This window comes from Phocoena phocoena, chromosome 6 (assembly GCF_963924675.1).
Source record: "Phocoena phocoena chromosome 6, mPhoPho1.1, whole genome shotgun sequence".
Taxonomy (NCBI): domain Eukaryota; kingdom Metazoa; phylum Chordata; class Mammalia; order Artiodactyla; family Phocoenidae; genus Phocoena; species Phocoena phocoena.
In genome coordinates this window covers 94,116,261-94,260,439 of record NC_089224.1, presented here as the reverse complement: position 1 = coordinate 94,260,439, position 144,179 = coordinate 94,116,261, and the positions used below count along the sequence as shown (strand labels likewise).

At 36.9% G+C, this 144,179-nt stretch overlaps 1 protein-coding gene across 4 annotated transcripts; it reads left to right on the top strand.

The window, feature by feature from the left end:
- The first annotated feature begins 63,188 nt into the window (after nucleotides 1–63,188).
- Nucleotides 63,189–127,258, top strand: PTBP3 (polypyrimidine tract binding protein 3). 4 transcript variants are annotated; one of them, XM_065879790.1, is made up of 13 exons: nucleotides 63,189–63,276; nucleotides 78,913–79,082; nucleotides 81,474–81,620; nucleotides 89,404–89,568; nucleotides 100,795–100,905; nucleotides 102,405–102,573; nucleotides 116,752–116,829; nucleotides 119,254–119,399; nucleotides 119,623–119,656; nucleotides 122,529–122,621; nucleotides 123,626–123,842; nucleotides 126,897–126,974; nucleotides 127,126–127,258. In XM_065879790.1, the coding sequence occupies exons 1-13, from the start codon at nucleotides 63,252–63,254 to the stop codon at nucleotides 127,256–127,258; spliced, it is 1,566 nt and encodes a 521-aa protein (XP_065735862.1). In that variant the 5' UTR covers nucleotides 63,189–63,251. The 4 variants fall into 4 exon arrangements, with proteins under 4 accessions (XP_065735862.1, XP_065735865.1, XP_065735864.1 ...); XM_065879793.1 differs by lacking the exons at nucleotides 63,189–63,276; nucleotides 116,752–116,829 and adding an exon at nucleotides 118,488–118,502 and having other exon boundaries at nucleotides 78,918–79,082; nucleotides 81,474–81,617; XM_065879792.1 differs by lacking the exon at nucleotides 63,189–63,276 and having other exon boundaries at nucleotides 78,921–79,082; nucleotides 116,761–116,829.
- Nucleotides 127,259–144,179: the final 16,921 nt, after the last annotated feature.

The window sequence follows — 144,179 nt, the reverse complement described above, 5'->3', positions numbered from 1 at the left end:
CCAGCATCTCTGGACTCCACCTATTAGACACCAGTAGCAACCCCCCTCAATTGTGACAATCAAAAATGTTCCCAGATATTGCCAAATGTCCTATGGGGGTCAAAATTGCTCCTTGATGAGAACTGCTGCTTTAAACATATAAAAAGATCCTCATCCTCACTCTTTGATACAAATTTTAACTATAATGAGGTGCCATTTTTTTCTCTAGTTAGATTTTTATTATCAAAACAAATATTTTTATTATCAAACATTTTGCTGTTTGCCAACATGTTGGACTAGGAAATCTCATTCATCCTTTTGGATGTGCAATCTCTTTGGAAGGCTATTGGTATTAGCTATCAAAATTTTAATTGCCTATACTCTTTGATCCAACAGCTTCATTTCCAAGAATTTATCATATGGATACACTCAAATATGTGCAAACAGGTGAATACAAGGATAATCATTGCAGCAAAGAAGGAGTAACAAAAAACTAGAAATAATCTGGTATCCAATGACAGGGGGTTGGTTAAACAAACAGAACACCATGTAACTATTAAAAGGGAGAAAGATCAACATGTACTGAAAATACGTTCCAAGACATATTAGCTAAAAATACCAAGGCCCAGAAGGGACTTTGCTACTATTTTTTAAAGTGGGGTGTGTGTGCGTGTTTAGGACTCTGTACCCAAATATATTTATAAATGCACAGAATATTTTTGGAAACCTACCAGAGAGTAAGTAGGAGGCTGAGTTAAGGATAAGGAAACTCAACCTTCTGAGCTGTTTAAGTGTTTTGGCAACGTACCTATATGTTTCAAGCAAATTACAGAACGGACTTGGCACTCAGCTCAAAACACCCATACAGTATAGAAACAAAACAGAATGAGACGGGGGTGGAGGAGCAGTTTAACTGGTATAGAGTTTGTTTCTCAAGTCGAAAAAGTTCTGCAAATTAGTTGCACAACAATGCAAACATACTTAACACTACTTAACCAACCGTACACTTAAAAATGGTTAAGGTGGCAAATTATTCCTTATGTGTATTTTACAACTACATATCTTTTAAAAGTGAAAAAAGTCCCCCCCCAAAGATACCCATATTTTAAGATTAGTTTAGTTTGTTACTAAATTGAAATCCCTTTTTAAACACCCCATTATTTTCTTCTTCCAGAATCGAGCGTTCCGAATAAGTGGAGACTCATTAGGCGCACCCGTGTTCCAGTGACCTTTCACCTAGAACTCGCGGCCTTCAGCAAGGCACGCAGCTACTGCTAAACCCAAAGTGGGACCCGCCTTGGGGTCGGCGGGACACCTCACTCTGGATCCTTTACCTGTGGAAGAGACTGTAACATGACTACCACCCTGAAGTACACAACTCTGCGTTACTTTTCACAAGTTACCGCAGATTCGAGGAACACTGTGTCCAGCGCGGACCAGCGTTCCAGACCTCGCCGGGCAGCTTCATTAACCCTCCCACCGCGGGGGCCGGGCCACCCATGCCATCCACTTCGCCCGGCGGGGTTTCTTCCCCGCGGCTCCCGATTCCCCTTACCCCGTGTTGGGCAACATGACTGTTGCAGATTGGAGGCGGTGGCGACAACGGCCTCAGGTAGCGGATACTGAGAGGGTGACTTCTCCCCGCACTTGGCCCCGCCCCGAGGTCTGCGGGGGAACTGGGCGCTCCAAGAAACGGAAGGTGGCTGAGTGCGCCTGCGCACGCAGTGGGCCTCCGTGGCGCTCGGCGCTGGTTTCCGCCTCCCGCCTGCCTGGCCCCTGGAAACCGACCCTAAGCGCAAGCGCTGCGAGACAACTCCGCCCCGCCCCTCTTGCGGGGGCTCTACGGTGACAATTGGTCTCCAGCCCGCCGCTAGAATGCTGGACGCGTCAGCCGCTGAGTACACCTTTCCCTGGCCTGTGAAGGGTTCCTCGCCGCAGCGCTGAGTTCCTTTGCCGGGTTGGGGGCGTGGGGGGCGTTTGAGTCGTGCACCAGGGACCTTGAGGGCTGAGGTGCGGCTTCTCAGCGGACTTTGGCTCTCGGTCCCCTCGCCGTCCACGCCGGCACCTGGACGCCTGCCCAGCTGCACGCGCGCCCTCGGAGGCCCCTCTTAGGAACGCTTTTCCTGGGCAGATAAGCACTCTTCCGGCCAGCGGCGCATTTCGACTCTCCCGCGGAATCTGGACTAAAGCCGGCCAGATTATAGATAAACAGCTCTGGGGTGAGGGGCAGCTTCTGGATCAGAGATCTGCAATAGTCGCACCGAAGAACTAAGTTAACTCTGATTTTTCGACTCTTAGCCAATATCTCGGCGAGGAAATTCCCAGACTCAGTGGTGGAATAAGGTGAATTCTGGGAGCCGGTATTGCTTTTGGTAGTATAACTTGGACATAACTCAGCTACACTAATGAACTAGAGGCCGGCATAATATTTTTAGGTAGACGTGAAGAAATTCTATTTTGAAGAGGTAGAGCAGGATGATGAGGTTATGTGAGTAGATAAAGTAACCTGAAAAAAAAAAAAAGTAACCTGGAAATAGGATATGTACTCTCTCTTTTATTACAAGCCCTAAATGTCTCTATTTATTCATTTATATCACTTGCCAGTCTCATAGGCATTTGAATTTGAGATCTGTGATACGGTCCTTAGAGACTCCGGAGGAATTTACTTATTCAAGAAATATTAGCACCGAGTGGGTGCTGGTCACTGGAGATACAGTGGGTCAAAAAAAGGCACGTTCTCTGCTTATGTAGAAGGAACAAGGAGTAACCAATGTGTTTTTTTTTCCTTAAAGGTTATCTTCTTATTTATTTATTATTTGGCCGCACTGGCCGGCATAGGGGCTTTTAGTTCCCCGACCAGGGATCAGACGTGTGCCCCCTGCAGTGGAAGCCCAGATTCTTAACCACTGGACCGCCAGGGAAGTCCCCACTAATGAGTTCTTTAGACTATTGTAAATGTTAGGTGTTTTAGAGAGTGTGTTGATAGGGACTGTTAGATGAAAAATCTTACTCTCCACTCATTCAATAAAGTGAAGGCTACCTACAGAATGAAAGAAAATATTTGCAAATCATATATCTAACAATGTCTAGTATCCAGAATCTATAAAGAACTTTTACAACTCAGCAACAAAAAGATGAACCTCCAATTTAAACGTGAGCAAAGGACCTCAATAGACATTTCTCCAAAGAAGATAAACGAACAAGCAAGCACATGAAAAGATGCCCAATAGCAATAGTTATTAGGGAAATACAAATCAAAACCAGTGAGATTCCACTTTACATCCACTAGGATAGCTATAATAGAAAAGATGGAAAATACTAAGTGTTGGCCAAGATGTAGAGAAATTGGAACCCTCATACATTGCTGGTGGGAATGTAAAATGGCACAGTCACTTTGGAAAACAGTTTTGCAGTTCCCCCAAAGGTTAAAGTATGGTTACCAGCTACTGGGTATCTACCTACAAAAGAGAATTCCACTCTTGAGTGTATAACCAAGAGAGAGGAAACTTCTTGAGAGTAACCACTAGATGGCACTGGTATTTTAAAATTCACAGTTATACAATACTGCAAAATGTTAATTTATTAACAATATTGTGACGTTATAATCTGACTTCGATTAAGCCAAAAATAGCATGAGGTTCCTTATAGGACCCTCATAAAGGGGAAATAAGAGGAGGCATAAATTTTAAATTCCTTAAAGAAATACTTTTTATCATTAGAACAAATTGTCATAAAATAGTCAAACTTACCTTCACTTTTTGTGACTTCTAAAGTCTATCAAGGGACTCCCCTGGTGGTCCAGTGGTTAAGAATCCGCCTTCCAGTTTTGATCCCTGGTCAGGGAACTGAGATCCCACATGCTGTGGGGCAACTAAGCCCTTGTGCCACAACTACTGAGCCCAAGCACCGCAACAAAAGATCCCGCATGCCACAACAAAGATCCGGCGTGCCACAACTAAGACCTGGCGCAGCCAAATAAATAAATAATAAATAAATAAATACAGTCTATCAAGTTTGGGACTTCCCTGGCGGTCCAGTGGTTAGGACTCTGCGCTCTCACTGCTGAGGGTGGGGATTTGATCCCTGATCGGGGAACTAAGATCCCAAAAGCCGCGTGGCACAGCCAAAAAAAAGCCTATCAAGTTTAATTCTCCAATTTTAAAAAGTGCTTTTCAAATACATAGGAGACTGAAAATGCCAACTTGAATTGAAATATCAAAGGATATGACACTGAAAACAAGTTTAATCTTACTGTCAAATTAGGACTTCTAACCCTGACCTTGCATAAGGGTATATTTTCTTAAAGTGTAGAATGCAGTGTAGAATTCAAATTTGTTGACCACAGCCCACATACATAAATTTCTCATCCAGACCCTGTACACGGTTTTCTATTTTATTTGAATCTATTATGTAGTACCCCGTTTTTTGGTTTTTTTTTTTAAGTTGATCATAACCTACAAAGTTATTTCAATGCCTCATTCTTGGATCATAACCTACCATTTGGAAAACACTGCTTTAGTGTGTTGTAATTTGCCGTTGTGATTTTTCAACTTGCTTTTTAAGATATTCTAGGCTTCTTCAGTCAAATATAAAATTACTAACTGCTGGTCAAAGGCCAGCAATCCAATGTGACTAACAGCAGATGCTTTCAAGCACATTGGAAGAGTCAGAGATCTGTTGAAACTTTCCATTCCTTTCACCCCAAGGGAAATCCTTGGGGTTTTGAGGGTATAGCAGTTGCTTCTGACAGGGTACCAAATCTTCCCAATAGGACCCCTAACTGCACCTTTTATTGCTCAGTGAATTGTTGCCAGTCATTTAATTAGTAAATGTTGGATATTAACTTCATTACTGTATTTTAATGTCTATATTTTTCTGATAATACATTTTCCAACATCTAAAGAAAGTGAAAGTTTCTAATATCACCCTTCAGAGATAATCACTGTTAACAGTTCGGCATGTATCCTTTAAGACTTTGAAATTTTTATATAGATTTTGATTGATTTTTAAAAAGCATAGGGGAAATTATATTCTATTGTTTTGGAAACTTTTTTTGTTTTACTTAATGTATCATAAACATCTTTCCAAGTTTATACCCAAAAGTTCACCTTAACTTTTTTTTTTGATAGGTGTGTTACCAACCTGGGTCCTTGGACTCTTTAATCAATAGAAATTGATGAGGCCAGAGGAGAAATTCAGGCAAGGCTTTATTGGGAGTGAAAACAAGAAACAGGTGCCCTTGCTCACTCTCCAAGGAGGGTGGGCTGGTTCCTTAAATAGAGCGAGGGTAGGGGCAGATGGTGAATCAGGCAGCAGGGGCGGCTTAGATGGTCTGCCCACCCCCGTGGTGGTGCTGTGTGCAGGGATCATGCGCAGTACCCTGCTTCTGCTCCAGGCACTTCACAAGTGGCAGTCGGTTTGTGGCCTTTTTGTAACATTGTTCTTAATCACTCCACTGCCATGCATGCAGTTATTTTTAATCCCTTATAGTTTCTCTGTATTCTGTTGCTGGAGGAGACATTTGTCCAGTAAAGGGTCCCACATCCCAGTTCCCAGCCTATCTTAGGTGCATAGTTTTCTTTTACATGAATATACTCCATATTAATTTTACCATTTGTGATGGACATTTTAAGGTGTTTCAATATTGTCTATATTATAAGCAATATTGCAATAAAAGCCTTTGTGTGTACATCATTGTTCACCAGTCAATGCCTTGTTTAGCAGCTGGTGTTTTCTAGTTCTGGCAAATGTGAGGTTTGCTGGGAAAGGTTTTCTTAAAGTTTTTTCTTTCTTAAAGAGACCACAGAATAGATTGCCTCTTTTCTTCTATTGTTATTTCTGGATGTGATGCTTGGAACAGCTGCATCTATCTTGCAACCACGAGTGGAACTAGCCTTCCCCTTTCCATAGCTCCTTCAAGGGTGAACTTTCTCCTATAACATATGAAAGAAAGTTTGGGGTTGGGGAGCAGTTGTCTCAGAACCCTCCTGAGTCTCCCACCTAGCTTTCTAATTCTCCCCCTGCTCAAAGGCACACTGTGGGTTTTCCTCACTTTGCAGCTTGGCCATCTTGTAGAATTCCAGGAAACAGTTCCCTCAGCAGACAACTGCTCCCTCTCATGAGTGCAAGTAGTGGAGTGGGTGTGTGGACCACGCCATATTCCACTTTTTTGCTCTGTTGGCTTGTTTTTTGGGTTTTTTTCCTTTTAAAAAATATTTATTTTTGGCTGTGTTGGGTCTTTGTTGCTGCGTGTGGGCTTTCTCTAGTTGCGGTGAGCAGGGGCTACTCTTCGTTGTGGTGCATGGGCTTCTCATTGTGGTGGCTTCTGTTGTGGAGCACAGGCTCTAGGCGCATGGGCTTCCGTAGTTGTGGCACATGGTCTCAGTAGTTGTGGCTTGCGGGCTGTAGAGCGCAGGCTCAGTAGTTGTGGCGCATGGGCTTAGTTGCTCCACAGCATGTGGGATCTTCCCAGACCAGGGCTCAAACCCGTGTCCCCTGCATTGGCAGGTGGATTCTTAACCACTGTGCCACCAGGGAAGCCCACTGGTTTGTCTACTACACCATCCCCACACAACTCTTTGTCAAAGAGTTGAGGTTTATATGAGGGAATTACTATCTATCTATATATCTATATATATATAAATAATAACTTTATATAACAACTGCTATGTCAACTACCTACCCATTACACATTCTCCACTTCTTATTAACAGTATATCTCTGTTATTAGAGGTGGCAGTATGCCCAGCGAAAGCAGTGAATCTCTCAAGCCTCCCCTGCAACTAGGGGTGTCCATGTGACCAAATTATGGCTAATGAAGTAAGCGGAAGATGTTGGGGAGGACTTTGGGAAAACTTCTTTAAAGGGCTTCCAGACATTTTGTGACCTTAAGACTGAAAGCCATATACTCACATAATAGAACAAAAAGGAGACTTTGATGAACATGGAGTGCCATAACAGCCCTGAAACCATTACTTCTAGGCTTCTTTTGCGTGATAAATAAATTTTTATCTAGTTTAAGGCACTGTTATTTTTCGTTTTCTGTTACATGCATCTGGACCTAACTCTTAAATGCAAAAGTATCAAAAGACTATAAACCACTGCAAGGGGTTCCCTCTTGAACACAGCCAAATCGCTAGCATTGCTCCTCGTCTTCATATCTGCTTTTCTCCCTGAGAGTATCAGTTTTGTTCAAATTTCCTTCTTTAAAATTGTCTTTAATATCTCTACCCCCTTTCAGGAAATCCCATGCCCTGCTCACAGGAGTTGGTCTCATATATTAAGATCCATCCTCTTTTCCTAAGCCAAACATTTTCCCAAGCATTACCCATTCTATTTAGAATATGACTTTAGCAAGAGAGTCCACGGTGGGTGTAGGTGTTCCAAGTCCAATTCCCTTGGAGATATTTCCCCCTAATTCTTCCTGGGGTCCAGTAAGTGACTGTTATGTCAAACACACCCACACCTCCCAAACTCAGGCATTAATTTGGAGACACAGTACTCTACTGTGAATACACGTACTCTTTCCAAGCTGAGAAAGAGAAATATTTGATTCTTCTGTTATCAACATAGCTTCAACCCTGCTCACTATAAAGATAGCATTTGATGATTTTATATTGCAGAACAATACCAGTTATTTTTTAATCTTCTAGCTTTCAAACTGTGCCTACCAGGCATTTAAAAAAAAAAAGACATTTGAAGTTAGCTTAAGAATCAGTCCCATAATTGAGCCATCTATCTCTTAATGGCCACTACTTTGCTACACAAATACCAAACTTTGGAATTACCGCATGTCTTTCCTCTATGCCAAATTAAATTCTTGTAGGTGTCATCCTCCTACTACCCTCTACTAAATTAAATTCTTGGTTAAGGTCTCATACTCCTACTGCTCCAGTAGAAGACAGGCTATATGAAGACATTATCCTCTGATACAAGTAATCCTCCACCATGTTCATCAAAGATCCAGTCTCCTTTTTGTTCTATTATGTGAGTATATGGCTTTCAGGAGATTTGCTTTTCCAGTTACATGAGCAACATATTCTCATAGAGAAGTCCTCCAGATTGTTCTTTTGTTTTGGTTTTCTGCTACTGACCTTTTGCTTGTTTGCCTGTTCAAGGTTGAATATTTGCCTGGTGCCCTGCAGGATCATATGAAGTAAACATCTTTTAGAACCATACTGGGGAGGGAGGGCAGTAGTTCTATCCAGTCGTCTGGCATCGCAGGAACCTTTCCACTGACCTTGTAAACTATGATCAGATTTTTGCACAAGACTATTTCCACAAAGGGCAAATAAGTAAAAATAAAATAGATATACTCTAACCAATCCATCTGACTCCTTGTTAAATAGTTATATCAAAAATTTTAGGGGAAAAAGAAAAAAAAATTTAGGGGAAGGTTTCAGTTAATGGCCAAAGCAAAGGCCTTGTTCTAGTCACAAATAAAACTTATATATCCTATTAAAGATATGGTCTCAGATTCCTAAGAAGGGACTATTTGGTCCCATAGAAGAACATTTACAATATTATAGGCATCTATAATATGTATCAACTTCATATATCTGTAGACAAATGGAATACCAAGGAAAGGCACATCAACTCTTATTATAGGAAGCTAACTTCAGGGCACAAGAGTTATAGGTAACAGGTTCTTGGAAAGGGAGAAAAAAAGGACTTGTCCTTTTTCTTCTGCTATCCTACTCACAGCTATTCCTCCACCTCCGCTCCTTTGAAAACATTGGGGTGAATCACACATTAGTTAACTGGTTAGGAATAGGTAAGTTAAGGGAGAGTCATGATAAGGGCTGGTGAAAGACAGTATTCAAGGCTGCTTGAGAAGAATGGAAATATTTAATCAAAGTCATTAATTGTTACAAAACTTCCAGGGAAGTGAACAAAAATGAACCTAAATCAGAGAAGAAATTTCAAGTATAATGAAACTAGGAAACTGACACAACCCTACCAAAAACTCTGAAGAATACTTCCAATTTGTATCCAAATTAAGGAAAGCAGTGAGATTTGACAAGCATTTCTTCTAAGTAATAACTCAGTGCCATTTTTTAGAAAGTAAATGAGATTGTCCTAAAAGTCCAGCAGTAATCTGAAATTTGAAGAAATAAGGACTAGTGACTTGGGTGGACCAGGGAAAAATTAAGAACGCCACCCTTGGGAGGTCTATTCCAAGATGGTAAAGAAGGTAGAACTGGGGCTTCCCTCGTGGCGCAGTGGTTGAGAGTCCGCCTGCTGATGCAGGGGACACGGGTTCGTGCCCCGGTCCGGGAAGATCCCACATGCCACAGAGCGGCTGTGCCCGCGAGCCATGGCCGCTGAGCCTGCGCGTCCAGAGCCTGTGCTCTGCAACGGGAGAGGCCACAACAGTGAGAGGCCCGCGTACAGCTAAAAAAAAAAAAACAAAAAAAAAAGGTAGAACTGAAGAAGAGACAATATGACACACATTTTGGTTTTCCAGGACTCAGTTTCCTGACCCATAACTGAAACTTGGAAGTTAGGGGCTGCTGAAGAGTTAATAATGACCTGCAAGACAGGTGTGCAATTGTTGACCAAAGTAAACTGAGCAGAGTAAATAAACACTGATTATAAGATAAAAATCCTACAACAGGATGGGTCTCTCCAAAACACTCAAACTAAAAAAAGATTTTTTTTCTTTTAAATCTTATTTCCAGTAGAAATGAGCACGTCTCATACTCAGATCTTGGTTTCTAACCCTATACTCCAATAAAAGGAACCAGGGTTCCTTGGAGTAATGACTCATTTTAGGACTGGGGCAGAAAATATACAAGATGATCCTGGAGCATCTCGTAGTGCCAGAAAGTAAGGGAGTACTCAAAACAGACCAACAAACAAACCCAAAACAAAACACCCCACATTGATGGAGGTATGTCAAAGGAGTACAGAAGTCAACTGAAAGATCTCTCAATGGCTAAAACTGAAACACTTTGAGCAACAAAATAAAGTGGTACTGGATTATAATCAAAGTATAAAATAAATATCCATGAGTTGATAGTGATATAATCATATGATTGAATTAAAAATGAGGAGAAATGACAGAATTCCTGTACAGAAGAATGCGAAATAATTTCTGTAAATACAGCCTCCTCAAGGAGGTACAGAATAACTCTCCATTCCTTGAGTGTGGTCTGTACATAGTGACTTCTTTCCAAAGAGTACAGTATGAAAAGGGGAAAAAAATAACTTTACAGTGAAGAAAGCTGATAAACAGCAGCTCAGTCAGGTGATCAAAGTCAACATCAACTGTGATAAGCCAGGTTGATAATATGTATCCTTGATATGATGTGATGAAATGGTACTTTTTCTCTGTAAACCTCCCCCAAACCTATAACTCTAGTCTAATTGTGAGAAAAATATAAGACAAATTGCAACTGAAGGACATTCTACAAAACACCTAACCAGTACTCCTCAAAACTGTCAAAGTAAAAAAAAAAAAAAAAAAAAAAAAAAAACTGTCAAAGTCATCAAAAAGAAGGAAAATCTGAGAAACTGTCACAGCTAAGAGGATCCTAAGGGGATATGATGACTAAATGTAATATGGTATCTTGGATGGGATCCTGGAACAGAAAAACAACATTAGGTAAAAACTAATGATATCTTAATAAAGTATGGATGATAGTTAATAACAATGTATTAATATTGGTTCATTAATTGTAACAAATGTATCCTACTAATGTAAGATGTTAACCATAGAAACTGGGTGTAGGGCATATAAAAAGTCTCTGTACTATCTTCACAATTTTTCTGTAAATCTAAAACTGCTCTAAACAATAAAGCTTAAATAAGAACCTGCTGTAAAAAATAAATAAATAAAATAAAATTAAAAAAATAAAGCCTATTTAAAAATTATTAAACCTTATAATAATGCTACATAAATTTTTAAAAACCCACCATTTTAAATGATTGGATTAATTGGAAGAAAATACGGATATCCCTAAGGCAATAGTTCTTAATGGAACTTGCATCCCAGGGAATATTTGTGAATATCTGGAAACATTCTTAGTTGTCACATTTGTGTGGGGGATGTTATTGGCATCTAGTGAATAGAGTCCAGGGATGCCACTAAACATGCTATAATACACAGAACAGTACATCCCATCCTCCCGAGAATATCCCATCCAAAATGTGCTGAGGCTGAAAAATGCTGCCCTAATTGATGAGGTTTGGGGACCTATATCAATGCTGACAGAAACAGGCTAGATTGTGTGTGTGTGTGTGTGTGTGTGTGTGTGTGTGTGTGTGTGTGTGTGTGTATAAGATACATTCAAAATATGTATGATATATATGTAAATTATGAGATAACAATAAACATCTGTGAAACCATCACCCAGCTAAAGGACTGAAAATGATGAGTCATGTGCTTCTCTGGATTCCATCTCCCTGCCTCCTCCCGAGTAGTAACCATTGAGTTTTGTGTTTATCTTTCCCTTGTCATCCTTATAAAATTGTGTGTGTGTGTGTGTGTGTGTGTGTACACAATATATTGGTTAGCTTTGCTTGGTTGTGCTTCCTTTTTAACTTTATAGAAATGGTATCTTAGTATGTATAGTTTTCTCAGATTTACTTTTTTTTGTTGTTTTTTGGGTTTTTTTGGCCACGCTGCACAACATGTGGGATCTTAGTTCCCCAACCAGGTATTGAACCTGTGCCCCCAGAATGCAGAGTCTTAATCACTGGACTGCCAGGGAAGTCCCTGATTTGCTTTTTCATTCAGTATTTTGATTTATCCATAGCATTGCCTATTGTAGTTTATTCATTTTCCACTGCTGTATACTATTCCATTGTGCGACTATGCCACAATTTATTTGCCCATCTCTCTTGTTGATGGACATTTGGGTTATTTGCATATCATGTTTATTATATAGAACAGTGGTGCTATGAATATGCTTTCATAGTGCACATTTCAAGTTTCTCTAGGTTATGTACATATAGGAGTGGAATTACTCAAGTGTGGATGTCTTTAAATTGGAATTATGTTTAAGAACTCATTTTCTATCCTGAAGTCATAAAGATAGTCTCCTAAATGTTATTCTAAAAGCTTAAAAATTTTGCCTTTCCTTTTTGAGTCACCTGGAGCTGCTCATTGTATGTGGGTATGAGGTTGATATCTATTAATATATTTGTAATGAGGTAGAGATAAACTTCCACTCTTTTCCCCATTGATATAAATGCCTTCTGTGTCCTACATCAAGTTTTCATATATACCCATATCTGTTCCGTTAAATAATTAGCCTATCCCTATGGCAATACTACATTTTTCTTGATTATTTGACTTTATAAATTTTAAGATTTGGTGAGGCAAATCCTCTCACATTGTTATTCTTCAAGATTGTCTTATTCTAGAAATCATTTCATCAGATTCCTGGGAATATTGCTTGGGATTGCTTTGAATCCATAGATCACTTTGGGAAACTATATCTTTAGAATTTAGTGTCTTCTACTCCATACGTGGTACGTCACTTCTTTAGGCTGGGACTTTACTAATACAGTTTCATTTTTCTTTCCATAAGGTATTACAGATATTGGTTAGATCTATTCCTCAGTATCTTTTATTTTTGTTTTTATACAAAATTTAATGGCATCCTTTGTGTGTGTGAATGATAAAATGTACAGAACACAAATTTTATCATTTTAACTATTTTTAAGTATAGTTCTGTGGCAATGGGATTACCATTTCTAAGTGATATTTTCTTTTTTTCTTTTTTTTTGGCCATGCCACTCGGCTTGCAGGATCTTAGTTCCCCAACCAGGGATAGAACCCGTGCCCCCTGCAGTGGAAGCGAGGAATCCTAACCACTGGATCTCCAGGGAATTCCCTCTAAGTGATATTTTCTAATTGTTGTTGCTGGTATGTAAAATGCAACTGATTTTCATATACTCATACCTAGACTTCTTACTAAACTCATTAATTTTAACAATTTTGACATACTTTTGGATTTTTCTATATAATTATATTAATTGCAAATAATGGGAATTTGCTTTCTCCTTTCCAATATTCACATCTTTTACTTCTGTTTCTTGTCTTACTGTACAGGAACTATGGTATAATACTGAATAGAAACTTAAGCAAAGGCCCAAAACATAAATAAAAAAAGACTGATACATTTTATTTTGCTAAAATTAAGAGATTTTGTTCAGCAGAAGACACTACAAAGAAAATGAAAAGAGAAGCCACATTCTGGAAGAAGATATCTACTATAGTTATTGCCAGGGACACCTAAAAACCAATAAGTAAACAACAATAGTCAAATAGAAAAAAAATAGGTAAAATACATTACAGATATTATACTGAAGAAGATTCATGATTGGCCAGTAAAATATGACATGATATTCAATTGTATTAATAATTAGAAAATGAAAATTTAGGGCACACAAGGCATTTTTAAACTCACTGGCAAAATTTTAAAATTGTACAATACCAATTGAGAGTATGAGCAATTGGATCTCTCAAACACTTGATAATAGTGGTAGTGAAAATTAATAAAATCACATTGGAAACAAAGTAAAGATGAAGATTAGCAAATTCCATGACTCTGCAATTCCACTCCTGAACATATAACCTAGCCTGTAGGACCTAGAGAAATCTCTGTAAGTGCCTCAGGAGATAGGTACAAGAATATTCAGAGAAAAAAATATTTATAATAACACAATGACAACAAGGAGAAACTAGAAACCACTCAAATATCAATCAAGAGAATGGATAAATTGTGGCATATTCTCATAGAGAAATACTGCACAGCATTGAAAATTAATGAACTACATGGAATTGATCACAGAATCATAATATTGAGTGAAAAAACAAATGGCAGAAGAATATTAAAATATTCAACCATTTATATAAAGTTCTTATGGTTTAGGAATTTGCACAAATGTCTTAAAACTATAACGAAAGCAAGGGTATAGGATTACCACTCTTTACACTGGGGTGGGAGAGATCAGAAATGGGATTAGAAAAGGACATAAAAAGACCTTCAATTTTGCCTTTGAAATCAAGTTCTCCTTGGTGGTCATTTTATTATTATGCTTAATAATTTATGTATTAAATTATTTTGAAAAAAATTTAGACATTCAGAAAAATTGTAAAATTTCTACAGAGCATTCCTGAATACCCTCTGTCTAGCTTCTCCTAATGTTAATCTCTTGTATAACCAGAATACAATTATCAGAACTAAGAAATTAAATCACTCAATACTATTAAATAAACTACAGACTTTATTTGTGTGGTAGGCAGAATTCTAGAGGTTTTTTCCTCCAACAATATTCCCATTCCCTGGTTTTGTAAACACTAATTGTGGGTATGCTTGGAAGGGATTTTGCAGATGTAATTAAAGTTCCACATTAGCTGACTTTAGAAAATGGAGATTACCTGACTCAGATAACAGCCCTTAAAAGCTAAGCTTTCTCTGGCTGATGGCAGAAAAGGAAGGCAGAAGAAGTCAGAGAAATTCAAAATACGAGAAGGACTAGCCTCACCAGTGCTGCTTTGAAAATGGAGGGGGCCACCTAAGAAGGAACACAGGTAGCCTCAAGAATCCCTGGCTGACAGCCAGCAAGGAAACAGGGATCTTGGGTCTACATTCATGAGGAACTGGATTCTTACAACAACATGAAAGAGCTTGGAAGCTGACTCTTCCCAGACAGTCCAGATAAAAGCCTCAGCTGGCCAATTCCTTAACTTGGGCATTGTGAGACTAAGGAGAGACCCAGTCAAGCCCACGTGGGCTTCTGATCTACAGAACTTTGAGATAACAAATGTGTATTCCTTTAAGCTTCTAAATTTGCACACGGTAATTTGTTACACAACAACAGAAAACAAATATCATTTGTATTTTATCCATTTATCCACTAATGTCCCTTTTCTGTTGCAGTTCACATTGCATTTAGTTGTGTCTCATTAGTAACCTCCAACCTGTAACACTTCATCAGTCTTTGTCTTTCATGATACTGACAGTCTTGAAGAGTGCAACAAACAAAAAATATTTTGATTTCAAGTTTGTCTAGTGTTTTCTTGGGATTAGATTGAGTTATGTATTTTTGGCCAAAATACCATAGGAGCAATGTAACCTTGTCAGTGCAGTCTATCAGGAGTTCATGTCAACATGTCATATTACTGTTAATTTTAACCTTGATTGCTTAGCTAAGATGGTATCTGCTGAGTTTCTTTACTGCAAAATTACTATTTTTCTCTTTATAATTAATAAATATCTCAGGGGAGATACTTTGAGACTATGCCATCCTATTCTTAAAATTTTGCTGATTTTAGCATCCATTGGTGGATCTCGTCTGCAGCAATTATTCTAACAATGGTTTTCTATTTCCCATATTCTGTCTATGCGTGTTAATTAGAATTCATCTGTAAGGAAGAGCTATCCCTTTTCCTTCCTTATTTGTTTCTTCAACTATTTATTTGTATCAGTATTGGCTCATGGTTATTTTACTTTATGGGTTATACAATACTATTGTTACTTATTTTTTGCTCAAACTATTTTCCTTTTGGTCACCAGGAGATCTTTCAGTAGACTCCTGTGCCCTTTTGGCATGTCCCTATCATTTTATAAGTACTTCTTTACTTTTTAGTGCCTCAAGATACTCTAGGCTCATTTAGTATTTTTGCTTCTGCAGCCCTGGAAACAATGACTTCTCTGAGGAGTCCTGGTTCTTTTTACTGGGGAACAGTATTTAGAAACTAAAATGTGGGCGTAAGTTAATGACGTGTCATTGTTCGGCCTTCTCAGCAGGTAAAGCTTGGAAATATAAGTATACATACCTACCCATGCCTACACACATGTATATTTAATTGTGCTATATTGTATGTTATAGAATAGAACCAGTCCTCTGTGAGGAGGACCTTCTTAACTTAATAAGAGTGAAGGAAAAAAAAAAAAAGAGTGGAGGGAAAGGTGCCCAACCAAATGTGAGTACTTAGCAGAATATTCAAAGTATTTTGTGAAAAGGTGTTGAGAGAAGGCATACCTTACTTGCCGGTAGTCTACTGATCTGAACCCTGACATAGTCACTCCCCCTCCACTATACCCACCAAGTAGTTGAAAGGTGAAATGAGAAGATAAACCACTGATATCTAGCCCTCTGAATCAAAAGCAAAAAAAAATTCAATAATTCACAGGTAAGTGGAGAGATTTATGATCTCTCAATGACTCACACTATTCTTTAGTAAATTTAAGATCAGAATAGAACTACCATCACTCAAAAATAAGGCACCCTTCCCTGCCCTACACAGACAAGGAAAAACAATTCTAGCAGAAACCCATGCCAAAAACAACAATCACAAATGAAGTAGAAGAATATAATATGTGAAAACATATGAATTGTACTTTTAAAGAAGAACAAACATGGATAAGAGGAAACCTTTGGGCAAAATACTTCTTTGCCCTATTTAGGTAATTAAACAAGGACTCCATGAAACATGAGATTTTAAAATATAGGTAAGATGTAGGCAAAACATTCTCTGACATAAATTGTAGCAATGTTTTTTGGGGGCTGTCTCTCAAGACAAAAGAAATAAAAGCAAAAATAAACAAATCAAACTTATAAGCTTTTGCACAGCAAAGGAAACCATAAACAAAACAAAAAGACAACACCCAGAATGGAATAAAGTATTTGAAAACCATGCAACTGGCAAGGGATTAATTTCCAAAATATACAAACAGCTCATACAGCTCAATATCAAAAAAACAACAACCCAATTAAAAAATGACCAGAAGACCTAAAGTGACATTTCTCTAAAGAAGACATACAGATGGGGCTTCCCTGGTGGCGCAGTGGTTAAGAATCCGCCTGCCAATGCAGGGGTACGCGGGTTCGGGCCCTGGTCTGGGAGGATCCCAGATGCCGTGGAGCAGCTGGGCCCGTGTGCCACAACTGCTGAGCCTGTGCTCTGGAGCCCGTGAGCCACAATTGCTGAGGCCTGCGTGCCTGGGGCCTGTGCTCCGCAGCAGGGGAGGCCACTGCAATGAGAGGCCCGCTCACCGCGGCAAGGAGTGGCCCCTGCTCACCGCAATTAGAGAAAGCCTGTGCGCAGCAACCAAGACCCAATGCAGCCTAAAATAAATAATTTTTTTTAAAAAGTGAATTGTTTAAAAAAAAAAGAAGACATACAGATGGTCAACAGGCACATGAAAAGATGCTCAACTTCGCTATTTACTAGAGAAATGCAAATCAAAACTACAGTGTGGTATCACCTCACACCAGTCAGAATGGCCATCATTAAAAAGTCTACAAATAATAAATGCTGGAGAGGGTGTGGAGAAAAGCGAACCCTCCTACACTGTTGATGGGAATGTAAACTGGTGCAGTCAGTATGGAAAACAGTATGGAGTTTCCTCAAAAAATTAAGAATAGAACTACCATATGATCCAGCAATCCCACTCCCGGGCATATATCCAGAGAAAACTCTAATTTAAAAAGATACACACACCCCAATGCCAAGACATGGAAGCAACCTAAATGTCCATCAACAGATAAATGGATAAAGAAGATGCAGTATATATACACAATGGAATATTACTCAGCCATAAAAAAATGAAATAATGCCATTTGCAGCAACATGCATGGACCTAGAGATTATCATACTAAGTGAAGTAAACCAGAAAGAGAAAGACAAATATCATATGATAACCCTTATATGTGGAATCTAAAAAAAATGATACAAATGAACTTTTTTATGAATCAGAAACAAACTCACAGACATAGAAAACAAACCTATGGTTACCAAAGAGGAAAGGAGAAGGGATAAATTAGGAGTTTGGGATTAACAGATACATACTACTATATATAAAACAGATGAACACAAAGGCCTACTGTATAGCACAGGGAACTATATTCATTACCTTGTAATAACCTATAATGGAAAAGAATCTGAAAAAGAATATATATATATTTTATATATATATGTATAGAATACATATGTGTGCAGATATGAATCACTTTGCTGTACACTAGAAACTAACACAACATTGTAAATCAACTATACTTCAATTAAACAAATGTAAATATGGGACTTCCCTGGCAGTCCATTGGTTAACTCCATGCTTCCACTGTAGGGGGGTGGATTCAATCCTGTTCGAGGAACTAAAGATCCCCACATGCCACATGGCATGACCAAAAAAAAAAAAATGTATGTATGTAAGACAATAATGAGATGAAAAAAGAAAAAAGCTGGCAGAGCTAGTGAAAGAATAAAGGGAAAAATTAAATTATATAATTTTAAAACACATTAAAATAGTAAGGAATCAAATTAATACTATAGAAATCTGAGTTATAGTTGGAAAGAATAGGCTTGAGAAAATCATACAAAATATTAAGGGATAAAAACATATGACATTAAATAAAAATAAGGAAACGATCAATCAGAGACCAATAAATAACTAGTTAGTAATGCTAAGGAAGAAAATAGAACAAGTTTAACACAAATTGAGTACAGTAAATAATTTCCAAATCAAAAGAAAGATTGTCTCTGCCAGGTACAACCTGTATCATGTATTCATTTAATAAGATACTGGCTACTATGTGCTAGGCATTGTTCTAGTTGCTAAGAATACATCTGCAAACAAACACACACAAATATCACTGCTTTAACTGATTTTACATTTTAGCAAAGGGAGATGAACAATAAATAAAATGAGTAAGTTATATATGTTAGAGTAAGGAGAAAAATAAAGCAGGGAGGAGGAGAGATAGTAGGGTGAGTATGCATGATTTCCCATTCCAAATAGAGTGGTCAGGAAAGGTCTTAGTGGGAAAGTGACATGTGAGGAAGGATAGGAAGGAGCAAACCATGTGGGGAAAAGCATTCCAGGAAGAGGGAACATAAGGTACAAAGGGCTCTGAGATGGGAACCTGACTGGTCTCAACTAGGAACTACCAATCTGATGTTCAAGGAAGAGTTCGAGGCTAGAGAAAAAAAATTGGTAATCATCAGGCTACAGATGATATTTAAAACCTTGAAACTGTATCAAGAGAGTAAGTATAGTAAGAGAAGGTCAAAGACTGAGTCTTGAAAGTATCTGAATGCCATGAGTTCAGAACCAGGAAGGAAAATGGGAGTGGCCATAGAAGTACAAAAACATAACAAAAATGCAGTGTCCTGAGAACCAAGTGAAGAAAGTGTATCAAGGAGGAAGGAACTGTCAACTTCTGCAGATGGTTTGATTTAGATGAGGTCTGAGAATTGCCCACAAGATTGTTTCTAGAAAAATTAATAATGATTCAAAATAAGACATATCCTAAATAATTATCTAAATTTCAAAGATGAAGAAAAACTTTTCCAAGTATCTGCCCAAAGAAATAGTTTATACAGAAGGAAAAAGACTGGCTTCAGTCTTTTCCACCATAGTTTAATGATGCTGAAGGAGAGAAGGGCTATAGCTAGAGAGTTTTCTGGGGAGTGACTCAATAGTTCTTCATCCACTTAAGTTTTACCTTAGATAAGTAATAAAATTTGTAAGGACTCAGGAAACAGATAACCCAAGATCCCGTCTAAAAAAAATCTTGAAAATTTATTCTACTAACTGGAAGATGAATTTAAAAAGCACAACACTGTCAGTTATGTCTAAATAAGTGTGATTATTTATAAAATGTAATGTGATGATTATGACTCCATAGAAAATTTACATAATGTGAAAATAATAATCCCGTGGCAAAACTGACTATAAAGAAGGGAGAGAGTTAGGGGAGGGCTATTTTCTTTCATTTCTCAGAGTGGAGTACATTGAATTGAATACATTTTTGCTTCTGAAGTTGATGATTTAAGTATATTATTTAAAATTTAATGATAATCATTACTAGAACGAAAACTAGGTCTTCTAATTTACCTGAGGAAGTTGTCAGAATTCTGATACCAAAACTGTACAGAGAGACCACAAAAAACTCTAAAGTGATCCCATTTATTAATAGAGATATTAAAACCGTAACAAAAAATATTAGCAAAACAAATGTACCAATATATTTTTTAAAATGTACCTTGACAGAGTAGGGTTTATTCTGTGAATGCAAAATGGCCTGACATGAAGAAATTTATGACAATAATTTGCTGCATTAAATGAAACAAGGAGAAAAGCTACACCATTATCTCACAATCATATACCCCATTACCAAGATAATTTCAAATGCCCAAATTCAACATCTACTTGATCTGTTAAATTGAATATCTACCTGATGAAATTCTTAGAAAGCTGGAAATGTCACTGAGCCAAACTTGGGTCTCCTGGCCCACATGCAATAAAGCCAATCTACCAACACTAGGTTGTGTGAAGGAAAGTGAAGCGTTTATTGCAGGGCGCCCAGCAAGGAATTTAGGACAGCTAGTGCTCAAAACACCGGAGCTCCCCGATGGGTTTCAGCAAGGCTTTTTTTTTTTTTTGCGGTACGCGGGTCTCTCACCGTTGTGGCCTCTCCCGCCACGGAGCACAGGCTCCGGACGCGCAGGCTCAGCGGCCATGGTTCACGGACCCAGCCACTCCGCGGCATGTGGGATCCTCCCGGACCGGGGCACGAATCCGCGTCCGCTGCACTGGCAGGCGGACCCTCAACCACTGTGCCACCAGGGAAGCCCTCAGCAAGGCATTTTAAAAGGCAAGGTGAGGGTTGGGGGTGGTCGCAGGGTCTCTGATCAGCTCGTGCACGTTCTCTGAATGGTTGATGGTGAGGTAACAGGGCAGTGTCACAGGGGCCAACATTATTAATCCTTACGTGCCAGCAGGTCTGGGGGCTATGCTCATGATCATCAAGTAGTTTTCTTCCATTTGATGGTGGTTTTAGCATCTGTAAAACAACTCAGGAAATGTGCATCAGATACTATTTTTTTTTTTGGCCGCTCGGCTTGCGGGATCTCAGTTCCCCAACAAGGGATTGAACTCCAGCCACTGCAGTGAAAGCCCCGAATCCTAACCATTTAGGTCACCAGGGAACTCCCCAAACACTATTATCTGGGTACTTCAGAGAGGAGCTAAAGCAGAGGATATGCGGGTGGGGTCTGTCCTGGAAGGCCCCATAGTGTCCTGCTCGGTTACAGAGACAGAAGAAAAGTTTCCTCTTGGTGCTAGTATACTTTTTTTTTTAATCAATTTTTATCAGAGTATAGTTGCTTTGGTGCCAGTATACTTCTTACATCAATACTTTGTTGGTAATCTCCCTTTTTATTTTTTAATGTTGAATTTTTTTTTGGCCATGCCTTGCTGCATGCAGGATCTTAGTTCCCCAGCCAGGGATCCACACCCCCTGCAGTGGAAGTGCAGTCTTAACCACTGGAGTACCAGGGAAGTCCCTCTCCCTTTTTATTAAAAGGAGAGATAGGCCTCTGGTCCAGAACCTTCAGTAGATAATAGTATCTAGGTAGAATTTAATAACATTTTCTGTTTTCACTGTATTTATTTTTATTTATGACAGCTCTTATGGCAAGTGATCGTGGTTTTTCCATTTATAATAGTGATATAAAAGAAAATAATTTTAAAATGAAAATATTGAGGTAAAAAAGTGAGGTGATTTAAAGAAAAATGTTAAGTAAACAAAAGTGAAGACGGTACATGGATAGAGTAAGAATTATGGAACTGGTATTGGAATGACTCAAGTTTGAGAACTGTTTCAGGCAAATGTTTCTTAAATAGGCCTGTGACTATATTCATGGAGGTCTGAGGGTTTTCTGCAACAATGTTTCAATTTGTCACATTTGTGTTTATAACATCTAAAATATCTTATAATGATACTCCAGATCAGGTGGATAACTTTCACAACAAAGTACTACCATGTGAAAAAAAAAAAAAGTACTACCATGTGAATTTAGAGACAATGTATTTCTATTTGCTTTCCTACCCATTAGTGCCACTTTAATTGTCTTGGGCTAATGAGAAAAGAGCAGAGAGGCTTGATATGTAGATGATGCATTTGATTCAGAAAGAGGGCAAATACCATGGCATGCTAAGAAATGAAGGTACATAGAAAGTTATTGATACAACTGAGTCTTTGCCACATTGCCCACTGTGGTGAAGTTATATCCATGCTGGTATCCAGCTAATATACAAAGGTTTGGCCCTACTAGTAGTTTAAGGACATTAATTGCGAATGGTTGATACCCAATTAGTGCCAGTTACTAAATATTTTGAGCATCTCCCATATCATTGGCCAAAGAACCTTTGCTGCAGGAGTCAGCACTATATTCACATTGTGAACAAGGATTTTTTTTTAATAGTCAAACAATTTTGTCTTCTGAAATTAATAACTGTTAACTTGGATTTCTATAGCCTTTGGAATTTTTACATTTAATTTTTAAATCTATTTTGTTTACTGTTGGGTAAGAATCTAGTCTAATGTTTCTAAATATTTAACTGCCATTATAATGAAACTAAGTCAATGCTATTTTAGTCAATGCAACTATTTCAATCAATAGTTAGAAAATTATTTTAGGTCAACTACTTAAGTATCTTTTCTTTAAAAGCAGTCCAGAGGTGTAAATTACAAGGTTACATGGATGCATCCTTTTTTTAAAAAAAAACTGTAGATTTCAACGTATGTAAATTTTACCTACAAGAAAATAATTGAGTGGAATGGTGAAGAGTGGATGATGTTGTAGATGAGAAAAGAATGTCAGAATATTGATGTAGAAAGTCCTAGAGTAAGACTCTTAGAAAACAAGTGAGAAGAAAGAAAACTTCATAGACACTTAAGTTGCTCATGAGAAAAGTGGTCGATGAAGCAACAGTGTGAAGAGGGGACAAGGCAAAAATTCTGTTATCAGTTCTCAGAAGTAGATGCCTGAGAGTAACTGTGGAAAAGTACATTCTGTGGGTTCAGGTTAGGAGAAAAAAAAAGTTATTGGGAATATAGTCTGCCTTGGGTTTAGCAAGAAACACATGCTTGAAGCTGAGGACTAGTAGGGTTAGGGGGTTGCAAAATAAACAGCTTTTGGTCAAGTAGTGGCTACAGAAGAATCTTAGCCCTTTACATCAAGGACACTTAAAGTCTGGTTCCCATACTATCAGTGGCAACAGCACCAGCTAGAAATGCAAATTACTGGGCCCCACTCCTGAAGCAGAAACAATCAATTTGTTTAACAAGCCCTCCAGCAGATCCTGATGCATGTTAAAGTTTGAGAACTACTGCTTGCTCTACACTGATAATTTTAAAATTATCAGTGATTGGTAGTTGGGGATCATTAAACAATTCCATTTATTTTTATGTTTAAAATTTTCCACAAAAAAAGATTAAAAATTCAAAAAGAGAATATATTCATATATTACTTATAAAATAAAAAAGTTAAAAATTGAACATAAAAGCCACCTCCCTGGCGGTCCAGTGGTTAAGACTGTGTGCTTCCAATGCAGGGGATGCGGGCTCAATTGCTGGTCGGGGAACTAAGGTCCCACATGCCACATGGCCAAGAGATAAAAATTAAACAAACAAAAAACTAGACTAAAAAAAAAAATTGAACATAAGGGAATTCCCTGGGGGTCCAATGGTTAGGACTCAGCGTTTTCACTGCCATGGGACTGGGTTTGATCCCTGGTTGGGGAACTAACATCCCGCAAGCCACGTGGCACGGCCAAAAAAAAAAAAAAAAAAAAAACTGAACTTAAAATCTAAAATTGTGGTAAAGAACCATTGGAAAAAATTTTCCAATCCTCTGTGGGTTAATCCTTTTGTAAAAATACAATAAAAATAACTAAAAATTGAAATAAAAAACAAATATACAATATTAATCCACTTTTATTATTAGATTCAAGAAAAATATTTCTCTGTCAAATTGCTATGAAAGTTTCTAGACTCTTATTCTCATATTCCATTCCTACCTTGTTAGGGACTAGTTAACAATTTATAAACCAGCACCTTTTCACAGTCCTCACCAAACAAATGATTCTTGAATTATGTTCTCAAGGAATTCTGATGCTTTGTAAGCTCATAATAGTAATATGAAATAATAATTATTAATAAGTATAAACTTACTGAGCACTTACCATGTGCTAAACACTGTTTTAAGTGTTTTTCATGAATTGATCTGTTTAAACCTTCCCTAAAAGATATTAGAAAAGAAAAAAAAAGATATTAGAAAAGTACTATTATTATCCCCTCTTCAGGAAGCTGAAGCACAGAGAAGTTGGGTAATTTGTCCCAGTTCACACTTTTAGTAAGTGCTGGTTTATAAACTTTCTTTGTTTTTAAAGTTTTGTTTAAAAAAATTCTGACAAATCAGGAAATGGGGGTTTAGGAGTGGTGGTGATGCAAAAGAGGGAAGCCTTGGGGTGGGGACAGGGGATTCTCAGGGGTAGGTGGCAGCAGTGTCTACTTCACCCCCAACCTGTGTGTCCTCTAAAGGGTCTATCCAATGTAGGAGGAGATGTCTATCTCATCAGAGTTCATTAATATTGACCTCAAAGTGATCCTGCCCATCTTTGAGGATCTTGGCATCCTTCTCACCTGACACAAGTGTGATGCCAAGCCCTTGGTGCCAAAATGGCCTGATCTGGCCACATAATGTAGGTAGGTATCAGAATCCTCAAGAATGTTGTCACTAAAGGCAATGTTCACCTGCTCAGTGTCCATGCGTCAGCCGAATAGGTTGGTAGCCACAAGAATTCATCATTGAGAATCTTTAAACTGTTGATCCCGGGAAAGCCTCTCCTCCCAGGGGTGGCAATGGCTGGGATGGGACGTTCTGCTCCACTATGAGCTTGGCCAGGGCAATGCAATGCTGCACAGACTTCACAAAGATTTAAGATTCTAAACTAGCTAGTCTGGCTCTAGACCACTCTTTACCATACAGTACTATTCATTTCAGAGGTGTTCCTTAACCTAACTCAAACAGTGCCCCTTTCTAGTTCTTTGTTGTAGTGAATAGAATTTCCTCTCTTTTTGTGAGCATGGGCGGGAGGGTCCTCAGTTTGAAATCAGGCAGGATCAAATATACTTAAGCATCTCTGAAGAGATATGTTGTCCTCTATTTCTAAGAGATCTACTTCCAAGCGGGGCCAAGGAAACTCCTAAGTGAGAACACACCCTCAGGGTAGAGAGTAGAGTGTACCAGTCTTAAGTACAAAAGGTCAGTGCTTAAGGGGAATGATGATTCTTAAAAGAGGGTAGTGATTATCACTCGGATTGTTCTCCGGCCTTGTCCCAGACTCATGCCTAAATCTTAAAGGATTTTCTTTAAGAAAATGGAATGGGCTGTTTTATAAAAACTTTGAGAGGACTTCCCTGGTGGCGCAGTGGTTGAGAGTCCGCCTGCTGATGCAGGGGATGTGGGTTCGTGCCCTGGTCCAGGAAGATCCCACATGCCGCGGAGCGGCTGGGCCCGTGAGCCATGGCCGCTGAGCCTGCACGTCCGGAGCCTGTGCTCCGCAACGGGAAAACTTTGAGAGACGTTGGGACCTCGGTGATACAGTATGGTAAAAAGAAAAATTACTCTTGAAAATCCACTGCTCAATGTCCATGCCTCAGCTGAGCAACTGGGCTGGCAACTGCTACTATAGGACAGTGACGAGAGACAGCATCTTCAGTGCAAACGTTGGAGTGCTCTGAACCAAGCACTGGTCATGCTAGCAGCTTTACATGGAAATGATTACATCAGGGCCAGGAACAGGCTGAGGAAAACGGACATAACTCATGGTGGCAGAGAGGTCAGTGAGTATGCAGGAAACACTTTCAACTCTACTCCTCAAACAGTTGGGAAGGACTCTGAAGGAAGGCTCATCATACAACAGACTGGGAAGACTCAGTGTGTGTCAGCTATTATAACCTAGTCTGCCTACTAAGTTGATAGAGCCTGAAAAATATGAATTATACACCTACACATTTTTCTTAAGCCTTTGAAGCTATTGCTTGACTACTGAACAAATAACATGTATTAAGGGAACACTTTACAATATTTCTTTTTTTTATTGTTTTATTTTGAAATAATTATAGATTCACAATAAGTTTTAAAAGAAGTACAAAGAGGTCCCATGTACTCTTCACCCAGTTTCCCCCAATGGTAACGTCTTAATAACTGTAACAAAACCAGGAAATTGACACTGGTACAATCAACAAATCTTACTCAGATTTTGCTAGTTTTATATGCACTTGTGTCTAAAGGTCTGTGCAATTTTATCATGTGTAGATTTGTATAACCCACCCCACAAGCAAGCTATAGACCTGCTCCATCACCACAAACATCCCCCTTGCTACTCCCTTATAGTCACACTCATCTCCTTCTCGCTCCATATCCAACCCCCCCGCCCCCCATTTCCTAACACCTGGCAACCACTAATCTGTTTTCCATCTCTGTCATTTTGTCATTTTCAGACTGTCATATAAATGCAATCATATAGTTTGTAGCCTTTTGAATTTAGCTTTTTTCACTCAGTATAATTTCATATGTTTGTGTCTTAGCATATATATGTTAACAATTATGATTTTATATTTATCAGGGAATAAAATGATATTAAAATGTCCACCTCCCAGATTCATCAAATGGCTGGTCTTATTTCTGACTTATATTGGCATCTCTGTATTATTTTTCTGTCTTAAGAAGTCTTACCTACAAACATGAATAGGGTAATAATGCTGGTTAAATGTTAACTACCACTGCATATTGCAATGCCTTAAGGGAAATGTTCAAAGGTTACATTTTGTCCAAACATAATAATGGAGGGGGCAGGGGTGTCTCTTATCAGATGGTGTTTCAGGGGAATTTCTTAGAATTAAAAAAAAAAAAGAAAAAATATTAGAATAAAAACACAGGAAGGTTAAATGCTAGAAAATTTATAAACTAAATTACTGTGACTGTCTTACTTTTCAAAAGTATAGAGCAATTAGCAAATAAAGAATGTGTTATCCTCTTTGCCATCAAGAAGCCAGTATACAGAACATAAAGCTCTCATGCAAAGCCAGGTCATGTGGGTGATATCTGATCATTCCAGAAACTCAGAAACTTCTGCTGACATTATAGAAGGCCACGGTTTTCCAATGTCATATGGATTATGGGGATAGCTAGGGTTCTAAAAGTGTTGTAGCATAACTAAATTCCATACTATCTACTGTTTTTGAATCAGAGAAACTCACAAACCTGTGGAGCTGAATCCATGAGAAGTCTTTTAAACTTATGACCAAGAGGCAGGGGAAAGGACAAGGTTTCACCTTGTTCTGTCCTGAGTAGTTTTTTGATTATCTAGGCTTCTGTTGTAAAACTGGATGTTAAGTATTTAGGAAATGCCATACAGTTCTATTCATTTTAGTCAGGTATACTTTACACTGGAGACTTTTCAGAGTTATTGTTAGTAACATGGACAGTGAGTTTGAGATAGACTTCATGTTTATTTTTTAATATTGAAATTTATTAGTTACCTTAAGGCATTGGCTAAGAGAAATAGAACTTTTTTTAAAAAATAAAGAGTAAATTGGTTCAGCTTTTAGGGAATTATTTTGGCAATATTTATTAAATCTGAAAATGCTTATGCCCTTTGTTCTGCAATTCTGCTTCTAGCAATCTATTCCTCAGATATAATTGTATGTGTGCAAAGATGTTCAAACATACATGATGTTCTCTGCAATACTGTTAATTATTTTGACTAATTAGAAACTGTAAATTTCCACTATTTTGGAAAAGGTTAAATAAAATTATGGCACATGAAATTATGAAATACTATGCAGTATTAAAAATAATTAAGTAAATGAAAAGTACTGACATGAAAAAAAATCTCCAGGATTTTTACGTGAGAAAAGCAAAAACCAGTGAGGGTCTTGGAAGGATGCACACACAATTGTTACACTGGTTATCGTGGGCTGTAGGTGGCTTGTGAAGAAAAATAATTATAACTTTTTAATATTTAATATTGTTTGAATTTTCCAAATGAGCATGTATGCATATTATTACTTGTGTAGCTAAAAAAAAAAAAATTAAGGAAATTTCATCAACAGAATATATCCCTAAAACAACAATAGCAAGACCACATCAGCTATTTATCTTGCTGATATTTTTAATATCCATCTAGCAATGTAAGTTGGCAATGTTTACAACTGCAATTAGATTTAACGTACAAAACAGAATATATTTGACCTTTTGCAAAGTGGGATTTAGGTTACATACAGTATTTTAAAAATGATCTCTCTGAATAAGATACCTGAGCTGTTTGAAAACTGTTTTGCCAATAAATAAATAAACTAAGGGAGGAATCCATGCAACCGCAAAGGCTGGGACCTGATTTTCTTGGATAGCCCTGCAGTGCTTGGCACAAAGTAATAAATATTAAGTGAATGATGGATGAATCGACAGCTTAAATCTTTTAGGTAGCACCCACTTTTAAAAAGCGGGATAGTAGCAAGGACAGATGATTGAGCTTCTTGTTACTGGCTTTTCATATGAGGATGAGAGGGAGCGGCCCCCTCTTTCTACTCAGGAGGTTAAGAATTTGGTGGAGGACAGCGTTTAGTGGCTCACGTTTTGGCAATCTCCGAATTGAAAAATCATTCAATTTCGGAACCAAACAGAATATAAAAGGGAAAAAAAGCGAGTTGCCGCTAGTTATATGCTTCTAATTTTGCTCAGACTAAGAGGAAAGGGCTTTAGCGGGTGTGAAACTGTAGGCAAATCATTCTATTCATGTCTAAATTTTCATCTGAAAAACGAGAATAAGCACTCCCTCATAGGTTTTTGTTGTTGTTTTACAGGGAGAATGTGGAAACTTTTATAAAATGCTAGCAATACAGTGGCCATTCCATATTGTGCGATAAATGTTTCCCATAAATTCGATCCCATACAGTCGAGGTCGAAAAGCACTGAGAGACTAAAACTGTGTAAAGACGCAAATATTCTCAAGTTCGGGGCAGTCTCTTTCCCCTCTTTCATCTTCATCCCAACCACATCTATCGAGCCGGTGAGGGTCACCGGGCGGGTGACTGGCGCTTCCTGGGTCTGCAAGGCCTGGGGCTCCGAAGACCACAGCCCGCGCCGGGCCTCCCTGCTCCGGGCCGAGCCACCAACAGCCTTGCCCACCTGGGGCAATTCCGCCGCGGTTCTGGGGCCCTCGCGGGACACTCCTACCTACTCTCCGGAGTCGGGTCCCCAACGCTTTTCCCGCCGGTAGAGGGAGGTGTCCAAGCTAGGCCGCCCCGGGCGCAGAAGCCGGAAGGCCGGCGGAGCCCGCGGGAGCGCGGGTGGGGCGGCGAAGCGGGAAGCACAAGGCGCGCGCTCCCGTGAGCGCAGGAGGGAGGCGGGGGCGGGGCGCGCGCGCCGGGGCGGGGCACCCGGAGGAGGAGTCTCAGGGCAGCCGCAGGAAGAGGGCGCTCTGGAGCCGAGCCGGAGGGCGGCTGTGGGCGGGGCCCAGGGAGGGCGTCGACGCTGAGGGGCGGGGTGAGGCGAGGCGGGGACGCGCTCGGGGGGGTGGGGAAGGCGGGGGCACGGCGGTGGCGGGAGCGTCCCTGGTCTCCGCCCCTGCTTTCCACTCTCTTTCCACCTTCGACCGGCCGGAGCTCGAGAGAAGCGCAGCTTGCCGGTACCCGGAGCCGCCCTGCTGCCGCTGCCTCCTCCCTCCGTTCGCGGTGGGCCCGTCAGTCTCCGCACTGTGCGCTCCTCCGTGTGGGCCATGGATGGGTAAGTGCTCGGCGGCCACCAGGCTGCGCTTGCCCGCTTCTTCTCGGTTCTCGGCCGGACGCGCCGGAGCGGGGGAGCCGGGTGCGGCGCCGGCGGCCCAAGGAGCGGCCCGGGCCGAGCCCGACGGCGGGGCTTCCGGGCGCCTCCTCAGGGAGTCCCGAGACCCGGAGGGGCGGTCCGCCGCAGTCTCTCCTTCCCCCTCGCGGCGCCCCCGTAATGTCCGCCTTTTCACATCCTCGCCCAAGGAAGCGGAGGAAAGCCCGGTGCAGCCCGCGGGTGCCGAGGTTCGCCGAGCCCGGCCCGGCCTCCAGACACTTCCTCTCAGAAAATGGTGCGCGGCGCTGGGGGAGGCGGAGGCGGCGCTCGGGGCGGGCGTCCTCCCGCTCGGAGAGTTGCTGTTTACCGGGGAGGTGGGGCGGGCGCTGGAGCTTCCTCTGGCGGGGAGGCGAGTGGCCGCGGAGTGGCGGACGGCTAGGGCACGCGCAGGTACACGTCTGGACGGCGACCCGGTCCCGGAGCCGGGGTCCCACGCGGTCTCCGGGCTTGTGCTGGGAGCTCTGTTAACGATTACCGTACACCGGGCGTCTGGACTCGGTGACCAGGGACGCGTGCCCCTACCAACCCCCCGCCCCTCAAGAAACTTGTGAATTCCCTGCGATGTATGCAAAATATTGCATAAGTGCGATTTTCGGGGAGCTTTGAAACGCTTTAAAAGTGAATGAGGTCTGTGGCCAAAATAAAGATTTAGGATCACCGATATAAATATTTCTCTGGGGACCCAGGATTATGGGGTGGGACCAGACAGATATTTGAATGATTAAGAAAACAACTAGATTAGGATCTTGGTGAATTAGTTGAAGGTCGTAGCCTATGTGCATCAAGATCCAAAAAAAAAACCTCTATTAGAGCCTGCAAATCCACTTATTTATTTTCATTATGCACTTGAGATTTTGTATGGCCTTTTACTTCATTTTGATGACAAGATTTCTGGAGACCTCTTGGTTGTGGAGTATACAGAACTTGCTTGAACAGTATAGCCGCGTACATGTTGCCATATAGTTGATTGTAATTGTACTGTGTAAAGACGATGGAATCTTCGAACAATTTTTGCCTTCATTAGATTTCGTTTATCCTAGTTTTATAATAAGTCTATATGATAATATATGGGATTAACTCATTTGAATGTACATTGCACACTGTTACAGACGTTAGACAAAGTGCAGTTTTAGATTTCATTTGTGGTGGTGATGTTCTCCAAAGTATTTTTAAAATTTAATTGAACCTATTTTTATTGTTTAATTGAAGCTTCTCTGAGAGCATTGTTGAAAACTCATTTCACACCACCTTCTTCAATTACACTTTATACGTGCGCAGAATTTTACTATCTTAATTGTTTGTATAATTACGCCAATATTTCAGTTGAGAAAGGCTGTGGAGGTAGTATTTCACTATGTGTAGTGAATTGTCTTGACTAGTGGTTTGACTTGAGATACGGAAGCAGACTAGCTTTTTGTATTGGAAAATTTATAGTGATAAGAAAGAGGACTCTTGGCTTATGCATCTTGGCTGTTAAACTCTTGGGCAACTGTGAAGTGCAGACTTACTCTTTCAGATAGTGTTTAAGAAGTTAACTTTCTCTTCACCCTAAATGTGGTTTGAAAGCTAAGAATGAGTTTATTGGTTTAAATATGTGGGGCAGTAAGACATACTGGAAGGTAAGTTCATTTGGGAGTTCAAGTAGCAGCATGATTTACTCTTTGCATCGGGACCAGTACCTAGTACATATTAGACAATCTAATTTTTTATGCACAAATGTCAGTTATCACATTTAGATTTCAAACAAAATTTAAGTTTCAAAAGAAAAAATTTTAACTCTACATGGTTATTGTTTAAAACAATTAAGTTTGCATCATTAAACAACATAAACTTGTTTACTTTTATTAAGTAATGATGACATAGGTTATTAACAATATATAGAATTTTATTATAGCTTTCTTTTAGGAGATATGGAGACAAACTTAATTGAAGACAGTTTTTTGGGGGGTTGGAAGAGATGGATTTTTGCTTGGCAGAAGTATGTGGGTTTTTTACATCTTGGTGTTACGGGATATGGTTTTGAACACAGTTTATGCTTTTAGGAGGCTACTTAAATTTCTCCATTCTTCCATAGCCTGAAAAGGGTCCTTTTTCATTATTTTAGATAGTTAAAAAAACAAACCACCAGTCAACATATCTTTCTAGTTCCACCTCAAATCCCAACTGTCTTGTGTGTGTGTGTGTGTGTGTGTGTGTGTGTTCATTTCCTACTGATACTTAAACACAGTTTTGATGTGGTAGAATTTTTTTTAAAGCAAATCTTTGAAAACTTTGATGTCTGAAGTCTGATGTTTGTGTTTTTAATTCTGAGAGACTGTCTTAGCTATATTTTGGTGAGCCCTTTGGGTGGTAGATGCAAATTTGCAAGTTACTGTCTATTTCTGTAAAATCCACTCACTGGTTTTGTTTAATTTAAAACTTTAAATACGATAATTCATACCAGTGATTTAAAGGAGTGAACTTTGGTGATTTAAAGTTTTGGTTTGGGTTTGTTAAATGGAGGTAAATGGATAAACACGTACTCATTTTATTGAAGCACAACTACATTTTTCTAAATACCAAAAGAGAATTTGATTTATTATGTTTCTTACATTGCTATTAAAGCTTTGCTTTTACACTCTGCTGTTGCTAGACTGTCCCATCACTTTTCTTTGTATTAACATTTCACAACTCATCACATTCTTATTTTTATTATTTGTTATTATAATGCTTTTTCTTTTTTTCTTTATCTTATTATCTCTGTCTTTTTAAAACTTGTTCTCTAACTTTGTTTTCCATTTTCTCTTTTTACTTTTTCCATACAGTGTTGTTACAGATCTTATAGCAGTCGGTTTAAAGGTAGGAATCTTTTAATATCCTTTCATAAGCATTTTTAAATCTTAGTTTTGGCATTTTTTTCCAATGGTGAAATCATCTCACCTGTTCATAAAATTATCTGTTTTATTGTATGATGATAATCTTTCATTTTTATTTAGCTCCAACATAAGTAGACCTGTAGCTAATTTTGGATTTTATGTGTTTATAAAGAGTGGTTACAATATTATCTTGTTTATATAAAATGTGAACAAAAAGTTTAGCCCAGAATTTCGCTTGAACTATCAGGGTATTTATTTGCTTTTGTTGTTTTAGCAGTTACATGTAACCTAGGCTCTGGTTTGTTTTCCTGCCATGTCCTTTCTTTTATCTTGTCTTGGATGCATTTATGAGTAATAAAATAATAATAGCAGCTAAAGTTTCTTCAATTCCTATTATATACAAGATGCTTTACATATATTTCACTAATAATTGAAACAGTTCTTCAAGGTAGGTGTTAATATTCCCATTTTAGAGATGAAAAAATAGGTTCAAAAAGTGTGTGTTCAAGGTGTGGTGCACCAGAGTTCAAACCCATGTCTTTCTGATTACAAACCTGACCATTTTTTTCATTGTACCTCGCTGCCAGCAGTGAGGGTACTGTCTAAAAGGTGAACAATGGGAGAGCTGGATAATTAATATTTTACAGTAATGTTTCTTCTAAGTTATAAGTCATTTCAGTTTTATCATAATCTTCTCATTTATTGGATTCTAAAATACAAATCGAGTTCATCAATATGAGGCTTTTAAAATATAAATGGAAGTTTTAAGATTTCTTTTAGCAATTTGGTATTTGATGCAGCTGAGTTGAGAATCTAGCTCTAGAGACCACTTACAGTTCATATTACTGTAGAAAATGGAAAAAATTCATGTGTATATTATATGTATTTTATGTAAAGTTGTTTTGCTGCTTTCTGTCCATCATCTCTAGCTAACAATTTCAACACATGCATTTGGTTTTATTGGATCTGATGGTGGTACTCATATTCCTAAAACATCTTAAAATATAAGCGTAAAGATAGCAGAGTTTTAGACTAACGATAGGATGTTCAAGATTAGCATAATTGGGGACTACTGCTTATACTGTCTTTTGAAGTTGGATGGAGTTAGCTTGCTTTGGCAAACTTCGAACATATTTTATGAGTTGAAAATAAATGGAGAAACCTCTTGGTGGGATATACTTTTTTTTTTTTTGGTAGATACTTATGTCAGTTTCTCATTTGGGAATGATACTCATAGATAGAAACCGCAGGCTTAGGCTTATGTCTTGGATCCCTTTTGGTGTCTCCGTAGGGGCCTGTGAGGGAAGGGATATTTAAAGTGAGAGTTGTTTTGGTCTTACCAGAAACATAATTTGTGATTCTAGAGTTTATCTGGGAAAAATGAATAGATGGAACATTTAAAAAACTTACACTTGGGAGTTGAGGAGTTATGCTTGAAGGACTGTCATGCCTGTTTTATTTTGGGGAAAAATATATCTTGATGATAGATAAGAGAAAAATTTAAATGTAAGGCTCAGGAACTAGATTTGAATATGCAGTTAGGATCTCTGACTACCTGTGTTCCAGCAAGCAGTTTGGAAACAGAGATCAGATCTTACTCTGAAGAAAGGATAAGCTGATTAGTTGATTCACTTGGCAATACTGGAAATGTCTGTAAAATTATTCATTATATGAAGAAAATTCTCATAAGATTGTTCTGCTTCTTTCTTGGATCCCATCCAAGGAAGTTTAGTTACCAAGTAATAGGCCAATAAGGCTCATATTTTCTCTAGATTGTATAAACCAAAATTAGCGAATTTAAATAAGTTCTTCAAGAATGTCACTTATTTTCTTTTATTTGCTGTCTGAATATAATGACACAAGAAATAGTTTTAGCCAGTGAAAGAGTGGATTTCAGGTTATGCTCCATCAGTTGCTTTCCCGGATGCAGAAAGTAATATGGATTTTAATTTAGAGAATTGAAAATACCCTTAAATATGAAGTCCATTACCTTAGTGAAAGAAAACTGAATTGTTTTTAGAGATTAAGTGACTCACTAGAATGTGTCATGAGGGGAGGAATTTTTGATATTTCCTTCACTACTGTGTTTCCAGTGTCTGGCACATAGTAAGCTCTCAGAAATGCTTGATTAATTAATGGATGCCAAATTCTCACACAGTCAATTAGGTGGCAAACTTATACTGGAGCCCAAGCCTTCTGATTTTGCTAGTGTTTCTTCTAATAGGTATATACCATGGTGAGAGAGAATTAAATTCTTTTTTTAGATTAGAATTTTCTTGAAGATGGATAAACATTTTCAGGCAGCTTAGGGCTGTGCTGTACTTGAGATTTATTTATACCTAGTTGTATACCCTGGGTGTTCTTTGCAGAGTTTGAACCTGCAGGTTCTTTGCAGGGTTTTTGAGCCTTGCCTAAATTAGGCAAAAAATTAGCTTTTGGTACTTCTCATAAAATATTTCTTTTATTTCCATATGTTATTTTGTATTCTAAAACGCTTTTAAAAACGGCGAGAAGTAATTGCTGTTCTTAATTTTCAATTCTTTTAAATAAAGAACAAACCAGGTGATGATGATTGATGCTGGGCATGTTTCAAGAACTTTATTATACCAGATAAATCAAGGCATCAGCATTGTGGGTACCATAGCTTTTTGTGTGTGTAACTAAGTGTGTTTTAAATTTCTAGTTCATACTTTAATTATTACTAGCTAGTGTATCTTAAACTCAAATATTTCTCACATTCCTGGATAATTTTTCAGAATACTATAGTGGCCATTAAATGATTTTTCAAAATGATGATCTTCCATATTAAATATATTTTAGGGATTTTCTAGTTTATCTTTCTATTTTAAATGATTAGATGAGTATAGAAAAACCTAAAAATTTAGGAAAGACTATAATTGGCTTCTAATAATTATCATGCCTGTCACTATATAGGAAAAAACACTACATTGTATTTAAATTAATTTTGAAGATTGATTTTCTGTTGCTCCACCAGGAGTTAGCAGACTACAGCCTGTGGACCAAATCCAGCTTGCCACCTGTTTTTGTAAATAGTTTTAGTGAAACACAGCCATGCTCATTTGTTTCCATATTGTCTGGATACTTTAACGATACAATGACAGAAGGGTTATAACAGGGACCATATGACCGCAAATTCTAAAATATTTACTTTCTGACCCTTTGCAGAAAAAATGCACCTACTGCTTGCTGTGTTTGAACTACAGAAAAGGCCTTTGCCAGAAATCTTTTTTTTTTTTTAAACTGAGCAGTAACTTACATAGAGTGAAATGCACAGGTCTTAAGGGTACAGTGCAATAAATTTTGACAAACGTATCCCCTTGTTTCCTGTTGCCCTTTTCTAGACCCAGTCTAGGCAACTCTTGATTTCTGTCGCCACAGATTTTGTGTGTGTTTGATTTTCATATAAATGAAATAAATATTAATACTCCATATATACAGCATAAGCTCTTTGATGCCTGGCTTTTACTCAGCAAAATGGATTTCTAGATTTATCTATGTTCTATGTATCAGTAGTTCTTTCTTATTTATTAACGAGAGTATTCTATTGTGTGAATATATCACAATATTTAAAAATCCATTCTCATGTTGGTGGGCATTTGGGTTCTTTTCAGATTTGAGCTATTATGAATAAAGCGACTGTAAACATTTGTGTATGTCTCTGGGTAAATGTGTGTTTCATTGTACACTATGCTTAGTAGTAAAATTGGATATGTGTATGTTTAACTTGGTTATTTTTTTAAATGTACCACTTTACACTTGGAGCCGCTTTGTATTACAGTTCAGGTTGCCCCACATCCTTGCCAACACTTTACTGTTAGGAATTCTAGTGAGTATAACTATAATGCCTAGTAGCATCTTATTATAGTTTTAATTTCCATTGACCTGATGACTGGTGGTGGTGTGTACCGTTTCATGTGCTTATTAGCCATTCACTTACCTTCTTTTATGAATGTTAACTTTTTTGCCTGTTCTTTTAAAGTGGGTTTCTTGTACACAACATATCGTTAGGTTTTTTGTTTTTTTTTTTTAAATCCACTCTGAGCAATCAGTCTTTTAATTGGTATATGTAGGCCATTACCATTCACGTTTCAAGGGATGATTAATTTAGTTAAATTAATAAGTACCTTGTTCATAACTGTTTGTATTCATTAGCTTGTTCTTTTTTTCTCCTCTTTTTTTTTTTTTTTGCCTTCTCTGGTTTTAATTGAGCATTTTATATGATTCCATTTATTTCCTCTGTTAGCATCTTATACCTCTTTAAAAAAATTTTAGTGGTTGCAGTATACATTTACAGCTCATTTTAAGTCCACCTTCAAATAATGCTATGCTGCTTCATGTATACTGCAGGTACCTTCAACAGAGCATTTCTAATTTCTCCTTCCTGTCCCTTAGGACACTGTTATCCTTCATTTTACTTAACCATATGCAGTAATCACCCAATACATTGTTACTATTATTACTTTAAATAAACAGGCTTTTTAGATCAATTAAGAAGTATAAAATACCTTCATTTATTCCTTTTCCAACTGTCTTCCATTCCGTATGTAGATCTGAGTTCTGATCTACATAATTTTTCTTCTCCCCAAAGACCTTCTTTTAACATTTTTCGTAGGGCATGTCTACTGATAATACATTTCCTTGGTTTTTGTCTGAAGAAGTCTTTATTTGTCCTTTACTTTTTTGGGGGGGGGGGTGCTTAGTTTTTTGTTTTTTTGGCGGTACGTGGGCCTCTCACTGCTGTGGCCTCTCCCGTTGCGGAGCACAGGCTCCAGACGCACAGGCCCAGCGGCCATGGCTCACAGGCCTAGCCGCTCCGCGGCATGTGGGATCTTCCCGGACCAGGGCACGAACCCGTGTCCCCTGCATCAGCAGGCAGACTCTCAACCACTGCGCAACCAGGGAAGCCCCTCTCCTTTGCTTTTGAAGGATGCTTTTCATATAGAATTCTAGGTTGGTGGGGTTTTTTTTTCTCTGTTAACTCTTTAGATATTCCACTCTACTTTTCTTCCTGCTTCCATGGTTTCTGATGAGAAAGAAACCTCTGTAATTCTTATCCTTAGTCCTCTGTAGGTAAGGAGGTTTTTTTCCTCAAGATTTTCTCTTTGTTTTTGGTTTTCTGCAGTTTGAATGATCTGCTGAAGTGCATATTTTTTGGTATTATCCTACTTGGTGTTCTCTGAGATCCTGGGTTTGTGGTTTTGGTCTCTATCATTGATTATGGAAAGCTCTTGGTCATTCATTACTTTGAAATGTTTTTTTCTGCCTCACTCTCTTTTTCTCTTTCTTTCTTTCTTTTTTTTTTCCCAGTTCTTTTTTCTCTTTGCTTTTCTGTTTGGGAAGTTCCTGTTGAAATGTCTTCAAGCTCGTAATTCTTTCTTCAGCCATGTCCAATCTGTTGACGAGAGTTTGTATAAGATTGGTAGTATTTTTTCCTTAAATGTTTGATAGAATTCATCAGTGTAGCCATTTGTGGGTGCATTTTCTTTGCAGGAAGGTTTTTAATTATGAATTCAGTTTTAAAAAATAGATATTGTGCTGTTCAGATTTTTTTCTTTCATTGCATCACACAAAATTTGGTGTGCTGGGTTTTAATTTTCACTCAGTTCAAAGTATTTTCTACTCTTAGTGTGATTTCTTTTTTTACCTATGATTATTTTTTTTAAGATTTTATTTTATTTATTTATTTTTTTGGTTGGTTCATTGGTTTGTTTATTTATTTATTTTTGGCTGTGTTGGGTCTTCGTTTCTGTGCGGGGGCTTTCTCCAGTTGTGGCAAGCGGGGGCCACTCTTCATCGTAGTGCACGGGCCTCTCACTGTCGTGGCCTCTCTTGTTGCGGAGCACAGCCTCCAGATGTACAGGCTCAGTAGTTGTGGCTCACAGGCCTGGTTGCTCCACGGCATGTGGGATCTTCCCAGACCAGGGCTCGAACCTGTGTCCCCTCCATCGGCAGGCAGATTCTCAACCGCTGCACCACCAGGGAAGCCCTACCTATGATTATTTATAAGCGTGATTTAATTTCTAAATATTTAGGGGTTTTCAAAGCCAAATCTTGGGATTTCTGTTTTTAATTATTTTTATTTATCTTTTTGAAATTTAATTAATTAATTAATTAATGGCTGCGTTGGGTCTTCATTGCCATGCTAGTTGCGGTTAGTGGAGGCTACTCTTCGTCCTGGTGCACAGGCTTCTCATTGCAGTGGCTTCTCGTCGCGGAGCACGGGCTGTAGGTGTGCGGGCTTCAGTTGTGGCACGCAGGCTCAGTAGTTGTGGCACACAGGCATAGTTGCTCCACAGCATGTGGGATCTTCCCGGATCGGGGCTTGAACCCACATTCCCTGCATTGGCAGGCAGATTCTTAACCACTGTGCCACCAGGGAAGTCCCTTTCTATTTTTTTAAATGCTACTTTGATTAGAGAACATGCTGTATACCATTTCACACCTTTACATTTTCTGAGGTTTGTTTTAACGTCAAGCTATAGTCTGTCTTTATGAATGTTCTATGTACACTTAAAAAAAATGTATAGTTTACTTTTGTTGGGTGTAGTACCTTATAAATGTCAATAGAATAAACTGGTTGAAGTTTCAAGTCTTCTCTAACTTTCCTGATTTTCTTTCTATTCTGTTAATTACTGAAAGGGGAGAAGAATATTGGAATTTCCATCTGTAGTTGTGGTTCTTTTATTTCTTTTTGTAGTTCTGTCAGTTTTTGCTTTATATATTTTAAAGCACAGTTATTAGATGCATTCACATTTAGGAATGTTATATTTTCTTGATGAATTAACCTTTTAAAAAATCATTTGTAATATTATCTTTATCTAGTAGTAGTTCCTGTCCAGAAATCTACTTTGTGTGATAGTAATGTAGTCATTCTAGTCATTCCAATTTTCTTATGATTAGTATTTGTGGGGTATATCATTTTCCTGTTCCTTTTCCTTTTCTTTTAATCTGTCTATGTTTAAGATAGGTTAAAGGATGGATGAGCCAAAGAGATAACAAATAGCAAGATGGTAGGCTTAAATCTACTTGAAGGATTAGGTTTCTAAGGACTGGCTTCTCTTGCTTTCTTTTTGTTTACTCTGATAAAAGTGAGCTACGTTATGGAGAGGTCCATTTACAGAATGAATCCTGCCAGCAACCACTTGAGTGAGCTTGGAAGTGGGACCTCCATTTCCTCTATTGAGCCTTGAGATGATTGCAGCCTGTGAGAGACTCTGAGCCAGAGGACCTAACTAAGCCATGCCCAGGTTCCTGACTCTCAGAAATTGAGTTTAAAAATTCTTGTTTTTATAAGTTGCTAGATTTTGGGGTAATTTGTTATGCATCCATTCATAACTAATACAACTGCCTAACTCAAAGTAGTGAATAAATACTGAAAAATGAATAGTAAAATAGCTTATTAATGTCCCAGTAAGATCATGTAAGTGCAAATACTTTTTTGGTTGTAAATCACTGCTGTGCATATGACTTTTTTATATTACCACATTCTCTCTCTCTAATAGCTTACCATAATTTATACATACTTTGATTTTTCCCTTTTAAAGGTTTTCTTTTTTCATAGTATACTAATGTGGTGAATTTCATTGATATCTTAGTTTTTTTAAACTTTAATACAAACTTACAGAAAGGTTGTAGAATAGTATAAAAACTTATATAACCATTACCCAGGTAATTCACATTTGCCCCATTTGTTTTATTATTCATTTATAGTGTTTCTCTCTTTTTCTTTATACATATGTGTATGTTACTTTCTGTAGATACACATATATCTCTCTATATTCTTTTTTTCACTTTCTGAATCATTATTTGGTTAGCATGATTGTCAGCCCAGCTTCTCCACTATATTGTTACTAATTTTCCCTTTGTAATTAATAGTTCGTCAAGGAGATTCCTTGAAACTTCATTGATATATTATTTTACTTTATTCTTTCACCCCTAAATACTTTAGAGTGTAATTGCCTAAAAATAAAGACATTTTACATTACTGTAGCATAATTATCAAAAATCTGGAAGTTAATCTAAAATGTTTCCTCAGTCTTTTTGATTCATGATATTGATATTTTAAAAGAAGATAGGCATGTTATTGTGTAGGATATCCCTTACTTTGAGTTTATCTGTTTCTTATAAATAGATTTAGGTTATGTATTTTTGCAGGAATACCACAGAAGTCATGTTCTATTCTCAGTGTATTTTATCAGAAAGCAGAGGATGTTGATTTGTCCTATAACTTGTAATGTTAGCTTTGATCACTTGGTTAAAGTTGTATTTGCCAGGTTTTCTGCTGTAAATTTACTGTTTTTCTCTTTGCAGCTAGTAAGTATTTTGTGAAGTGGTACTTTAAGGCCATGCTAATATTATTTTAATTCTCAAATTTTAATCTACTAGTTTTAGCATCTATGTGATGGTTCTTGCCTTAATTCGTTATTATAATGATAGTTGCAAAGAGGTGATTTTCTAATTTTATTTTTGGAATCAAGATTTCATTCACTAGCTGCTTAAAATGAACTGATTAACTTTAATTCTTCTGCTGTTTTGTGGAACAACTTTTTTCTTCAAAGTTTAGTTGCTCTCACCTGCAAAGTCATCTGGACCTGGGTTGGTAGTGGGGGATAGGGATGTCTTTGTCTATTATTTCACTATCTTTAATTCTTATGGTGAATTCAGGTTTTTTATTCCTCTCACAGTAATTTTAGGATTTGGATTTGCTCTTTTGCTCTCAATTTTTTCTTTTTTGAGTTAATTTTTTTTTTGAGTTAATAATTAACTCAGTATTTTAAAATCTTCTGTTTTCTCATAAATGTATTTACAACTATAAATTTATCTTAAAGTACTAAAGCTGGATCCCACAAGTTTTGGATTTGTGTTTTCATTTTTATTATATCTAAGTATTTTTATATTTTACTTATGATTCTTAAAAAATTTCCTTTATTTATTTATTTATTTTTGAAGTATCATTGAGTTACAATGTTGCGTTAGTTTCTGGTATACAGCAAAGTGCTTCAGTTACATATATATGTTTATTTATATATATGTATATATATTCTCTTTTTCAGATTCTTTTCCATTATAGTTTATTACAGATACTGAATATAGTTCCCTGTGCTCTACAGTAGGGCCTTTTGTTTATGTTTTATATATAGTAATTTGTATCTGCCAATCCCAAACTCCTAATTTATCCCTCCCTCCTCTTTCCCCTTTGGTAACCATAAGTTTGTTTTCTATGTCTGTGAGTCTGTTTCTGTTTCTTAAATAAGTTCATTTATATCATTTTTTAGATTCCACATGTAAGTGATATCATATGATATGTCTTTTTCTGACTTCATTTTAGTATGATAATCCCTAGGTCCATCCATGTTACTGCAAATGGCATTATTTCATTCTTTTTTATGGTTGAGTAATATTCCTATGTATATATATCACAACTTTTTTATCCATTCATCTGTTGATGGACATTTAGGTTGCTTCCATGTCTTGGCTCTTGTAAATAGTGCTGCTAGGAACATTGGGGGGCATGTATCTTTTCGAAAAAGTTTCCTTTTTAACTCCAGGATTATTTAGTGGCTTTAAAAGTTTAGTTCCCAAACATTAGCCACTCTTTTTAATTTTGTTTCTAATTTTATTGCAGAGAACATAGTATGTTCAGTATATTCCTTTGGAACATATTGAGACTTCTTTTATGAACTAATATGGGAGTTGGCAAACTATGGCCCAAGGGCTAAATAGGGCTCACTGCCATCTGTTTTTATGCATCCTGCAATCTAAAATGGTCTTTATACTTCTAAATGCTTGAAAGAAATCCAACGATTAATACTTTGTAACAGGTGAAAAATAGATGAGATTCAAATCTCAGTGTCTATAATTAAAGTTTTATTGGAACACAGCCACGCTCATTCATTTTCATATTTTGTGAGTTATGACAGAGACTGTATGGCCCACAAAGTTTAAAATCCCTTACTATTTGGCGCTTTACATATAAAGTTTGCTAGCCTGATACAATGTCTGTTTTTATAAATGTTTATTCTTTTTTTTTTAATTTATTTATTTATTTATTTTGGGGTGTGTTGGGTCTTCGTTTCTGTGTGTGGGCTTTCTCTAGTTGCGGCGAGCGAGGGCTACTCTTCATCGCGGTGCGCGGGCCTCTTACTGTCGCGGCCTCTCTTGTTGCGGAGCACAGGCTCCAGACGCGCAGGCTCAGTAGTTGTGGCTCACGGGCCTAGTTGCTCCGTGGCATGTGGGATCTTCCCAGACCAGGGCTCGAACCCGTGGCCCCTGCATTGGCAGGCAGATTCTCAACCACTGCGCCACCAGGAAAGCCCTAAATGTTTATTCTTAACTGGATGTCTGGTTCTGCATTCAGTGTATCTATTAGTTCAAGTTATTGATTGTATTTTTTTTCTGGTCATATTTTTTATGTTTGGTCTATTACTTTCTAAGAGAAATGTATTAAAATTTCAATTCAACTGTTGATCTTTTTTCCCTACATTTCATCAAGGTTTTTCTCACATTATTTTGGTTCCTGAAATCCACATATCCCTTCAGCTTCTACAGCTTCTCCAGCTTCTCCGTGGTTGATTTTGGAGATGGGAGTTAACAATTCATGTTAGCTTCAGGCTTCAGACCAACCTATTTATTACTTAGTATGAAGTACAAAGGACAGTGGTAGCTTCAGGCTTCAGACCAACTCATTCTAGTTTCAGGCTTCAGACCCACCTATTTATTACCTAGTACAGTGAGTACAAAGGACTATCACCTAGACATGTTATTGTGAAATTTTAGAGTTCCACCGATGAAGAGATGATTCAGAAAGCTTCTGGGGAGGTGGGGGCAGAAAACAAGTCAACTTCAAAGAAATGAATGTCAGACTGGCATCTTACCAGCCCTACTATATGCTAGATGAAAATGGTGAATCTTTTCCTAATTTTCTTAGGAAAAAATAATTTTTAACCCAGAATTCTTGGCTGTCAAATGATTAGTTATGAGGATAGAATTTTCAGACATGCATGGACCCAGAAAGTTTACCTTGGTGTTTACCATCATTTAGGTAGTTGTTAAGGTTGTACTCCAGCAAAATAATAATGTGAACTAAGGACAAGGAAGACAGAAGTTCAGGAAAAAGTTGAGCCAACCCAGATGAAAAGTGAAAAGAAGACCTTAGTTAATAGCTGTTCAGAAGTCCTAGAAAGCAGTCATTCTAGATTGAAGCAGGAGAAAAGGGGGTTTTAGGAGGGAGATCTTCGGAAGAAAAATGAGGACTGCATAGAATGAGTGGTGCCATGAAGAGTTTGGGGAAAATATGATGATAATAGTGTGAGGAAAATACAGTTTTAAAATGTCACGGAAAGCAAAAATTAATGAATGAATAAATAAATAAAAATGTCTAATTATGAACCAAATTAGAATGTAGCATAATGTTAAGAAATTGGTAGAGTATAATAAAAAATCCATTTGATCTTGATTCTAAGAATAGTCTTTTTCAAGTGGTTCTAAGGTTGTGACATTAGACGCATAGAGTAAAAAGTGAAGTGTTCCAGGATTATGTTTCCTTGAACAATATTTATATAGTAATAAAAGTGTAAATGCTGTTTATTGATTTTCAACTTTGAGTCAACCTTTGGACAGGACAGGAATGGACAAAGCCCAGAATGCTATTGTTGGAGGGCAGAATGTAACAAGCATACCAATAAAAGTAAAAATGAAGTTGGCAGAGGGCGGGAGGGAGGGAGGGAACAGATTGCTAGCCCCCAAAGCTTTCTTTCAAAATGGAGAATCAAGAGGTAATGTCAGATTGACAAAACAAGCAGTAAAGATACAAATGTAGTATTTAAAGTTCAAAGATACTTACACAAGAATTAAAATTAAGAGCATATATTTCAAACATTGAGAGAACAGAAAAAGGAATTATAAGAGATAAACGAAGTTTTCGTATTAGAGGTCAGCCAGTTTATTTTTAAAGTTGATAACTATAAGCATATTATCTAATGTTGTGGTGACAACCATTAGAATAAGAACTGTTTAACGATTCTGTTTGGGTGGAGAGATTTGCTTTTATCATATAGACTATTTTGTAAAATTTGTTACAGTACACGTATTTGATAAAAGTAAAAATTAAATTCATGAATAAAAGTTACAAGGACAGAAGTAATTCACCAAAAAATAAATTCAACTGTGTGTATAGGGAGATCTCTCATTCACATTGTTGTCCCCCTTCTTGTCTTTTCCCCAAAGATAACAATTTTATTAGTTTTTTCTTTACCCTTCTAGTACCTTTTTAATGCAAATATAGGCAACTGTACATATGTTTTCTTCCTCTTCTAATATAAAAGACAGCATATTTCTGTGCACTGTTCTGCACTCTTTTTCTCCAAAACAGGAAATCTTCATTCAAGAGAGGACTCCTGTGAGTCCTGAGGAGTTGTATAGCAGTTTTAGGTGAAAGAAGAAATAGCCACATCCATAACTAGTCATGGATTTCGAGATCTCTCTTAATTATTGATAGGATAAGTAGGCAGAATATCAACATTCTGTTCACCAGTACTGCTTTTGCCTCCCTCTCCCAGATTAAAAAAATGCATTTTATCCCTATCCTGCTGGGTATCAGTATATAAGAAGTCATTTTAAAAGGAAACTTTGCATATCTATTATAATATTAGACTAATTTTACAGAAGAAAAAAACCTGTGGTGTTACTGTAACATGATACCCTAGGTCAAACTTAATACCCTAGTGACAGGGGCTGGATTCAAACAAAGGTTTGTTTCCAAAACCCATGCTCTGTTTTTTACCCCTTTGTGTCTATTGGTTTTAGGAAAACTAATATTCCAGATAGTATTTGGTTAATAAGCTCCATTATTTTTGGACGTTGGTTTGTTCTGGGATAAAAATAGTATACTACCATTGTGTTAGAGATGGAAGCATAGCTTACAGTCTGCTGAAGCAGTGAAATATACTTGTAGTTTCACTAAGGTGAAGGGGAGATTGGAGTACAACCCTGTTTTGTTTTGTTTTTTAATTAATTAATTTTAGGCTGGGTTGGATCTTTGTTGCGCACGGGCTTTCTCTAGTTGCGGTGAGCGGTGACTACTCTTCATTGCAGTGCACAGGCTTCTCATTGCAGTGGCTTCTCATTGTGGAGCACGGGCTCTAGGCGTGAGGGCTTCAGTAGATGTGGCACGCAGGCTCGGTAGGTGTGGCTCGTGGACTCTAGAGCTCAGGCTCAGTAGTTGTGGCGCACAGGCTTAGTTGCACCGCGGCATGTGGGATCTTCCCGGACCAGGGCTCGAACCCGGGTCCCCTGCATTGGCAGGTGGATTCTTAACCACTGCGCCACCAGGGAAGTCCCACAACCCTGTTTTTGTGATGCGTTGGAATTCCATCCGTTGAGACTCATAGCCATTCACTCTGCTCTTTCTCAACTAAAGTAACATGAAAACTAGCCTATGTTCATACAGTGTGGCTATTATAAAATTCAGAGGTGCCTTCAGATCATTAAATGATGCAAGAAGGAATTTTAAATTAAAAAAAATTTTAAACATTTTTGCAATGATAAATATGTTCCGTAGAATTGACCAAAAATTCCCATGAAATATATTTGATTGAAAGACCCAGGTATGGAGCTTAAAACAAATGTTGGCAAAATTTTTAAAGTTCATTTTTTTTTTCAAAATGAAAACCCATTTCCCTTTGATTAAGTAATGTTTAAACACAAGTGTAAAGGAGAAGGTAGAAGCTAGAAATAATAATTCCTGCTAAAATTTAGGTGAGTTTTCTTTTAGACCTTTTCATATGTTCACAGTATATGTGCATATTTATTATTAATTTGCTTTACAAAAATGGAAACATAATACATGTTATAACTAATTTATATGGTTTAAAAAATGAACAATATCTTGTGAGTTTATATCAGGTTGATAAGTCTGGTCCTTTATCATTTTAGTAACCATCTAGTATTTCATTGCATGGATCTGTTGTAACTCATGTAACTAATCTCTTATTTATGAACATAGTGGTGGTTTAATATTTTAGTAGTTTAGTATAGCAGTTAAAAGCATAGACTCTGAAATTGGCCTGCCTGGGTTTGAATCCTGACCCCAACTCTTTATTTGTAGTGTAATTTATATAAGCTACTTAACTCATTTATGCCTTATTTTTCTCATTCACAAAATGTTAATAGGCTTTCCAACTCTTTGTTATGAGAATCTAAAAAATTGTTAGGATTTGTTTATGAATGTGTGAGAAGAGGGAAGTTTCAATGATAGGCTTAATTTTAAAATTTGTAAGTTTATATGTATTTCAGAAAATAGGTGTCAATATAATATTACTCTAGGGCAGTAAGTTATTAAGTATGACAACTAACCAAAACCCAGACCTTGTAATTTTTATGGGACATAGCTATACTTTCCAGAATTCAGGTGATCACAGGACACCTTTGTTAGAAATAACATTTATTTATAAGCAGTTTTATGACCAGAATTGTGTCTTTTTCTGCAGCTGTATTGGAAGAGGAAGTTTTATTCTTGCCTTACAGAGATTTTTTTCACAAGCAGTTTAATAGTGCCTGTGGTTTCAAAGTTAAGCACTAATATTCCATTAGTTACAACCTTGAGGGAAAAAAGAGAGTTGAAAGAGGTTTAGAACTTAAAATGTGGAAAGGAAAAGGATAGAACTAGTATTTTTAATGAATGAGCAATGAGATGTAATATTTTGAACCAACACTGATCACCGTAATATTGCTTAATGCTTAGAATTTTATGACGATTTGATAGTTCATTGATGCTAAGGCCCCCCCTTTTTTCCCATATTAACATTTCTGACATCAGGGTGCATCTTTTTTTTTTTTTTGTGGTATGCGGGCCTCTCACCGCCGCGGCCTCTCCCACCGCGGAGCACAGGCTCCGGACGCGCAGGCCCAGCGGCCATGACCCACAGGCCCAGCCGCTCCGCGGCATGTGGGATCCTCCCGGACCGGGGCACGAACCCGTGTCCCCTGCCTCGGCAGGCAGACTCTCAACCACTGCGCCACCAGGGAAGCCCCAGGGTGCATCTTAGTGTTGATAATGTACTACAATTTGGTTGACAGCACTTTTTCTTTCTGGATATTAGATAAAATTATGGGGTCTTACACTTGAAGCCTTCTTAGATTACATGAAATATGTTTGATAAAGCACATAGAGCAGTACTGGCACATATTAAGCAGTCAGTATTAGCTATCTTTGTATTTGTTTATTTTGTTCTTGTAAAGGATGATTACATGTACATATCTTCACGTACAGTTCTAACATAAAATAATGTCTAGATGTGGAATAAATGAACCAAAGGATTAGCATAAGATATTGAGAGGAAATTTGTTTATTAGACTGGAGAGCAACAGGTATGTCAGGTGAAAAATAAACCAGGCCTAGATTTTAATTGTACCACCTACCCTCTCTGACCTATGTCGAATAATAGAACCTCTGATTCTTTGAGGGATAATAATACCTACTTTGCAGAGTTGTGAGAATTGGAGAATACGTATAGTAAAATCTTTAAAATATCTGTTCACTGATTATAGGACAGAATATTTTACATTTAGGCCTATTTGGGATATCCAGGACATCTTTGACTTCTTCTTTTTCTCTCACTCCATGTCTAATTATTAGCGAATCTTTCTAAGTGTATTCATAATTCAACCACTCTCCCCAGTAACACTCCCTTTGCCCCTCATCTGGATTATCACCATAGCTTCCTACTGGAGTCTCTGCATCTTCCTCTGCTTCATTACAAACTATTCTCAACACTGCAGCCAGAGTGATTGTTTAAAAAGTAAATCAGGGCTTCCCTGGTGGCGCAGTGGTTAAGAATCTGCCTGCCAATGCAGGGGGCCTGGGTTCGAGCCCTGGTCCGGGAAGATCCCGTATGCCGCGGAGCAACTAAGCCCGTGCGCCACAACTACTGAGCTTGTGCTCTAGAGCCCTTGAGCCACAACTACTGAGCCTGTGTGCTGCAACTACTGAAGCCTGCGCGCCTAAGGCCTGTGCTCCGCAACAAGAGAAGCCACAGCAATGAGAAGCCTGCGCACTGCAATGAAGAGTAGCCCCTGCTCTCCACAACGCAGCAATGAAGACCCAACCCAGCCAAAAATAAATAAATAAAATAAATTTTAAAAAAGTAAATCAGATCATGTCACTTCCCTGTTCACAGCTCTGTCCCTCGTTTCACTCAGTAACATATTTTAGAATGGCTTTCAAGGCACCACATGCTATGACATACTCTCCTTGTCTCTTTAGTTTTCTTCTCTCCTTGTTCACACTCTTTCAGTCACAGTTGGCCTCCTCACTGTTTTCTAGAATATGCAAGGCATTCTATCTCAGTTTCCTCGACCTACAGCATTCTTCCCTCAGATGCCTATATAGCTTACTCCTTACCTCCTTAAGACTACACTTAAATGTTACTTGCTCTTAAATCTTTCCTTGACCACTCTATTTAAAAATCACAGTTCTCCTCTTTACCCCTCGTTGCTCCTTATCCTGCTTTTTAAAAAGCATTATGACTTTAAAACATACTACACAATTTTCTTAATTTGATTGTTACGTGTTTCCTTCTGCAAGATTGTAAACTCCACTTGATAAGGGCAGGAATTTTTGTCTGTTCACTGGGATTTTCCCCAGTGCTTAAAGACCCTGGCATATAGTTTGGTGCTCAGCAAATATTTGTTGGATCTGTTGAGTGAGTGAATATTATTGCTAAAACACTTTTACATATTGAAGTCAATATGTATGATCTATGCCTATATAGTAGGAACTAAATAAATATTCAAATGAATGGCATTTGATTGGACGTCATGAATTAGAAGGCTTTTGGAGGAATAATTTTGCTAGTCATTAAAAAAAGTGTGACTATTTATTGCTAAGATGTCCGTATAAAATGAAGACAATAAAAACCATTTTATTGAAACTGTCATAAATGGGATTGTAAACATTGTCACAGCTGTATATTTGAAGAATTTACCCCATCTTTACCACCTTGTTTATTCTCATTGTCTTAAAATCTCAACAGTGGCAGCTTTGGAAAGGAAAATGTCACAAACAAACAATTTGGTAACTATTCTTTTTTTAGGGTAACTGTTCTTTAAGAAATATGTTTAGAGATAATCACATTATTTAGTAGATGAGAGTGTTGATGGGGCCACAGAGTTTGTGGGGATATGACCTCCAAGTCACATGTGAGACTTTGGGGTTTGGGTGTGTTTAGAGCAATAGGAGCTGTGAATAGGTGAATGTTAACAAAAACCTAAATGTTAAAAAAAAAAAACTTGGAGTTATCACGTACTGCCTCACAATTACTCTGAAACCTTTACTGAATATTCAGTTTATTTCCTTGTCTTTATAATTATTACTCCTTTTTAAGCAAAAATATTTTGAACACAGATTCCATTTCATTATTAGTTCCTGTAGAGGGGGATATAAAGGTGAGTTATCAGCAAGTGTATATAGTATGGTGAGACTCTACATAATAATATTTCTGTTTATGGAAAAACATAGTAACAGAGCAGGATCAACATGAGTTTTCTGTTCTGTGAAGTGTTTACAAAGGGTCACTAGACCTTTTGCTAGAAATTTTACAGAGGGGGCTACCTTAGCTTTAAGGTAGGACTTGAATATTAATTTCAGTATTTAAGATTCTTTTATTTAAAAAAGATCTGGAAAATTGTGAAGTTTTTTTTGATAGCTCCTTTTTTATGGTCATAGTATCTTGGTAGACTAAAACAAATGATGTCTTATTCTTGAATTTCATGTGCATTTTAGGTGTGGTCTGAAGTTTAACCATGAGTTAATGGTTTATTTTCAGAATCTTCCTTACATGTTATTTTACTGGCTGTTTCTCAGTTGTGTGGATTGCCTTTTATTATATTAATAATCTCACTTTAATGCTAAATAAAACCACTTCCCATCAAATTTGATAATAAAACACTTTATTTGTGCTGCTTAATGACAGTATTCTTTTGCTTTGTTGGCCCAGTGTATTTAATTATTCTTTAGCAGGAGAGAGCTTCAGTAATTGATACTTGAGGCAGTGAAGCTGACTGGTGTATTGACTTAGCCAGAGAGCTAACAAGTCCACAGAACAACTGTTGCACTTATGTAAATTTACTGTGTGTTTCTAAGGAGACTGTTGATCCAGTATTGTTCATGCCCCACCCCCACCCCAGGATGTCTTCATGATTTGGTTTGTTAAAGCCTTTTTGTTTAATGTTAATTTGTTTACCTGTGGTACAGAGTCTTTTCTTTCACTTTTTAACAATTTCCTTATGTTGATCATCTGTAGTCACTCATCCAAATAAGCTTTCCATCATTTTTTTTTTAGAGTCTTCATTCTGCTTATCTTCCACCTATCTCTTAAACTATAATCTCTTATCATAGCCATCAGACCTTTTGAGAGTGAGGTGGAATAAAATGTGCCCCTTTGGCATGTTGATTATTTTGAATTAAAGATACTTGATAAACAGCCAGGGACTTCCTTGGTGGTCCAGTGGCTAAGACTCAGCGCTCCCAGTGCAGGGGGCCCGACTTCAATCCCTGGTCAGGGAACTAGATCCCACATGCCGCAACTAAACATCCCCCATGCCGCAACTAAAAGATCCTGCATGCCTGCAAGTAAAAGATCCTGCATGCTGCAACTAAAGATCCCAACGTGCTGCAACTAAGACCCGGCGCAGCCAAATAAATATATAAATAAATAAATATTTTTTTTAAAAAAGAGGAAAGAAACAGCTGGTGCAAGAAGGACACTGATCCTCCTTGGTCCCCCTGAAAACAGGAAATCTCTCATGTGAAAGTATCCTCCTTATACTAGGAGAGTAGAAGGCATCCTTATCACCAGAGATAGGAAATTCAAGGCAGAGAAGGGTGACTAAACAAACTTTGTTACTTCTTTATTAATTTGCTACCCCAAGCCCCGCAGACCCTTTGTTTTGTCAAATCTTCACAAATAATTGTTTCTTTGTCTAAAAGGTATAAAAACTGCATGCTTTTGTCACTTCTTAGAGTCTCATATCTTTATGAGCTCCTGTATGTATGAAATTAAATTTTGTTTTTCTCCTGTTATTCTGTCTCATGTCAGCTTAATTATTAGACCAGCCAAAGAACCTAAAAGGGAAGAAGGCAAAAGTTTTCCTCCCCTACTAGACAGATACTCAGTTTTACCTAGGTCTGCATTGCTTTTCCTTGACTATAATAGAAAATTACTTTTCAGACACTTAGGATATAACTATTAAGCAAGTAGTCTGTAATTATAGGCAGTGATGTGTTTTCAGGAGAAAGAATTTATGTCTAGGAAAGAAAAGTTTTGTTTTTTTTAAAGAAGGGAATCTTTAAAGTAACAGAACTGATTGTGTTTTTCTCACTTTTTACAAAGCTTACAAAGTAATATGACTCCTGGGATTTGAGCTTTATGATATTTAAAAACCTTTATTTTCTGTAATCTGAAAATGAATCCTTGGGGGAAAAAAGCTTAGCCAGTAAATTTTGATTATCAGAATATTTTTTTTATGACTGCATTTTCAAATGTAAGCTCTTTTTTCTTTCTTTTGTTTATCATATCCTGAAATTATTAGGGTCCAAAAGTTACCAGTTTTTTTAAAGTATCATAATTATTTGAGATATGTGTTGTTTATTCTGTATGTTAAATGGTAAACCCCATCTCTGATATGAAACAATTTCCAGATATGAAACTTTTGGATCAAATATTTTAATTTTTCTTATTGTGTAATAAGACAATAAAAATAGGCATTCCATCACTTCACTGGATACTATAGGGTTTGCTTTATTCATGCATTATTCTACACATATTCTTTTTGAAAGCTCTTCCTGTAACTATTGAAAGATCTAGTAGAATTATCAAACTTAAATGATTTTATTTTGAAGGCTCTGTAGTGTTAACCATTTCCTTATTATAATAGTTTATATTTTGTGTAGAAACATTGAATGTGACAGTTAAGATGTTGCATTAATTTACTTAGTATGCCATATAAATTTAAGTTAGTTTTTCCAGTTTTTCTGTGTTTGACTATTTGATCACATTTTTAGACTAAATTTTTCTTTTACAGTTAGAAATCCAAATGGTGATTTAGAGGTGAAGAATAAAGGTTTAGAAAAATCTATTAAATGAATAGTTTTATTATATGTACTCTACTGATTCATCATTTTTCCATGAGAGGAATTAGGCCAACTGTGAAGTTAGGGAACACAGTCCACAAAAGACTCCCCTCACTTCTGACAGAAATTGTAAGTCCTGGGGGTTTCCAAAACTACCCTCTGGTCCCATAATTTGCTAGAAGAACTTACAGAACTCACTGAAAGCTTTTGTACTCTTCATTACTGGTTATTACAGGGAGAGGAAATAGATTTGAATCAGCCAAGGGAAGGAACACATAGGGCAGAAGTCTGGGGAAGTATCAAACACAGAGCTTCCTTTGTCTTCTCCCTATGGTGTCAGGACACATTACTTTCCCAGCATCAGTGTGTGACAGTACTCATGGAGTCAAACCGGGATGCTTACCGTGCTTTGGTGATTACATTTTTATTGAGGGGCTCCTTTATGTAAGCATACTTGATTGCTCTTGAGGCTGATCTTAGTTAAGTCTCCTCTAGCCCCTCCAGGCGTGTCCTGACTCTAAGACTGTCTGGTGACCCAAAGCCCCTCGAGTTAAAAAAAAAAAAAAAAAGACACTTTCTCAGGCATGACCTTACAGGGGGTTTAGAGATTACCTCCCAGAAGGAGGGGGCAAAAGCCAGACCTCTCTTTGAACAGGGTTAAATTCTTTACAGACTGTGAGCCAAACTCTGAGTAGTATTAAAATGTCCAGAATTAGAGTCATGTGCCAACTCTAACAATATTTGAAAGACCTCTCTAGAAGTAAAAATGCTTCTTAGTAGTCACTTGTAGTGTAGTAGGAACTTGAAGTTACTATATACTGTTAAGCAGAAATTTGAGATTTCTTGCAGTTTTACCATCTTTTACCTTCACTCAAAAAGAAAAAAATTGTTTCTTTTACTTCTTAATATTTATTCTATGGATAGAACATAAAATATGGAAAATGCTATATTCTAAATACAGCATAACTTATGGTAGCAATAAATTACAAGTGATGCTAATATTTAGTAATAGGGGAATAGTTAGTATGCAATTATAGAATTTTAAGAATCCATTAAAAGTAATTATGGAGACTGTAACAAGGTGACAAAAGCTTATCAGTTAAAAGGATTACAGAGAGGAACATAGATTCATATTATAACTTTGTACAGTGCATGTTACGATAAAACAGGGGGCTTCCCTGGTGGCGCAGTGGTTGAGAGTCCGCCTGCCGATGCAGGGGACACGGGTTCGTGCCTTGGTCCAGGAGGATCCCATATGCCTGCCGCGGCGTGGCTAGGCCTGTGAGCCATGGCCACTGAGCCTGCGCATCTGGAGCCTGTGCTCTGCAACGGGAGAGGCCACAACAGTGAGAGGCCCGCATACCGCAAAAAAAAAAAGATAGAACTATCAAAATGAAAAATGATCTAGCTAATTAATATCTACAGATCTTTTCCTGAGATAATTGGATAAGTATGCAAAGATGCTTAAATGAGGATTGTTATAGAGAAAAATTTGACCTCCTTTTTCTCTATAAACAAATATCATCAGTGTTCTGCAGGAAAAGTTCTAATGCCCACATGCTTTATTCTTTCTCATTCTCAAAGGTTAATCATAAATGGGACTTTATTAAATCTCTTTTGCAATCCTGTACATTTTGATTTTATTAAAATCCAGTCTTTTATCAATTCATCTGACAGAAGGAAATTTCCTTTTTGTTAGTATCAAAAAGTTGGTTTCTTTCTAAAACTTTAGAAAGTTTCCTTTATTGAAAGAATATCTTTCACATTTAGGACATTGCTGTTCAATACTAATTACATTGCATACATATAACTATTGGCATATATAGCTTTTGAAGAGGATTGAGTAATGAATCATTAGTATTTATTTGCCACTGTTTAATGAGAGGTGTGTATATTAGAAATATTAATCCTCGGAGCAACCTATGAGTATGGGTACCATTATGACCCTCATTTTGCAGGTGAACAAACTGAGCCTTAGGTTAAATAATATGTAGTATCATATAAAGGTAAGTTTGTGTAGCATTTTCAAACCTAGATCTGGTCTGCTCCAGAAGACTACATTTTAAACTGCTGTACTATTATGCTTCTGTGTTCATTACAGCTACTGTTTTTAGTAGTTCTAAAAACTACTAAAAAGTAGTTAGTAGTTCTGTGTTCATTACAGAACTACTGTTTATAGTAGTTCTCAGTTGGCTACACGTTAAGAGCTTTGGAAATACAGGTGCTCAAACCTCAGCCTAGAGCTACTGATTAAGAATCTCTGGGGTAGGACCTGGTATATAGTATTTATTTTAAACTTGGATATGTGATTTTAGTCTATAGCCAAGGCAGAGAGCCATTATATTGTACCTGACACTATGTTATAGGGCATGGGGGAATATAATGAAGTTATAAGGCACAATAATAGACCTCAAAGTAGCTGGGAAAAAACTGTGTACATATATGACAAAGTGTGTGATATTGATGGTTATATACATAGGAAGAATATATTACGTGAAATGTACTAAAACCTAGAATCTTGCACATTTAATGTTGAAAGACAATCAAAATTCAGGTCAGTCTCTTCACCTTGGGGTTGAAAAATTTTCCAGATGTGGTATTAATTATCTCTGACCAGTAGGTAGGACTGGATATGTTGTGAAGAGACAGTGTTTGAGGCAGGAGAATAGCATAAAAAGTAGCAGAAATAAAGGTGGTGTATTTGGGGAAAATTACAAGACAGGAGTGTTATTGTGAGTAGGAGGTCCAGATTAGAAGGAGCTTTTAATCACCATCACAATACATTTAGACTTGATCCAATAAGCAACAAGGAATAATTTCACTTTAATAGTTGATTGGAGATTTGTTAGGAAATTAGGTAACAGTTTATTGAATGAGATAGAAACAGAAAGAACGATGAGTAACTCATTTCTCTCCTCATATTGAGACTGAAATGGCATGTGTGCATTAAGTAGACCCCAACTTTTTTGGATTCTTAGCTGGCAAGCCTTGTTTGGGGCAAACCTGTGTTAACAGTTTAACACCTCTAGATGCCTTTTTTTTTTGCGGTAAGCGGGCCTCTCACTGTTGTGGCCTCTCCCGTTGCGGAGCACAGGCTCCAGACGCGCAGGCTCAGCGGCCATGGCTCACGGGCCCAGCCGCTGCGCGGCATGTGGGATCTTCCCGGACCGGGGCACGAACCCGTGTCCCCTGCATCGGCAGGCAGACTCTTAACCACTGCGCCACCAGGGAAGCCCCTCTAGATGCCTTTTAAGTAATCTCGTGTAACTCCAAGAAAGTGCTTTCCTGAAAATTTGTTCTTTCTAGCTTTTTGATAATGAAATTACAGAGTAAGAATTGATTCCTCTCAGCAGGTAACTTCTTTGGAGGGTGGAAAGATGTTTTGCACTTTTGGTTCTCTTATCCTCTCTTTGAAACATCTGACTTTTGTGACACTGCTTTATTCTTGTTTTTCACAGATCTATCTTTTAACTCCTTTGGTAGAATTCTGATTTGTCTCTCCCTTGAGCTGTTGTATCCCTTTGTATTTTGTTTAGGAGAGGCTATAATATTTTCCTAAAAACTTTTCATTTTACAAAGAACCATTTGCTCATAACATAAAGTTGTGTCATTTTTCTGTTGTATGTTATCTTTTGATTCCTTCCTTTTCCTTATGTATAGATTCCCATAAGGGACTCCTGTGGTTGTTCTTTGAATGTTGCTTGTTTTTGAAGGGACACCTTCTGGACCACCATTGTATAGAAGGAGAGTGTGAGGGATGAGCTCTGAGAATGAGCTGTGGTAATTGACAGCTTCACCAGTCTTTTCTTATCCACTCTTGAGGGTTGAACACAGTGATGATGATGATGGCTATTCTAGGCTGGCAACAAGTCTTTCAAGTCAGTAGGAAGCCTCTGGCTCAGAATGATGTTATCTCTCCATAGTTGTGTTTTGTTTTGTTCTTAACTTTTTATTTTGAAAAAATTAGAGATTCACAGCAAGCTGTAAAGGTACTACAGAGAGGTCTTGTGTACCTTTCAGTTTCCCCCAATCGTTACCTCTTACATACTTACACTATCAAAATAAGGGCATTGGGTTCCCGTGCAGTTCTTGTTTGTTTTGTTACTAAAACACTGTGCCGAGCCCTGAGAGGGTTGCACCCCCCAGTGTGTAACACATCTTGTGTCTCTGTAGCCTCTAGCAACTCGTATCTTTTGAACAAATCCACTTTGGCATGGGGACAACTCAGAATGCAGTTGACAAAACTGACTCCGAAGCAGGCACTATTTGAGCACGCCCCTGTGGAATACTTGTTTGCAACTTGCTGACTTCCGTTGAAGCACGTGTGTGTGTGTGTGGGGGGGGCTGTGCACGTGTGTATGTGGGCTGAGCCCTGGTGGGTCTATAAACTCTACTCGCCTCCCAAGAGCCATTCGATCCTAGGAGAAGCCCCCACTGGCCAAACTACACAGATCTGGAGGGCCTTGGGTGGACCCCAGAGGCAGGCTCGCAGTTGGAAACCAGGAGTGCTGTCGTGCTGTTGCTGGGGTCCTGAGCGCTGCCGTTCACCCCAGAGCCGGCGCGGCCTGGATTCCAGGCAGGCACGGCCTGGCATTTGCCTCCCTGCTGAAGCCGGCTCCTGGGTTCCGCAGGATGGGCTCCGCGGCCACACGGCCACCTGCCTTCCCTGGCTCACTTTCCTATGCACAGAGGGGAGGCGTGTGCGGGCGTGAGGTGCGCCTCGGTTTATAACGTGGCTGCAGCACCCTCACTTCCCAGCCTCAGGTGAGATGTTGATTGATTATTGCTGAGTAACTTCTCGTGGTAGAAACCAAATTTCTTTCAATATATTACATATGGATGTACACACTCATGCAAAATATATGTACTTCGAGGGGATCTATTTATGTTCCATTGGGAGTCATTCTTTCCTATGAGGAGTCTCACCTGCTGCTTTGTGTGTTTGGTCAGATTCCTGGCACGTTTTGTTTCCTGTTGTTTAGTGAAGATGCTCTTTCTGGGGAAAAAAAAACAAAACAACAGCAATAGGGTGGGATAGGGAGGGTGGGAGGGAGACACAAGAGGGAAGAGATATGGGGATATATGTATATGTATAGCTGGTTCACTTTGTTGTACAGCAGAAACTAACACACCATTGTAAAGCAATTATCCTCCAATAAAGATGTTAAAAAATAATAATAAAATAAATTATTTAAAGAAAACAACAACAAAAACAAGGGCATTGACATTGATACAATGCCTGTGTATAGTTTTGTTTCATTTTATTGCATGTGTAGGTTCATGTAATTCTCACCACAGAACTAATCCATCACCACAAAGATCTCCCTCATGGTACCCTTTTATAATCATACTGACTATCTCTCCCAAGCTTCTCTGCCCCCTGGCAACTACTAGTCGGTTTTCCATCTTTATAATTTTGTCATTTTGAGAGAGTTATATAAATGAAATCATAGAACATGTGAGTTTTTGTGTTGAGCATGTGATCTTTTGAGATTGCTCTTTATGTTTAGTTTTTTAAGAAACCACCAAACTTTTCAGAGTGGCTGTACCATTTTACATTCCTTTCAACAGTGTATGAGACATCCAGTTTCTTCCACATCCCTCACCTGCATTTGGCATTGTCACTATTTTTTATTTTAACTGTTCTGATAAGTATGTGGTGATGTCATGGTCTTAATTTTTATTTGAAGTGATCTCTGTGGTTTTGATTTGCATTTCCTTAGTGACTCATGATGTTGTGCATCTTTTCATGTGCTTATTGTCTGTATATTTTCTTGGAGAAATGTCCGTTCAGATCCTTTGCCTATTTTTAAATTGCATTATTTTCTCTTTTTATTATTGAGTTATAAGAGATTACGTTCTGGGTACCAGTCCCTCGTCAGATAATAGATTTGCAAATATTTCCTCCCATTTTCTGGTTTGTCTTTTCATTTTCTTGATGGTGTCCTTTGAAGTACAAAAGTTTTTACTTTTTATGAAGTCTAATTTATTTTTATGAATCTATTATTTTTTTTCTTTTGTCACTTGTGCTTTTGTTACCAAGGAACCATTTCCTAACCCAAAGCCACAAAGATTTACTTTTATGTTTCCTTTTAAGAGTTTTATAGTTATAGTTTTACATTTACGTATACACCCTTCTTGAGTTAATTTTTGCATATGGTGTGAGAAAGGGGTCCAATTTTCATCTTTTGCAAGTAGATACATAGTTTAGATATATAATTTAGTTGTGACTACTTTTTGAACTCTATGTAAATGCAACAATGTAGTATGTATTATTTTGTTATGGGTTTCTTAACATGAGATTTTTGTATGTTATTGTGTAGAGCAGTAGTTCATTCTCCTTACTGTAAATCATTGAATGAATTTACAAAGATTTGTTCATTCTGTAGTTGATGACATTTAATTGTTTCCAGTTTGGTTACTAGAAATAATGCTGCTGAGAACATTCTAATATGTATAGGTGCATATAGCAGGCAATCTCTTGAGTGTATGCATAGGAATAGAATAAAAGAGATCCTAGGATACTTATATATTCAACTTTAGTATATTGAATCAGTTGTACCAATTTACACTCCCACTAGCAACATATAACAGTTCTCTCACTTCACATTCTTATCAAAACTTGATATTGTCAGCCCTTTTAATATGTTTGTATTTCATTGAGGTTTTAACTTGCATTCCCCGATGACCGTTGAGGTTTAGCATCTTTTCATACGTTTATTGGGTGTGGTATTAGTCATTTAGATATGGTTTAGAAAAACATTTCTTGTGTACTTACAAAGTTGGTGGCTATTATGGAACTATACAGTTATGTTTTTATTCTGGGAATCAGGCTGAAAGAGCAGCTTCTATTTGGGATATGCTCCTCTTGTTTCAGAGGGGAAAAGGAAGAAAAACGGCAGAAACTAATTCTTTCAAAAGTTCTGCTTGGATTTAGGTCATGTAGGTCATGTCCGTACATACTCCATAGGCCAATGCATAGCACAAAACTGTGCTCAAAGTCAATGGGTCAGGGAGGTATCCTCCACTCAGAGGCATTGAAAGTCACATGGCCATAGGTGGGGATGAATGATTCTTTCACAGGAAAAGAAGGACACAAATACTCTGGAACAGTAATAAAGTATACCACTTTACCTTGATTTTTTTCATATCAATTCCTAGTGGGGTACCCCCCTGTCAGCCTTTCTTCTTTTTCTTAGTAAGTTCTGGGTATACAATCTTTGTTGGTTATATGTACTGCAGTATTTTCTCCCACTCTATGACTTGCCTTTTTAATCTCCTAATGATGTCTTTTGTTAATAAAATTCTTTTTTAAAAAATTGAGATATAATTGATAAATAGCATTATGTTTCAGATCTACAACATAATGATTCAATATTTGTATATATTGTAAATAAAAATTATAACTTCATTTTTGTATAGTTTATCAGTTATTTTAAATAATTGTGTTTCTTGTTTAAGGAATCTTTCCCTACCACAAGATTATGAAGATACTTTTTTCTGTTATCTCCTAGAGTCTTTATTGTTTTGTCTTTTACGTTTCAATCTGCAGTCCACCTAGAATTAATATTTAGTTGACATTTTAACATACTCCTGCAAGTCTAGAAAAGAGCTCAAGTGATCTCTAAGTTCGTCCTTCCTTCCTTCCTCCCTTCCTCCCTTCCTTCCTTCCTTCCTTCCTTCCTTCCTTCCTTCCTTCCTTCCTTCCTTCCTCCCTTCCTTCCTCCCTCCCTCCCTTCCTTCCTCCCTTCCTTCCTCCCTCCCTCCCTTCCTTCCTCCCTCCCTCCCTTCCTCCCTCCCTCCCTTCCTTCCTTCCTTCCTCCCTTCCTTCCTCCCTTCCTTCCTCCTTCCTTCCTTCCTCCCTCCCTTCCTCCCTCCCTCCCTCCCTTCCTCCCTCCCTCCCTTCCTCCCTTCCTTCCTCCCTCCCTTCCTCCCTTCCTTCCTCCCTTCCTTCCTTCCTTCCTCCCTCCCTTCCTCCCTTCCTCCCTTCCTCCCTTCCTCCCTTCCTCCCTTCCTCCCTTCCTCCCTCCCTCCCTCCCTCCCTCCCTCCCTCCCTTCCTCCCTTCCTCCCTTCCTTCCTCCCTCCCTCCCTCCCTCCCTTCCTTCCTTCCTTCCCTCCCTCCCCTCCCTCCCTCCCTCCCGCGTTGGGTCTTTGTTGCTGCGTGCAGGCTTTCTCTAGTTATGGTGGGTGGGGGCTACTCTTCGTTGTGGTGCAGTGGCTTTTCTTGTTTCGGAGCACGGGCTCTAGGCACACGGGCTTCAGTAGTTGTGGCGCACAGGCTTAGTTGCACCGCGGCATGTGGGATCTTCCCGGACCAGGGATCGAACACATGTCCCCTGCATTGGCAGGCAAATTCTTAACCACTGTGCTACCAGGGAAGTCCCTCTAAGTGGTTTCTAAGACCAAATTAATTCAATTTACATGTAGAAAATTGATATTTGATATTGACACTACACTCATATGTGTCGAAAATATATCTATTAGTAACACATAGTTTATCAAATTCCTCATATATAAAAACATGTTGGGCATGTTTAACTTTTTACTACATTTAAAACTGCAAAAATTCACCTTTCCGTATCCACTGGCTATACGAAGTCTGTCTTTGTCTGCCAATATCTGTATTTCACATATTCTCAGGAAGACCTTTGCTTTTAGTGAGGTCATAATCCAAGTCTTTCTGGAATTTCAGATTTTCAATTTTATTTCATCTCACGTGCTCACTTAGTTCCTTTCTCTTATTCCAAACTGTCTCTATAAACTTACGGGTGAAAGACCAAAGGGAATAATTTCTAGATGTTTAATACAGGAATTGTTTAAATAATTGTATTTAAATTATGCAAACGCATTGGTGGTTTGCTTTTCTTCAGCAAAGGCTGAGGTTGTTCCCTGCAGAAGTGGTCCTTACCCCTAAACATTATATCTGTTGGAGCACTGTTGATGTTATAACTTTTGTAGGATAGTTTGGGGATTAGGTTTTATCATCTAGTAGACTGAAATATTTGTTCTTAAAAGTTGACCGAGCTTGGGAATTCTCTGGTGGTCCAGTGGTTAGGACTCCATGCTTCCACTGCTGGGGCCCGGGGTTTGATCCCTGTTTGGGGAACTAAGATGTTACAAGCCGTGTGGCACCGCCAAAAAAAAATTGACCGAGAGCTGAACAAACTACCAGTTGAAATAGGTTGTTTTTAAATTTATACATGGTGTTTATTGTACTTCCTAGATATAAACATTTTAATCTTGGTAAAAGACCTTATGGTTTTACAATGAAAAGGCTAGACTGACTTGTCTTTCAGCTTTGACAGTTCAACTCTGGAATTGGTCAAAACTCTTACCTGAAAAAAAGTCTAAATTACTTAAACAGTAGTTGTTTAAGAAACAGTACACAGGGCTTCCCTGGTGGCGCAGTGGTTGAGAGTCCGCCTGCCGATGCAGGGGACACGGGTTCGTGCCCTGGTCCGGGAAGATCCCACATGCTGCAGAGTGGCTGGGCCCGTGAGCCATGGCCGCTGAGCCTGCGCGTCCGGAGCCTGTGCTCCACAACTGGAGAGGCCACAGCAGTGAGAGGCCCGTGTACCACAAAAAAAAAAAAAAGAAAGAAAGAAATAGTACACATTAAAGATCATTTTAAGGATTAATGAATGAAAAAAATCACTTATTTAAAGGATTTGACCAATATAGAAATAAATTGCATCTTTGTGTTCAACTTTTAAAAATACACATCTGTGAAAAAGTCAAGGGAGTGCTACACAATTATTTGCACGCAAATACTTAAAAATGTACTACAGGACTTCCCTGGTGATTCAGTGGCTAAGAATCCACCTGCCAATGCAGGGGACATGGGTTCGAGCCCTAGTCTGGGAAGATCCCACATGCCGCGGAGCATCTAAGCCTGTGCATCACAACCACTGAGCCTGTGCTCTAGAGCCCATGAGCCACAACTACTGAAGCCCACGCCTAGAGCCCGTGCACTGCAACAAGAGAAGCCACCACAGTGAGAAGCCTTCGCGCTGCAGTGAAGAGTAGCCCCCACACCGCAACTAGAGGAAGCCTACGCGCAGCAGCGAAGGCCCAACGCAGCCAAAAAAAAAAAGTCATCAGTCCTTTATAAAAATATATATATACTACAAAACTTAACATACTTAATATACCAAAATGTATTTTAAATATACTTAAAAATATACTACAAAGACAATGTCAGGATTCAACCCCTAAATATGGTTTTTGACACTTCAGATGTAGTATCTCAGAGAATTGAGTTTCATTCAAAAGGGTTGTGGGATTATGCCCCCAGTTATGTGATGGCAATTCTCTTTTTTATAACTAACAATCATGTGGATGTTCAATAATTTTTGTTTACTATTAAGTTCACTTCCAACCTTTAGATTTTATGATTCTTGAAGACTTCCCCTTAAGTGCCTTGATATTCAGATTAATATTAGCTTTTAATATTTTTAGTAGTAAATATGGACCATCATCCAAGACTTGTTTTATTAACAGAATATTGCTCTTACTTTTCAGCGGGGATCTGATGAGCTTCTTTCTTCCGACATCATTAACGGACCTTTTACCATGAACAGTTCCACTCGTTCTGCAGGTGTGTATGGTGAGTTTTCATTTTTTCAAAATCTGAGATGTTTTCTTTCTCTGGGTTTCAAAAATTTTCTTTTCACAATGTTCTTATTTTGCTCATCTTATAAACATGCAGTGCTATTATTTACAACAAAATCTAAAATTTGTGGCAGTGAAGTTCATATAGATGAAATTATTAGTTACAGCACTTAAATTTTAAGCATTAATTTGGATTTAATTAGATAATTACTTTTTTGACTGACATTCTTTGTAACATAGTTGTGATAAAATTATCACAGTAAGTAAAATTATCACATAGTTGTGATAAAATTATCAGTAAGTTGGTGATCTAGAACTATTGAGTAAAAGAGCTAGATTTAAAAACTTGTGTTGAATGATGATGGATTTAGAGTAGAAGTATTAAAACTATAAGTTCACATGATTTTAAAAATAAATGTTCTTGAAATTTAGGGACTGTAAAATGAATTGGAGGAGTGCAATACTTGAGAGAGAGTGAGCAGTTAGGAAGCTATTGCTGTACAAGAAATCCTAGTAAGGGTGGAGAATTTGTACTATAGCAGTAGTAGTTGTGATGGTGAGAATTAGAGAACTTAACAGAAGGTGAAATAATTGATGGTAATTGGTGATTAATCGAATGTTTGAATAAGGAATTCCATGGATGATTTATAGGTTTAGACTTAGATAATTGGATAGCTGAATTGTGGTGCCTTCATTTATATTAGAAAGTATGGGAAGAGCAGGGTTGGACAATATGACAGGTTCAGTTTTTTTTTTGTTTTCTGTTTTTTTTTTTTGGCCGCATGGCATGTGGGATCTTAGTTCCCTGACCAGGGATCGAACCCGCACCCCCTGCATTGGAAGCACAGAGTCTTAACCACTGGACCGCCAGGGAAGTCCCCAGATTTTTTTTTTTTTTTTTTTTTTTTCAGTACGCGGGCCATTGCGGAGCACAGGCTCCGGACGCATGAGCTCAGCGGCCATGGCTCACGGGCCCAGCTACTCTGCGGCACGCGGGATCCTCCTGGACCAGGGCACGAACCCGTGTCTCCTGCATCAGCAGGCGGACTCTCAACCACTGCGCCACCAGGGAAGCCCAGTCCCCAGATTTTTATATATTGATTTGAGGTTCCTCTGGGGACATCCAGACGGAAGTGTGAGATAGGTAGTGGGTTCTGGTCTCGACATCATAAGAGAAATTTGGAAGTCAATATCATAATACACTTAACAACTGAAGCCATGAGAGTGGAGAATCTCAGAAAAGGTGAGATCTTTATCCAGATGTTTTGGTGTTATAGGGAGTTAGGGAATGAGTAGACCTCACTTTCCAGACCGTGAGTTACATGATGTTTGGGAGAGTGAACAGCCTTTATGTGAAGACCCTATAAGAGAAGTGAACCAGGTTCAGTTAAGACAAAAGATGTAAAAATCCAGTGAAGAGATTAAGAATGTTTGGGAATTGGTCAGCCATGGTACATTGCTCTAGAAGACTAAATGGAAGGATTTTGTAGGCAGGACAGCAGCAGGGGGTTTGTTCATGTGGAAGTGTGAACAGGGTACTTAGAGCAGGAGATTAAAGCAGCTTTCTCAAAAATGACCTGGCATCAGAATCACCTGGAGGGCTTGCTAAAGCCCTGAGTCCATCCTCAGAATTTCTAAGTCAGTAGATCTGGAGTGGGTCCTGAGAATTTGCATTTCCACAAGTTCACAGGTAATGATGATGCTGCCATATGAGGGACCACACTTTAAGAGGTAGTGCCAGGGAACCACACTTTAAGAGAACTGCTGAATGAAGGAAATGCTAGAAATCTGAAGTTCCTAAACCTGATTATCCTCTTGATCTGGTAGGCTTTTAAGAAAATTTCGGCCCTGACTCCTAGAGTTAACAGTACATCTAGGGTGGGACCCATGTATTCTTTTTTTTATAAATTTATATATTTTTTAATTTATTTTTGGGTGCGTTGGGTCTTCATTGCTGCGCGTGGGTTTCTCTTGTTGCAGCGAGCGGGGGCTGCTCTTAGTTGCAGTGCATGGGCTTCTCATTGCGGTGGCCTCTCCTGCTGCAGAGTACGGGCTCTAGGCACGTGGGCTTCAGCAGTTGTGGCACTCAGGCTCAGTAGTTGTGGTTCACGGGCTCCAGAGCACAGGCACAGTAGTTGTGGCGCACAGGCTTAGTTGCTCCGCAGCGTGTGGGATCTTCCTAGATCAGGGCTCAAACCCGTGTCCCCTGCATTGGCAGGAGGACTCTTAACCACTGTGCCACCTGGGAAGCCCTTGTTCTTATTTTTAAAACTGAGGTCAGTTTGTTCGGTCATGTTTACAAACTACTGGGATGGATGACCAGAAGGACTGACATCCTGGTTGATTGATTACTTAGGAAAAGAAGTATGAGCTGTGAGTTTAGCTGGCATCAGTAGTCTGCTGTGTTTTGCTTTTATGTTTTCAATTTCTTCTTGTATCCCATTCCATTCTAGGTTCAGTGTTTTTCTTCTTAAAGCACATCGTCTTTAGTAGCTATTTCAGCAAAACTCTATAAATGGTAACCTCTTAGACTGACTAAAAATGTCTATTTTGATATTACTATTGAATGGTAGTTAGCTATTTAGAATTCCAGGTTGACAGTTATTTTCTCTCAGTACTTTGAAGGTATTGTTTTATTATTCTTTTGGCATCTGTTGTTGAGAAGTCTTTTGTCAATCTATTATTATTTTGTAGATAGTATTAGTTCTCTGTAGTTGTTTTAACATTTTTCACTTTAATTTTGTTCTGTGGTTTCTCTAGCTGTGTCTAGGTGTACATCACTAGTTCTCAACCCTGGATGTTCACTAAAATAGCTTGGGAAGCTTTGAAGAAAATACAGATACCTTGACCTACTCCACACCAATTCCAAAATTACAGGAGGGGGAAGGGGGACCTAGGCACTGTTTTTAATTTGTTTCTAAAGTTTCTTAGGTGATACATGTAAGGTGCAGCCAGTGTTGAAGACCATTGCTGCAGACTTACTTTCATTTATTCTGTCTAGGAGTGGCCCTACTTTCCAAAGAATTGTTTCTTTTTGGAACTCCAGTTAGACATGTATAGGACCACCTCGTTTAGTCCTGCAGTTGTTTTAACCTCTTACATTTATTGTCACCTTTTTCTCATTAAGGTCCTGTATTTTGGATAATTTCCTTGAAATGGTTTTCTGATTCATTCATTATTTGTTCAGCTTTGTCTAATATGCTGTTTAATCCTTCTATTGAGTAATTGATTTCAAGGCATATATTTTTCATTTTTCTCTGTTTTATTTGATTCATTTTTAAAGATGATCTAGTTTTGTTGTTATTTAGAAAAACAGTATCATGTTCTTTTTTTATGGTTTCCATTGCTTTTTCCCCCTCATTTTTTAATTATTTAAAACAAAATTTTTATAGTCGCAGATTTTACAATTATGGAGTTCTTTAGGGTGCTAATATTACTTGGTTTTGTATCTGCTAGTATTTGCTTATGGTATAGTATTTTTCCTTGATTCATAATTTTTGGTTGTGAGGTAATCTTTGGCTGAATTATTTTCTTCTTCTGTGAGAATCTTCAGGGAAGTTTTGTGTTTGCTCTGCTAGACTTGCTAGGGTATCACCAGCCCCTAACATGACCTAATGTATATGTTAATTTATTGCTTTGGGGATTCCTACTAGAAGGGAAGAGAAAATTAAAAATCCAGACATTTACATTCAAATCCATGAACAGAGATAGACTTCCTTGTTAAATATCTGTGATACATGGTAAATTTCTAATTTTAGTTTGCCTTTTATGAGGGGTTGTTGGCCTGCTGAAGGGTTTGCCTGTTGATACGTAAAAACTTCTTTTTTTAGGTCACCTATACATTAAAAATACTTCTGTAATATTTGATTCAGTATTTGCAATTCTCTAAAAGCTTCCAAAACTAAAGATTTTGGTACTCCATTCCTTGACTTCTTTGAATAAATATTTCTAATTGATTTTGAACAAATTGTGTCAGAAAGTTTTTAGGGCTCATTTATAAACAAGTTAAATCCCTTTGTAAGTTACTTAAGTAGTTCTTCAAAGACACAAATAATTTAAAAAATCACATTGATAATGCATAGCTAAAAGAAAGCCATGTATTGTGTTGAAAGATCTTTTTTGCATTCAGTACAGTCTTCATCACAAAATTTTTGTAGTTCAGTTAATCTAAATGGGGATTTTAAAATATTTGTAAAATTTGACGACTATAATTTTTCTTTCTATCTGTAGAATATTGCTTGTTTGGTAACAAGCTATGTGTGCACCAAATAGATTGCAGATACATGTCTACTTTATGGGACTGTCAGGACACTGTTTTTGCCATGACATCTTGCTGGACCAAAATTTATATTTGTATTATTACCCCAAAGAAGTTTTATTTTTAGCTGAGCTTTTTAAACTGAATTTTCATTAGTGTCACACATTTCACTTTTGATAGAATGACTTCCCAGAAACTTTCCTTTGATTCAATTGAAAGTATTTAATATTATCCATTATTGGGTAATAACTGATTTTCTAATGTTTGCAGATGATGATAAAACTGATACAATTTAACTGTTTGCAAAGTTTTGTTAGTGGTGTCAGTATATTAACACCTGACACTTTATTGTTTACACATGGAGAAGAAACTTTGCAAGTTAAATTAATTCAGAATTACAGGTTTATGGACTTACTATAAGATATAAAATGGAATGATTATAAACGTAATTGTATTTCATGTGTAACTGGCCTGTAATTCCCACATTTTCCACAGACTGGCAGCCTGGCAGCCAAATGAATAGCATAGGTAGAAGGTTGAATACTGATGGAAGGAGTTAGGAGCTATCCTTAGCTACTTGTGTCCCACTGCATTTCTTCTCTTTTTTTAAAAATTTTTTTAAAATTTAAAAAATTTTTTAAAATTTTCTTTTCAAATTTTTTTTTTTCTTTAGTTGTGTTGGGTCTTCGTTGCTGCATGCGGGTTTTCTCTAGCTGTGGCAAGCAGAGGCTACTCTTCATTGTGGTGCGTGGGCTTCTCATTGCAGTGGCTTCTCTTGTTGCAGAGCTTGGGCTCTAGGCACACAGGCTTCAGTAATTGCAGCATGTGGGCTCAGTAGTTGCTGCGCACAGGGTTTAGGGCATGTGGGCTTCAGTAGTTGTGGCACGCGGTCTCAGTAGTTGTAGCCCACAGGCTCTAGAGTGCAGGCTCAGTAGTTGTGGCTCATGGGCTTAGCTGCTCTGTGGCATATGGGATCTTCGCAGACCAGGGCTCAAACCCATGTCCCCTGCATTGGCAGCTGGATTCTTAACCACTGTGCCACCAGGGAAGTCCCCACTGCCACTGCATTTCTTTTCTTTTTTCTTCCTTCCTCCCTTCCTCCCTTCCTCCTTTCCTCCCTTTCTCCTTTCCTCCCTCCCTCCCTTCTTTCCTCTTTAAATCAAAGACTCTGTGTGTTGTCTGTGAAAAAGTCATGAAGAGATTCCGTCTCACTGGTTAACATTGGTTAACATTCAGATTTAATCACTGTACATGTGGTTTATAAACTACTAGATGAGACCATGGCAAAAACTGGAAGTTAAAAAAATCAATTGGATCTACTAAGCCTATTCTAGCTTATTTCAATGCAACTGTTAATTTTTTTTCAAAAGAGAAGATGTTAAACTGTACGGGTTGCTAGAACAATGATGCCAAATTGTGACTGTCCCAGGCAAACTGGTCGTTCTGCTTAGATATTAATATTCCTTAAGAATATCTCTTAGCCTATAATGGACATATGAACTTTAAATTATTTTGTGTAGTTCTAGAACAGCCCCTCATTCCCCATTCCTTCCCCACAAAATCTTAGGGATTCTGAAATGTTGATCTTTTTGTGTAATTATTTTTCCATCTGGGAATATGGCATGTGAGTCCATGGTTTTAGGTCTTAGTCTATGTCCTTTGGTAATTATGAAAATGTTTTATACTTTCCTACATAAATCATATGCTTTTCCTCCTAAATTTAATCTTAGGAATTATGGCAGAGACTGTTTGTTGGGTACCCCAATACTTTCTATTTTCTTTAGCAACAGAGCTCTAATTTTTATCTGGGCACATTGCCACTCAGATTAAATGACTGCTTTTCCAGTCTTCTTTATAGCTAGGTGAGGTCATGTGATTAAGTGCTATCTAATGAGATATAAGTGGAAGTGTTACTTCTGGGGCATCTCTGCATGGTTTTTTCCTCTTTCGTCTTGCTGCCTGTAGGAGTTCTAGCTTCCATCTGTGAGAAAAGTGCTCCAGAAACCTGCCCTTGAATCTGTTGGTGAATGTTAAGCCACACGTGCCTTACCAGTATGGGTGGTATATCAGCTGTAGCATAAAAGCTATTCTAAACCCACCCTAACAAGACTTAAAAGCAAGCTCCAAAACAATTACCTGATCTTAAAGTAACTTAACTTTTTTCCAGAAAGGAGTCTGGCACTTCATTTTTTCCAGAAAGGAGTCTGGCACTTTAAAGGAATAAAACAATTCCAGTGCTCACAATGTTGAGCATTCAATCAAAAATTGCAACCCATAGCTAGGAGAAAAACCAGTCCATAGAAACACACCTAGAAAATAACAGATGATGAAGTTAGCAGATTTGTACTTTGGAACAGTTATTAAAGTATGTGAAAGGATTTAAAGGAAAATATCAACATAACAGGGAGAAAATGAAAGCTAAAAATCAAATAGAACTTCTAGAGATAAAATTATAATATATAAAAAAAAAACATGGCGTGGCTGTAACAGCACTAATATTCTGTAAAAGAAATGATCAGTGAATTTAAAGACAGCAATAGAAACTAAAGCACACAGGCCAAAAGACTGAAAAAGAAATGAACAGAGTCTTAATAATCTGTAGAACAAAATTAACTGGTCTAAACATATGTATAATTGAAGTTCCAGAAAAAAAGTTGGGGTTGGGGAAACAAATATATCTGAAGAAATAATGACTGAAAATACTCCAGATATGGTGGAAACTGTAAAGCCACATATCCAAGAAGTTCGGTGAACCACAGGCAGGATGAACACAGTGAAAACCACACCAAATCTCCTCGTAATCAAATTGCTGAAAACCAGGAATGCAGAACAAATCTTAAAAGTAGCCAGAGGAAAAAAGTCACATTTATTCAGAGAAACAAAGATAAGAGTAATGAGAGTGCTTGCCTGAAACTGCAAACCAGAAGACAGTTGAGCAACATCTTTAAAGTACTGTAGATAAATACAATGAAACAAATTCTATATCCAGTTAAAATATTTTTCAAAAATAAAGTTAAAATAAAACCTTATTTGAGGCACACAAGAGCTGAGAGCATTTGCTAGTAACAGACTTACATTTTATGAAATGGAAAAGGAAATTCCTCAGACTTGAAAATGATACCAGGTGGAAACTTGGATCTACACAAAGTGGTAAATATGTGGATATGTGACTTTTCTTTCTCATTTTTTTGGATAATTTAAAAGATGATTGAGGGTTTCTGGGAAGATGGTAGAATAAGAAGCACCAGGAGTCTGTCTTTCTACCTAGACAACAATTGCACTGGCAGAATCTGTCTATAACTAATTTGGAACTCTGGAGTTTTTTGAAGGCTTGCAAGTTCCAGGGGAAGACTTGGAAGGTAAATTGTGGTTAATTTCGGTCAATTTTAGCTCTTAGTGCAGCAGCAGCTACCCATCCCTCACCCTCGGTCACATGGCAGGCAACTGTGTGGTTCCAGAGCAGCTTACAAATAGGAGCCAGGGTAGGCAAAAAAGACCTTGTCCTTCAACTTCAAGGGTTCTGTGCTCTGATTGCTGGTTGCTTCTTCTGATCATGCAGGTACAGACAAAGAGGTAGGCAGCCATTGTTCTTGCATCTCCTGCTATAGTTGCAAGCCAGCACGCTCCACTCCCAATATATGTGACTTCCAGAGCATATAAAAGGCTGGTGCTTTCCACACCCTCCTCCCCTTCATTTTCTCTTTTTTTCCCCTTTTGGGAGCCAAAGATTGAAGACTAGGACATTAAAAAACAGCTGCATCTACAGGGAAAATTAGAAAGTGATAGTGCATGCCCAGGAAAAGACTCAGAAGACACCTGAGTAGAACTTAAATTTACACCTCAAGCTGATCCTTGGCGTAAACACAGTCTAAAACAATCAAAAACAATAACACAAATGAGAAAATCCCTAGAAAGGGGAAGAGTCTGATTTCCAGAGTTACCGTATTCCCAAATTTGATGAAAATCATGAATATAAACATCCAAGAAGCTTAATGAACTCCAAGTAAGATGAATTCAATGCGACCCACACTGAGACACCTTTATAATGAAACTTTCAAAAGTCAGAGACAAAGAGAGAATCCTGAAAGTATCGAGAGAATCAACTTATCACATACAAGGGATCCTCAATAAGAATATGACCAGATTTCTCTTCAGGAACTTTGGACAGATGTCAGTGGGCCAATATATTCAAAGTGCTAAAAGAATAAAACTGTCAACCAAGTATCCTATGTTTGGTAAATTTTTCTTTCAAAAGTGAAAGAGAAATTCCCACATGAGCAAAAACTGAAGGATTTTATTACCACTAGATCTGCCCTGCAAGAAATATTCAAAGGAGTCCTTTAGGGTGAAATGAAAGGACACCAGACAGTAGCTCAAAGCCATATGAAGAAATAAAGATCTCAGTGAAGGCCCTTATAAAAGCCAATATTATTCTAACAGTGGTTTGTTATCTACTTTTTGTTTTCTGTAGATTTAAGGGGCTAATACATTTTTTAAAAATTATTAATCTAAAAGCTACCAAGTGACTTGGTTTGTAACTCCACATTTTGTTTTCTAAATAATTTAGGAGACTAATGCATTAAAAGAATTGTTAGTTTGTGTTTCTGGGCACACACTGTATAAAGATGTAATTTTGTGATAATAATGGAAAGGGGTGGGGACAGAGCTGTAAAGGAGCAGAGTTTTTGTATGTTATTGAAGTTAAGCTGGTCTAAATTCAAATTAAAGTGTTATAACTTTAGGATGTTAAATGTAATCCCCATGGTAACCACAAAGAAAATAGCTATATGATATGCACAAAAGGAAATAAGAAAGAATACTTAGAGTAGTCAGAATCTTAGAGAATCGAATGGTGGTTGCTAGGGGCTGGAAGAAGGGAGGACTAGGGAAGTACTTTTTAATGGGTATAGAGTTTCTGTTTTACAAGGTGAAAAGTGCTGTGGAGATAGATGGTGGTGATAGTTACACATTATGAATATGTTTAACACCACTGAATTCTACGTTTAAAAATAGTTAAGATAGCGAATTTTATGTTATGTGTATTATACCACAGTAAAAAATTATTTGAAAAAAAAGTATAGAATGCTCTCTGTGGAAAGCTCCATAAGACACAATAAGTGAATAAAATAAGATGCAAAAAGAAAAATAGGTAATTGACTATTTAAAGCAAGATAATATTAATATATTTGGGGAGTTATAGCATATGTTAAAAGTATAATATATGATAGTAACACAAAGGATATGATAAGGGAAATAGACATATACTTTGAAAAGTTCTTACATAATACCTAGGTGTTATAATATTATTTTAAGGTAGACTGGGGTAAGTTAAAGATATGAATTGTCAATTTAACCCCAGAGCAGTCGCTTAAAAAAAAGTAAACAAAAAAGTAAAGATTATAATTAAAAAAGAGAGATTATCTGTCATTTATGTGCATGTTTTATGTGTGACATATTATGTTTCCTTGATAAATTGATCCCTTTATCATTATGCAATGTCTCACTTTATCTCTGGTGATACTCCTTTTCCTGAAGTCTACTTTGTCTGGTATTAGTACAGCCACTCCAGCTTTCTTGTGATTAGTGTTTACATATTTATGTGTTTTCATCCTTTTACTTGTAACCTGGATTTTATATTTTAAATGGGTTTCTTATTCACACCTTATAATTGTTTTGCTTTTATCCAGACCATAATCTCTGCCTTTCAATTAGAATCTTTTTTTTTTTTTTTTTTTTTTTTTTGTTGTACACAGGCCTCTCGCTGTTGTGGCCTCTCCCGTTGCGGAGCACAGGCTCAGCGGCCATGGCTCACGGGCCCAGCCGCTCCGCAGCATGTGGGATCTTCCCGGACCGGGGCATTAACCCGTGTACCCTGCATTGGCAGGTGGACTCTGAACCACTGCGCCACCAGGGAAGCCCCTCAATTGGAATCTTTATGCCAGTTTCACTTAATATAATTATTGATGTAGTTGGGTTTAAGTCTTTTTTTTTTTTTTGGCCATGCGATATGCAGGGTCTTAGTTCCCCAGCCAGGGATTGAATCTGCACCCCCCTAAGTCTTTCATCTTCCTATTTATTTCCTATTTGTCCCATATATTTTGTTCTGTTTTTCCTTTGTTTCCTGGCTTTCTTTAGATTATTTTTTATATTCCATTTTATTTGTCATTTATTACTTTGTATTCCATTTATTTATATTTCTTGATAAATATATGTATCCTAAATATATATATTCACCTAATTACAGAGCTTCAGAATACATAAAGTAAAACTAATAGAACTAAACAGAGAAATAGACAAATCCACAATTACAGCTGCAGATTTCAACACTCCTCTCTCAGTAATTGATAGTGTAGTAGATAAAAATCAATAAGGATCCAGAGCAGGCATTAGCAAACTCTGCCCTGTGGGCCACATCCACTCCATTGCCCATTTTTGTATTGCCCATGAGCTAAGATTGATTTTTACATTTAAAAAAAATTTTATGTATGTATGTATGTATTTCGCTCTGCCTGGTCTTTGTCGCGGCATGCAGGATCTTCGTTGCAGCACGTGGGATCTTCAGTTGCAGTGTGCGAACTCTTAGTTGCAGCATGTGGGATCCAGTTCCCTGACCAGGGATCAAACCCAGGCCCCTTACATTGGGAGCACGGAGTCTTAGCCTCTGGACCACCAGGGAATTCCTGATTTTTACATTTTAAATGGTGAAAAACACAAAGAATATTTTCTGATACATGAAACTTATATGAAATTAAATTTTGCTGTCTATATATAAAACTTTATTTGAACACAGTCACACTTATTTATTGGCTTGGCCGAAAAGTTCGTTTGGGTTTTTCTGCAAGATGTCAGCTATGGCTGTTTTCATGTTACAACTGCAGAGATGAATAGTTGGTTCAGAGCCTGTATGGCCCACAAAAGTCTAAAATATTTATGTGACCCTTTAGAGGAAGTTTGTAGATCACCTAATATAGAAGTTTTCAACACTATCAACCAGCTTGACCTCATTGACATATGGAACAGTCTCCCGCACACCATCAGCATACATATTCTTTTCAAGTTCACATGAAATGGTCAGCAAGGTAAACTATATACTGGGTCCTTAAGTCTCAGTAAATATGAATGCATTAAAATTATGCATTAGAGTTGTATTAGCAGTTTTAAGAAATGATCCTCAAATATGTGAGAAAAAAATCTCCAGTTGCTTGGAAAAAGAAAGTAACACTTAATCCATGGATCACATAAGAAGTCACAAGGGAAATTAGAAGATATTTTGAAGTGAATTAATATGAAAACACAACTTACTAAAGTTTGTAGGGTTCAGCTAGAGCTGTTCTTAGAAGGAAATTTACAGCTTTAAATATTTTATTAGAAAAAAGTCTAAAATGAATGATCTAAGCTTCTAAGTGTAGCATAAGAAGAGCAAATTAAACCCCAAGTAAATATTAAATATAAAAACAAAAGTTAATGACATAGAAAATGAGGATTAATGAAACCAATAGCTGTTTTTTTAATAGATCAATAAAATTAATAAACCTCTAGGTAGGTTTATTAAAAAAAGACAGAAATTACCAATATCAAGAACTATCCTGTAGACATTAAAAAGATATTGTTATGGACTGAATGTTTGTGTACCCCCAAAATTCATATGTTTAAACCCTAACCCCCAATGTGATGCTATTTGGAGATGGGGTCTTTGGAGTGGGGCCCTCACTGGGATTAATGTCTTTATAAGAAGAGATGCCAAAGAGCTTGCTTTTTCCCTCCACCCCTGCCATGTGAGGACCATGTGAAAAGGTGGCTGTCTATAAGCCAGGAAGAATCCTCACCAGAAGGTGACCATGCTGACCCTTGATTTTGGACTTCTAGTCTCCAGAACTGTGAAAAAGTAAATTTGTATTGTTTAAGCCACTCTGTCGTATTTTGTTATGGTGTCCTGAGCAGGCTAAGATAGATATCAAGTGAATATTGTGGACAATTTTAAGCCAATAAGTTTGACAGTTTAGATGAAGTGGACCAATTCCTTGAAAAACACAGGTGCAAAAGAAATAGAAAACCTAAATAGCCCTGTACTTGTTTTAAAAATCAAATTGATAATTTAAAAGTCCTTCAAAAAAAAAAAGAAAAAAAGTCCAGGTTCAATGGTTTCTTGTGGCCATATGGGTTATTTGTCAAAGGTTGTCATACTCTGCATTTAAAATGCAGGTGGATTTTACTATACCTAAAGAATACCCTAATAAAGTTGAATTTTTAAAAAGATCCATATTTCTAGGATAGTTTTCTTGGTAAGATCCCTTCAGTTTTGAGATGGGAATATATGAATTTTTAAAAAGTCTCTTCCACTTATCTCTTTGGAACATAATTAATATATAGTAGACATTCAGGACTTTTCATTATATTCAAAAAATACAAGATTTATGCAAGCTAAGTATTTTGAATGCTTATTTTCATAATACAATTTTGGAAAAGTCTGTGGTGTATCCTTTTGTACAGGGAATAATTTGTCAAAGTTATGTATTCAGTGCATTGCAATTTTCTTGTTTCCTCTTTTATTAAATTATAATGCCGTATAATTGCTTATATGCATTTTTCATTTTTAGATTGTTATATTTATCAAGTCTTTAGATATAACCTTTTTGGGTCATCTAGATGAGTAGTTCTTAGGCTTTTAGATTACACAGAATAATAAAATTTTCAATTGATTTTAAGCAATGTCAATTTTGCAAAGTAAGAACATCAAGAGAAAAAAATCCACTGTTGTCCACAATCATTATTTTAGCACCAAAAAAGTAGAAAGAACATACTTTCCAGGTAAAATAAGCCCTCCTAAGAAAATCAAGACATAGATTATTGATCACTTTGTACTAGGCATTACACCTAACATTTAAATGTTATCATATTTAATTTTCCAAATACTCATACTACATTTTCCAAATACTGTTATTATACTCATTTTATCAGAGAAGAATCTCAGGCTCAGTTATGTCAGAACAAGATGTGTGATTTCATAGCCCATGCTCTGAACATAGCGCATGCACTTTTATAATGCAGAACAATTAACAACCTAAAATGGTGATATATTTGCATAATTCTTGATAAAAATTTGTCACCATAGGTCTTTATTTGATAGTTCAGTGCAAGCTCAGATAGCTTGTGTAGGTATTCATTTTTTCTCACACATAGTTTTACGGAGATTCTGAACATCTCAGTTAAAGAAACAACCTTCTTAATGTTCATTCATTCATTTTGGAATATTCTGGGTAAACTTACAAAAGCCTTTGGCCTTTAGTATGTTTTTCTAGTCTTTAACACTTTGTGCTGGTTAGAACGCACAAGGTGGTGGTATTGTTGTCTAGCCATCTAGGCTTACAGGGAGGGAGGGTACAGAAAGGCACTTCATGCTTGGCTTTCACTCCTGTCCACGAGGTGATATTTGGCATTTAATCTAGTGACAGTATTATCATTATAATCCTCATAAACCTGCACATACTCTGAAAATTTTTTGTCACTGTCAAGTTGCTTACTTTTTTCTACAAATGGTAAGACACTTTGAGATTTTTGTGGTTAAGAAAATTACCTTTAAACTTGTTTGAATAATGCTTTTATCACTTGCTAGCTGTGTACAAAAATTATTTAATCTCTGAACCTCTGTCTCTTCATCTGTTAAAATTAATAATATTTAACTTAGTATATTTTTGTCAACTCCAGTGAAACAGTGTAAATGAAAACAGCGTGAAAACTAGAAACTAATGGACATTTTAGGTAGCTGGAATCCTGTCAGGGTTTTTAGAGCAGGATAATGACATGATACATCTGTTTAGGTTGATATGATGTTGGATCTGAGTGGAAGTGGGGGAGGGGTGAAACTAGAGGAAGGGAGAGTAGAAGGGGCCAAGATCATAGGTGAGGTGACGTTGAGCATGGAGATGAAAATGGAATCAGTCATTTTGGAGGGAAAAAATAAATATTTCATGATGAGAAAGGAGAAGGAACCTCTTGCCTCCCAGATTAATTTCCAACAAATATTTGCCGATTATTTTCCACACTCTGTCCTAGGCATTTGTTATATACAGGCACAGACCTGTAAGGACCTCTAGGAATTGATGGTATTTGGGTCCAGGTAGGATGTTGCCTGCATTCATGAACATAGAGAATTTGGGAGCAAGTGCTGGTTTTGGTATTAAGTCAACCTATTTACCTGTAAGCAAGTTGAGTTCTGTGCCACAGCTATGGGTACAAAATACTGCCATATAATTTTTACGTGGTCCTCATGAAATTTGTTTATTTAGGATCACAGACACCTGATTGTAAAGTTTCATTAGTGTTTAGAAAAATGATAATCTTAGGTGTTTGGAAAGATTATATTTTCCTCCTAATACTGCTAAGTATTTTAGTATTAAAAAAAAACACTGTAATGAAACTTTTGGCTTTCAGATAATTTGCATTCAGTCTTACTTGGTGCTATTTCTGGGAAAAAAACATTTCTGAATCTTATGTACATAAATTTGAGTACTCGTTACAGGCTTGTCAGTTCTAGTTATTGTCACTGTTAAAACATAGGCTTTAAATAAAATTTGGCTGTAAACTGGCATAATGGATTTCTTAGTTTTACAGCAGTGGTTCTCAAACTTTAGGTTGCTTCAGGATCATCTGGAGAGCTTGTTAAAACACAGTTACTGGGATGTTTCTGATTCAGTAGGTCTGAGTTGGGGCTAAAAATTTGCATTTCCAGAAAGGTGATGACGCTTATGTTAAGAACTGCCTGTTGTATCATAAGGAATAAGATTATCCTAAGAAACCACAATTTATGTTCTAAAAGTACTTTAAAAAATAGATTGGTAAAAATTATATGATGCCCAAGAAATAAACTTATTTTCATAAACATGCATCTCAAATCCAAATCCTAGTAAGGTGTGATAAATATAAAATTTTTATTACTGTCTTTCCTAAAAGTTTTTATTCTTATTTGTTTAATTAGTAATAGGACAAATTAGAAAAATACCTTTAAAAATACATTAAAGATATTATAAATACTGTTCTCTATTCACAACAAATAGTTAACTATTTAGAGGTTTTGATACCTCTAAATATGTAATTCATTTACCCAGCACTTTTCCTTGACGTTAAAAATCAGAGTTCAATTTTTAAAAAATATAATACCTGTAGTGAAAAATCAATGCATTCATTGAAAGGTGGATGGTTTTGTTTTCCACTGTCTTCTACTCTTCTCCCATCAGCCCCGTAGTTCCTGAATTTCAAAACCTGAAACTCTTGGAATATCAAATGTCAAATGTGATGATATGGTTAATGTAATATGTCAGCCCAAATCAGTTTCAGTAATTTTTTAAAAAATCTTATATTTTTTAGCTAATGGGAATGACAACAAGAAATTTAAAGGAGATAGACCTCCCTGTTCGCCTTCCCGTGTTCTCCATCTTCGCAAAATTCCAAGTGATGTCACCGAAGCAGAGGTCATATCATTAGGTCTACCATTTGGCAAAGTAACTAATCTTTTGATGTTGAAAGGAAAAAGCCAGGTATGTAAGTTTTAAAGATTGACCCACAGTTATTATCTCTGAGTGTTAGTGATAAAATGATTTTTAGGGTAATTACCTGGCAGTCCAGTGGTTAGGACTCTGTAGTTTCACTGCCAGGGGTGCAGGTTCAACCCCTGGTGGGGGAGCTAAGATCCCACAAGCTGCAAGGTGTGGCCAAAAAAAAAAAAGATTTTATTTTCTTGAATTTTTTTTTCCCCCCCTAAATTTCATTCTATTTAAATAGTTTTTAAAATAGAACTTTTTAGTGACAGGAAGCAGCAAACAGAAATGTTAATATAGGAAACAGGATTATCTCTTATTCATTGACTTGTTAACAAACATATTTTATATTCTTAATTACAAAATGGTTTATGAAAATATCCTGTGATTATCAGAAGAGATTGGATTGATTACCATCAGAGATTGGATAATGATGTCTGATTCAGACTCCTCTATCTTTAGTAAACTATTTAACATCCCTGTTTAATGCAGATGAGGTTATTAAGAACTGGAGAAGTTAAATAATATGTCTTAGTATTCAGCCCTTGTTGTGTTTACACATTTTTCTTGCATCTTTTGGAGATAGTGCATGCACTTGGATCTTTTTATCACAGATGCCACTATTGAGAATAGTATGGTTTGCACGGTTTGAAAGCGCCAACATGACCGTGTCTAATGGCTGTGAAATGTCTAACTGCCATGTGTTATGTACATTATCGTGTTTCATATAGTGTATCCTATGTTTTATGTCAAATAGCTCTGAGAGGCAGCAGGCAATGTCACACTTTCCTTTGTTTCTGCAGTTGGTTCTAGGTTTATATTTATCTGTAGTGCTAATTGACTGTTATGTTAATTGCTTGTCTTTTGATCATAAATCCTGTTTAGAAAATATCTTGTTAGTAATTACTTCAGGAGATTCTGTTGTGAGTCACTAGTAGTACTTGTAAGCATAATCTTTCCTATGGTTCTTGTAGGTGGAGTGTTAAGGACAGAGTAAGGGTTATTATTTTCACCAGCCTTTTTGTGGGTAGTGACTTTCGGTTTTCTCTCCACCCTACATTATGAAAATTGATCCCTTTGGATGCTTTAGGAAAACATAAATAATTCTTTTACTGGACTCCATGTAGAAAAATTTATTTTTACATATGAACTTTTAGGTTGTGTATACATTTAGGAAAAAATTCCTGTGATAAGAATCATATTCCAAAGACATTGTTCAGCTTTTCCTTTGTGTGGCTGATGTTAGACATTGCAGGAGTTTAGAAACATTTAGAAAGGAGTTTGCAGGAAGAGACTCTCCCCATATAATGAATATTATTAGAATACAGTTTACAAATTCTTTGTTGAAAAGATGATTAAAAACCAGATAGTTAGGAAATATTGCCATAGCTATTTTTGTTGCCTTGATCATTTTTATCCACTCCTCTTAGAAATATTAGAAAAAGTGTATTATTGATACAATTGGATAGCAACTTTAAAGTGTGTTGTGGACATCTATACCTTTTAGATAGTATAAATGACTCGAAGTCTGTTTTATTCCTCAAAGACAGTGATTTGCATCAGGGGTTCTTCCTGCATTTTAAATTTGAGATGTTCTTATAGGTAGTTCTGAGGGCTCAGAACGCTTAGTAGATGTCTATATTTTATCTTCTTAACCATTAAGATAGGGTGATAAAACCTGCCACCTTAAAGGTCTGTAAGTATCCTATTCCTGTCATAAGTTAATGGGAGTCCTGACAGCTAGGAGAAGCTTTATACAGAATAAGACATAAATACCAAGGAGCTTCTTCCATCTCAGTTCTTCTTGTGTTAGTCTTCAAATAGCTAATATTAGTACAGTGATTGCCAATATCCAAAAAAGGTCACTTGAATGACCCAAAGCAATATTGACTTAATGTAAGAAGTTCTCCCATTTCCCTAATTTGTACAATTGAGCCTTTGCACCTGAATGCTCTAATTGTATTCATAAATGGCTGTTTTATAAAAAGGTAGAGAAGAGCAAATCATTATGCCTCATCTCTGTTTGAGAATTTTTTAGGAAGAAACTGAAAGCTACTACTATTTATAGTAGTGATGCACACGTTTATTTTTGCCTTTTTAATTATTTCTAGATTTTAGAAGAAACAGAAATAAGAAAACCAAAAACCACATAAAATCATTTAATCAACTGGCCATTTCCCAATCCCAAATCGTTTATTGAACCCAACTTTTTTCAATTATGTTTTCAGTTACTGTCAATGATACACTTTGAAACAAGTCTTTTCATCCCCTTGGGGACAATGTGATTTCTCTTGAGAATACTGAGTTTAGAGCAAGCTGGAATGACAAAGTAGTTCTTAGCTGCCTTTCAAAAACATGAGCTTTCACTTTACTTCCTTGTGTTTATTGCAGGCTTTCTTAGAAATGGCTTCTGAGGAAGCTGCTGTTACTATGGTGAATTATTACACTCCTGTTACTCCTCACCTTCGAAGCCAGCCTGTTTTTATTCAGTATTCCAATCACAGAGAACTTAAGACTGACAATCTACCTAATCAAGCTGTAAGTATTAAAGGTATTTCTAAAAATAGTTATAAGAACACATGATACAATAACTTAAATTTAATTTTCTGTTTTTCAGAGGAAAAAAAATCATGTGTTTTTCTTCATCTTAGCATGCTCTACTGGTAAAGATTGTTTATGTAAATTCTTACCCAAAGACTTAAGAATAAGAAAGCACTGCCATTTGGAAGTAAATTTGAAGATACGGTGTTAGAAATGGCAGATATTTAGTTTTCCCTTGAAACTGTTTTCATGAGTGGAAAAAAACATACGTTGTTATGTCTCTCTTAAAAATCTCAGATCTGAAAGGAACTGTAGAAGTCAATCCTTTTCTTTTTACAGAACATGTAACATTTGTGTGTTTAGAAGTCAATCCCTTCTTTTTACAGAATATGTAACAAAGGCATTGAGAAGTTGAGTGATGCTTTTATTATGATGTTAAGTAACTGAACTTAAGATGTTAATAAGAATTTGTATAGATATGTTCATTAAATGAATTTTGACTCTCCAAGGTGAATGTGGAATATAGAATATGAACATTTCTTACCTAATTTTCCAGTTTTTATTTTGATATAATTCATGTTCAAACTTCTGTGTCTCTCCAGGTTGATTTTTAAGTAGCTAAAATAGTCATTTGAAGTAACTTCAGGGTAGGAAAAATTTATCCACAAAGCAAGTACATTTTAAGAAAGGTTTTTTTAATTATGTTGAGAGCAATTTGGCCATGATACTCTTGCTCTAGGCAAAAGAACTCCTTCCGCTCTTTGACTCTGTGTTGACAGTCATTATAATGCAAGCTGCTGAATTTATAGTTTTCCACATTTTTAGAAACAGTGACATTTCCTGCACACAATCCTTAACTTATCTAAGAGATATTAATGGCCTATAATAAACTATCTAAACTTAAGAGTAAATGAAATGTTAGATATTTTTAAATAGTATAATTTTTTTTAATGAAAAATTGCCTTGTAAATAGGATACATGCTCATGGTAAAACATTCAAACAATCCAGTTACCCAGATATAACTAATTAACTAACGTTTTGCTAACATTTTACTGTGTACCCCTTCTCTATTCAGGTTATTGTCTATGTATATAATTTTATACCAATGGAATCCTAATAGTTTGAAAACTACTGAAAACTAATTATTTTTTCTCTACAATATGTCAGGGATGTTGTTTCATGACAACAAATATAGAATTACTTCATACTTTTTATTTTATTTTTTTTACTTCATAATTTTTAAATGACTGCATAATACTCTCTTCAAAAGGGCAGCCATAATTTATCCCGTTTCTTTTCTTTTTTTAACTTAACATCTTTATTGAAGTATAATTGCTTTACAATGTTGTGTTAGTTTCTGCTGTATAACAAAGTGAATCAGATATATGTGTACACATATCCCCATATCCCCTCCCTCTTGCATCTCCCTCCCACCCTCCCTATCCCACCCCTCTAGGTGGTCACAAAGCACCGAGCTGATCTCCCTGTCCCGTGCTATCCAGTTTCTTGTTAGGTTGAGATTGTTTGCCATGTTATGCTCTTAAAAATAGTACTACAGCAGCATTCTTACATATCTTGGCATACATGCAGCATTATCTTATTTATGTTTCTGGCAACAAAATTGCTGGGACTAAGCCTATGCATGTTTTATGTTTCAGTATATGTTGCATGATTGCTTTCTCTAAAGCTTATTTGCTGATTTAGGGTGCTACTGATAATATATGAGCAAGCAGTTTTCCTGTCCATCTGTGTTAATATGCTAGTTAACAAATTGTATCTTATTGTTTACTCTCTTTTATTTAATAACTTGTAAAGTATTTATAGTGATTTCTGTTAAAGCAGTTTTTTCCCGATTTTTTCAATTGTGGTAAAATATATATAACGTAAAATTTACCACTTTAACCATTTTTAAGTGTATGGTTCAGTGGCATTAAGTACATTTTCATTGTGCAACCCATCACCACCATCCATCCCCAGCACTTTTTCATCTTCCCAAACTGAAACTCCATACCTATTATACACTTATTCCTCATTTCCCCTACCCCCACCCTGGCAGCCACCATTCTATATACTTTCTGTCTAGAATTTTGTCTGCTAATGCAATTTTTAAAATATTTTTATATAATAGTCAAATCTCTGAAGTTGTATTATGGTCTCTGACATGGGTACCATACTCATAAAAACCCAGTATAGCAAGATTAAAAACATTTTTTTTACCTATGTTTTCTTATACTTTTATGTTTTGGTTGTTTTTATTTGTAGTGTTTAAATCTTTGTTTTATTAAGAATATTTTGTGGGTGGAGAGTGAGGCTTTGGTCTTTCTCTTACTCCCAGTGACCATTTTCTCTTTTGTTGAAGTTGAATAACCCATTTATCAATATTATCCATTCATGGGACTTCCCTGGCAGGCCAGTGGTTAAGACTTTGCTTTCTAATGCAAGGGGTGTGGGTTCGATCCCTGGTTGGGGAGGTAAGATCCCGCATGCCTCGTGCCAAAAAACATAAAACAGAAGCACTATTGTAACAAATTCAATGAAGACTTTTTAAAAAATGATTCACATCCAAAAAAATCTTTAAAAATATATATATATCCACTCTTGTGAAACTTGTCTTTTGTCATGGTCTAGTTTTCCATACACAGACTATGCGTATTTACAACCCGCATATATACACTTGTTAGACACGACTACACATTCTGCTTGCGTGACCCCCATCTACCCTCATGTGTGTGTGGCTCACATGGTATGCAGTCCATGTCTAGTATGGACTACCTTTTGGATTCTGTTCTGTTCCATTCCTAATTCAGTGTCCCTAAGGCTTAATATGTTGTAGGGCATGGCCCTATTCTTTACCCTCTCTTTTTAGAAATTAAATGGGTAATATGTTTTGTTTATTTCTCAAGATGTATTAGAATTATTTTGAAAACTCGTAACCCCAAAAAACACAGAATTGGGTTGATTTTATAGATTTATTTGTAGATAATTAACATGTCTATATTGCTAACTGATCCTTTTGAGGAGGAAGTTATATTTTATTTCCTATCTTTCAGAAGAATTTTTAATTCTCCTTCATGTAAGTCATGCAGTTTTCACATTAGTGTTATTCCTAAATATGTTAAATTCTTAAAGATGATATAAACAATAAAACTCTTAAAGACTGGATTATTCCAAAGGGAAACAGTGAGAAATCCCAGTTGCTTGGCAACCAAAGCCAGCCCAAATGACCTAGTTTATTCTTAGATAGCCTTGATTTCTTCCCAGTACCCTTTCCATTTTGTTACTTTTGTCCATTTTTTGCATTGGTGTTTGATAAAATAATATTTTTCTTTTATTCAGAGTCCTACACCAAAGCTGAAGTCAAAATTGAAGGTCCTGTTTGCATATATAAAATGTACCAGATGTTTTTTTATTCAGGCAGCCCTCAGAAACTGATAAATTACTGTTTCATTCTCTTCTCTTTGAATAGCAAGATATCCCAAAACATGCACATAACTTCTTTTCCAGCTTATGGACATACTTGGCAGAGGGTCAGGTGAATATCAAGTATCTTTGTCCCTTGGGTTAAGCTAAAATTAAAGCTAAAAAATTTAGATCCTATTTTGAGGTACAGCATTTGAGGAGTGGTTGTATTAATATGATTCATTTTTGTATAGACAGTTTTTCTTGACCTTGTGGGTGGAAGTTTATAAATTTGCAAAGAGATAACCATGGAAGGATTTTCCCTTAAAAAATTTCCCAAAAAATCATCCAACGGGACACTTAAGATCTGTGAATTTTGTTGTATATTCATTTCCATCTCAATTTTAAAAATGGCTTCTTCACATTATCCAGGCATGTTTAAATTTTACATGAAGTATATATACCTCCCCCACCTCAATAAAATATTTGTTGATTTTTCCATCATACTACTGCTGTTTCCTTTACTACTAGTTAATGTAACCATTCCGGAGAGTTTGTTGCTGAAACATTTAAAACTATCCCATAATAAGAATTCTGCTGCCTCATAATGTTTAGTATCAGATACACAGAAAATATGTCTTCTGTGTATCTGAAATATCTCTTCATGTTAAGAAGACATTTCTTTTTTTCCCCCCCTCACTTTTCTGTTGTCCTCAGTGGAAAGTATGCCTCCACTTTCATTTTTTTTTACTTAAATATTTTTGCCTAATTAAAAATTGAAACTGTAGAGTTAATTATTAAATAAATCTTTTTCTCAGACTTTTATTGTCAAAATAATTTTTTTGCATGCCTGCTATGCAGAGACTTTTGTACTCAATGCTCTGTGAAGTACTAATGCAGAGTATATTGACAACTCTAGAATGATATGGACAATATATACCATGGCTTCTCATGTTTCTCCACTGTGGTATCTTCTATGCCAAAGAGGAAAGAGTGAAGGAAGGGAAACAACAACAGTAGCAACAATAACAGTAATATAGCAGCAGTAAGCATGTATATAGAATTGTTTAATAAAAAGGATTGATAGAATGATTGATGGGTAATGAAGTAAAGTCAGTGAGGTTGGGAATTCCCTGACAGTCCAGTGGTTAGGACTCTGCACTTTCACTGCCGAGGGCCTAGGTTTAATCCCTGGTCGGCGAACTAAGATCCCACAAGCCGCGCAGCGCGGCCAAAAAAAAGTTAGTGAGGTTAAGTTTACTTTCAGTTATGCAGGCTTCGTTTTGATAAGATTTAATCATCCTGATAGAAGAAGAAAAGGCACCATTATTCCACTGAGAGCCTCACTATGATTTTTCCTAGACATTATGAAGTTGTGATGTCCAGTGTGGTAGCTGCTAGCTAAATGTGGCTAAATTTAAATAAATACAAAAATAAAATTTTCAGTTCCTCAGTTGCACTAGGTACATTTGGAGTGCTCACTGGCCACTTGTGGTTAGTACTGTCATATTGCATACTGTAGATGTTGAACATTTCCATTATCACAGGAAATTCTGTTGGACGGCACTGTTGGTCTTCCATGTCTCTACTTAACCTTTCCTTTTTCTGTGTGTGTGTGCACGCAATACAGTTATAATAACTACTTTAATGTTCTTTTCTGCTAACTCTAATCCCTGTGTTAATTCTGAGTCTTTTTTGAATGACCTCCCAACATCATCATTGCCTATTTAAAGGCTCAAAGTGGAAATGTGAGCCAGTTTTCAAATTTGAAAGCAGTACAACCCTTTTTTCCAAATAAAATCTTACTGGGGAGCCCACTATCAAATAGATAAACTGCCATGTTTGAAGCAGAATTAGGATGCTCAGTATTCCACACACTTGGCTTTACGAGAACATAGTTTTGAAAGCTAATGATATAAAATATTCAGATAATTCATATATTGTTCTCAAAGATGATTTGGAAACAGCATTTGGTAGTTTGTGTTTTACTTGATATATAAAAGTCTGTATATGACATTAAAATGCTGTTAAAAGGTAAAAAAAAATGTATATAAAAGTGGAAGTTGTTCAACTCTTAAGCATGCAGAAAGTAAAAGACTGCCACTTTTCCAGAAAGATACTTATTTTAATGTTATTTTTCATAGCAAAATGTTGGAAAGCTACTCATCTCACATTAGAAAGGTGGTATAATAAATAGTAAATTAAAAATTAAAGTCATGAAAACAAATGTTCATATAGAAAACGAAGTACTGTGACAAAGTACTATGTTCTTTAAAATTGCAAGTGAGTACAATATGTAGAAATGAAAGAATCTGCATTAAAGTGGTAGGATTTTTTCATTTTGTGACACAAACAGTTTACTAATTATCACCATTCTTAGGAAATTATAAGTACGGAACAAAAGACTGATGAAAACTTGCATTTAATTTCAATAATCATTAACCGTGCTTTTTTTTCTCTTCAATTTTCTCTTTCACCTACTTTATTTTTTAAATAATTGTTTTAAATTTTGAGACAGTCACAAAATTTAAAAAGAGTTACAGATATAATACAAAGAACTGTTGATTCCTTGAGGCATTTGGGAATAAATTGTTAATCTGGTCTGTGTTCATTGGCCAAACTTTTAGTGTGCATTTCCTTCAAAGAAGAATATTCTTCTACACAACCAGAATACAGTGGTCAAAATCAGGAAATTAACATTTGATGCATTACTTCCCTCCAATCCTCAGTACCCGTTCAAGTTTTTCCAGTTATCCCAATAATGTTTGTTCCAGCAAAATAAGCATTATTCATAACCACATATTCCATTTAGAAATCACATCTTCTAGTATCCTTTTATCTGAAACAGTTATAGGGTTTTTTTGACTTCGTAACCTTGACGCTTTTGAAAATTATGGGCTACTTATCTTTTAGACCATCCCTCAATTTGAGTTTGTCTGATGTTTCCTTGTGATTAGATTCAGTGTATGTAGCTTTGACAGGAATGTCACAGAAGTAATGCTCTTTTTTTCTCGTTGCATCATATCAGGGAGCACATAACTTCAATTTGTTGCATTATTGATAGTGTGCTCTTTAATCACTTGATTTGGCTGGTGTTTGCCTGGCTTCTCCACTGTAAAGTTGTGACTTACAAAGGGGGAAAGAAGAGTGTTTGGGGGAAGGTACTTTAAGGCAGTGTAAATATACTGTTCCTTATCAACTGTCAATTTATATCAGCCTATGGACTGAATGTTTCCCATTTCATTTTATGGGTTTTTATTTGTTACAGTCATTATTTTGTTTCTCAAATTGTCCTATATTTGGCCAGTGAGAGCCCCTTCCAGCTGTCTTCTGTGTCCTTTTGGCTCGTTCCCATCATTCTTTGAAAACTTCTTCGCATTCTGGTACAAAACAGCAACAGCAAAACCCCCACAAAACCAGAAAAGTTACACACTCATCTTGTGCTTTCCTTGCTCCAGCTTTAGAGCTGGACATTTTTTTAGAGCACCTGCTTCCTTTTAGTGGAGCATGATATTAAGAAACTTTTCTGCCTGCCCCTGCTTGGATTCTAACATCTCATGCCAGGCTGCCCCTCCATTGAATTACTTCCTTAGTCCATTCAGGTCTCCATGGACTGACCTCCTCTTAACCCTGCTTAGATTATTTTTACTACATGTGGACCCCTTCTTAACTCTCCCTGGGTTCTGACAGTCCTGGCTAGGCTACTCTCCTCTGGATGCCTTTCTTACCCATCTCGTGCTCCCTAGGTTCTGACAGCCAACAGTGAGCCACCCACTCACAGATACCTTCCTTACCTTGTTTGGGCTCCGGTTTCCCTTACCAGGCAGACCTACCACATGGATGCGCTCCTTGCGTTGCTCAGGCTCTGATGCTCCATGCCAGGATGCCTTTGTATAGGGATGCCGTCCTGCCCCACTCTGAACCACCACAGCTCCTCTCTTCCTCCATATTTACGCCTATCATATGCCACCCAAAGGCTTTAGAACTCAGTTGTTCAGGGAGGAAAAAAGAAGAGGGGGACTTCAGTGATTTTTTTAAAGTGGCCTTTAATGTTACCCTTCACGCTGTCTTTTTTCCTATTGTCATTTAAAAATTAGGAAATAAAAGTTATATCCAAATTTTCTTCTTTTTTGGCCATGGTTTTGTTTTCATTTCTTCAAGTAAATTTAAGAACTTTCTTAAATATTGTGTCATTATGATAAGAAGGCAAGACTTTTGATTCTTGACTGATTACAATTTTAGGATGTATGCATCCAGAGAAAGTAGATATGTATATTTTTATTTAACTATATTACTTCATATTACTTTACATCAACTAATTTTAAGGATTATATAATGCTTCTGTGTAACCACAAGTTCTCATTTTGCATTGTTAAATAGAGAGCCCAAGCTGCACTGCAGGCTGTCAGTGCTGTCCAGTCAGGAAGTCTGGCCCTTCCTGGAGCTCCTGCTAATGAAGGCACAGTCCTACCTGGGCAGAGCCCTGTGCTCCGAATAATTATTGAAAACCTCTTTTATCCTGTTACCCTGGAAGTTCTTCATCAGGTAAGGAGGAACACTCTTATGAAAGCAGAGTCAAATATGACCTCTGTAACTTTGGATGTTTTATGTCTTTAGTTTTTCAGGTTGTTGATTTTGGTTAACGTATTTGTTTAAATAATAGTAAAAAAAAAATCTTCAGCATCCTGTTTCATGCAAGAAATAGTATCAATTAGAGATAGTTTGGTTTTCTTGTTTGTTTGTTTGTTTGTTTTGCGGTATGCGGGCCTCTCACTGTTGTGGCCTCTCCCGTTGCGGAGCACAGGCTCTGGACGCGCAGGTCCAGCGGCCATGGCTCACGGGCCCAGCCGATCCGTGGCACGTGGGATCTTCCCGGACCGGGGCACGAACCCGTGTCCCCTGCATCGGCAGGTGAACTCTCAACCACTGCGCCACCAGGGAAGCCCAGAGATAGTTTTTTGAAAGCCTCCATTTTCTAACTTAAATACTTGATTTAAAAAGGTATGTAAGAATTCTATTTTTTTATACCTAAGCATGAAAATGAACAAAGCACAGACTCCTATAAAAAGAACCAGTAGTAGTTGTTCCTCAGAAAGTAACATCAATATAGAAAACAACTAATCTATTTCTACTGACTCCTCCCTACACTTGAGTATTTTTATTTTAAAAACTCTGAAAGGAAAATATGAGTAACTTAAATAAGGAAGTATCATGTTAAATACTGACTCATTCTCAACATTGCTTTCATAGACTACCCATTACTATGTCTGAACTGTCTTGATAAGAGGCAGTGTACCACATCATGGCCTACTGTGAAGATATAGAGTTTAAGAACTGGAAGATCGATCACCTACCTATTTACATAATTTTGTATTGAATAAAACTGCGGCTCAGATACTTGATGAGTTGAATATTGTAAAGAGTAATTTAAGAACCAGTTAGAATTCAAGTCCCCTAATGTCAACTCCAGTATTCCATTTCATTATACTTGACAACCTAAGTATAAAAATTATTTTAAAACACTAAAATATATTATATGCTTATTTTCATATTTATTTATTTATGGCTGCGTTGGGTCTTCGTTGCTGCATGCGAGCTTTCTCTAGATACGGCGAGTGGGGGGCTACTCTTCGTTGTGGTGCGTGGGCTTCTCATTGTGGTGGCTTCTCTTGTTGCGGAGCACGGGCTCTAGGCACACGGGCTTCAGTAGTTGCGGCACACGGGCTTCAGTAGTTGTGGCATGCGGGCTTCAGTAGTTGTGGCTTGTGGGCTTTAGAGTGCAGGCTCAGTAGTTGTGGCACACGGGCTTAGTTGCTCGTTGCAGCTTGTGGGATATTCCTGGATCAGGGATCGAACCTGTGTCCCCTGCATTGGCAGGGGGATCCTTAACCACGGTGCCAGCAGGGAAGTCCCTATTTTCATATTTATATCTCATTATTATTATTATTATTAATTTATTTTTGCAGTACGCGGGCCTCTCACTGTTGTGGCCTCTCCCGTTGCAGAGCACAGGCTCCGGACGCGCAGGCTCAGCGGCCATGGCTTACAGGCCCAGCCGCTTCGTGGCATGTGGTATCTTCCCAGACCGGGGCACGAACCCGTGTCCCCTGCATCAGCAGGCGGACTCTCAACCACTTCACCACCAGGGAAGCCCCCTCATATATTAAACAGCATGATCTCAGGCCAGTCTAGACTCATTTAACTGTTTTCCAAACTTTTGGATTTGTACTACTGAATGAAGAGTCATAGGGGTGTGTGTGTGCATGTGTATTTAAGAATTGAAATGTATCCTATCCTATTCTCACATTTTACAAATAAGGGTACTGGGGACCTTAGAAGTTGTTACTTTCCCCACAGTCATTGTACCAATTGGTGATGGAACTCAGATATATTTCCTAATATGGTTCATGTGCTATACATGTAAATATCAAAATATACCATTTATTATGCCTACTTTACTCCCTGTAATAGTTTCCTGAGTACCATTTTCTAAATATGTGCATTTGTGAAGCATGTCCTATGGAGGGTTTTAGCAGTGGTATCCGTAGCCACCGTTGTTTCCTAAAAGTGTTCAGCAGTTACTTAAGTGATTGGTTTATTTGTTATGGTGGATTTTCTTTTCTACTGTTTATCCCGCAGAGTGGCATTGAACCCTCTGTGATCCATCAGCATTTTTTGTTTGCTTTTGCTACTGCGGCACTGTAGCTACTGCTGACTTCTACTGCTTTACAGAAGATGTTATTGCACCTGTGGCTCAACATTGCCATCAGTCAGCAGTGAATTTAGTCAAGGTTGTGTGGTCCTTTCTTGTCATTCCATTTGTCATTTCCCTCAGACCAGTAACAAACCTTGTTTCTTTCCCAAAAGATCATGGGTCCTTCAGGTGAAGAGAGGTAACTGAGAGTCTTCAATAGTAACCATTGGGATAGGACTCTCAGCCCTTTAGTTATGGCACTCTCCTGTTTAATCCTTCTTCACATTGCTGTTGGAAAACACCAGAACTTCTTAGCAAGGCACTTAAGTCCCCATGTGCAGACTTCTCCCCATCTCTTTAAGCTCACTTCCTAACTCTTCTGCTTATTTAGCACCCTAGCTTTTCTGGCCCTTGGACCCTCTCCCCCTCCCCCCCCTTATTTCTGTCCTTGTCCATTTCTGTCTTCTATTTCTTAGGCCTGGAACACTCTTTAGGGAAATAGCCACTTAGCTGAATCTACATCATTCCATTTGCAGCTCAAATTCACCTCCTCAGAGAGTCTTTCTCTAATTACGTTAATTTAGCCCTCTCCCCCTGACACTCTATTCCATTAGCCAACTAAAATGTAGTATAGCATAATGATTAAGGATACAGTATCTGGAGCTGGTTTGAATCCTAGCTCTACCACTTACTACCTCTATAACCTTGGACAAGTAACTTACTCCCTCTATGTCTTTTTCTTGTTTATATAATGGGGATGAAGATGGTATCTATTTTATACCTTCATTGTGTGGATCACATGGGTTAATGCATTTAAAGCACTTAGAACAGTGCCTGTTACATAGTAAGTGCTCAAGAAATGTTAGCTGTACTTATCAGATGCTAGTAAATTACATTGTAAGAACCTGATCCTTGCTCTTGTGGTCTTGTGGGTAAGATGTAATTTCATAAGTAATAGCATAAAATGTGATAAATATTGTGATTGGAAAATACATGGAAGTGTGGAGTTGGTTGCATGTGTTATAATTAATTAGTAAGTAGAGTTGACATTAGCTAAACTGCTCTCTAACATCTATGGAAGCTAGTGTTTTTCCTTTAGCTCATGGTGAGGGGATTAATAATGACTGAGATGGGAGTGGTGCTATTTCAAATGAGGTAGGTTAGGGGAAGTGTTTACAGTATGATGACATTTGAACAGAAGCTTGAAGGATGTGAGGGTGTAAGTTATGTGTATATATGGTAGAACAATGATCCAGTCAGAAAGAACAGCAAGTGCAAAGTCCCTAAAATGGAAGTGTGCTTAATGTGTTCAAATATCGGAAAAAAGACTATATCATTGGCATGTAAAAAATAAGGAAGCCATAAATGATAGGCTCAGAGAAGGTGTTAAGACTAGATGATGGAAAAAAAAAAAAAAAAGACTAGATGATACAAAGCCTTTATAATCTTTACACTGAGTAAAATAGGAAGCCATGGAGGATTTTGAGTAGAGGAGGGAGATGATAGGTTTAATGTTCTTGTTGCTATGTTAAGAATAAACTGTAGGCATAAGTGGAGGCTCTTATCATAGTCCAGATGAGAGATGGTGGTGACCCAGGTGGGGACGTGAGCACTGCACATGGTGATTACGTATATATTTGGAGTGATTTGCTGATGGGTTTAGTAGTTGTGGGTTATGGAGAGAAAGAGAGTAATCAAGAATGCCTTCCAGATTGTGGATGTGAGCCTCTGGTAAAATAGAGCTATCTTATACTAAGATAGTAAAGACTGAGGGCAAAAAAGATTTAGGGCAGGGGTGGGAGGAAGGGGAGGAATCAGGAGAGTGTTTTGGACATGTTAAATTTGAGATACCTGTTAGACAGCCAAGTGGGAGATGTTGAAGAGACAGTTGGGAAATAAGTCTGGATTGGGCATAAGAATTCACGCTGGAGAATTGGTAATCATTTGCATATGAGTGATAATTAAGGCCATTGGATTGGATGGCATCACTTAGAGAGTATTTGTAGATAAAGAAGGCATTCATCAACTGTTCCATTACATAAACTCAACCCTGCATTCTAAAAAATTTCCTTGTGTACTGAAGGAGTAGGTGAAAACAGTATTTTTGTGGAATCCATTACTTCCAAGTACTGTTATATATGGGGTTACTTTATGAATGTCCAAAAGGTGAATCTCTTCAGGATGAAGGACTTACCTTTTTGAATTGCAAAATAAAGATAAATAGCTTGCAAAAACCAATTATTATGGTATCAAGTAAAAGAATCAACACTAGTAATACAAAATTCTAATTCTTAAATCTTGCTGTTTTGTTGGCTACAAAAACTATTATAAACAAATTGTGGCCAATGTGCTTGCTATTTTAAAAAGTTCTAATATAAATAATGCTTTTTACAAGTGAATACTGGTGAACAGTTTCTGGCAAGCCCTCTTTATAAACATCACCCTGAAGATTAATTTTATCAGAATTTGATCTTTAGTATTTTATTAGTCCCATTTTAAAGTCTGAAAAGATTAAAATGCACAAGAAATGTCAAGAGTTGAGTCTATGTGTTTCTTATGTTTATGACAGCAAAGTAAATATATTAGGAAATAGTCAAAGACCTTGTAATCTATAAAAATATATATTAAACTTTCCTAAACATTGATCATTTGAGACCTAATCTATTTAAAACTGAGTATTTTGCTAATTATAAAAAGTTGTTAAAAACTACACTTCAGGCATTCCTGAATTCCCCAATGTTGGTGCTCACTTACTTTATTCAAACGTATCAGATTGGGGGCTTCCCTGATGGCGCAGTCGTTAAGAATCCGCCTGCCAGTGCAAGGGACGTGGGTTTGGGCCCTGGGCCAGGAAGATCCCACAGGCTGCGGAGCAACTAAGCCCGTGCGCCACAACTACTGAGCCTGTGCTCTAGAGCCCGCGTGCCACAACTACTGAAGCCCACGTGCCTAGAGCCCATGCTCTGCAACAAGAGAAGCCACCACAATGAAAAGCCTGCGCACTGCAACAAAGAGTGGCCCCGGCTCACCGCAACTAGAGAAAGCCCGTGCACAGCAACGAAGACCCAATGCAGCCAAAAATAAATTTAAAAAAAAGTATCAGATTGATCTTTGCAGCTACTCTTTCAGTAAATACAATCCAGGGGACTCTAGAGAGCTATCCATGGTTAGCCAGTTGAGTTCATTCATATTCTCTTGGCACATTCAGATGAAAATTACACAGCCAAACACATCTGTCAGGGAGGATATGCTTCAGGTTGTTGTTCAAGTTAAATGAGGGAAACGAATCGAACCATTAACAAAATCTGAAGGTTAAGTGGAAATTAACTAGGTTCTGTAGCATAATACAGTATAAAATCCCAAATTTTAGAGCAAATTATATGTTCTTGTTACTTCATTAACAAGATATTTTACATAAAAAATGTTTATCATTTTAAAAATTGCATATTGCCATAATTCTTCAGTCAGATCTCAGAGTATAATTTGTTATCAGTTAATAATAAGCATTTACGCTGTGCCTCTTATATGCCAGGAATTGTACTCAATGATAGAGAAATGATTCAGGCAAGGTATATACCTTCAAGGACCTTTCAGTCTAAAGGAGACATATATAAACAAATGTATAGACCAATGTAAATAAAACAGCTAGATAAATATTTGTATGAGGCCTAGAGGGGATATTAATATTTGGTACTAGAGAATGAACTCTATTGAGATTTGGGTGAGGCTAAGGATTTTCTGGTGGCATTATTCCCTGAGCTGAGTTTTGAAAAAGATAAATGAAAATTTACTAGGTATTAGGTAAAGAGTTACAGGAAAAGGGAAAAGCCACATGTATAGGCATGGAAGTCCGAAACCACTTAGTGTATCTGGAGAACTACTATAGACAGTTCCCTACTGTTGATGTGGTATAAAAAGTGTGAGGCAATAAGGTTGGAGAGGTACACCAAGGAGAAGTTGTGTATGTTATACCAAAGAGCTTGGATTTTACCATGTAGATAATGGGGAGATAGTGAGGAATTTTAAGCAGGGAAAAGTATAATCTGACTTGTACTTTAGAGCACTACCTGTGTCTGCAGTATGAAGGAGGGAGGTTAGGCAGTTATTATATCTCCTTTTATATATATACATACACATTTTTAACATTGTTACTACTTTATCAGGTGAAAAAAAAAGCAAACAAACCTCAATTGATGCATTTACAATATATAGATTGATGTGTGTGCATGCATGTAACACCATAGTATCACCAAGGATGGAAATTAAGAAAACATAATACCTTTTCCCAAGAATGCTTATACCTATATCTTAAAGAAAGATACAACATAAAATCTTTGACAGCTGAGAAGAAAGTAAATTTGGTATTCTTCTATAAACGTTAAGAATATTATCTAGGACGTGAGGGTGTACTGAGGAAATAACCTGTTACAAGGCCAAAGTTTTCATTAAAAGAACAAAACAAAAAATTTCCTAGTGTTTTTCAAAATACAGTTATAATGAGGGGTTAAGGTCTCAAAAGTTCTAAACCCTGAAATATGACCATAATGAAATTAACTACATTTTATTAAAAGTTTTAAATTTCAATAAAGAGCCTTCAGACTATCTAACTTTTAAAGAATGGCATTTTCTGGTGATCCCTTCCAAGACAAATTGGTTCCACAAATCTTGTTGATCTTCTTATCTCTTATAAGAAATGTTTAACTCTAAGCTAATAATATATTAAAGCATATCTTGCCAAAAATGAGTATTTGGACTTTAGGATAGTTATTTTATCTTGGAGGGTGGTAAAATACACATAAATTTTATCATTTTAACTTTTTAAAATTGTACAGCTCAGTGGCATTAGGTACATTTATATATTTTTGCAACCATCACCAAATAACATGTATCTCTAGAAATGTTTTCATCTTCCCGTTGAAACTCCTGTACCTATTAAACAGTAACTCCCCACCCCATTCCTCCCTTCTCTCAGCCCGTGGCAACCACCATTCTTCCTCCTGTCTGTGAATTTGCCTACGCTAGGTTCCTCATATAAGTGGAATCACGCATCGTTTGTTGTTTTGAGACTGGCTTATTTCCCTTAACTCATTGTCTTCAGGGTTCATCCATGTTGTAGCATGTGTCAGAATTTCGTTTTTAAAGCTGAATAATATTCCATTGTACGGATATACCACATTTTGTTTATTCATTCATCTGTGGATGGATACTTGAGTTGCTTCCATCTTTTGGCTATTGCAAATAATGCTGCTATGAACATAGGTGTTCAGATTATCTCTTTGAGTCTCTGCTTTCAATTCTTTTGGGTATATGCCAAGAAATGGAGTTGTTGGATCATATGGTAATTTTATTCTTAATTTTTTTGAAGAATCCCCATACAGTTTTCCATAGCCACTGCACCATTTTACATTTCCATCAACAGTGCACAAGGGTTCCACTTCCTCTACATCTTCCCCAACACTTAATCTTTTCTGTTTGTTTTGGATTTTTTAATAGTACCTGTCCTAATGGGGGCGTGAAGTGGTATTTTGTTGTAGTTTTTATTTGCATTTTGATGATTAGTGATGTTGAGCATCTTTTCTTTTTTTTTTTTTTTTTTTTTTTGGCCACACCACGCGGCTTGCAGGATCTTAGTTCCCTGACCTGACCAGAGGTCGAACCTGGGCCCTTGGCAGTCCTAACCACTGGACCACCAGGGAGTTCCCATTGAGCATCTTTTCAAGTGCTTGTTGCTATTGATTATCTTCTTTGGAGAAAGGTCTATTCAAATCCTTTGCCTGTTTTTAAAATTGGGTTTTTGTTGTTGTTGAGTTGTAGGATTTTTTTTTTATATTTCTGTATATTAACCCCTTATCAGATACATGATTTGCAAATATTGGCTCCCATTTTGTGGGTTGTCTTTTCAAGTCAGTTGATAGTCTTTTGATGAACATAAGTGTCCATTTTGATGTAGTTGAATTTATCTGTTTTTTCTTTTGTTGCCTGTGCTCTAGGATAGTTATTCTTTTTTTTAAGATTTATTTATTATTTATTTTTGGCTGCATTGGGTCTTAGCTGCGGCATGTGGGATCTTTATTTAGGCATGCGGGATATTTCGTTGTGGCGTGTGGGATCTTTCGTTGTGGCGTGCAGGATCTTCGTTGTGGCACAAAGCCTTCTCTCTAGTTGTGGCATGTGGGTTTTCTCTTCTCTAGTTGTGGCGCACAGGCTCCAGTGTGTGTGGGCTCTGTGGTTGTGGTGCAGGGGTTCCAGAGCACATGGGCTCTGTAGTTCGTGACATGTGGGCTCTCTATTTGAGACACGCAAGCTCAGCAGTTGCGGCACGTGAGCTCAGTAGTTGTGGCGCACAGGCTTAGTTGCCCCACAGCGTGTGGGATTTTAGTTCCCCAACCAGGGATCAAACCCACGTCCCCTGCATTGGAAGGCAGATTCTTTTTTTTTTAATACATTAATTTATTTTTTGGCTGTGTTGGGTCTTTGTTACTGCGCATGGGCGTTCTCTATTTGCGGCGAGCAGGGACTGCTCTTTGTCGCAGTGCACCGGCTTCTCTTGTTGCAAAGCATGGGCTCTAGGTGCACAGGCTTCAGTAGTTGTGGCTCACGGGCTCAGTAGTTGTGGCTCGTGGGTTCTAGAGTGTAAGCTCAGTAGTTGTGGTGCACGGGCTTAGTTGCTCCTCAGCATGTGGGATCTTCCCAGACCAGGGCTTGAACCCATGTCCCCTGCATTGGCAGGTGGATTCTTTACCACTGGACCACCAGGGAAATCCCTAGGATAGTTATTCTTGATCATTCTTTCTGATAATTAAAAAGCAGGACCATTTGCCTATTAAGGAGACACATACATAGTATTTGATAACAGCAAATTCTTAGCAGCATAGGGAATACTTAGGTTTTTATCCTTAGAAGCAGAAGGGCAAGTTTCTGGCTTATTAAAATCCAGATTTAAAGTGGGATGTCAGAGGAAAGCAAAATGCACTGTAGTAACCCTGGCCCTGAACTTGTGGTGGGGAAGTATAGCAAGTGTTGTAGATTTAAAATGGGATGTCAGAGGGAAGCAAAATGCATTGTAGTAACCCTGGCCCTGAACTTGTGGTGGGGAAGTATAACAAGTGTTGTAAGAGCATTGGTAACCAGGGGTCTGTCAGGGAACTTTCCCCCAACTCTGTTTATTCCGCTTCTCTAAAGACTCTTTAGAGACGCCTTCCTTGAGCACCCTTGTACCTTCCCAACTTGCATTCCAGTTCACTCTCATCCCTTTCCCTTTTATTTTTAAAACAAAACACTTTTTTATGACCAGACATTGTTATTTATTGGCTTATTTGTTTATCGTCTGTCTTTTCTTATGAGAGCAGAGACTCGTTTCTTTCTTTTTTTTCTTTCTTTGAGGATTTTCCAGGTTATTTTTTTCTGTTATTGATTTTTAGTTTAAATCTATAATTGTTTGAGAATATACACTGTATGATTTCTATTATTTTAAATTTGTTAAAGTGTGTTTTATGGCTCAGAATGTGTCTATCTTGGTCAATGTTTCATGCAAAATTTAGAATGTGTATTCTATTATTGGGTGCACTGTTCTATAAATGTCAATTAGATCCAGTTGATTGATGATGCTATTCAGTTCAGCTATATCCTTCCTGATTTTCTGACTTCTGGATCTGTCAATTAGTGACAGAGCAGTGTTTTGTCTCCAGCTACAATAGTGTTTTTATAGTCCAGCAGCTTTTTTTCTCAAGTATTTTGATTCTTTTTCATTAAGCACATACATATTAAGGGTTGTTATGTCTTCTTGGATAAATGACCCCTATTATTATATACCCTCCCTCTTTATCCCTGATAATTTTTCTTCAAAAGTCAGCTTTGTCTAAAATTAATATAGCTGTACCAGCTTTTCTTAAAAATTAGTGTTAGCATGGTGTATCTTTCTCTCCCTTTAGCTTGAGTCTTTATATTTAAAGTGGGTTTCTGATGAATAACCTGGAGGTGGGTTTTGTTTGTGCTTTTTAAAAAGCCCACTCTAACAAGTATGTATTTTAATTGGCATATATAGAACATTCACATTTAAAGTGATTTTTTATATAGTTGGACTTATATCTACTAGGTTGGTAACTGTTTCCTACTTGTTTGTTGTTTCTTCCCCCTTCTCTTTCTGCCTTTTTCAGGTTTTTTTTTCCTGTTTCACATTTTGTTTTTTACTAGAATTCTTTAGAGCATTTTTAGTTCACAAAAATCTTGAGCAGAATATATATACCTCCTTACGGCCACAGACATACACAGTTTCCCCTATTATTAACATTAGTATGGTACTATTGTTTAAAATTGATGAGCCCATATTGAGACTCTTGTTACTGTTTTGTTCACTGCTGACTTTCTAGAGCTTAGAACAGTGCTCTATGAGTATTTGATGAATTAATAGAGCATTGAACATTCTGTTGTTCATTTTGTTGAATATTTTGTAGTTTTCCTGTCTATAAAAATTTCAAGTAGATGCTGATTCTCAGGCTGAAATAGTTGATCTGTATGACTCTTCCACTTCCAGGTATATGCTTTGTAACACCAACATCTCATAGCATTAATTAATTCCTGTTGTAACCTCCTGATTCAGTATTGTGCCATTTATGACATGCTATAAAATAGGTTAAATATTTAGTGCCTGTTATGTGTCAGGCACTGTTTTAAGCCATGCACGAGTGTTGAAACATGAACATCTTAGGCTTGATTGAAGTGATTTTGGTACCAATAGTTTTAAAAGAGGAAATTATTTTCATTTAAAACTGGGATTCAGGGGCTTCCCTGGTGGCGCAGTGGTTGAGAGTCCGCCCGCCGATGCAGGGGACACGGGTTCGTGCACCGGTCCAGGAAGATCCCACATGCCGCAGAGCGGCTGGGCCCGTGAGCCATGGCCGCTGAGCCTGCGCATCCAGAGCCTGTGCTCCGCAACGGGAGAGGCCACAACAGTGAGAGGCCCACGTACCGCAAGAAAACAAAACAAAAAACCTGGGATTAATGAATCAAGTTGTATTTATAAAGATATGTTAGCAAGTTTTTTCCTTAAATTTAACCTAATGTGAACTTTTTTCCAGATATTTTCTAAATTTGGCACAGTCTTAAAGATTATCACCTTTACAAAGAATAATCAGTTTCAAGCCTTGCTTCAGTATGCTGACCCATTGAATGCACATTATGCCAAAATGGTAATTATGATCTTTTTTTCATTTTTCAGTTGTTAATCAGTCACTTCAGTGATACCAGAGAAAGCCATCATGTCTTCTCCTTTGCTGTAGTTTACCATGTGTTTTTTTTGAAAATTGTAATAAAATATACATACTGAAATTTACCATTTCTAAAAGTACTGTTCCATATGCTCTTCTTATAGTCTAAAAATTACTTCTTTCTTCATATGAAATGGTTTCAAATCACCTATCATTTCTCAGATTTCTGGGACTCATTTCTGTTTGTCCTATTTAAAGTCTAGAGTTGAGCACAGTACTTCTGATATAATCTGACTAATAAAGTAGGATTATCTTTACCCCAGTGCCTCATTTACTTATATTAAGTGAGCCAAAGCTTGATTGATTTCAATATTTTTGCAACCATATTCACTGTTGAATTTCATTGAGCTCTAAATTGCTAAAGACATTAAATCTTAGGAAATATGCTGCCTTCAATTCATGTTGTCTTCTTGTTAGTACATGAGTGCTTGACTTTTGACAGGATGTAAAACTTCACATTCAGTTTGGTTACGTTTGACCCATCTCCTATTGAGATCTATCCCTAACTCTAATTCTGTCTTGTATTGGTATCTGAATTATTTCTAATTTTTTTCCAAAGATAGGGACTAAGGTTTATAGTACTTTTGTGTATCACAAAGTGTCTAATTCTTGATTAGGAATAACATTTATATTTGCTGTACCCTCTACCCGCATATATTATTTTGTACCTTTATGATCGCATACTGGTCAATAACTATCATGATAAGTCAGGGGTTTTTGTATATTTGTATGGTTTTTTTTAATTGATATTTTTATGTTTTGGTTTCTGGTATCCATTTTTATAAATTGAAGTGTTTATGGAAGTCATAAGTAGCTATAAATATCCCTTTGGTAAGTCTTTATTATTTTCAAAGGAGGGATTGCTGATTTTTGGTCTTGTATCTGATCTGACTCAAAACTTCCCTCAAGTTTATTACTCAAAGAGAATAAACTTAACAAGAAAAACAGTAAGTGGTAGATAATATTTCACATATTGTGGTTCTGACAGGTACCATTTACAAAGGCTTTATTTCATCTTAACCTATATAAAGTACACTAAAATGAATTAAGATGAAATGTAAAATTTAAATATCTTTAAACATTTAAAAAATAATCATCATAATAATTAGTACAATGTACAATAATGTATAATAGTTTTCTAAGCTTATACGTAGGAGATCTCCTCTTCCGTTTGCTCTTATCATAGACAGGATAGGGATTATTATCCTTACTTTACAGATGAAAAAACTGAGAAATAGAGATATTCATTTTCTCTCTTAGGCTCACACAGTGACAGAGTTAAAAGTAAACCCAGGTCTTTGGCTTTTAGTTTAGTCCTCTTTGCTTTATGCCTGATTGCCACTCTGTCAAAGTAGAGGCTACTTGGTTTATTATTGTTATTATCTTGTAAAACATCATGCTTTCTTACATGCTTTATTTAGGCTCTGGATGGCCAGAATATCTATAATGCATGCTGCACTCTGCGTATTGACTTCTCCAAGCTTACCAGCCTTAATGTGAAATATAATAACGACAAAAGCAGAGACTTCACTCGCTTAGACCTTCCTACTGGTGATGGCCAGCCATCCCTTGAACCCCCTATGGCTTTCGGTGAGTAGTTCTCTTTTGGGTCACAGAACAAGCTTTCTGAAGTTAAAAGTTTCATTTATTAATCCATATATGTCAGGTGGTTTCTTCTTGGATTCTCTCAGGATTTCTAAAGAAAAGTGAGAATCATGGAACAAAAATGTGTTCATTAATTGAATCTTAATATTAGTAGATTCTATTAGTTGGCAAAACCAAGTGGATACCTGAAATTGAATTTATTTTCTAACATTAATATTACTTGTTCTTTGTAAACCATGCAACCATTTGCTTGAAGTTAATAGTCATATATTACCACTGGTTTAAATAAGTTGATTTATAGGGTTGGCCAAAAAGTTCCTTTGGTTTCTAAGTACAAATAAAAGACACATTTTTCATTTTCACCAAGAACTTTTTTTGTGGTACGCGGGCCTCTCACTGTTGTGGCCTCTCCTGTTGCGGAGCACAGGTTCCAGACGCGCAGGCTCAGCGGCTGTGGCTCACGGGCCCAGCCGCTCCGCGGCATGTGGGATCTTCCCAGACCGGGGCACGAACCCGTGTCCCCTGATGCAGGCGGACTGTCAACCACTGCGCCACCAGGGAAGCCCCACCAATAACTTTATTGAACAACATATTCACCCTTTTGTTCCACTACCTTCTGCCATTGTTCAGGCAACTTCATAATTCCATCTTCTCAAAACTTTTTATCTTTTTGAGCAAAGAACTGTTCCAGGTGCCTTTTACAGTCTGCCGGGAAATGGAAATTTTTTCCATTAAGAGAATTTTGTAAAGACTGAAAGAAATGAAAATCCGAAGGTGCAATGTCTGGTGAATACAGCAGGTGAATCAGAACTTCCCAACCAAGCTGTAACAGTTTTTGTCTGATCATCAAAGAAACATGTGGTCTTATGTTATCCTGATAGAAGATTACGCATTTTTTGTTGACTAATTCTGGACGCTTTTTTGTCGAGTGCTGCTTTCAGTTGGTCTAATTGGGAGCAGTACTTGTTGGAATTAATCGTTTGGTTTTCCAGAAGGAGCTAATTAAAATAGAGGACTCCCCCTCCCAATCCCACCATATACACAACATCCCTTTTTTGGATGAAGACTAGCCTTTGGTGTGGTTGGTGGTGGTTCATTTTGCTTGCCCCACAATCTCTTCCGTTTCACATTATCGTACAATATCCACTTTTCATCGTATGTCTTAATTTGTTTTGAAAACAAAACGTTTTCATTATGTTTAAGTGGAGAATCACATGCGGAAATACAGTCAAGAAGGTTTTTTTCCGCTTATGTGGAACCCTAACATCAAAGCAATGAACGTAACCAAGCTGGTGCAAATGATTTTCAGTGCTTGATTCAGATATTTTGAGTATGTCGGCTATCTCCAACATGGTATAACGTTGATTGTTCTCAATTAATGTCTCAATTGGATCGCTATCAACTCAACTGGTCTGCCCAACTGTGGAGCGTCGTCCAGCAAGAAATCTCCAGCACGAAACTTTGCAAACCACTTTTGACATGTTTTGATCAGTCACAACACCTTCTCCATACACTGCACAAATCTTTTTGTGTGTTTCAGTTGTGTTTTTACCTTTCTTGAAATAATAAAGTATAATATGCTGAAAATGTTGTTTTTTCTTCCATCTTCAATATAAAATGGCTACACAGAAATTCACCAGTTTTGATAAGTTTTTTTTTAAATGCACACTGATCTGATAGCTGTCACAATACAATCTAACAAAACTGTTTCAAATGAAGTTAAAGACCACTAAGTGCTACTAAAGGCGTCTTACAGAAAAAACCGAGTGAACCTTTTGGCCAGCCCAATATAACCAGCAAAATACTGGTGTGTTCTTGAGAGAAATACTTTTCCTTTTTTAAAGTAGTGATACTTTAAAACAAGGACCTAAATTAGTAGTATGTTTTTCCTTTATTCAAAGAAGAGGATTTACAATTTTTTGTTTTTGTTTTTTAAACATCAGAACTCTTCATCTTAACCCTAAGTTTGTGTGAAGTTGCATTTTTGCACTAATAAAAGTAGTCTTCTGTATTACTCATGCAAATGTTGCTTTGGAGAGCTTCCTTCTTTTATTTAAAATTAGTTCTCAATAATTTAAACTTTTAAAATAAACCTTTATGTAAAGGGAAAAGTAGTGGAGAGCCTACTTGGATATATCATTAGGTTAATATACTTTCTGGTTTTGCAACTCTTGACGTGTGGTTTATTATTTAGTTAAAGTATTTTAATTTTATTACCCTTTGTGATTGATTTTTCTTTCCCAGATGACACCATAAAATACTAGTTGGGACTTCAAGTGATATTTAGTTTATCTTCATTTTATAGGTGAGAAAAAAGAATCCTTAGCCAAATTGTTGTCCAAAATTGTCTAGAAAACAGATGGTAAATTTAGTGTTAAAGCTTTTTGTTATTTATAACTGAAAATGTCAAGTACATTGTTCAGTTCATGTTCCTAAACTGTTAAAGTTTCTGTTTTAGTCTGACCAAATTTTTGTGTTTTATACAGTTGGGCTTCCATATCTACAGGTTTGGAATCTGTGGATTCAACCAACTGCAGATCAAAAATATTTGAGGGAAAAAAATTCCATAATGTTCCAAAAAGCAAAACTTGAATTTACCTTGTACCAGCAACTATTCTACATAGCATTACAGTGTATTTATACCTATTTACGTAGCATTTACAACATCCTAGGTATTATAAGCAATCTAGAGATGATTCACAGTATGCAGGAGTATGTGCAGAGATTATATGCAAATACCATACAATTTTATATAAGGGACTTGAGCATCCTTGGATTTTGGTGTCTATAGGGTGGGGGGTTGGGGAGTGTGCTGGAACCAATCCCCTGTGGATACTGAGGGATGACTGTATTTGTTATTAGCCCCTACTCATATGTACAATTTGGGAGAGCCAAAGGTCTTTGTAATTACCATTTTAATAACAAATGATAGAAATTGGGGCTATCACTCAAGTTTGCCAAAACTTGGCTATCAAATGCAGAACTGCACGTATTTCAGTAATTGAATACATACTGTTGGTATAATTAAAGTTCTGCATTGTGGGAGGAGGACATTTTAAAAACACAATTTAAAATTTTGGTTTCTGAATATAAAATAACCAGAATGTTACCATCCTTTTTTTATTGTATTAATAAATCCTTTGTCGTTGCAGAGTAGTGTCTACATTATAAGATAAATAATTCATCAAACAGAGAACAGTACTTTTTTATGTGTTGTGTGAAAGTTTACTCTGCCTCTCACAAATATTTGAACAGTTCACTATTCCTTCTTCTTTTTCTCTTGGCTTCAGAAACACCACACTTCCATGACTTTTTTCCTTACCTCACTGGCTGTTCTTTCTTTTCTTTCTTTTAAAGATTACCATTTAAAGGTCTTAGGGCTAAGTTGTGAGCATTCTGTCCCTCTTTTTAGAGAAATACATTATACCTATAGAAAAGCTTGTAAAACCTGTGAATACAGTTTTAAATACCCATGTAATTACTATCCAGATTAAGAAATAAAATGTTCACACATACTGAAGAAGCACTATTTGTACCCCTCTCATTTATTGTGTTCCCACTCTCCCTGCTCCAAGATAACTGTAGTCTCAAATTTTTGATGATAGTCATGCTTTTGCTTTTCTGCTTTTCCCCTGTGGTTTGGTTTGGTTCTTTTACTACTCATTATGCAGCCCTAAGTGCTAATTTAAAAAATTCTTTTCTCCTATATTTAGAACTTTATCTAAATGGAATCATACTGTTTGTTTTCTTTTGATTCATCCATGTTCACATATGTGGCTATTACTTATTCATTGTCAATACTGTCAAGTGTATAGATTCCCATTGTATGAATATACCACAGTTCGTTTATCTATTCTACTGTTGATAGACATTTGGGTTGTTTTAGTTTGAGGCTATTATGAACAGTGCTGCTGTGAAATTTCCTTGATTACCAATGAGGTTGAACTTACTTTATTTATTGGCCATTCTCCTTTATGAATTTTCTGTTAATTCTTTTGCCTGTTTTTGTGTTTGGTTTCTTGTCTTTTCTTGTTTATTTGTGGGAATTCTTTATATATCCTAGACACTAGTCCTTTGTTGGTATTATGTGTTGCAAATAATTTCTCTCCGTTTTGGCTTATTGGTTCATTCTCTCCATGGTATTTTTATGTAGTCAAATTTATTTGCCATTTCCTTTATATTTGTGTTTTTGTGTCATGTTTAAGAAATCCTGTATTACTTTGATACAGTATGATATCATATTATAATTGATATGATATGATATTGATATAATCAATATAATTAATTATATTGATATAATTAATTGATATTATAAAGATAAATACTTATATTTTAAAGTTGATAGTATTTTAGTAACTTTTTATTGAAATACTTTAAGTTGCAAGAATAGTTCAAAGAATTCCCTTATATCCTTCAGATTCCCCAGTTATTAACATCATGCCACATTTACTTTATCATCTCTCTGTTTATATGCGTGTGTGAGTGTGAGTGTGTGTGTGTGTTGTTGTTGTTTTTTCCTCTGAGTCATTGGAGAATAAGTTGCAAGCACGGTGTCCCTTTTAAATACTCACTGTATATTTTCTAGGAACAAGGACATTCTTACCTAAATACCGTTATCAAAATCAGGAAATTAACATTCACACAATACTATTATATCTAATCCATAGACCTTTAAAAATTTTTGCCAGTTGTGAAAATAATGTTCTTCATATGAAAATTTTTCTCAGTATCAGGTTAATTTATTTGTCATGTTTCTTGAGAGTCCTTTAATTTGGAACATTTCCTCATTCTTTGTCTTTTATGACCTTTAAAATTTTAGAAGAGTTCAGGGTTGGGTATATAATAGAATTTCTCCCAACATGCATGTCTGGTTTTTTGGCTGAAATAATGTTGTGTCTTTCTCATTTCATTACATCAGGAGACACATAATGCCACTTTATCCTATTCCTGGTGATATTAACCTTGATCACTTAAGGTGGTTTCTGCCAAATTTCTTCCCTGTAAAGTTACTGTTTTTCTCTTTGTAATTAACAACATATCCTTATAAGGAGGATACATTGAGACTATAAAAATAGGCTGTTTCTTATGACTTTTCACCCTTTAGTTTTAACATCCATTGCTTAAATTAGTTGTTACTGTGGTAGTTGTTGCTATATTGGTGGTTTGCTAATTCTGTCATTCCTTCTCATTTATTAGCTGGGATTTTATTATAAAGAACTTTTTTCTTACCAACACTCCATTCATTCATTCATTCATTTTTATTACATAAATTCGTGTGAATTTAAGGTTTATAATGTGCTACTTTTATGTATTTATATATTGTAGTATGATTCAGTTGTAGTGATATTTATCACATTACACAGTTTTAGTATAATATTGTCTGTATTCATTATACAGTGCATTAGCTCTCTGTGGCATATTTACTATTCATTGTATTTATTTTTTCATGTTAATATGAACTTGTAGGTTCTTATTTTATTCTATGGGTAATAATTTCATAGTATCATTTTTCATTTTATGTTCAAACTCTCCCAGATTTGGCCAGTGGCCACTAGCTTCTGTGGCCTTTTGACATACCTTCATCATTGTTTGAACACTTCCTTACTTTCTGGCAGAAGAGATTTCAGATCTTCTTTACTTTCCCTGCCTTAACATTGCAGTCAGCTGTTACTCCAATGAGCCCTGGTTCCTTTTAGTAGGAAATAGTATTTGGAAATCAGTATCAAGGCATTATATGTGCTTATTGCTAATAGGGTGTCACTGCTTCTAGGAACTTTAAATGGGCATGACTAGGGTATATGTGTATGTGTACTTCATAAATATATTTCTCTGTGTGTGTGCGTGTGTGTGCATGTGTGTGTTTGTGTTTTTAAAAACTGCAAGTTTTAACTGATAACTCCAATTCCAATTCAGCACCCTTTTTTTCATATTGGTGATTCCCTTCTTCAAGAATGAGAAATCTAGTTTCCATTAGCCTCAACATATTATTTGCTCAATCCTATAATACACAAAAAGTAGTTTCAGAATTAACACATACCATTAACTTGAGGTTAATATATGCATGAGTAGTTTTCTGAGCATTGTTCCATTGGTCTATTTATTTGTCTTTCTTTTTGTCATTACCACAAGTCTCAATATCTGATAAAGTCTCTTTACTTATTCTTCAAGAGTATCTTGGCAATTCTTGACCATTTACACTTAGGAATTTTAGGATCAGCTTTTCAAGTCCTCAAAGGGGAAAAAAAGCACTATTAGGGTTTTTTTTTTTTTTTTTTTAAACATCTTTATTGGGGTATAATTGCTTTACAATGGTGTGTTAGTTTCTGCTTTATAACAAAGTGAATCAGCTATACATATACATATGTTCCCATATGTCTTCCCTCTTGCGTCTCCCTCCCTCCCACTCTCCCCATCCCACACTTCCAGGCTGTCACAAAGCACCGAGCTAATATCCCTGTGCCTTGCGGCTGCTTCCCCCCAGCTATCTACGCTATTAGGGTTTTGATTGGATTATATTGACTTTATAAATCACTTAGAAGGGGCTTCCCTGGTGGCGCAGTGGTTGAGGGTCCGCCTGCCGATGCAGGGGACACGGGTTCGTGCCCCGGTCCGGGAGGATCCCACATGCCGCGGATCGGCTGGGCCCGTGAGCCATGGCCGCTGGGCCTGCGCGTCCGGAGCCTGTGCTCCGCAACAGTGAGGGGCCCGCGTACCGCAAAGAAAAAAAAAAAAAAAAAAAAAATTATAAAAAAAAAAATCACTTAGAAGATAATTGACACCTTTACAATAGAGTCTTCCAGTCTTTGAATATTGTATATATCTCCATTCATTTGTATATTATTTAGCATCTTTGAGTAAAGTTTGGTGACTTTTCCCCATAAAGGTTTGCATATGTTTTGTTAGAATTATTCCTAAGAGCCATACTTTTTAGATTCTAATTCTAGACCAGTCTTTATCATCTGTGTAACTTTGGGCAAATTGCTTAACTGCTCTGTACTTTTGTCTCTTTATATGTGAAATGAACATAATAATAGTATTTAACAGGTAAGAGTTGTGAGGAATATTAAATGTGCTAATATACATAAAGAGTTTAGAATGGTGCCCTGTTTTAGCCATCACTGTTATTTGGTTTTTAAATTGTTACTAATACACAAATGCAGTGGTGTTGTTTCTTGATTTCATATTCAGCTACCTTGATAAACTCGTATTTCTTTCTCTACTCTAATTAATTTTTCTCTTACTTTAGTGAGATGCACTGAACTTCTAAAATTTGCATAGAAATGGAAAAGTATCTAAAATAGTGAAAGGAAATAAATGCAAGGCTTAATATAAACCTGCAGTAGTCAAACCAGTTTGATAGTGTTGAAAGGTTAGATAAATTAATGGAGCAGCATATAGAGTCTAGAAATCGACCCACATGTATGTACTCAGTTGATTTTGAGCAAAATTACCAGTGTAAAAATTCAATAGGGAAAGGAAAATCTTTCAACAAGTAGTTTTGGACAGGTGGTTATCCATATTGGAAAGAAAATAAACATTGATCCATATCTCACACCATACTGACACATTGACTTGAAATGGATCTTAGACCTCTATGTAAAACTTAAACCTATAAAACTCCTGGAATAAAACATAGGAGAGGGGACTTCCCTGGTGGTCCACTGGTTAAGACTCCGACCTTCCACTGCAGGGGGCGTGGGTTCGATTCCTGTTCAGGGAACTAAGATCCCATATGCCATGCTGTTTGGCACGGCCAAAACAAAACAAACAAATAAATCTTATATTAAAAAAAAAAAACTTAGAAAATCTTTGTAACCTTGGGATGTGCAAAAGTTTCTTAGGTAAAACGCAAAAAGCACAAACATGAAAGGAAATAATTTATATATTGTACGTACATCAACATTTAAAAGTTTCACTGATTGAAAGGTACCATCAAGAAAACCACAAGGTAAGCTGTAGACATTGAAGAAAATATTTGCAACACATATATATAAGACAAATTCGTTATATCAAGTTATATAAAGAACTCTTATAGCTCAGTAATAAGAAAACAAACTATTAAAAAATGGCCAAGGGCTTCCCTGGTGGCGCAGTGGTTGAGAGTCTGCCTGCCGATGCAGGGGACACGGGTTCGTGCCCCAGGTCCGAAGATCCCACATGCTGCGGAGCGGCTGGGCCCGTGAGCCATGGCCGGCTGAGCCTGCGCATCCGGAGCCTGTGCTCCACAACGGGAGAGGCCACAACAGTGAGAGGCCCACGTACCAAAAAAAAAAAAAAAAAAAAAAAAAAAACCCCCAAAAAAATGGCCAAAAGATTTGACAAGATATTTTACAGAAGATGGTATATGAATGGCAGTAAACACATGAGAAGGTGCTCAACATGTCTAGTCATCAGGGAAATGGAAATTAAATTACTGTAAGATATTATTACATACCCACTAGAATAACTAGAGTTTAAAAAGTTTCCTGTACCAAGGATGTGGAGCATCTTTTACTAGCATACTGTGTTGATGGCAATGTAAAATTTAGGAAACTCTTTGGTAAAGAGTTTGCCAGTTACTTAAGTTAAATGTGCACCTACAATATAACCTAGTCATTTACCCAAGAGAAGTGAAAAAGTTAGTGTCCACACAAATACCTGTATGCAAACGTTCATAGCAATTCTATTTGTAATGGCCAAAATCTGGAAATATTCTATTACAGGTGAATGGATAAACAAAATGTAGTTTATTGATGTTATGAAGTACTATTCAGCAATAAAAAGGAATAAATCGTTAAGGACAACAGGATTATGTTGAATGAAAGAAGCCAGGCAAAACATTATTATGAATGAAAGAAACCATATAAAAAAGAACACCTGGTATATGATTCTGTTTATATATAATTCTATAAAATGCAAACTAATCTTTAGTGACAGAAAGCAGATCAGTTGCCTTTTGTACTTGTACAGTTTATTGTATGTAAATTAGAAAAGAGAAATAAGTCATATCATTTCAGTCTAATGCTGACAACCCTCCAAAGGCTCCCATTTTTTTCAGAGTATTAAATGCCCACATCCTTACATTGGATTGCAAGCCCTATACCATCCACTTCAATTTTACTCTTTTGACATATCTCCTTTGATGTTCTTCCCTTGCTCCTTTTGCCCACCAAACTGACATCCCTCTAAAGCATGTTAGGTATGTTCCCACCTCCAGATTGTTCCCACTAGTTATTCCCTCTTCCTGGAGGGCTTTTCTCCCAGATACCCTCAGATTTTGCTCCTGCTGCCTTCTTTGACCTACCCTGACCAGCCTTCCCTCAGTACTCCTGATTCTTCCTGTTCTATTTTTTTAGTAGTATTTATCACCTTCTTATGTATGCAGTTAACTTATTTACTGTGTTTATTGTTTATTTCTGTTTTCATCAGTCGAAATAAGCTTCACCAAGGTAGTTTTTTTTCTTCTCTACTTAGTTTGTGCCTGACACAAAATAGACACAAAAAATATTTGTTGAATTAATGTTTATTTATTATTTGGTTTTTTCCACTACTGTTTTCGAAGTTTAACACTGTTTTGTATTTTCACCTAGGATTTTTAACTTTCATACTTATTTTACCAAAATATAGAGTTAATTGATACCTGTAATCTTTTCTTATATAATATAAGAACTTTAGGACACTTTAACTCCTTTTACCTTCTCTTACCTCCTCCTAACTCAAGATATTATTATGTTTAAAACTTTTTAGATTTTAACATTTCAATTTGTTAATTATTTTATACAATCAATATTCATTTAGATTAAGCCATATATAACTCTCTTAAGGCCTTGCATTTCTTCTTGCAACTCAGATATGCCATCTGGGATTGCTTACCTTCTGCCGGAAGGATATCCTTTATTATTCTCTTAAGGGGAAGGTCTGTGTTAACATGTTTGAAGTGTTCATTTCCCCAGAAATGTCTTTATTTTGTTGTCAGTTTTAAAAGATATATAGAGTTCTAGGTTGACAGGTTTTTTTTTTGTTTGTTTGTTTTTCCAATGTATTAGAGAAATCAGTACACAATAGTCTGGTTTTCATTGTTACTCTTGAAAGGTCAGCTGTCAACCTAATTACTGCTGTTTTCTCTCTGGCTATTCTTTAGATTTTTTTTTTCATCTTTGATGTCTACAATTTCAGTATGATGTGTCTGTTTAAGGATTTATTTTTTCTACCTGGAGCTCAAAAAGCTTCTTGGTTTGGTGGATTGTTGTCTTTTACTGGTACTAGAAATGATCTTCTCATATATTTCTCCTTCACACTGTTTCTTTTCTTACTTTCTGGAATTTTGATTAGACCTGTTATACTCTCTTACTCTGAGTATCTCAAACTTTCTTTCATATTTTCTATTTCTTTATCTCTCTGAGCTGCATCCTAAATAATTCCTTAGGGACTTCCATTTTACTAATGGTCTCTTCACCTTTGTCTAATCTGTTGTTAAATTTGTCTGATAATTTTAGATTTCAGTAGTTGTGCTTTTTATTTCTAGAAATTTTATTGATACTTGGTTCTTTTTTTTTTTTTAAGTATCTTCCCTACAGATATTTTTCAGTATGGCTTTTATTTCTTAAAACATACTATTTAAAAATCAAATCAAATCAAATCTGATAATTCCAATGTCTGAAATCTTTGCAATTATTTTTCTGCAATTAGATATTTCTTTTTCTACTTTTATTCTTTTTGAGTTACTCAAAAAGTTTAGTCTGCTACTGTACCAGCATTTTTGAAAAACAAAATAGTTGTGCTTTTTTTACATAGTACATACTCTTTGTAATATTTTAAATGGCTCTGTATTTTGTCTAGTGACTCATAATTTATATAATAATTCTTCAATTTAGACATTAAGCTTGTTTCTTTAGGGCTTTGCTATTATAAATAACGCTGATAAACTGATTTCATAGGTAAAAATGTTATCTCTTCATTTGTATTACCGTAATTGCTGTTGTGGTAGTACCTTTTCCAAATGTAAAATATGTATTCTTAGTTATGCGAATCTTAAACCTTTTTCTTAAAAGTTTGTGTAAACCATTGCCTAACTGGTTACTTTGCTAAAATGTTTCTGTTTCTGCTTATTTGAGGAATGCAGATTTACAGAAACTTTGCAAATGATTCTTTTGTCGAGTATTAACAAATATTCTTGTTAATCATATTTTACTTGGAAACAATTATTTAAAATTTGGCCCTGGTAATTGTTTGCCAATTCTTTCATTTATTGCTATTTAATGTTCAGTGAGTGTTATCTCAAGAATTTTCCTCATTTCTCTTAAAACCTACTACAAGTCTTCTGCCTCATACCCCCCACCCCATAGCCATTTGTATTAGTCTCTTTGTTTTGTTTTAAAAGTAGGTCCCTTGCCCTTCCCACAAATCTCAGTGGTTTACAGCAATTAACATTTATTCCTCTCACATGACTGACACTTAAACAGCTGCAAATCAGCTTTTGCAAACTTCCTTCACATGTCTTTTTGATGGAGGGCTCAGGCTGAAGGTGTCACTACATTTGAGACATGGCATTCTTGTGGCAGAGAGTAAAAAAATAAGAGAGCTGGTGTAAACCCATAATGCCTCTTAAAGCTTCTGCATAGAGGCAGTTTATGTCCTGTTTGTCCGTGTGTTTCTATCACATGACTGAGTGTGGTGGGTGTTGCATAGAAATGTATGCTTCTCCCACAGGAGACACTGCAAGTCACATGACTGACCAGAGTTACATGGAAGGGTCAAGTGAATACTTGGCAACAGTAATACAATCTACAGTATCTCTTCTTATTTTTTAAAAATATATCTTAAAATTTATTTATTTATTTATGGCTGCACTGAGTCTTCGTTGCTGCGCGCGGGCTTTCTCTAGTTGCAGTGAGCAGAGGCTACTCTTCGTTGCAGTCCATGGGCTTCTCATTGCGGTGCCTTCTCTTTTTGCGGAGCACGAGCTCTAGGCCCTTGGGCTTCAGTAGTTGTGGCTTGGAGGCTCTAGAGCGCAGGCTCGGTAGTTGTGGCGCATGGGCTTAGTTGCTCTGCGGCATGTGAGATCTTCCTGGACCAGGGCTCGAACCTGTGTCCCCTGCATTGGCAGGTAGATTCTTAACCACTGCACCACCAGGGAATCCCTACCATATCTCTTCCTATGTTTAATTTTCTAGTGTAAATTTTCGCGATAACTTATACCTGTACTGAACCCTCTCTGATAAGTCTTCCTTTATGCCTTAAATATAGTTATTTCTGTTATGAAAGTGAATCATTTTACCTATCATCTTTTTTTTTAACTTTTTACTTTATATTGGAGTATAGTTAATTAACAGTGTTTTGTTACTTTCCGGTGTACAGCAAAGTGATTCAGTTATACATGTACATGTATCTATTCTTCTCAAATTCTTTTCCCATTTAGGTTGTTACATAATACTGAACAGAGTTCCCTGTGCTATACAATAGGTCCATGTTGGTTATGCATTTTAAATATAGCAGTGTGTACATGTCAATCCCAAATTCACTAATTATCCCTCCCCCCCCCTTCCCCACTGGTAACCGTAAGTTCATTCTCTAAGTCTGTGAGTCTGTTTCTGTTTTCATTTTACCTATGATCTTGAGCCTACTTGAATGTAAGTTTAGCAAGGGCAGAGATTCTTGTCTGCTTTATTCATTGCTTCCTCAGCACTAGAAGAATGCTTGCCTCCTAATGTGCTTTCAATAAATATGTTTCCCTTCTTATTTCATCACTCTGTCAGTTATTCTCATTTTCTGTGTCTTCATTTATTGTTGGTTCTCTCTGCTAGCTCTGTCCCTGAAGTCTCTCAATGACTGTATTTTCTTGAATTATTTTAATCACAGCTACATATTTAATAAATTCTGTTAAATAATTATCTTTAATGAAGAGAATAAACTTATATGATCTTTTAACTCCTCTGGAAAATGTAGCCTACATACTTCCTCCTATAAATATGCATATCAGCCTATCATTAGGGTAAGAAACCCCAAAACCTTCCCTTTGACTCTTACAGTCTAGCTTCTCACTGTTGCTCTAAAACTATTGTTTACCTTTTACATTTCTCACTCTCTTTGACTTTTATGGAAGGCCCCCTCCCCTAAAACTCTATGTCTCTAGATCCTGAGGGACTATAATTCATTATAATTCACTGTTTTGTTTTGCTTTCTAAGGTTTTTCTCTTTTCCTTAGAATGTTCCTCTTCCTTCCTCTACCACTTAAGTGTACTAATACTCCCAGGTTCTATTTATAGCTTTCTTCATTTCTTGCCTTGTGCCCTTTTTAGCAGAGCTCTCATTCATATGGCTTTCACACTTATTTCTATATAGATGATTTACAAATCTGTGTCTTGTTATAGTTAGAAATTCTGAGTTTGCCCCCTCGTTTCCACTTGTGGCATTCCCATTTGAGTTTCTCACTATCACCTCAACCTTAACTTGTCCCAAACCAAATTGTTTTCCTACTAGTACTGACTCCTCCATTGGAACTAACTCTTGTTTTTATTGATGGTTCACAGTCGCCAGGCTTCTAAAAGGAGAGGGAATACCAGCCTTTGTTTAGCATCCAGTGCACACTAAGCACTGCTTTTCACTTACTGAATGTCCAGCTCAAGTTTTACCTCCTGAGAGACCTTCAAACAGTCACAGTGATCCTTTGCAATCCCTTCTTCTTAGACCACTTACAGTATATTTGTATTTAAACCCATATATCCTCAGCCTGTGAATCTCCTGTAATTCATACTTTTAGTTTGTAAAGCCTCTCAAAGGCAAGGATTTTTATTTCATACTTCTTTTTGTCAGCACAGTACCCCCAGGTACAGTACAATTTAATAAGTATTTGATGATTTTTGCGTAGAAACAATGCTCTAAATAAGGACAAGAATATCAACTTAAATAACAAAACTAAATAAACTAAATCTAAGTAGCAAACTAATAACTCAAAATTAAATAATATTTTAGCTGTACTCTTGAACCTTGAACCCAGTTGAAAGGGGTTAGCCTCTGAAAGTGGCAGAGGCTCTTTACTTACCATTAAGGATCACCTGTTGAACAAATCTTTACTCTGTAACAGAATCTCTTTATCAGTAATACACCTTCATATAGCCATTTTATATTGCTATAACCATATTTATAGAAGGTAGTATATTTATTTTAGCTTCTCTTCCCCGTTAGGTGCACCAGGAATAATTTCCTCACCATATGCAGGGGCTGCTGGATTTGCCCCAGCGATTGGATTTCCTCAAGCTACAGGTGACTAACTCTAAAGTTGAATTTGAAATGATTTCTTAATGATGGTCTATATTTTCCAGGAACTTATCAAAATGAAAAATATTACCATATTTGAAGGATTTATAATAAAAGCATTAGGTGTTTCAGTCATAGAAGTGGCTCATGTACAATATATGATGCACAGCTTTCTTGTGTTTATAAGTAATTCTCTCTGGTTCCATTCTTAACTCCAGAATTCCCTTATATATTCTGCATCATTTATACTTGCCATTGGCACAGATAACTATAGGTTGACTATATTAATAATCTCTGATTTGCCTTTTTGGTTATTATACAAAATATATGAACTGCTTGCTTATAAGCTTATCAGTTACATGTTAAACAGACTTGTGTGTTATTTATCTTTGTGTCCTTAAATGCCTTTGATGGCATTTAATACATAGTATGCAGTCAGCAAACATTTGAATTAATAAACATTTACTGTTAAACTTATTTGTAAATCCTCTTTTTTTGTTTTTTTGATTAATGGGTTTAGAAGATTACCGTAGAGGGTATGCATGCTGTTTTATTTCAGGAAAAAAATATATTTTTTTCTTTAAGTAATAGAAATAATTAAGAGATAGCAATCGGTTAATACTTCGATAATGGCTCTCTGACTCTTTTCCAAATAGTAAACAAAATGAATTTGATCATAACTTAAGGAGGAGAAAAAAATGCTTTATGATTTTATTGCTGGTGCTTAAAGAATACACTTGAGGTTGGTGATTAGAAAGAAGAGTGGCTTAGTGTTAAGCCTAGTCTACACAGTACCTTTTTACAGCTTCCGGGTGATTTGTGAATATAACTATTTTAAATTGCAACATAGTTGCTTTCTGGCAATAATCTTTGTATCCTACCTTTCTAATTCTGGGAATTTTAACTGCTCTCTTCACTGGAGAGGATGAAGTTAACTAAAAAGAAAAGAGTGATTTAAAAGGTTGAGGTTCATTTAAGTTTTAGGTTTTTGGTGGTTTTAAGACATCTTAATGTATGTTTAATTAAGTGAGTAATTCTACCTATCCCATTAAAATGAAGGCATTATACATTGTTTTTATGTGTTTGAAGCTCCCAAAAGTTTAATTTTTATACATTTGGAGGTAGTGATATATGGTTTCCCTCATTTTAGTTATTTCTTTCTACACACTGTATGTATAAAACACTGTATTAGATGTTAAGAAAGAGAAAAAATGTGTAAAGAGGGCTCCTGAGTTGATAAGACTTTTAAGGTGTAGCAGGGGGATGTACATATACACATACACACATGTATGTACCCTACAGTGTAGCTAAGGTGTAGTGTTGGCAGTATATAATAGACTTAAGGAAGTTATTCAAAAGTTGCAGGGGCATGGGAAGAGGTCATGCAAAAGACTATTGAGTATAGATTTCATGGAAAAGCATCCACCCTAAGAAGGTGATGTGCACGGTTTTAAAATTCAGCAAGATGATGGTAATAATAACTTTCCTTAGATTGTCAAGCAGAATAGTATGATTGTAAACTATATTGCAATTTAATTACATGATTTGTGATAAACTGGCCAGACTCTGTCTATTATAAGGAATTTTGAGCTTAAAGAATCAATAAATTAAATAACTGTTTTATTTTATATCAACTAGAGATTTTATCTTAGATAATTTTTAAGCTGAGAATACAAATAGTGGGACATTCAGAGGAAGTGTAGTGTTTTAGGTATAGTATATAGTGTCAATATTCCAGTATTGTAGAACTTTCAGTAGTTCTGAAATATCTGGGGGAGTAGAGAGCTCTGAAAATTCTTGCTGCAAAAGAATATTGAATCCTGTAAATTTGTTCTTGATGGTAATAATGTTTTGCAAGGTTACAAAATATTTTTTCCCCATGCAGAATGTATGTATACAATTTACCTGTTTTAGGTATACAACTCAGTGATTTTTAATAAATTTACAGAGTTGTGCAGCCATTACCACAGTCCAATTTTAGAACATGCATTACTACCTAGCATGCATATATGTGACTTCTGCTGAAGGACTTTTTACAAAAATATGTATCTGGTTTTATGGTAGAAGTCAATGTGAAAATAACATCTACTTTAGAGAAATGTGCTGGAATATATTTGTTTTAAGAAATAGAAGGAGTACTTGTAGTTATAGACCCTTTGAAAAACCTAATGGCTTTAAGGCCAGTGAATTTGGTTGCTATGCAAAGCACTGTATAAATAATAAAATACTAAGTATGATAGTATCAACGAATACAGCGCTCTACTTCCAGACTCTGGAGGGCAGAAAACTGACCTTTGTTATCCTTATGGTAGCTTTGAAACATTTTCTTCTCTGCTTTTGCTTTTGTCTTCATTTATTTACTTAAGTTGTATTAAGTGTTGTAGTTCTCCAGATAACTAGAATATGAAATGCTTTTGATGTTTTGAAAAGGTCTGTCAGTCCCAGCTGGACTAGGTCCCGGAGCTCTTGGTCCTCTCGCAATCACCTCCTCTGCAGTCACTGGAAGGATGGCCATTCCTGGGGCTGGTGGTATACCGGGAAATTCTGTTCTACTTGTCACCAATCTTAATCCTGATGTGAGTTGAAAAGTATTATATGTAAAAAGTCTTTCAGGAGGAGGTATTGGTAGCTTCTGACCTAGAGTTAAATTCAATGAAAATGTTTATTTTAAGAATTTTTATTAAAATTCATCACTAGTATATACAGAAGCAGCACGTAAAAAGTCAGTGCTTTGAACAAGTAAACTTACTTAAAATTTTTACTTAGACACTGATATTTTGTGTTATCCTTTTCAAACAGCTTATTACACCACATGGACTTTTTATCCTATTTGGTAAGTAATTTTTTTTGTTGTTTTTTATATTATCTATGATGTGAATTGAGCATATTGCATCATTCAGTAATATTTATTACTGCTATGTGCCTACTAGTGTGTTTGACACTGAGGATAGAATAGCAAGGAAGACAGTAAGTGATTACAGTTACAATAAAATTTTATAAAAAGGGAAGTAGAGACTGTAATAGGAACATACAGCTAGGAGACCTAACCTAGCTGAGGGAATCAAAGATGATGTACCAGTAGAAATGATAGTTAAGCTGACTTGTGAAAAATGAGGACACATTAGCCAGGCAGAAAGGGAGGGCAAATGTCCTTTCACAGATAGTAGCGGTGAGAGACAGAACTCGTGTAACATAGAAATGAAGAAAGCTCAATGAAGAGTGTAAGGGAGAGACATGTTGAAGCTGGGCAGATGGATAGGGGCAAGGTCATTAAGAGCTTTATAAGCTATATTAAAGAGCTTCGTTTTTAACTTAAGAACAGTGGGAATCCATTGACTAGTTTTAAACAGGAGAGAGGCATAATGAGATGTTGATTATAAAAATAATCCCCTAACTTTCCAATAGTGTGCCTCTCAGTTAAAAAAAATATATAGCCAGGTACTCCTAATCTATATATGATTAATTATTCATAAATTTCATCCATCTTTTACTATACTCTTTAGTATAATATGTACAAACATATAAGAGCAATGAAGTGATATTTAATATTTTAAAGATTTTTCTTATGACACTTTTTAAAATAAAAATATTAACATTTAGTGAGAAGTATGATTTAATATGCTTCATTATTTTCAAAAACCTTTTTCATTTTGGTTCAGTATCCCACGAACTGATTCTAAATTCACTTTATTTTAGTACTTGATCTTAATGGTTGTCATAAATGAAAAAGATACCTCATAAAGATATACAAGGGAATCCTCTGGCGGTCCAGTGGTTAGGACTCAGTGCTTTCACTGCCAGGTCCCAAGTTCAGTCCCTGGTCTGGGAACTGAGAATCCCGCAAGCTGCGTGGGCACGGCCAAAAAAAAAAAGATAGGTGATTTGAATGGAAGTGTTTCACTGTTGCTGTACTAAATAATTATGATACTAATTTTTCAGTCTAATCCACTAAATTTTGTTGTACTTTACCTAGAAAAGTTCCATTTTTCCTCTTGTTAAATTAGTTGATCTTGAAAACTGTTAACATTAGCATAATGGGGTTAAAACTCACTCTTCATGTGGAAGAATTTTCAAGAGGATGGAAAATGGTTTCAAATTTTTTGAGTGGGTAATAGGATTTTTTGTTTTGTTTTGTTTTGTTTGCGGTACGCAGGCCTCTCAGTGTTGTGGCCTCTCCCGTTGTGGAGCACAGGTTCCGGACGCGCAGGCTCAGCAGCCATGGCTCACGGGCCTAGCCGCTCCGCGGCATGTGGGATCTTCCCGGACCGGGGCACAAACCCGCGTCGCCTGCATCAGCAGGCAGACTCTCAACCACTGTGCCACCAGGGAAGCCCGGCAATAGGTTTTTTTAACAGCGTTTTTGAGATATAATTTACAGCCATTACAATTCTCTTACTTCAGATGTACAACTCAGTGATTTTTAGTAAATTTATAGAGTTGTGCAGCCATTACCACAGTCCAATTTTAGAATATCTCTATCAGCCCACAGAGAAACATTATACTCATTTGCAGTTACTGTAAAAGTTTTTATTCATGACACATTTATGTAATTTTCATTAACAAAATCTTTTATTAATGCTAAACGTTCATGTCTCTTTAATAGCCAGAGCACATTTCTTTCCAAAAGTAGTTAATTTCTCACTCATTTAGAAAAATATCACCCTCAGCTTAAAGAAGAAATTATATGTTATTTTTTACAGAGTATCTATTTCAGCCACTTGTCATTTCCGAAAAGGGCAGCAAATTTGGAATACTTGTCTTTTTTTTTTTTTTAATTTTAGAACTACCATTCATCTCTTAAGTTTAGTTGCTCTTAGGGGCTTGCCCACAAGATAACCAATACTCCTTTGTGTAACTTGAAGATTGTCATAGTCATTCTCTCATCCTATTACAAAGTATGGTAATGATGCTGCTGTTTAAATATCTTATTTTTATGATATTGGCGATACCCTGTTCCACATAAATTGCAATATATTTTAATACACTAAATTTTAAAAATGAGAGAATGCCCTTCATATTGTAGAAACTTCTGTATATAATTTCTTCTATATGTTGAAAATTAGTAAAATGTAGTTTTTCATACTGGTTTATATAAACAAATCAGTACAAGTAAAAGTTTATTTTCCTCCCACACCCCAGTGAATCATTTTGCCTGCTTTTGGGGATGTGGGACCCACTTTGGGGAACACTAGCATAGAAAAAATGGATGTAATGAGATCAGTTAGGAGGCTATGGTGATAGTCCAGATGTGAATTGGTGATAATAGGTTTGATGGTAGTGAGGATGGGAAGAAGTGGACAAATGTGAGAGATATTTAGGCCATAGAATCAATGAGTGCTGGTAGTTGACTGGATGTGTAAGTGTCTAAGGAAAGGGGTAAGTCAAAAGATGACTCCCAGATGTCTGACTGGAGCAAATAAGTGCATGATGGTACTGTTTATCAACAGAGTTAGTGAACACAGAAGGGTGCAGGAAAGAGCAGGTGAATCAGTTGAAGTGTTTATGGGACATCCAGGTGAACGGGGGTACTAGATTAATAAATCTGGAACATAGGAGAGATTACAAATTTGGGAGCATTTGTATGAAATTGCCCAGGGAAAGCATATAGTATGAGAAAAGAAGCTTTCTTTAAATATATTAGTAAAGTTAATTGAACATTACACAATCAGCATTAAAAAATTGTTTTGTTTTGTCTTTTTAATTAGGAGTATATGGTGATGTACATCGAGTGAAGATAATGTTTAATAAGAAAGAAAATGCATTGGTTCAGATGGCAGATGCAAATCAAGCTCAGCTAGGTACTAACGATTAATAATAATAATAATAATGATAACCTGCCCCTTTTATATGTGAATTTTCCTATAAAATAAACTTATGGCTAGTAGGAAGAGTACCTCCTTATGTTAATATCTCCATTATTATTTGGATCTGCTTATATTTTAAGATTTTAAAATATTTATTATTCTTTGAAGTTCATTTATCTATTTGAATATATTGTTGATGTTTAGAGCTTTGACTCTAGGGTTTTTCCATTAGCTTTAAACTAATAAACATGACTTGTTTTCTTTCATTTTATTTGTTTGTTTGCTTATTTATTTTCCTTTCAAATTAAGTTTTCTAGAACTGTTGCATGGCATAACAGTTTGGGAATACTTCATAATGATGGTTCAAGAAAGTGTCATTCTACAATCTCACCGCTTATTATTATAGTGGCTGTTGAAATATTATTGCTCAGATTTTTTATTTAAAAAGCTTTACTTGGGATTAAAAATAGATAGCTAGTGGGAAGCAGCCACATAGCACAGGGAGATCAGCTTGGTGCTTTGTGACCACCTAGAGGGGTGGGATAGGGAGGGTGGGAACAAGACACAAGAGGGAGGAGACATGGGGATATATGTATAGTATAGCTGATACACTTTTGTTATACAGCAGAAACTAACACACCGTTGTAAAGCAGTTATACTCCAATAAAGATGTTTAAAAAAAATTTACTTGAGATTAAACTAATTTATTCAATAATCATTTCCTGAACATGTGGTATGTTTCAGGCATTCTGGAACTTCCTAGCACTCTGCTAGGAAAATAGTTACTTTTTGTTGTATTGCTTTTCTTTCATTACAGAAAAACAGAGTCATTTAATACATTTTCGTATATAAGAGTTTTTAAATTTAAAACCATTTTTAAGCCCTCAAACTGACAGTATAATTTTTTAAATGACTAAATAAAAAGAATTATGATAGACAGTTTTACAGAGACTCTATCTTAGTACCCAGACTTTCCTTATTTTCTTCTTATGCACCAGCAATGAACCATCTGAGTGGTCAGAGACTTTATGGGAAAGTGCTTCGTGCTACACTGTCCAAACATCAAGCAGTTCAGCTTCCTCGAGAGGGACAAGAAGACCAAGGTCTGACTAAGGATTTTAGCAATAGTCCTTTGCATCGCTTTAAAAAGCCTGGCTCTAAAAACTTCCAGAATATTTTTCCACCATCAGCTACTCTGCATCTTTCCAACATCCCGTATGTATCTAATTAGTTACTATTCATTTAGATGATTAATAATCTACAGTATATGGTTTGGGGAGGTAAAAACTGAAATTATTCTAACGTAGCAGTTGTCCTATTCACTAATTTCTCGTAAGATGATTTATTTGCCATCATGTCTTAAGAAGTTTATCTCTAACCATACACTATGAAAGTGAAAGATAGCAATGTTTTAAATTTTTCTTTCCAAACAGAGAATTAGCACCTGTTAACTTTCAGTTATAGAATGGCAAAAATCTGTGCAGAAATATTCCACTGGTGTATACTTGTTCATCCTTTTGTATAAGTAAAGAACCTTTAGTGACCAGCATAGCAAAATCAAATAATTTCTGTATCTAAGAATTTGGTAAAACTGAATTCTCTATTTTTTACCTACAAGCTGCAAAGCCATATATATATCTAAAAGCTAAAAATTTTCTTGTAACCACTCTGTATTTAACCAGTGTTGTAGCAGACTTGTTCTTTAGTCATCATCTAACTTAGAGATCGACAAACTATAGCCTATGGTCCAAATCCGTCTGTTTTTGTAAGGCCCATGATCTAAGATTGGTTTTTACATTTTCAAGTGGTTACGGAAAAACAAAAGAAAAATTTTTTGTGATTTGAGAAAATTATATAAAATTAAAATTTCACCTTCCATAAATAAAGTTTTATGGAACACAACCATATTTATTCATTTATGTATTAGCTATAGCTGCTTTTGAGCTATAACAACAAAGCTGAATAGTTACAACAGAGGCTGTATGGCCATCAGAGCCTAAGAAATTTACTGTATGGCCCTTTATAGAAAGCACCTGGCAACCCCAGTTTTAATTCTTGAAATCCTTGATGTACAAAGGGGGCTATGTTGGGTCTTCGTTGCTGTGCACGAGCTTTCTCTAGTTGTGGCGAGCAGGGGCTGCTGTTTGTTGCAGTGTGCGGGCTTCTCATTGCAGTGGCTTCTGTTTGTGGCAGAGTGTGGGCCCAGTAGTTGTGGTACATGGGCTTAGTTGCTCAGCGGCATGTGGGGTCTTCCCAGACCAGGGCTTGAACCTGTGTCCCCTGCATTGGCAGGCAGATTCTTAACCACTGCGCCACCAGGGAAGTCCCAAGTTGGCAGTTTTATATAACTTAATCTAATACATGAAGAGGGATAAGCTTTGGGAAGGAAGGATAAAAGCTGTGGGGTATAGTTGTGTGCGAGCATCTGTGTGAAAAGTTAAAGACTGAGGGAATGGAGAAGGGTACATTACTGGAATATTTCTGAGAATGAGAATGGGATTTGAATAGGAAGAGAAAATAATTATTCAAAATGCTGTTGAATGCCCAGGCTCCTAGCTAGTCTCCAATTAGGCTATATGGAGAAACCTTGAATCCGAATTGGGCAATGGCTCAAACCTCATGCCAGCCAGGCAACTGGAAGAGTCACTTGAGAAAAAAATCTAGAAATTTAGCACCTCATCACTACAGAGTCAGGGAGAGAGGCAACGTATTTAAATTCTAAAGCAGGCTCCCTCTTAAGTACATTTATCCAGGAGCTGGTCTCAAGTTGCAGCCTGCATTGGACATGTAGGTAGAAGAGAGAAAAGACGTTAATACTTTTTTTAACCATCTGCCAAGTCTGGGCACTGTGCTGGTGTTTTACGTGTGTTACCTCATTTAATCTCCATAATAACCTTCTTTTAAAATTGTGGTTAAATACATAACCTAAGTTTTACCATTTTAACCGTTTTTGAGTGTACGTTCACATTAAGTACATTCATAGTGTGCAACCATCACTTATATCCATCTGCGGATCCTTGTCATCATCTCAGACTGAAGCTCTGTACCCATTAAACAGTATCTCCTCGTTTCTCTCTACCCCCAGTCCCTGGTAACCACTATTCTACGTTCTGTCTCTAGCAGTTTATCCATAATAACATTTGGAGTAAAGGTCATTAGTTTCATTTTAACAATGAAAGTGAGAGGCTCAGATTAAGTAACTTAAGAGTGACATACCAGGTGAATGAAAAATAGAATGTGAACTTATATCTGTCTCCTTGCAGAGCCAATTATTGTTCTATAACACCCTCCTTGCTGGGAGTTGTGAGATGAGGAAGAGTCTGCTTTTAGTCAGTTGATTCTCATGTGATAGACCACTGTATTAGTTATCTACTGCTGCGTAATAGATCACCCCAAAACTTAACAGCTTAACACAATAGTAGACGTTCATTATCTCAAACTGTTACTGTAAGTCAGGAATCCAGAAGTGACTTAGCTGGGTGGTTTTGGCTGAATCTCTCATAAGGTTGCATCTGAAGGCTTAATTGGGGATAGAGAATCCACTTCCAAAGTGGCTCACCATATACTTAGTTGTTGACAGGAGGAGCTGTCAACTTGTGGCTCCTTGCCACAAGGAGCTCTCCATAGGGCTGCTGATCGTCCACGTGAAATAGCAGCTGGTTTCTTCCAAAGCTAGTGATTCAAGAGAGGGCAAGGTGGAAATTGCAGTGTCTCTCAGCCTCAGAAGTCACATGTGTCATATCTACAATACCCTGAGGGTTACAGAGGACATTCTTATTAGATATGGGAGGGGAGTACCAAAAGTGTGACTACTAGGAGGCAAGAGTAGTTGGGGACTATCTTAGAACCTGGTTACCACATACACATGTTCATAATTACCCTGAAAGTAATTGAAAATCTACTGGCCTAGTAGTGGAAAACGCTGGACCATAGAAGACAAGTCAGAGCTAGGGAAGTATCTTTGGAAGTACTAGAGTTAATTGTGGGTAATAATCCCATTGAAAGAATAAATATAGAAAGATTTTCTTGTTCTTTATATACTGCCCATGTCCTGTGCAAAAGATTTGAGACAAAATTCCATCGTTTGAGAACATGTTTGCATCAACCTTGAACATCTTTCAGGGCACTTGCAAATCATGTCTTCATTGCGTGGCTTTATGCTCTTTGAAATGTGAAAATTCTGGAAACTTGATGATTTCAGGAGTTAATCTTTGCATCATTTAAAAATTAGGGATAAAATAGTTGACTCTCTCTGTAATGTTTTCACAGCCCCTCTGTTACAGTAGATGATCTGAAGAACCTTTTCACAGAAGCCGGATGTTCAGTGAAGGCTTTTAAATTCTTTCAGTAAGTCCATGCTTTTAAGAAATACATTAACATTATTTAATATGATCTGCAAATGTTTAAGGTAGTTTAATGAAGTCTTCTAGGTCTGGGGAAGAGGTTTGTAGGCAAAATTAATTCTATATGCTTTTTCTATTTCTTCTACCATTTTCAGGAAAGATCGCAAAATGGCACTCATTCAGTTGGGATCTGTGGAAGAAGCAATCCAGGCTCTCATTGAACTTCATAACCATGACCTTGGAGAAAATCACCACCTCAGAGTTTCCTTCTCAAAATCTACAATCTAACTTTTCTGTGAATTTTTCTCCTAAGACTGGACCATAATTTTAGTAAAACCCTTCAGACATAGACTGAAGCAGCTCAAGACCAATTCTGCCTCTTTCACAAAAATAACTCTTCCTGAGTTTGATATTCAAGTATATTCAAAAAATCATGGGATGTTCTCTTTTCCCTTAAACCCTCTGCCAATACGTCACCAGAGGCATGTTTTTCCTTTGTCCCATAGTTTCTAAAATGAAAATAATCTTCAGGAAAAAAGAATCAGGAAAAAATTTTTTTTCAATAATTTAATTCCCTATATTAAATTGGATTTCAAGAGGATGGTCTTTCTTTTCGTTTGGGTCCAGATCAGCCTTATACAACATTTCTAAACTCCTTTGTACTTTGAAAAATTTAAACATACAGACTTTTAAAATTACTTGACATAAGTAATTTAAATTACCTACAACCAAGATTTTAACTGTATGATTCAGAAGTTTGACTCCTCTAGAAAACTGTGTTCCCTTATAAGTTACATCAGTTATTTGGCATATACTGATATTTACTATACATAAACAAATTGGGTTGTATTGGAAGCAAATTTATAAATCTGCGTGTTTTCTTTCACTTTTTTTTTCCCACTGTAAGACACTCCTTTGCATATCTTTAACTTTTTAAGACTATTTGGAGAATGAAGTGTCTCAACTGTCTCCAGGGAAATTAAGTGGAATCCAACCAGGATCTATTAAGATGTCAGAATAATTAATAATTTTATTAGGAAAAAACATGTTTTAAATTTCAAAATGACACTTGCCGAATAATATAATATGATCTTGGAAAATTTAAAAAGAAAAATAATCCTACTTATAAACTACTTTTTTATAGTTGTTTTCAGAAAAAAGTTTACAGTCTTAAGGAAAATATTCAGGTCTATCATATGGTTTGACAGATTTTTTAAAAGTTATTTTTGGTAAAGTCTTCTTTTAGAAAAAAATCAATCTCAAGGGTTTTTTGTACCACTATAATCTCTAATACTTATTCAGAATTACTGTGTATTTACTTAATTTCCTATTATGTGCCTTATTATGTGCTTATGATATAATAGGTTAGACTTTTATCTAAGTATCTTCAAAGCTATATCGTGGGCTTGGTGAGCATTCGTTTTTTCTTTCCCTGATTTGGTAAGCATTTTAAAGTTTTTTTCATTGCAATTTTAAGTGATTTTCAATAACTACTAGTTTCTATTCAAATTTTTTGGTGCTTTGGTGTAGAGATGGGGTGAGGAAGGGTTAAACGGTTTGGGGAATAACTCAGTGCACACCTGTAGGCCTCTTCATATTGTGACCAATAGTGGTCATTGCCAGTTATAGCATACCAATTTGGGGCTATAACATGCAGTCTCAGTTCTGGATCTTGTCTGATCTTTATCACCCATTAGAATTTGTCTCAGGATTACTTGGTTTTTGTCATATACTCGTGAGAACTTGCTTTTCTTTGTTAATGTAACTTCATTACTGAGTGCCCACATATATGGAGTATGAGAAGGTGGATTCTTTCTCATACTCTGTCCCTCTTTTTAGTTGAATGTGAGAGTACATTTTAATGTTGCTTCAGTGATTGTATAATGTAAAATTGTTTCTTTTTAGTTAGATACTTTGCTTTTGTTAATTCCTTCAGTGCTTGATCGGATTTTTTTAAAGCAGAATTTGTTAAAAGGGTCATTTTTGTCCACCCCTTTTACACTTTTCAGATTCTCAGAGTGGTTCATCTCACCTTTTAAAAGAATATCTCAATTTCTTTGCTATATTCCAGCCATTAATTTGAACACAGGAAGAAATTTTATAAAAACTTAGAGACTACAAAAGATAATTGTTAAAAAGCAGAATTCACTCAACGCTGAGCAACAATTAGTTGTTAGAATACAAAGGAGGACACTATATTGAGATCTTTCAAAAGGATCAATTTTACTATTGGCTGATAGGTATAATCATTTATCTAATTTTTATTTTTTTCACTTATGGAATATATTTTTACCAAAACACTGAGTAAGAGGGAAGGGGAAAAAACGATTTCTTTAAGAAATCTCCCCAAATTGCTTCATTTTTTTCCTTCCATACAGGCACTATTATAATTTTCAGTGGCATGTTAAATTGGTTTTTTTTTAGTTAGGAATTACTGTGTAGTTTTAATTCATGATTCCTATAACAGTCAGTGTAAGTGTAGCAGAAGTGTAGCAGAAGGGAGATCACAATGGTATTGAATGTAATTTTGAAGTAGGGAATGGCCTTCATATTTGAGAGAGAACATTGGAATCCTTTTCAGGGATTTGCGCGCGCGCGCGTGTGTGTGTGTATAGATAAGTGTATATACATACATACACTTTTCTAGTGTTGTACGTACATATGTACATTACATACATCTTAATTTATTGACAAAGAACATTAATCAAATTAAGATTTGGAAAAGGTGAGATATTCTTGTTTAAAATAGTGTGTTTGCAACCATCAATTTGTGTCTAAAATTAGCTGTAGCACATGGATGTTGTCCATATTGGGCTATTTGCTCTTTGAATTATAGAGGTCTACAGTATTTGTGTTGGTATAGTTTCTGTAAAAAGATTTTAAAATATCAGGGCAGTGGAAAAACTAGATCTTTGTATTTTTTGCTTTGGCATGCATGTAGTTGATATCTTCTGAGCAATGTTTATTTTTGCTGTTGAGCTGTTATAGTATCCTATTTTTAAGTTTATTTACTTAATTTTAAGGAGTATTGTCTTATTTTTGGAGGTGTCTGACTTTAACACAAAGTATGTATATTCAGGACTTTATTAAAAAATAGCAGTACACGTTTAACAGTAGCAATTTATGCCAAAAAGTTCTACTTTGAGATTTAAATAACTTGCATAGCAGTAAATTGTTTTTCCTGTGAGATACAAATAGAAAAATAACCTTAATAATTTGATAACTTACAGGAGAGTATCAGAATTACCCAATAGCTTCTGCAGAATGCCATAAATTCGTTATTTAAGGCTAAATATTGTTATGTTAATTTGTAGTAATGTTTCTGATTTTGTTGAAAGTTGCAAATCTCACAGTTTTTAGAGACAAATTCCTTATGGAAGCAATGCCTTTTTTTGGCTCCACCTAGGATGGTGATTATAGGTTCTGCTTCAGTTGATTAAAAGTAACTCTCATGAATGTCTCTGATCAGTTTTATATAAACTTTTGAAAGCTTCCATGTCATTAGGCAGCAAAGGTTATATATACATTTATATTAACATGTAATTCCTCTTCGGTTTCCACTAAGTATTTTTGGACAAAAGATGACAAGCTCAAAAGTATGTGTTCCCCCCCCACCCAGTGAGTCACTTAAAAGCCCTGTTTGCCAAACTATCAGCCTATCTCTTAGAAAACCTAGTGTGTACTGCTATTTTTAAAACCAAAAAGACAGCATGACTATGCGTAAAAGCATTTTTCTTAACTTTTCCTTTGTCTTGATCTGTTGTTAACAAGAATAAAACTGCCAGACTTAAAATATTCTACTGTTGTGCTAAAAGAAATACAATTTAGATTGCACAGAACTTTTTCTTTAAAGAAAATATAACTCAGCTGTCTTTTAAGAGCTGTATTATTGTCTACAAGACTATTTGCAGTCTTTTTTCAGAGCAAATTTTAACAGCTAATTGTGAATGATTTAAAAAATAGAAAATTACTAAAATATTAGTTTTGGGGGTTTTATAGAGGGAGAAAAACAAAACAGGACCAAAGGTTATGTGCCTTCTTCAGTAGTCTTAATTGATCTTTTCTTCCTATTTGAGACTAAGGTAGTATCAGTATTCTGGTTTTCAGGAAATACATACTATAGTTTTAAAAGAATGTTGTCCCACACACCATCCGTTCAAGCAAACAGTTGTAACTGTAGAATGAAGTCTCAGTTACACTTTTTGCCTTCATCACATAATATTCATTATATAGCATTGTGCAGGTCCAAGAACAGAGCTGCTCGTAATGTTTGTGGTAGTCGTCTTAGTTTCTGTAACCTGAGGCATATGTTCCAGAGAACAGGGATATTTTTCTGGTCCAGTGACCTTGGTGATAGTAGTCATGATTGAAAGCTGCTCATGGCAAGCTTAAATCAGCACTGTAAACAGATTTTTGTTGTTGTTGTTACATTGTTTTTAGTTCTTGAATCTATGTAGTAGTTGTAATAACAAATATTTAAATAGCTATTTTTGATGTCATTAAAAAAAATCATACTCTAGCCTTTTTTCCCCCTTACCATTGTTACCCAGATCTTTAAAAAATTCATCCCACATCCAAAAAGTACTAATTATAAAGACTGCTGACCAAGCAAAGTTTTGCATCAAAATGTCACCTCATTGCTCTGACCAAAGACTGACTGTTCTGGTTTTGACTCCTTTCTGTTAAGCATTTCTTTTCCCAAGCTCCTTTCTGAAAGAAGATCCAGTGCAAAGCGGCCTTTACTTTCTATTTCCTATCGGCGAATAGACTACTTAGAGAAAATGGGAGTTTAAATGTGAACAGAATGGATTAGGACAACATGGGTTTTATGGGCATTTTCAGTACTGTATTTAAGAAAAAAAAAATAGCACAGCTAGGAGCCTCTGACATTGTCTCGTGTTTTATGTGGTCTGTTCATAAAATTCCCTTTTTCAGTTTATAAGAATGTTCATCTAACAGAAGAAAATGCTGTAAATATTTGTAACAACATTTTTTAAAACCAGGCCGAAAAAGAAAAAAAAATGGTTTTTGGGAACAAGTTAACATATAAAGTGGTTTTATATAAAACATCAGTTGTCTTGTATATTTTGATAAGCAGCAGTACCAGCTTTCATTTGTAACACAGTTTGTGGCATTGGAAGAAAAGGATTCTGTGATTACTGAAGTGAATTATGTTATAAATGCGAAGAGAAGATAAAATATTAAAAAACATATTTTCTAAGTGCGTAGTGCATGGTTAATTCAAGCTTCTGTACACTACAATATATTCCATTTTTGTTCAGTTTGTATATTTGCTGACTATTACTTGATATCTCTAATCTCTTTCCTAACAAGTATAGCATTGTAGCATGCCTTTTAATAAATGTCATGACATCTGTACTCTCTTAAAAATATTTCTGTGTTCTTGTCTGTACTTTGGGTTTCCCCTTGTCTTACCTGTAATTCTAATGATGTCATATTTTCTTTGTCATAGCCATCCATCTAAACTTGTTATAGTGAGAGCATAGCAAGCACATATTCATACCACTTTAAAAACTGAAAAACCTTAAGTCTACTAATCACCTCTCTTTTACTTAAGGAACAGTTCTCATTTTGAGAAACAGAATGCTTTTCTAACCGTCCTACAAATAGCTGCTTCAGTGGCACGCCCCCTTTGTACAAGTACATGTTGGCACATTTGCATGAGTGATGTCTTTCGCTATCTTTCTGTGCATCTCTCTCTCTCTCTCTCTCTCTCTCTCTCTCTCTCTCTCTCCCCTCTCTCTCTCTCCCTCTCTCTCTCTCTCTCTCTCTCTCTCTCTCTCTCTCTCACACACACACACACACACACACACACACACACACATATACATATATGTGCAGTGCCAAAGAAGAGTTGGAACATTTTTCCAGTTCGGTTTTTGACTTCCCTAGGGGATGAGTATACATAAATTTTGAGACATTTCGAGGTGTGATCTCAAACCAAGTTTGTGTTTTTTTTGATTGAAGGGTAACACAGTTACCAGCTGCCTATATATTGCTTTTCCATAGGCAAATGTTTTTTTTCTAGGTTCTTTAAAGCGTTATTGGATTGTAGGAGTCTAAGCAGTCATTTATTTTAATCTTTTATTCTAGGATCTTTTTTTTTAATGTTTATTTATTTGACTGCATAGGGTCTTAGTTGCCGCATGTGGGATCTTTCCTTGTGGTTCGTGGGCTCTTGTTGCTGCGTGCGGGCTTCTCTAGTTGCAGCATATGGGCTTCTCTCTAGTTGTGGTGCACAGGCTCTAGAGCACACGGGCTCAGTAGTTGTGGCACGTGGGCTTAGTTGCCCCACAGCATGTGGGATCTTAGTTCCCTGACCAGGGATCGAACCCTTGTCCCCTGCATTGGAAGGCGGTTTCTTAACCACTGGACCACCAGGGAAGTCCCTATTCTAGGATATTTTTGCAAGTGGGAATTTTTTCTTGGGGGGGGGTGGGATTTATTTTTAATGGAATAGAAAACTAGGTAACTACTGCTGATCTTCGCTGGCTCATCTAAAATCTATTGTCTCCGTGAATGTAACTAGATCAATTTTTTTTTTAAGATCTAGAGGCATTTTTATCAGGAAAAGACAAAATAGCCCTATGGCCAAATAGGTTTTTATAAACTTGCTTGACCATGAAATGCTTATTTACAGCAGAGGCTTGTAACCATCATTAACAGTCACAAAGTCTTGAGTATAAATGGATCTAAGAGGCTACCTAGTTCAATTTCCACCTTTTAAAGATGAGCGGCTCAGAGAAGGAAGTGACTTGCCTAAGGCCACATGCCAGTTAATGGCATAGTCTGGACTAGAACCCAGGTCTCCTTAACATTATCCAGTACTTTCCATTGCACCCTGATGTTGCAGTTCTGCCCTGCCAAGTGCTGTGAGGGTCGTGTTCTTGAAGGTCTGTACATGGGGTTGGAGCATTTATATACTCTTCTGAGAACTGCCAAAACCAATTTAAAGGCATTGCATAAGTGCTGAGGGTATTTTTTCTGCTGAAGAGCAAAAATGCCTGCCAACTTCTGAAAACTTTAAAGTAATTTCAAGTTGCAAATTTGAGAAAGCTAACTCTTAAAAAAGTAGTTACTACAGTATATGTATTCGTTTGCTAGTGCTGACATAATAAAGTACCACAGACTGGGCAGCTTCAACAACAGAAATGTGTTTTCTTACAGTTCCGGAGGTTAGAAGTCCAAGATCAAGGTGTCACCAGGGTTGATTTCTTCCGAGACCTCTTTCCTTGACTTGTAGGTGGCCATCTTCTCCCAGTACCTTCACATGATCTTTCCTCTGTGTGTGTCTGTATCCTAATCTCTTTTTATAAGGACACCATTCATATTGGATTAGGGCCCACCCATCTGATCTCATTTTACCTCAATTACCTCTTTAAAGGCTATATCTCCAAATACAGTTACATTCTGAGATACTGGGGTTTAGGACTTCAACAGAAGAATTTTGACGGGATGTAATTCAGCGCTTAACACTGTTTAGTGAAAATTATTCCTTCAGCTCACCAAGTACTGATTGTACCAGAACTGAGCTTTGTGCTGGGAAAGATAATGAAAGGTTAGGGATATGGTGATTTACCTTTCAGAACTGTGTAATCTAGTGGAAATGTCAGCCTAAATCCATAAATCAAGTAGTCTTCAACTCTTTCCTTCAATGGAAAGCCCCCCAAATGGATCATAAGGCCTCCCTCTCGGCCATTCTAATCAGAATACACATGGCTAAAGCTATCCTACAGCTAATTATGAATATGTAGGAACACATACCCTGCAATAATTATCTCTAAGAAATGTCATTTCAGAGCAATGATCATTTCTAAGACATATGCCATTACTTGAACAGTTGCAGAAATAATCAAGAGGATACTGTCAAACAAGCTGTACCCATTTTTTAATGCCCAACATTTGTAGGTAATTAAACTGGGATGCTATGTTAGTAATAGTTGAAAGTATTTAAAAAGTAAAAGTATTAAACCCACTTTGTTTACTGTTTGTGTGATCCTACATCGATTCTATTGTCTACTTCCAATGGAAATTCTTCACTATATGTTTCTATCAAAACAATTTATGTTGAACTTATAAAATTCTATAGCAGTTTTCTTAGAATTAGTGCATTTGTAATCATTGGGTTCAGATGTAGAACTCCTACCTCTGCTATTATAAAAAAGTATAGTTGAGTAGGAAAAGTTAATGAGTGTAATGTTCCATGAAGATCCCTTTATCTGTTTTCTTTCATTTCTATGTTTGTTCTAAGGACATAGGGTAACAGGAAAAACTCATTGATTTTGTTGGAATAAATTGCCCACAGTTCAGTTAAGTAAGCACCTATATCCTTGTTCTGTGCCTAAAATTATGGAATTATCTAAGTCCTTGATCCTACAAAAAACAAATGTCAAATTCTAACCTGTTAAGAGATTGTCTTTAGCCAAATGAAAGCCAGTATTATATGTTAGACAAAGTACACGTTAGGGCAACAGGCACTATGAGAGAGAAAGAAATTTCATAACGATGTATTTTTATAGTGGAATACTTTATACAAGTGAACACAATAAAGCTACATAAAACTTACAGGGAAGAGTCTCACAGATGTGATGTTGAACAAAGGAAGCCATACACAGAAGAAAGTGTAATGTATAATTCTATTTACATCAAGTTCAGAAATAGGGTAGTGGTTACCTTTGGGAAGGAGGTAATTGAGGGCTTGAGGAGAGGTTTCTGGTTTGTGGTTAATGTTTTATTTCTTAACCTTTGTACCAGTTACCCAGGAGTGTTTACTTTCTGATAATTCATTGAGCTCGTACACTTAGGATTTGTGCATTTATCTGTGTATTATACTTCAATTAAAAGGATTTTGAAAAATGATTGTAATTGAGCAAGGAACTGTAAACCATTCTCCTAGTTTCTTAAATCAGCTGATTATTCTACACAGTAAATAAGGCCATGTTATAAAGTACTCAAGATACCATGCACTGAGTTTCATCATGGCACTCTCCCGCATATCTGTATATTGCATTTCTCTGACCATGGCATACCTATGGGAAAAATGTTCCTCTGACAAAACAAAAATCACACACCGTGATTTCAAGTAAATTTTATAATTTTGAGTGGTTTTACACTCCACTAGCTTCAGAAAAGTTTTCATTAATACATTTTAGTTTTGTTTTTGCAAATATAAGCCTGATCTGGTAGGTTGTTTGATATCTAACCCCTTATGCATTTCCACCAAGAAAAGCCAGAAAAACCTACCTAGCTCTCTGGCATCCTACGAGGAGACTTTATACAAAAGGCTTAGCAGAACTTCTTGGCATTAAGAATCTTATCTTAAATATATACGAGTTAGTATAGTAGGATGGAGCCCCGTGTTCCCAATACGCAACTACAACTAGTGGCAAATCTTGTTTCATCTGCTCTTCATCCACTCCCTGGATTATTTTGAAACAAATCCTAGTCTTCATATAATTTCATCTCTATAAATATTTCAGTATTTATAAATGCATACATTGCAATTGTTGATACAGTCTTTTAATATATAGCTTTCCTTTCCATCCTTTTTTTTCCCCTTGCAACTTATTTGTTGAAGAAATTGAGCTATTTGTTTTGTGAAAATTCTAACAATCTGGATTTCGCTGATAATGTCCCCATGATATTATTTCTTTAATAGGTCTCCCCACCTCAACTTTTCTGTAAATTGGGAGCTGCTTCTTTCCTTACCTCCTGCCTGCCTCCCTCTTTTTTTTTTTGGCAAGAATATTTCATAGATGGCACTGGGCACTTATATAATGTGTCTTTTCTTGTGATGGTAGTAGCCATTGCTGATCATTGCATAGGTCAATTAATATTTAGGGATTGCAGAATGGCAAAGTTCTATCTTTTTGTGTGATATATTTGGATTACTTCTATGTAATAAGAGAAACTTCCCAATATCAACTATTTGGTTACTCTGAGGTACAATATCTATAGGAAAGACAAGATAAATGTTTGATTCTTCCACTTGCCTGTTTTTGAAATAATTACTTTGCTTCCTATCATGCTTCAAAAATTTGTTTACCTTGGTTTTTTTTAAACTTGTGTTTTTATGAAAATTTTCAAACATTTTTAAAAGTAGAAAGACTAGCACAATGAAACTCATGTTCCTGTCACCTAAATAATGTATTCCTATTCAGTGTTTTATCTTCTATAACCATACTCATTCTGTCCTTCTACTTGGAAAATTATTGACTTAATTCATTTTACACAGTAGTTTTGAAACTGGTTAAAAAGTTGTATATAATATTTAAAGTTTTCTGCCTTGGGACTTGCCTGGTGGTGCAGTGGTTAAGAATCCACCTGCCAGTGCAGGGGACACGGGTTTGAGCACTGGTCCAGGAAGATCCCATATGCCGCAGAGCAACCAAGCCCATGCGCCACAACTACTGAAGCCCACGTGCCTAGAGCCCGTGCTCCAAAACAAGAGAAGCCACTGCAGTGAGAAGCCCACGTACTGCAATGAAGTGTGGCCCCAACCAACACAACTAGAGAAAGCCTGCTTGCAGAAATGAAGACCCAACGCAGCCATAAATAAATAAATATCCTTCTTTAGAAAAAAATTTATGCTTAATTGGTAATTATAGCCATTTTTAAATTGCTGGTTGTTTCTACTGTGCCTTTTTTTTCCCTTCAGTTATCTTGCCAGAAGAATTTTTAAGAACCTGCTTTTCACTTGTTTTGATCCCCCAAATAAGTTTATTTTTTAGTTCATTAATTTCTTTTTAAATGCTGTCTTTCGATTTATTGATATGTTGTGGTTCTTCTGCAAAAGACTTTTGGTGTGTTAATCATAGCTGTCTGCTTCGATTGCCTTGTTTATCCTAATTTCCACTGCATATGTATCCCTTATGACAAAACAGTAAATATGGGCTTGAGAGTGAAATAAAACTAGGTAGGAATAAAAACTTAACTTGAAAAAAAAAAGTTTAGGATTGTCCCAATGATTCTCTCTCTCCCATACCTTTTATTCCTGTACTGCCTTTGTGTAGGCTCATTTGATAGACAAATATGTTCACTGGAGGGTCCAAAGTAGTAAAAGTTACTCTAACCATGCCATCAAGTGTGTAAAGCACTGGTATGTCATTTCCTGCGGTATGATACTAGCTTACAAACTAATTCTAAAGAGTTTACCTGATTCATTGACAACTAGTGTTTCTAAACATCTCTGAATATGGTGCGGTGGCTCTCAGTCCCAGATTTTCCAGAACAGGCATAGAATCTCTGTATTTTCAGATTATGCTTCCAGTTTTTTGTTTTTTTCAAACATATAGTTCTTAGAGCTACAGAAACAACTATTAAATAGCGTGCTTGGCATGTGACAAGGCAGCTCACTTCTAGACTATAAAGTCTCACAAATAAAGGCAGAAAGATAAAAGAGATTAACAGGGTTCTAATGATAACCCCTATTCACTAAGCAAGCATAGTCTTTCCTTAAATAAAGCACTCCTGCAGAGACCAGTATACAGTAGATTATCTGTTGAATAAATAAAGGTTTGCATTTCCTTACAGCTGGTAGGAGCTTCTGGTGGAAGCAGCCCCCCATTTTTTTCCCTTGGCAGTCCCCATCCTTCACCCGTGAAGTAAAACTACTGAGACCATTATAGATAGAACCTTGGTGCTTCTGGTGACTTTGTAGACAGAAAACTGGTTATTACAGACCAATACTTGTCTAAACCAAGCTGCCGGCTGGTCATTGAAATACACGGGGAGCTTGAGTGAATACTCACAGAAGGAGATGGGGGCCCTGCCTCAACCTACAAAAACACCTACTCTCCACCTCCACTTTAGGGCTTTGGGAATTTGGTGACGAACTCCAACAAAGTGTATGTATTCACAGATTTCTACCCTTAACTGGAACTATTGCCTCTGAACTATCCATTTTCAGAGTAGCCATAACTTGTTCCATCATGACCCCTAAAAGCATAGATTTCCCAGATATTGTCAATCCGAAGGAAGCCAAAATATTCCCTTGCATAATGTATTAGTTTGCTAGAGCTGCCATTACAAAGTACCACAAACTGGGTGGCTTAAACAGCAGAAATTTATTTCCTCAAAGTTCTGGAAGTTAGATGTCTGAGATCAAAGTTGTCAGCAGGTTTGCTTTCTTCTCTGTGACCTAATCTCTTATAAGGACACCAGTCATACTGGATTAGGGCCCACCCATGTGACCTCATTTTACCTCGGTTGCCTCTTTAAATGCTCTGTCTCCAAATACAGTCACATTCTGAGGAACTGGGTGCTAGGACTTCAACAGAAGAATTTTGAGGGGACACAGTTCAGCCAAGAGCACACATTTTCCCCTTAGGAGCTCATGACCCTGCTAAGAATCTTCAGGACCTTAGAAGCAAGACTGAGAAAAGCTGTCTATTCTTTAATCTCATTGACTGGGGCCTGTGCTCTTTGTGCAGGAAAAAGAGAATTGAGATTGCAGATGTTTGAAAAGCAAAATTCTTAAATTGTTAAAAACATAAGTCTTATACCAAAGATAGCATGAGTTTAAGTTTTATTTGACTCATTAATGAAGGAGATGGCAGAATGACAGAGCTGGATAGAAAAGAATTAGAAGAACTAGGTTTTGGGCTTCCCTGGTGGCACAGTGGTTAAGAATCCGCCTGCCAATGCAGGAGTCGCGGGTTCAAGCCCTGGTCCAGGAAGATCCCACATGCTGCGGAGCAGCTAAGCCCGTGCGCCACAAATACTGAGCCTGCGCTCTAGAGCCCGCGAGCCACAACTACTGAAGCCCACGTGCTTAGAGCCTGAGCTCCGCAACAAGAGAAGCCACAACAACGAGAAGCCAGAGCACCACAGTGAAGAGTAGCCCCCGATCTCAGCAACTAGAGAAAGCCTGCACACAGCAACAAAGACCCAATGCAGCCAAAAATAAATAAATAAAATAAATAAAAAAGAAGAACTAGGTTTCATATAATTAGTGGGGAAAGGAATTCTGAAATGAGATTTCTAATTTAAATATAAAACCAGTTAATCTTCTGCAGGCAATTAAACCATATAACATTTGAGGTTCTCTTCTCTTCCAGATACTTGAAAAAAAACAAAACAAAACATCCTTAACAGCATTCTACAACTTAACCTCTAACAGTATAGGATTGTTCGTCACCTAATCATCATTTGGTATTATTTCAAAGTTTTATTTTTCTTGCACAAATAAAGTCATCACTTAGAATCTAACACATATTGTCATTTATCCTGAGTCTCCTTGAACAACTTTGCCAGCCATGGACCTTAAAAGACGCAGTTCTAAAGATTGGCTTCTAGCATGACAGCATGAGGGGCTCTGCTGACCTGCTCCCCAGTAAGATTGGTGAAAATTAAAAAAAAAAAAAAAGGTTTAAGGACTCTGGAAATGGTCCTAAAGATAAACACACAAAGAAACATGTATTCAAGAACATCTACAAAAACTTAGTAAGAAAGGTCAGAGTCTATGGTATTTGAACCAAGATGGCTTCCTCTCTCCCTGGTCCCAGCTCCCAGGCAGACAGCTGCAGCCAAGAACATCTCCCGGCACTCAGAGGATTTTCTTCCTGGGAGCTGCAGAACAACAGCTTTTCTCATCTTACCCGCAGCCATCTGTTGCTGAAACTAAGTCCTGAGTGTGGTCAAGAGGTGGGGGCTTTGTTCTTCCACCCAGCCCCTAATCATGGAGTGGAGGCTTGTTCTCAGATGGGGCATGTTGAGAATACTGGGGCCTGTCACTTTTGCCCTGGCTACATCAGGACAGACTTTACATGTCCATTTAAGGAGACTTGTCTTTATCTTGCACACAGTGGAGAACCATGAAAGTGCTTTAACTTGTGTTGTCAGTATGGCAGCCACTAGTCACATGTGGCTTATTGAGCACTTGAAACATGGCTAGTCCAAACTGAGAAATGCTGTAAGTAGAAAATAGACCCTGGATTTGAAGACTTGGTACAAAAGAAAGAATGTTAAATATTTTATTAATAATGTTTTATATTTATTACATGCTGAAATAATACTTTGGTATATTGTGTTAAATAAAATATATTGAAATTAATTTCATCTGTCTTTTAAAATGTGACTGCTAGAATGTTGTAAATTACATATGAGGTTCAAATTTGTGGCTTATAGTTATATTTCTATTGGACAGTGCTGCTTTAACTCACTGGATGAAGACAGAATAAGGTCAAGAGTATGATTTCTGAATCCAGACTGTCTGGGTTCAGAAGAGCTGTGCAAAGATCCTGGGCAAATTTCTTAGTTTCTTGGTATATTAATCTGCTAAGGCTGCCATAACAGAATACAACAGACTGGGTGGTTTAAACAACAGAAATTTATTTCCTTATAGTTCTGGAGGCTGGAAGTCCAATATCAAGTTGTCAGCAAATTTTGTTTCTTCGGAGGCTTCTCCCCTTGCTTGCAGATGGCCATTTTCTTGCAGTGTCCTCACATGGCCTTTCCTCCGTGCTCATGCATCCCTGGTGCCTCTTCCTCTTCTAAGGATACCAGACATATTGGATTAGGGCCCCATTCTTATGACCTCATTTAACCTTAATTACCTCCTAAAGGTTTATCTCCAAATATACTCACATTGGAAGTTAGGGCTTCAACCTATGAATTTGGGGGGACACAATTCAGTCCATTACACTTGGCGTTTTGGTTGCCTCTCTATAAAATGGGGATGATAATAATACCTTTCTTATAAAATTGTTGCAAGGAATAAATGAGTTACTATACATAAAGTACTTAGAACAGTGCCTGAACATATTAAATGTTATCCAAAAGCTATCTTTTTTTTTTTTTCAAAAGCTATTATTGAACAGTCATTTGTTCATCTAGGTCCTTGATCACATGACTGACGTTCATCTTCCTGTAAGGAAATGATCCACACCCTCCAGCTAAGCCAGAAATTTGAATTAAACAGGGTGCTGTCAACAAGGTGGAGCCTCTGCAGACAGCTATTCCTTATCCCTCTACCAGTGTCTTTTTTCAGCACTATTTTTTCCATTTACAGCAGTTTTTCTCAACTCTTGTTATTCTCCTTTGATAAACATGCAAATCTCATGCTCCCCTTTAGGGTTATTAGAAAGTTTATAATAATGTAACCATCATAGCTAAAGACAAATAAAGCAATAGCAATTTTTGAGAACAAATGCATATTGGTCTTTTTAAAAAATCCATGATTTTTAACCTTATTAAGGTGGTTATCAATGTGAGCACTGAGCGTACAGTACAGCTCACCATAAAAGCTTTGCATCTTATGCAGTGTGGAAGACAAAGCATTTTCTAAGTCAAGTCTGCGCCTGCTTGGTTTGCATAGCCAGAGGTACAGACAAATCAGCTTAGCAAGTGTACAGTGTTGGAAATGACATAACGGCATACAAATCGCTTCTCTTCTCTGTGATAAGCTGGGAACTACTTTATCCCTAAATTCTCCAATATGCTTTTCTAAATGTTCTCTTATGTAACTGACTCAAACTTGTGTTCATTTCAACCCTTCTTGAGATTTTTCCTGGCAAAGACTAAATATCAGGAAGGAAGAGTTTTCCCCCGGAGTTTCCCAAAGGAAATTTGGGTCTACCCCTGACACGAGGAAAAGTTATCCTGCAGCTGGACTGGAAGGGGTTGGAATTTGTTTTTCTTGGAAGCCAATCTCAAAATCCTTGTCCTTTAGAACATCAAGATGAGAAAATGAAAAGACATTTCAATATCGACTTGAATCTAGAAATGAATTTTTGTTATAAACGCTTACAGGAACAAGCAAGTTTTGTGTTTGACCCTTTATAATTCAGATTCAATGTCTTCAGGGCTTCAATTCTATATTCCAAGCAAAACAAAGCTCAACCTGCAAAGTTAGGCTTTTTCAAAAATTTTGCAAAAGTTAGCCTCGCCATAAAGTAGGATAATAATTTCTAAATTTAGCCAAGTGAATATTTCTTTGGCCACCCACAAACTTCAGTATGGAGCTGAAGAAATTTGTACAAATTTGGCACCGTCATTCAGATATTCACAAAAAAAGTCCAATAAGCCAGTTGTTTTCTACCCACCTCCTGATTGCCTCGATGGTGACCTGCCAGCGACTCTAAAACTTACTGCATCCACACCCATTGTCCCTTTTTTCCTCTTTCCCTCCTGTGACCAGGTTCTCATCCCCTCCTACCTCCCCAGAGATCTCACTCTATCCACCATCCATTATCTATACCCATTGGCTCGTCTCTCCTGCTTCTTCCATCCCATCAGCTTCACTGGATTTACCTGGCAGCCTTTTAAACATTCTCAACTCTCTCCAATCTTAAAACAAGGAAATGCAAACCCCGATGCTCCTTTGCCTACCATTCTACATCTCATCTTCCCCTTCACAGCCAGACTTCCAAACAGAATGGGCTCTGCTTCTTCATCTTCCTATACTCATCAAAGCCCCCTCTCTTGTGCATGGGAAGGACTCAAAATCAGCACTTGCTTTAAAATAAAAACCTATACTCCCCTTCAAACAGAGAATACTGACTTTGTGTTTGCACAGATGGTACCAAACATGCAGTATAGATGTTTGCTGAGCACCATCTTGGTCCCGCAGCTTGTTCTGAATGCTTTCTCATTCCATATTCTCCACGGGCCTGTCACCCTAAAGTGTCACACTTGAATCTCTGTATTTTGTATTAGGGAGTGAGTTTTTTAAAAATAAAAATATTTTCTATGTTTCCCCCCATTCTGAGAGTCTGACATGCTCCCTTCCCACCCCCTGGTTGATAATCACTGATCTAAAGAGAGTAAACATTTAGGGAAATAATAATTCCTTCTTTCTTCTAAGTAGACTATGGACCCAGACTTTCTGCACCAGTAGCAATGACATCCCCAAGAAGTATAGCCGATTAGAATGCAAACACAGCCTTGCAGTTAGGGCTTCTGAATGCCAGGTGACCTTTACTCTCATAGTGGAAAGGTCATTGTCACGTTTCTCTTTTAATTTGTGACTGAGAGTGAATGTCATCACCCACCATCTCTTGCTCAGAAGAGATTACCAGCCACTATGTAAATAATGCAGCTACAAGTAATTTGATTTCCCAAGATTGCAGACCTTTAAAGGGAGGTGATCCTTTATTTAAGGAATAACAGAGATAAAACCTGGAGAGGTATCGTCCTTGGTGAAACCAAGGCGAATATGAACATACCTCCTGGCTCCAAACTCGGGAAA

Bases quoted from the DNA above. Each gene is read 5' to 3' on its own strand.
- PTBP3 (XM_065879790.1), top strand. From the start codon at position 63,252: ATGAACAGTTCCACTCGTTCTGCAG. The intron at 63,277-78,912 runs GTGTGTATGGTG...TATATTTTTTAG, and splicing joins CAGTTCCACTCGTTCTGCAG to CTAATGGGAATGACAACAAG. The intron at 123,843-126,896 runs GTATGTATCTAA...ATGTTTTCACAG, and splicing joins CTGCATCTTTCCAACATCCC to CCCCTCTGTTACAGTAGATG.